This window comes from Cajanus cajan, chromosome 4 (genome assembly GCF_000230855.2).
Source record: "Cajanus cajan strain Asha chromosome 4, NIPB_CcT2T_4, whole genome shotgun sequence".
NCBI lineage: Eukaryota > Viridiplantae > Streptophyta > Magnoliopsida > Fabales > Fabaceae > Cajanus > Cajanus cajan.
In genome coordinates, this window is record NC_138520.1 from 7,947,445 (window position 1) to 8,056,097 (window position 108,653).

At 30.8% G+C, this 108,653-nt stretch overlaps 10 protein-coding genes and 1 long non-coding RNA gene across 20 annotated transcripts; 3 read left to right on the forward strand and 8 right to left on the reverse strand.

Annotated features, from left to right (window-relative positions):
• The first annotated feature begins 30,371 nt into the window (after window positions 1–30,371).
• Window positions 30,372–32,467, forward strand: LOC114916068 (uncharacterized). 3 transcript variants are annotated; one of them, XM_083074063.1, is made up of 4 exons: window positions 30,372–31,031; window positions 31,767–31,878; window positions 32,019–32,094; window positions 32,250–32,467. In XM_083074063.1, exons 1-2 carry the CDS (start codon window positions 30,657–30,659, stop codon window positions 31,797–31,799), a joined length of 408 nt encoding a protein of 135 aa, XP_082930189.1. In that variant the 5' UTR covers window positions 30,372–30,656; the 3' UTR covers window positions 31,800–31,878; window positions 32,019–32,094; window positions 32,250–32,467. The 3 variants fall into 3 exon arrangements, with proteins under 3 accessions (XP_082930189.1, XP_082930187.1, XP_082930190.1); XM_083074061.1 differs by having other exon boundaries at window positions 30,373–31,031; window positions 31,767–32,094; XM_083074064.1 differs by having other exon boundaries at window positions 30,373–31,004; window positions 31,767–32,094.
• On the reverse strand, window positions 32,375–37,905 carry LOC109802327 (Peroxisomal membrane 22 kDa (Mpv17/PMP22) family protein). Of its 3 annotated transcripts, none has more exons than XM_020363646.3 (8): window positions 37,454–37,905; window positions 37,207–37,294; window positions 36,045–36,139; window positions 35,659–35,731; window positions 35,450–35,542; window positions 35,249–35,335; window positions 34,492–34,572; window positions 32,375–32,903 (listed from the first exon to the last, which is right to left on the reverse strand). In XM_020363646.3, the coding sequence occupies exons 1-7, from the start codon at window positions 37,759–37,761 to the stop codon at window positions 34,492–34,494; spliced, it is 825 nt and encodes a 274-aa protein (XP_020219235.1). In that variant the 5' UTR covers window positions 37,762–37,905; the 3' UTR covers window positions 32,375–32,903. The 3 variants fall into 3 exon arrangements, with proteins under 3 accessions (XP_020219235.1, XP_020219236.1, XP_020219233.1); XM_020363647.3 differs by lacking the exon at window positions 32,375–32,903 and adding an exon at window positions 33,809–34,041; XM_020363644.3 differs by lacking the exon at window positions 32,375–32,903 and adding an exon at window positions 33,809–33,957 and having other exon boundaries at window positions 37,454–37,904.
• Window positions 37,906–39,148: 1,243 nt separating this feature from the next.
• LOC109802182 (Ubiquitin carboxyl-terminal hydrolase family protein) lies at window positions 39,149–42,684 on the reverse strand. Of its 3 annotated transcripts, XM_020363422.3 has the most exons (3): window positions 41,294–42,684; window positions 40,813–41,121; window positions 39,149–39,667 (listed from the first exon to the last, which is right to left on the reverse strand). In XM_020363422.3, the coding sequence occupies exon 1, from the start codon at window positions 42,561–42,563 to the stop codon at window positions 41,304–41,306; it is 1,260 nt and encodes a 419-aa protein (XP_020219011.1). In that variant the 5' UTR covers window positions 42,564–42,684; the 3' UTR covers window positions 39,149–39,667; window positions 40,813–41,121; window positions 41,294–41,303. The 3 variants fall into 3 exon arrangements, with proteins under 3 accessions (XP_020219011.1, XP_020219012.1, XP_020219010.1); XM_020363423.3 differs by having other exon boundaries at window positions 40,813–42,684; XM_020363421.3 differs by having other exon boundaries at window positions 39,149–39,670; window positions 40,813–42,684.
• A 661-nt stretch (window positions 42,685–43,345) lies between these two features.
• LOC109801790 (Transducin/WD40 repeat-like superfamily protein) lies at window positions 43,346–50,361 on the forward strand. Its single transcript, XM_083074060.1, has 14 exons — window positions 43,346–43,516; window positions 43,597–43,652; window positions 43,766–43,942; window positions 44,035–44,149; window positions 44,896–44,995; window positions 45,096–45,275; window positions 45,837–45,895; window positions 46,926–47,013; window positions 47,094–47,169; window positions 48,208–48,307; window positions 49,157–49,208; window positions 49,343–49,480; window positions 49,644–49,731; window positions 50,015–50,361. Exons 1-14 carry the CDS (start codon window positions 43,459–43,461, stop codon window positions 50,075–50,077), a joined length of 1,350 nt encoding a protein of 449 aa, XP_082930186.1. The 5' UTR covers window positions 43,346–43,458; the 3' UTR covers window positions 50,078–50,361.
• Window positions 50,362–53,099: 2,738 nt separating this feature from the next.
• On the reverse strand, window positions 53,100–54,243 carry LOC114916112 (serine/threonine-protein phosphatase 7 long form homolog). Its single transcript, XM_083073347.1, has 4 exons — window positions 54,193–54,243; window positions 53,626–54,111; window positions 53,305–53,472; window positions 53,100–53,213 (listed from the first exon to the last, which is right to left on the reverse strand). Exons 1-4 carry the CDS (start codon window positions 54,241–54,243, stop codon window positions 53,100–53,102), a joined length of 819 nt encoding a protein of 272 aa, XP_082929473.1.
• Window positions 54,244–55,118: 875 nt separating this feature from the next.
• On the forward strand, window positions 55,119–58,968 carry PSRP5 (plastid-specific 50S ribosomal protein 5). 4 transcript variants are annotated; one of them, XM_083074066.1, is made up of 3 exons: window positions 55,119–55,300; window positions 55,373–55,718; window positions 58,673–58,968. In XM_083074066.1, the coding sequence occupies exons 1-2, from the start codon at window positions 55,231–55,233 to the stop codon at window positions 55,696–55,698; spliced, it is 396 nt and encodes a 131-aa protein (XP_082930192.1). In that variant the 5' UTR covers window positions 55,119–55,230; the 3' UTR covers window positions 55,699–55,718; window positions 58,673–58,968. The 4 variants fall into 4 exon arrangements, with proteins under 4 accessions (XP_082930192.1, XP_082930191.1, XP_082930193.1 ...); XM_083074065.1 differs by lacking the exon at window positions 58,673–58,968 and adding an exon at window positions 56,995–57,178; XM_083074067.1 differs by lacking the exon at window positions 58,673–58,968 and adding an exon at window positions 55,861–56,036.
• On the reverse strand, window positions 58,303–62,617 carry LOC109802683 (E3 ubiquitin-protein ligase At4g11680). Its single transcript, XM_029272116.2, has 4 exons — window positions 61,985–62,617; window positions 61,209–61,328; window positions 59,512–59,809; window positions 58,303–58,794 (listed from the first exon to the last, which is right to left on the reverse strand). The coding sequence occupies exons 1-4, from the start codon at window positions 62,383–62,385 to the stop codon at window positions 58,633–58,635; spliced, it is 981 nt and encodes a 326-aa protein (XP_029127949.2). The 5' UTR covers window positions 62,386–62,617; the 3' UTR covers window positions 58,303–58,632.
• A 488-nt stretch (window positions 62,618–63,105) lies between these two features.
• On the reverse strand, window positions 63,106–69,694 carry LOC109802685 (alpha-L-arabinofuranosidase 1). The gene is made up of 17 exons (XM_020364098.3): window positions 69,524–69,694; window positions 69,059–69,113; window positions 68,531–68,724; window positions 68,252–68,373; window positions 67,990–68,143; window positions 67,763–67,832; window positions 67,278–67,423; window positions 67,127–67,172; window positions 66,975–67,027; window positions 66,704–66,848; window positions 65,972–66,090; window positions 65,783–65,857; window positions 65,593–65,699; window positions 65,246–65,302; window positions 64,831–65,029; window positions 63,413–63,553; window positions 63,106–63,314 (listed from the first exon to the last, which is right to left on the reverse strand). Exons 1-17 carry the CDS (start codon window positions 69,692–69,694, stop codon window positions 63,213–63,215), a joined length of 1,956 nt encoding a protein of 651 aa, XP_020219687.1. The 3' UTR covers window positions 63,106–63,212.
• Window positions 69,695–71,144: 1,450 nt separating this feature from the next.
• Window positions 71,145–76,198, reverse strand: LOC109802898 (alpha-L-arabinofuranosidase 1). The gene is made up of 17 exons (XM_020364312.3): window positions 75,946–76,198; window positions 75,465–75,519; window positions 75,145–75,344; window positions 74,817–74,932; window positions 74,549–74,699; window positions 74,287–74,356; window positions 73,877–74,019; window positions 73,755–73,800; window positions 73,438–73,490; window positions 73,204–73,348; window positions 72,945–73,063; window positions 72,709–72,780; window positions 72,495–72,598; window positions 72,343–72,399; window positions 71,988–72,183; window positions 71,593–71,736; window positions 71,145–71,487 (listed from the first exon to the last, which is right to left on the reverse strand). Exons 1-17 carry the CDS (start codon window positions 76,111–76,113, stop codon window positions 71,392–71,394), a joined length of 1,935 nt encoding a protein of 644 aa, XP_020219901.1. The 5' UTR covers window positions 76,114–76,198; the 3' UTR covers window positions 71,145–71,391.
• A 19,827-nt stretch (window positions 76,199–96,025) lies between these two features.
• LOC145957599 (uncharacterized) lies at window positions 96,026–97,302 on the reverse strand. The gene is made up of 2 exons (XR_014433635.1): window positions 96,650–97,302; window positions 96,026–96,614 (listed from the first exon to the last, which is right to left on the reverse strand). It is a non-coding gene; the product is annotated as an uncharacterized LOC145957599 (long non-coding RNA).
• A 2,236-nt stretch (window positions 97,303–99,538) lies between these two features.
• On the reverse strand, window positions 99,539–105,035 carry LOC109802897 (alpha-L-arabinofuranosidase 1). The gene is made up of 17 exons (XM_020364311.3): window positions 104,820–105,035; window positions 104,449–104,503; window positions 104,147–104,352; window positions 103,826–103,941; window positions 103,575–103,725; window positions 102,970–103,039; window positions 102,400–102,545; window positions 102,267–102,312; window positions 102,111–102,163; window positions 101,865–102,009; window positions 101,631–101,749; window positions 100,982–101,053; window positions 100,765–100,874; window positions 100,619–100,675; window positions 100,251–100,449; window positions 99,909–100,055; window positions 99,539–99,800 (listed from the first exon to the last, which is right to left on the reverse strand). Exons 1-17 carry the CDS (start codon window positions 104,991–104,993, stop codon window positions 99,705–99,707), a joined length of 1,962 nt encoding a protein of 653 aa, XP_020219900.1. The 5' UTR covers window positions 104,994–105,035; the 3' UTR covers window positions 99,539–99,704.
• Window positions 105,036–108,653: the final 3,618 nt, after the last annotated feature.

Genomic DNA, 108,653 nt, shown 5'->3' on the forward strand with positions numbered 1-108,653 from the left:
GGTAAGGTAAGCTAAAATGATTTATGGTTGAATGAATAAGTTGTATGTTGTTTACTTTCACCCATAATGTGTGTATGTGTTGGACTTTCGGATGATTGGAGGAAAGGGGTGGGTTTTGGTGTTTTTAGCATATGAGTACAAATTTGATGGTTTGATCTCATTTGTTGTTGCATGTTGGATTTTGGTGTGAAATAAATTGTTATTGATGTATATGTATGGTTTGATGCATTGCATGCTTGGAACATTTGTTTTTCAGATGGTTTGGGGCAATTTTGTGTTCTACAATTGAAAAACTCACTATCGTATCAAGCACACCTTCATGACACTGAGCATGGTTTAATTATGGGTATTTGTCTAGCTCACATTAGGCACATGATAGGTAGAGATGGCAAAGTGGGCCATGGCCCGCGGGCCGGCCCGTTGGCCCGCCAAAAATTGGCGGGCCGGGCCAAGCATTTCAACCCGCCAACCCGCCAAGCCCGCCAACCCGCCGGGCCAAATAGCGGGCCGGCCCGCCACAACCCGTCGGCCCGCATATATATATATTTTTTAATTTAATTATTTTTATGTTTATTTTATTTTGATGTAGAAGATGAGGATGAAGATGATTAAGAAAAAAAGTAGAGACATCTTCTTTCAAGAGAGCTTCTAATATTCTTAGAATAAAAATTTAAAGTTAATTAATTGTATTTAAACTTGTTTGTGGACTATCAAAAAATTTAGTGTATAAATAATTTGTAAGTTTATAATTTAGTTTTGATTTTGGTGTAAATGGACTAATTTCTATTTGATTTTGTTTTAAGTTTGTAATTTGTTTTTGTTGAACATATATTAAGTACAATATGTATGCATTTTTAATTTCATATGATTATATTTATTTATTTGTAGCAAAAAAAAAATTATTTAACCATAAAATAATTTTTTTTTTTCCATTTTTTTTTATTTTTTATTTTTGTAAGCGGGCTGGCCCGCCAGCCCGCTAGCCCACCCTTAGGCGGGGCGGGCCAACATCTCCAGCCCTTTTTACATTGGCGGGCCGGGCCGGCCCGCCCCGTTTTTGGCGGGCCAATGGCGGGCCGGGCCAAAACGGGCCGGGCTGGCCCGTTTTGCCATCCCTAATGATAGGTGGCATTGAGCATGAGAAAAGAGAATTATCCTAAGTTAAACTAGCATCAATATGGTTTGAATAGCGTCAGGCATAAGGTGAGAGAATTGTCTCAAGTTGAATCGGAGTTTGACGCTAAAGGAGTGGCATCGGGCATGAAGAGAAAGAATCATCTCGAGTTGATGTGAGGTCAGCCTTGGAATTTTGCCACACTAAGTGTGAGGTCCTAGGGGTTTTCCTACCCCAGTCACGTCGGATTTAGGTTGAGTGATGTTGGACATAAGCAATACGGAGAGTTCCTTGCTTCAATGGCGCCAGGCGCAAGGTATGTTGCATTAGGCACATGTTGCTTTGTATGCTATTGTTGTTTGCTGAATCTGATGGCGAACATGAATAGAATTGTTGAATCTATTGCATGTTGTGTGTTGAATGATGATGATAGTTCTATGTATATTGATTTGGGATAATATATGTAGATGTTGTAGCGTTGAAATTGTTGATGAGCATTGGTATGTTATACTTGATGGTGTTGTTAGATCTCTATGCATATTGACCTGGGGTAATGCATATAGATGATGCATGTTAAGGTGTTAATGTTGAGAATGCTATTGACATTAAAACATGTTGATTGACCTAGGATTAGAGGAGAAGAGGTTACTTTAAAAATTGAATGTCCATGGTGTGGATATTGGTATGGCACTTTGGGAGGCCATTGGTTGAAAACTCTCCTTAAGAAGGTGTGAAACTCTTTGAATGAAATCGTTGAGTCTCCTCTACATCCTTAATTAATGTTGGAATAAGGTATAAAGTTAAGGGCTAGAATCCTTGACTAATTATTGGAAAGATTGTGTGATTCCTTGAACATAGTTGGTAGGCTAATTTTATAAGTGACTTGGTAATGCATGTCAAGGTTATGGTACATTTATATCTAGTTATACTGATCTTAATGGTGGAATTGGACTTTTCTAGTGTAAGTGACAATACTTGAGAAATCAGAAAACAAGGATTGGTATTCTTATTCAATTGTCGATCTAACACACACATGAGGCATCGAAACGATTGGGTTGGTTCAGTAGGGTTAAACTACATAAATTGCTCAGGTATTTTTGGAGATTTTAATAGGTGAATGTGTGATGATGCATTAGTTGAGTTGATTGCATATGATGTGAAGTTGTTTGATGTTACTCATATGCATTGGGTGGATATCTTGTCGTATGGTATGATTATAGTGAATGTTTGAATTGCTTGGGTGTTTAGCTTTCAAACATGTTGGTGTTTTGTTGAATTGGTGAATGTTGTGAACCATGAGGTGTTATGGTTGCTTTGAACGTTGATGTTGATGGTAGTATAAATGTTTTCTTCCTATACTTACATTTTTTTTTATATCTAGCTTATCCTTACATGTTTTCCTAGTGATTGGATTGTGATGATCACATTTTTATGAGAGTAGGACAGGGTTAGCTAGAGGCAATGATGCCATTTGGAGCCATGTTGATGGCATGTAACTAGATGCTACTTTTGGAGGTCTTATATAGACGTTTGACTGACAACCTAAGATTTATATTCTCATTGTTATGGATTACAGTACATTTGTGTATATATATATATATATATATATATATATATATATATATATATATATATATATATAAATAGATAGATAGATAGAGAGAGAAAGATACATATATACATATTTATGTATGTGTGCACGTGTATGCATATATCTAGGTGATGTGAATATATTTACCTTAATTATTTTGAGCAGCTTTTGTTGCTTATGGTAATTGATCCTTAAGTGTAGTGATCAAGGTGGATCATTACACCATTAATTCATAATTTGTAGATTAAGTGTATTTTGCATGGTTTATTTATCATTTTTGTATTTATTATTTCAATATGGAATTTAAAAAAGTAAAAATAGAGAAAATTTTATTCCTTTTGATCAGGATCCATTGTAGTTTGGTTCTCATATTTTAAATGGCATTTTGGACCATTTCTTTCAAAATATAATTCATATTAAATAATTCAAAAAGTTAGATTAAATATAATATTCTAAAAATAAAACCAACATTTTTAAAGATAAAAAAGCTCAAAATCAAAAGAAATTTGCATTTAAAGACAATAAAATTAAAAAAAATACTAAATCGAATATACACTACAAGAAAAAGTTAAATTTCTGACGGATAATTTCCCACAGACAAAAATTCGTCGGAAATTTCTCACGGATTTAGATCCGACGGAATTTCTGACGGAATTTTAACTGATGGAATTTTCGACGGATTTAAATCCGTCTGAAATTTCTGACGGAATTTCCCACGGATTTAAATTCGTCTGAAATTTTCGACGGAATTTCTCACGGATTTAAATCCGTCTGAAATTATTAAATAAAATATAAGCTAATTATTTTTCAAATGCAAGCAATCCTGATCCCATCGATACACACAACAATGCACTATATAATATTTTCATTATTATATGGGTGTTTTCAAAATATAAATATATTGTAATGAATAAGATAAATATAAATCAGAGTGAGTGAGGTATGACTTACCTATATATAATTATATGTTTAATTAGGTTATTATAAATTATAAACTAATTAGCGTAAATGTATTTTTTTTACTTATCTTGAAAAATACCAACACATGACGTCCAAATTTAAGAATAACGTATCTTTTTTTAATTTTTAAAAATCACTAATCTCTTTGAAAATAACGTTATTAATTAAATAAGGGGGAAAAAAGTTAAATTATGTTCTGCAAATCATATATATGTATCTATCATTTATTTCTAAATTACATCCAATACTATGTTATTTTCATGAAAACTTTCATTGATCTTCAATTTTGAAAATAAGATTTTTTTCAATTCATTTTTAAAATTATTACTTAAATTTAATATATTTTTTAAATCACAGTGTGCATGATATTTAAAATAAATTTAAAAAAAGTTGAAATAATGAAATAAGAGATCAAATCTCATTTAATTATTGATATTTGTATTAATAAATTATTTTCTCTTAATAGTATATAAATAGTATTATCTTATATAAGTAGTTGTATGTGCCACTTAAATAAATAAATAAGAAAATTAATACTCACTTAAAAATTTGAGAAGAGATATACGTATGACGTTATTGAGAAAAACTTCAAGTAGGGGTTAATGAAATTTTTTCTAGATTAAATCTTCTTTATTTAAAACTTAAAACATTAAAGTTAAAATAATTACACTAAATAATTATTATTTTTTTCCGAATAACTGATTGATTTAAAAATATCTCTTTAAATTGTAGTAATTTCTTAAATTTACATTTTATTGATTTTGAATTTTATATTTAAGTAAATCAGTAAAATACAAAGTAACGAGTATAAATATGAGTATTTAAAACTTCAATGAATCTATATATAGAAAGTAGATATAAAGACAGAGAAAATGAATGGAAGAAAAATAGTTAAATATATAGTTGGTTGATTATCTATAGTAATAGATAAAGGGAAATATATGTCATCTTGTAACTGATTTTGTCTAAAAAATAATAGATAATCATACCCTTAACTGATTTTTATTTTATATATTCTAATTTTATTTGTAATAATATGATTATATATTTAAATAGTTTAATTTTAATAATTTTTTAAGTATATTTTTATCTTTTCACATAAAATATTTGAATTTCTATATTTTAATTTGAATTATTTTTTAAGTATATTTTTGTCTTTTTGTCTTAAATTTTTGAATTTCTATATTTTAATTTTAATAATTTTTTATTTCTATTATTTATTAATTCTTTTCTTTTTTAATGTTTTATAACATTATTAAAATTTTATAATTTTAATCTCTATAATTTTATCTTACTTTTTATTTTATAAATATAATTTGTATTATTCATTTTATAATTAAATTAATTTTTTTAAATTTTTTATGAGTTTACATTCTAAGAATGTATTGAAACCCCTCAATCTTTGATTATTAGATAACAACAACATGTATATTCTGATTATTAGACATTATGTTATAATTCTACTGATCGTGTTATATGTTATTTTTAAATTTAAACTCCTAAACTTTATTTGTTATGTATGACATTTTATTTTGTATGAATGAACTTGTTTTGATTTACATAATTATGATTGATTTAATATTTTTAAATAGGATAATTATTTAATACAATTTTGAATTTAAAAAAAAGATAATTTTTCACAAAATTTCCCATGGATTTTCCACGGATTTGTCCGTGGGTAATTTCCCACGGACAAATCCGTGGGAAATTACCCACGGATAAATCCGTGGGAAATTTTGTGAAAAATTATTATTTTTAAATTCAAAATTGTATTAAATAATTATCCTATTTAAAGATATTAAATCAATCATAATTATGTAAATCAAAACAAGTTCATTCATACAAAATAAAATGTCATACATAACAAATAAAGTTTAGGAGTTCAAATTTAAAAATAACATATAGTACGATCAGTAGAATTAAAGATTGAGGGGTTTCAATACATTCTTAGAATGTAAACTCATAAAAAATTTAAAAAAATTAATTTAATTATAAAATGAATAATCCAAATTATATTTATAAAATAAAAAGTAAGATAAAATTATAGAGATTAAAATTATAAAATTTTAATATTGTTATAAAACATTAAAAAAGAAAAGAATTAATAAATAATAAAAATAAAAAATTATTAAAATCACAATATAGAAATTCAAAAATTTAAGACAAAAAGACAAAAATATACTTAAAAAATAATTCAAATTACAATATAGAAATTCAAATATTTTAAGTGAAAAGACAAAAATATACTTAAAAAATTATTAAAATTAAATTATTTAAATATATAATCATATTATTACAAATAAAATTAGAATATATAAAATAAAAAGCAGTTAAGAGTATGATTATCTATTACTTTTTAGACAAAATCAATTACAAGATTACGTATAACTTTATATTAAATGTGAATTTTGTAAATTCAACCGTTAAATTAAAAATCTTTTACTCTTAAATCGTATATACAAAATGTTATATTAATCGAAGATGATTTCTTATAAAACAAAATTAAATCTATCGAAAAATTTATATTTTCGATGAGCAAATTTTTGTAGGAAAAGCTATATTATTGATGAAATATTTCAGACAAATTTATATTTGTCGAAAATGTAAGAACTAGTTTTAAATTTGATATGAAAATATTATAATATTATTAGATAAGATTTTAAGTTTGTATTTTATTAATGGTTGATAATTAAAAAATAAAACAAGGATAAATACATTTTTTGAATTTTATGTTTGATTAAAGATAACTTACAAAATAACTCTTGGTAAAGTTATTCTGCTCAATAACTCATGGCGTGTGTTGAATTTTATCGATCCAATTAATTGTTAAATTAAAAGTTATTAAATTTTACTAATAATTAATATAAAAAATTAATTAGTTTTTGAATAAATTATTTGCTAATTAACAATATAATTGAAACATTAGTTATTTTAAATTATTTAACTAAAATCTTATTAACAATTTACTATATGATCTTAATATTTTTGTATAACTAATATCTGGTTTTAAATTTGATATGAGAATATTATATATAATTAGATAAGATTTTAAGTCAGTATTTTATTAATAGTTGATAATTAGAAGAGAAGAAAAACAAGGGTAAATACATTTTTTGAATTTTATATGTTTGATTTAAGGTAAATAAATACATTAAATTAATTAATAATTTATTTAAAATATTAAAATTTAATTTATAAGTATGTAATAAATAAATATTTATAATTTTATAAATTATATTATCATTATAAATTATAAAATTAAATAATTTAAATTAAAATTTTAAATAAAAATAAGTAGATGTTAATTATAAAAGTAAGTACATATAAATAAATAATAATTAAATATATTATTATTATTATTATTAATTATTATTATTTGTAATATAAAATTATTATATATTGTTATTACAGTACAAATATGAGATTGTATATTTGAGGATGACTTAAATGAATTAATTTGTACAAGTTATACTGACAACATACATATACATTTCGGTAGCCTACTCATCAGAATTTCACAGTTAAGCGTGCTTGACCTGGAGTAGTACAGGGATGGGTGACCTTCTGGGAAGTTTCCCAGAAATTGCACAAATAAGGATAAAACACGCTAAACAATGAAATATCGTGAAATAGAACCCTTGAGAGGCCAAATATGAGGGTTGTTACATTAATAAATTTATTAAAATTAAAAAAGAATTATAATTTTCACAAAAAATTCCTTCAGGGTAATTTCCCACGGATATATCCGTGGGTAAATCCGTGGGTAATTACCCACGGATAAATCCGTGGGAAAATCCGTCGGAAAGTTACCCATGGATAAAAATCCGTCGGTAAATATTTCAGACGAGCAATTTACCGATGGATTAGTGTCCGTCGGCAATCCGTCAGAAATGCACTATTACTCACGAATTTTTGGCATTTCCCACGGATTCTAGTCGTCTGTAATCGCGAGTTTTCTTGTAGTGATATATTAGCTCAAATTAATTTGGCTTAATTTAAGATTTAATTTGGCTTTTTAAATAAGAATAATATTTTTTTTAATTAATTATAATAAATGGGCTTAGTGAGTAAGTAGTAACCCGCTATTCAAGTGACAAGTTGTGGGCTTTAAAAGCCTAACTTGTCAGTGTATAGTCGTAAACCTAAAAACAAGAAAAGAGTGTGTGTGTGAGAGAGAGTTTGGAGAGTTTTTTTGCCGCCGTAGAGAAATGTACGAATGAGGCATTAAAGGAATTTGTGGGTAGGAATTTAGAGTTATAGATCGCACTCATCGCTTCAGTGGTCGCTCTATTGAGACAAAAGAAAGTGAGATTGTCTTTCTGTATGCATATGTTTTGGAATTGTGGGTAATGAGATGATCCCTAATTTTTTTTAGAATTTATGATATATGCTTTTATAGGGGTTATGAACACATCGAAATCGTGCTAGTAATATGTTGTGTTTCTGATGTATTAGATGAGTGTATAAATTATTTTGATATGAATTGTGTTTTTGCCATGATATGAGTTTTAGGGTTTTAACACCTTGAATCTATGATTGATGATTATGTGAAATTGGGTATTTTTATGAAGTTAATGAACTAAGAATTGTGTTCTAATTGATGCTTTATGAGAGGATGGTGTGGTGATAGAATTCGAGTTTAGAATCTCTTATGTTAATTCCATGAGTTTTGGTTCACTTGAAATGGTTTGGGGGGGGGGGGGGGAATCGTGCTAGTAATATGTTGTGTTTCTAATGTATTAGATGAGTGTATAAATTGTTTTGATATGAATTGTGTTTTTGCCATGATATGAGTTTTAGAGTTTTTAACATCTTGAATCTATGATTGATGATTTTGTGAAATTGGGTATTTTTATGAAGTTAATGACCTAAGAATTGTGTTCTAATTGATGTTTTATGAGAGAAAGGTGTGGTGATAGAATTCGAGTTTAAAATCTCTTATGTTAATTCCATGAATTTTGATTCACTTGAAATGGTTTTTGGGGGTGGGTTTGGAACCCCAAAAACTGCATAAGTTTTCTTAAGTAAATTGAAGATGATTGAATTAGTCTTATGGTTGCTGTGTTGGATTTTGGTTTTAGTATCGAGTTCACTAAACTTGTTTGAATCTTTTCTCAAAAAATAATCACAAATTTTAATTTAAAAGTAAGACTTTTTACCAAATTCTTTTTACCAAATTTTACATAATTGTGAGTATCTTTTTCTATAATCCAACAATTTTCCCATGTTTTCAAAAATAATGGGTTTGACTTCGTGAATTAGTACTAGTAGCCATTTATATTAAACACTTCTTTGAAAGAAACAAAATTAACAAATTAATTGGAAGCTAAAATTCAAGGAAAAATCATCCAATTCTACAAGTATCAAGTTTTGTATCAGGATCATTTAATTACCGGCCAACGGTTAATTCGAAAATGTTCAATTAAACTTAAGGGTTTAGATTGAGTTTCGATTAAAAGAGAACAAGTATTTTCGGTTTTTTTTTTTTAATATGATTTGGAGAAAAGTTAAAAGGGAAAAGATGAAAACAAGAACCCAAGGAATTGTAAATTGCAACGAAAAGTAAAGTGCTTGAATGTAAAGGAAAAGCAATACGATGGAAATCAATAAAAAGTTTAAATGTAAATGAAATTAAAATGAGGGAAATAAAAATGAAAGCAATAAAATGTTGGGCAACATGAAGGATCAGGTGCATTGGTCTGCTACCCTGTTTTCATTTTTAATTATTATTTTTAACTTATTTTGCAACCTATTTCATGATATTATAGTTTTGTTTATGATTACATTGTGTTGTAATATATTTTTATTATTAAAGTACTATTAATATTTGTGATGTAGTTTTATAAAATTATTATAATTTGTGATGTTGAAAGATTATTAATTAGTAGCATTTATTTTTATTAAAAGATAAAAAAGTATGTTTGGATAAATTTCTTCATAAGCTCTTTTAGAGGAAAAGAATAGGAGGGAAAATCAAAATTAGCTTCTCCACAAGCTAAAAGTAGTTTATGCATGAGATAAAATAAGAATTGTGAGAGGCTAATAGGAGAAAGCTTCTACAACATAACTTATGCATATGCTATTTTAGCTTCTGGAGAAGCTTGTTTCATTTTTTTTTTCTTTTTATTTTGCTCTTCTAAAAGCGCTTATGGTGTAAGTTTGCCCAAACAAGTATAAAGACTTATAGTAATTTGTAAGACCTTGTACGAGATTTGACAAGTGTATTTTGAGATATAATGTAAATTGTGTGATGTGTGAATCATGCATAAGTTTGTTGGAGATTTGGTGAAGGAGTTCAATTATAGAGTTCTATACAATCATCTATCATGACCTTAAGGGACTTTATAGTTGGGATTTCTTCATCAACATGTTGAGAAGAAAGTACTTATACATGATTATGAGACCTTGACTAGTCTCATTGAACATTCGACAAGTGATAGTTAGGACATTAAATATCCATAGCGCGATGATCTATTTACCTTCTACTCTAAAACTACCTCAAAGACTACATCTAGGACTTCGCCATCCGATAAGACTAGGTCCAGAAGTTAGTAAGGATGATGTGATAATGCGTTATTGGTACTACATGCATTAGAATCTAACAATTTACATATAAGTGATATCAGAATGTGTTGAGAATGACATGAATTGATTAAATGTGTATGAGTATAAATTTGTTTGACATGTATTAGTACTTCTTGACCTTTTTTCAATTAATATCAAGGCATCTTGTGAGGTGTATTCTCACTCTCTGTTTTGTTTCTGTTTTTGTGTTTTTTTAGTTTGGGTTAAATCCCAACCACAAATTAGGGTTAGGCAAGTGATGATAATAATTTTTTTGGGGGATGGAGCTTAGGTTTCTTTTTTATGCTTTTGGGTTTGTTCTAAGATGTGACATTTGGCCTACAATTTAATTACATTTTACAACAACTCTTTTTTTACTACATGCGTTATTGTTTGATGTGATAATGCGTTATTGGTACTACATGCATTAGAATCTAACAATTTACATATAAGTGATATCAGAATGTGTTGAGAATGACATGAATTGATTAAATGTGTATGAGTATAAATTTGTTTGACATGTATTAGTACTTCTTGATAATGCGTTATTGGTACTACATGCATTAGAATCTAACAATTTACATATAAGTGATATCAGAATGTGTTGATAATGACATGAATTGATTAAATGTGTATAAGTATAAATTTGTTTGACATGTATTAGTACTTCTTGACCTTTTTTCAGTTAATATCAAGGCATCTTGTGAGATGTATTCTCACTCTCTGTTTTGTTTCTGTTTTTGTGTTTTTTTTTAGTTTGGGTTAAATCCCAACCACAAATTAGGGTTAGGCAAGTGATGATAATAATTTTTTTGGGGGATGGAGCTTAGGTTTCTTTTTTATGCTTTTGGGTTTGTTCTAAGATACGTGACATTTGGCCTACAATTTAATTACATTTTACAACAACTCTTTTTTTACTACATGCGTTATTGTTTGATGTGATAATGCGTTATTGGTACTACATGCATTAGAATCTAACAATTTACATATAAGTGATATCAGAATGTGTTGAGAATGACATGAATTGATTAAATGTATATGAGTATAAATTTGTTTGACATGTATTAGTACTTCTTGACCTTTTTTCAGTTAATATCAAGGCATCTTGTGAGATGTATTCTCACTCTCTGTTTTGTTTCTGTTTTTGTGTTTTTTTTAGTTTGGGTTAAATCCCAACCACAAATTAGGGTTAGGCAAGTGATGATAATAATTTTTTTGGGGGATGGAGCTTAGGTTTCTTTTTTATGTTTTTGGGTTTGTTCTAAGATACGTGACATTTGGCCTAGAATTTAATTACATTTTACAACAACTCTTTTAATTCAATTTCATGGTTACCGTATTTCTTTGATTTGGAACCTTTGTAAAGGACATTTGGAGTGCCTTTTTCTTTATTAATTTTAGACTTTCGTATTTAGAAGTTTTATTTTAAGTTTTAATTGAGAAAGGTTAGATGTGTGAACCTTTTATCCATGGAAGGTTAGTTTTAAATTCATCTAAATTTCTGAAAATTTATTAATAATAAAATAAAGAATGTTTTGGGGCTAAAAGGTGATATATTTAGCGGTATCATGGAAGGTTAGTTTTAAATTCATCTAAATTTCTGAAAATTTATTAATAATAAAATAAAGAATGTTTTGGGGCTAAAAGGTGATATATTTAGTGGTATCATAGTAGGCTAGTTCATCCAACCAATGTGTTATGTGTGTTTGATTTATATGTGTGATGAATATTTGATCTTATTAGATTAACTTTAACGCTTTATATGTTTGCCTAGTTCTTGCCTATGTAAGAAGTAATAGTGGTTGTTGGTAGTAACGATCGTGTTATTATTGATTATCATGCTTGAAGATTCTTGCATATATATTTTTTGTTATTTCTTAGTTTGTATATTTCATGATAATATTTCCTTTATTAGAAAAATCTTCTTCAAACATCAACATAACTTGTTAGATGATTCTTATAAATATTAATATAATGATAGTTGCCATTGTAAAACAAATTATTAGACGATCTTGTAGTGAAAACTATTAGTAGTTACAATCAAATAATTACATACTTTGTTATAATCTTGTGAGTCAACTCAAGTAATCTAGAAGTAAAGTCAAATTGACTACTTTCTAGCTCTCAAAAAAAGTGTTTTCATTTGAATAAATTATGGGTAGTCGACTCAAGCGAGTTGGGTTGACTCACTTTAACACTTCTAAGAATGGTTGAGGAGGAAAGGTTAAAATCCTATTTTGGTCCCTTATAATCTTTTTTTGTTTCAATTTAGTCCCTCATTAATTTTTGGTCTCAATTTGGTCCCAAATTAATTAATTGATTTCAATTTAGTCCTAAATTAATTAATTGGTTTCAATGTGGGACTTTCCGTCCAAATTGTTTTAACGGTGTTAACTTTTGGCCACGTGGACGCCACGTAGATGCATACGTGGCATCCACGTGGATGAGAATTTTTTTGAAAACACTTGGACCAAGAACGGCCCGTTCTGAAACTGGAACGGGCCGTTCTGGGTGCACTTTTGGTGTGTTAATTTTGCATCCGGAACGTCCCGTTCCAAGTGCAAAATTAACACACCCAAAATGCACCAGAACGGCCCGTTCCAGTTTCAGAACGGGCCGTTCCGGTTTTATTTTATTTTTTTATATATAAAATATTAATAATTTTATAAAATATATATTATTAATTATATTTTAATTATGTTATTATATCCAATAAAATAAATATATTAATATTTTTTTTATATTTTATTTTATTATGTTTATCTTATTAATTTTTATCATTTTATTCCTTTAATCTTAAATAAGTTGCAAAAAAATTATAAAGTGATATTCCTTTTAGAAGGAATCACTTTTAAAAAAAGTGGATTAGGTTATATTATATATTAATCAATATAAGATGTCAAATAAATTCTATTCACATCAAAATTTAAATATGAAATCTACAATACTAGACATTCATGTATGACATATTAGATGAAAGTGTAACACGATAACTTTAATATTATCTAATAAAATTAATTTAAGTTTAATTTAACTTTATAAAATTAGAATTTCTTCCTACTCATACTATAATTTTTTTCCATATCTTTGGTGGAGGTAGGATTTCTAACAATAATAACATATTTCATCTTCTTATGTGATTTTTATATATCAACCTATTTAAACACTTTTCATTGTTAAAGTTTTAGTGGATAAACAAAAAATCATTGCACCCCGACATCCAAACACATCCTTGAACGAGCGATGAAGATTATTTTTGCAAACATTAGAAAGCAACAATGAATGAAAGTAATATTGGTTGGTGAAAGTCATAGATGGTGGGCTAGCTGTACTTGATGGTACAGGGTAGTTGTCTTATGTGGTTGACCCCAGGCAGTGGCAGTGTGAGTCACACCATGCATCGCTGCATCACACACCGTCCACCTTCATTCATATTAATCAATGGGGTCAATGGACGGTGCTGCTTCATTCATTAACAACAATGACATTGTTTGTTTCCTCCAAATTTGTTCACACCGGGGCCACACAACCCCAAACAGCCCACGGATTCATCAAACACATCCCTTATACCACTTTTGCTTCTCTTTTAATTCTCTCACTTATCAATCTCTGAACACCCCAATAGATTAATTCATATTACTTTACAATTATTAAAACAAGTTTTTATTATCATGTTATTCGTAAGTGCTTAAAATCTTTATAGAAATTAATTATTATTTTTTATAATAAGTACTTTATAAAAAGATTTTACTTTTATGTATGTCTCATAACAACTCGGTTAATTTAAATTTGTGTCAATGAAAATAAATAATACGGGAGAATTTTTTATGTTTAAAACAGGATTTGCGAGTGAAGTGTTTTGGTAATGCAAGGATTTTTTTACATATTTTTAATTTGGGTTAAAAGACTAAGAATTCAAATCTCCTTTGTTCGCGTGAAACGCTTCTAGATGTTTTGTCTTTTTCTTTTTTTTATTAAACTTCTAGATTCTTTAGAGTTGAATGTGATAATATCAAGGATAAAAAATAAAATAAAAGCAAGAGAGAGAATGAAACTAAAAGTAATAAAATAGATTACTCCCTCGGGTCGATATAAAGAAGCTAATAATAGATTAACATAAAATTTGTGGTTATGGACAAAAATATAGTATATATATTTTATAAGGTAGAAAAGAAAAAAGAAATGGAGAGAATGTGAGGAAGGTGTTAGTTGTTGAGGAAAGTAGTTGTAGTTGTAAGGTAGCAATGGGTGACGTGTCGTGTGACTTTTAAATGTCATTGTCAAATGTGTGCGTCTGTCTGGGTAACTTGAACACATATTTTGTCTCTTTCTAAATATAAATATTAATGGTGTTTGTGTTTGACAGGTGTACCCTTCTCTCTCTCTCTCTCACATCATGCTTGCGTCATCGTTGCGTCACAACCCAAATATCAAACATAAATTTCCGCCCTTGCCCTAATAATTGCTTATTTCTACCAATCGGTTAAAAATTAAATATTTATAAATTATTTTTTCTGTAAAATAACAAGTGTGATTTTAGATTATTTTATATTAGAGAGGCCGATGTATTTCGTGCTTGTAATAATTATATATAGATAAGTATTAGAAATTTTATAAGATATAAATTTTTTTTTACATTCAAGGATATAAAGGTTCACTAAAAAGTAGAAACTAAAATGGTGGTTACTAAAATGTATCCCCTTATAATAAGTATAGATAAATTATGGGAGGTGTATTCAATTATGATTTTAAAGAACTTTTATAGTTAAAAAAAATCCTGCGAATTTTAAAAGACTTTACAAGATTTTGATGACTTTTAAGACTTTGTAGAATTTTGCAAGACTTTAAATCAAGATTTTAATGGATTCCGCAAGATTTTTAAATCAGGATTTTAATGGATTTTATGAGACTTTGTGGATTTTGTAGAATTTTTGTGGATTTTTGACACATGATAAGATTTCAAAAAAAATTTCATACATTGAAATTTAAAAAGAGTTAAAGACAAAAATAATAATAAAAAATAATGTCTAGATACATAATAATAATAATAATATTAATTCTCCATAATATCATATCCTCTTAAATAACGTTTATCCACATATCCATAGTTATATTAGTCCTTCAAGCATTAACGTCTTCTCACTCTTGCTCTTGAGTTTGAATAATAAGCTCAAAAGTATAATCTTCATTAATCGTAATGTTGAAGATGAAGAATCAAATATCTTAGCCATTATAAAAAACATGTAAAAATAGAAATATAGAAACATAAGATAATTTTTTATATAAAAAATTTAGTATATGCGATACTGAAAAAATATTTAGATAAATAATTTTTTTTTATATAAACGGAAGTATTTAGATACAGGAAAAATATATATATATTAGTATTTTAGTTGTATATTATATGATAATTTTTTAACAATATTTATAAATGTAAATTATTCTAATAAATATTTTAACAATATTTCCTTTTATTAAAATAAGTTAATGGAGACATAAACTCTAAACCCAAAAAAATTAGATACCGCAATGTCTTATGTTAATTTCCTTTTCATTAAATATAAAAAAAAATCATAATTTCACAATATAAAAATTAAAAAGATTCATAGTAAAAAAAATAACATAATTGTTGAGTCATAAAATAAGGAGGAATAAGAGTAACAAACTCGAGGGAATGAGAGAAATCGCAGTTTTTATACTGAGAGAGTTTTTCCCCAACTATATATATATATATATATATATATATATATATATATATATATATTGTAGAGATCATGATATCAATTTTATATTTTACCTTTCCCTTTTCTTGACATGTGTTATATAAAAAAATACCACTTAAAAGTTAAAATTTCAAGCGTTTTTTTTGTGTTATATAAAGGAAAAATTTTAACTAAATAGAATAAAATAGAGCAAGTCAATTAAAGAAAACGAAGAGAAAAATAGAGCAAGTCAATGACACTATCATTTCCATATCGGAGTTTCACAAAATAGGGGAATGGAATGAGAATGTCATTTACATATCGGAGTTACCCAAAATAGGAGAATGGAATGGGAACAGTACTACAGTATTATATATGAGCAATGAACAGCAGTGCAATATTATTAGTAGAGAAAAAATGGAGAAGACAGAAGCATAAAAAAAATGAAAAATTCACTTGAAAATTTTTGAAGCACTTGAAAAGTCACTTTAAACAATCTTCTAAAATCTTATGGGTTTGGATGAGATTATTTTATGAATTTAGTATTTATAGATAGCACTAGAAAGTCCTTCAAAATCCCTCTAACATAACAATATTTTAAAATCCTTATATTTATGAATACCAATAGATTCTTTTTAAGTTGTAAAAAATCTCAAATGAATACCAATGAATTTTAATGGACTCTTTAAAAAATCTTGAAAATCCAGATTGAATATCACTTGATTGTTTTTGAGTGACATAAAATTTTGATTGAATACTAACAGACTTTTTTACTAAAAAAAAAAGTCTTTTAAAATCCTATGAAATCCTAAACCAATACACTCCCTTAAGAAACCGTTAACAAATAGGTGAAAGTAAATAGTAATTTTATAAAATTTATCTTTTGTAATTAACTTTTCTTTTCCTCTAGAAATGATTTATACAACAATATTTTTTTACTTAGTACTATTAGATATATAAATAAAAAAGAGTTAATTAATATTATATTAAAAAATTATTATGATGTTTATTTTTTATTCTAATGAGATATTTATTATGGAAAAAAAAATGAACCTCAAAATAATGTCATGATAATTTTGTACTAATTTTTTCTTTTCCATGTTTTGTTCTATATATGATAATATTTAGAATGAGATTTATTATGAGATAGGAGAATAATATTTTAATAATATTTAATGTGCAATAAATAAACTATTAAATACTTTTAGAGAACCATTTTAATTTATATATTTAAATTTATTGTATTATTTCACGATTCATAATCATTTATTATATGTTCTAAAAAAAATCAATTATTATATCATTTTTTTACTGGGTATTATTATATGATCTCTAAAGAACAAAATAATATTTCTCTAGTTATTAAATAAAATCATTTTTATTTTTAAAAAGTAATAAAATTTCCTTTAATTAAATTATATTTCTGTTATTTTTTTTTACTTTTTAATTTTATTGTTTCCACTCTCAATTTTACTTACTTAATGTGAGACCCTTCCCCTTTTTCTCTTCCTTCCCGGATTTCCTTTTCACTCTCACCCATTTCTCCTTTACTCTTCTACTGTGGCTGATTTTGTTTTCTGGGTGGTGCTCTTTTGGATTGAAGGTGCTGAGTGAAGGTTAGATTTCGTGTTGAACTGTGCGGAGCTTCTTTCCTTCTTCTTCGTGGAGCTTTCTTTTTCTTCTTCTCCGTTTCTCTTCCCGGAAGCTCGGATCTTCGCACTGAGGTAAGGGAAGCTAGTTACTTTGCTGTTTTTGGTTGAGAATGTGTCTTAGAAACTCATCCGTTGTTCGTTGGTGGTTGATCTTTGGCTGAGATTTGAGAAAAACTAGTTTTCGGGGTTGGGTGAAATTTTGGGGTTTTCCCTTGATTTTGGATGCATGTTGCAAATGAGCTGTTTTTCTTGAGGTTTGATGGAAGTGTAAACTTTTGGATGGTTTGCATGTTGTTTTCCTAGTATTTTTCGCAGGTTTTGATGAAATTTTTGAAGCTGGTAAGGGTTCCGTTTGAATTTGCGCCGGGCTCAGTTCTTCGCGCTGGGCTCGACTTGAACTGGGTAATTTCTGGGTGAATCGCGCCGAGCGCGGGGAGAACCGCGCCGGGCTCAATAGACCTTTATATGTCTCTGGTTGAGAATTGAGCCGGGCGCGCTTTTAACTCGCCGGGCACGAATTTGTTTTGTTTTCAGAATTTGACTTTATAGTCTTCATGAAAGTTGTAGCCTTGGATGTTAGCTTTCCAATGGCGCTGGAATCACTCAAAAAGGAGTTTTAGAACTCTAGATATGGCTGTTTTAGTGAAGAGGGGTCGAGCTGCTAGCTTTGTTTATAGCTGTTGCGGTTTTTATCATTTTTAGCATGGTAGACGAAGGAATTAAGACTTGGTGTCTTCATGAGAGTTGTAGGAAATTTGATTATCTTTCATATGAGATAAGGATAAGCATGATAGAAGTAGTATAACTCCTGATGCGCTGTTTGCTGTGATGGTTGCCATTTCACATTTAGTGAATTTGGTTAACTTGAAAGTTATTTTAGGTGCTTAGGTGTACTCTTGTTGTTTGGGTGAGTAATTTGACAAGATAGATGAGTTGTAAAAAAGATGTTTGGGTCGTATTAGGTGTTGATCATGTTGTTTTAAGCTGTTAGTGATGAATGATTATTAAGCTGAATGATGATATTGATGTGCTGCGCTGAGCGCGATCCTTGTCGCGCTGGGCGTGAGACTCCTTGGGAGTCTCTGCCTTGAGGGCGCTGGGCGCAATTTGGTTTGCGCTGGGCGCGAGACCAAGGGAGGTCTCTGCCTTACCTGCGCTGGGCGCGGGTTGGGGCGCGCCGGGCGTGTGAGAGTCCTTGGAGTCTCTGCCTGGCCTGCGCTGGGCGCAATTGGGTATTGCGCCAGGCGCGAGAGAGGGCTTTGGACTCTCTGGATAAGTCTCGCCGGGCGCAGACACGCTTGCGCCGGGCGCGCTGGCCTTGGAGCCCTCTGGTTGTGCCACGCCGGGCGCGACCATGAGTGCGCCGGACGTGTATGAGGATGTGAAGTTATATGCCAAATTTGATGATAATATTATTTTATGCTGAACCAAGCCGAAATTGATGAATATGATGTGATGACTAGCTGAAATTGTTGTTTGATGATGTTGAACTGTGTTAGGTGTATATTGCTGTAAGATGCTTAGATGTGCTGTAAGTTGATAGGTTGTGTTATCAAGCTGAGCTGTGCTGAATGTTGTTTATGCTGATTAATGCTGCCAATGTCGTGTGATGAAAAGTTGTGTTGTGCTGTATGTTGTTAATGATGTAACGCTGAGTTGTGTTGTGTGATGCTAATGCTGAACTTTATTGTTTGAGTCGAGCTGAATTATATGCTGATAGTTGTTGAATTATGCTGAAATTGCTGAGCTGAGATGTAATTGATAAATATGTTGTGCTAACTAGATGTAAAAGCTGAAAAATGATGTTAAGCTGTAATAGATGTATATCTCTGTGCTGAACTGGGCTGTTATTGATGATTTTAAATGCTGATTTATAATATGATTGTGCTCTAGAATGAAGAGTTGAGTTGTGAGTAGTAAGCTGTTTTGAATACTACTTAGCTGTGCCGTATGCTATTTTTTTGTTGTGCTGCGTTGTGAGCTGTTTGTTTGTGCTGTCTATTGCTGAGCTATATGTTGTGTTTGGCCACTATTGTGGTGCTGTTATAGCCGCTACGTCAGTGCTGTTAGCCATTACTGTGGTGCTGTTATAGCCGCTATGTCGGTGCTGTTAGCCACTACTGTGGTGCTGTTATAGCCGCTATGTCGGTGCTGTTAGCCACTATTGTGGTGCTGTTATAGCCGCTAAGTCGGTGCTGTTAGCCACTATTGTGGTGCTGTTGTAGCCGCTGAGCGGTGCTGATATTGCTGAATTGTTGTGGTGTAATGTAAGCTGTGCGGACGTGCTGATAGCTGTAGATGTTTTTTTTATTATTATTTTATTTTATTCACATATTTATATATGTATGTTGACTTCTTCACACTAGCTTACCCTTTGTTGTTTCCATGATGTTTGGACTGCGATGATCATACTATGTATGGGAGCAGAGCAGGGATAGGTTGGTGGCTGGCGGTAGGTCTGTAGCTGGCAGACGGAGCTGATTGGTGTAGATGTTTTGTTGTTTAGCTACTGGGTGTAATAGCTTTGTTGTATTTTGTGCACACTCTAACTCTAGTCGGATTGGAACTTTGTATATATTTATATTCTAGATCCTATATCTATATACTTGTTCTATCTGTCTGGTGTTTCCGGTGTGCTGTGCCGAGTGTAGTGACCAGCTGGGTCGTTACACTTAATATTCCATAAACAAGGAAAAATAATATTCAATTATTCTTTAAAATGATTGATTCTTTACATGGAATACCGTATAAAAGATTAATATTAATTAATTGCAATTAAATTAAGATATAAATTCATGTAATATTTACTTGTAACTAGTTGAAATTGTAAAATTATTAGTATAAAATTATTCCAACTTCAATAATGATATCGAATTTGAGCCTCAACTATACAATTATTTTTTACTAGAAGAAGATTATCTGTTATAAAAAAAAATGCACTATCTCATTGCCGTAAAATTGTGAGCAATTACATATATAATTTAATAAAATATTTAAAATGAGAGTACAAATCACAATTTTTATAATTAAATATTCGTGTCATTTTTAAAAATTCACCAATATCATTACTTATCATTTTTTTTAATAAATACAGTTCAACATTACTATTTATGTACATTTGAATTTGATCAGTTTTTAAAGAATATTATTTCTATAATAAAGTTTTTATTATAATATTATTTCTAATATAATTAATCAAATACACAATTATAAAGAGAAATACAAGTATATTTTGTTTTGACCTCAAATTAATTTGCTAGTATTATTAGGATCACCACATTTAAGGAGTTCTCCATTTTATCTCTTGTTGGGTTGTCACATTTTTTTTCGCTAAAAAGACTCATTGTTGAGTTATGGGAGGAAGATGTTTATAAACTGGATTTTGTTGTAACATTGAAATTTCATTAATGTTCATTGATTTTATTAATTTTGTGATTAATTGTTATAAAATTTTTAAAGATTAAGAAAGAAATTCTTATAAGATTAATTGCTTAGGGGTCGTTTTGAGTTGAGGTCAAAGTTGGACCAAGTTTAAAAAAAAATATCTAAGTTTTTTAAGACTTGAACTTTATAAGTTTATTTTCTTAAGAAACTTAGAAAGATGTTAGAGAAAGGAGCTCTCGAGCCAAATAATTTTTTTTTCTATTAATTTCGTAGAAAGTGTAGGTCTCTTCCTTTAAGTTAGATTGAGTAACTGTGTTGAGATTCAAAGCTTCTAGACTTGAAAATCAGAGTTCTCAGAGTTGTTGCGCAAAGTTGCCTGGAAGATCTCATTCTTTTTCTACCTTTGTTCTAGGTGATCTAAGGTAAGGGAAGCTCTTGGATCTTCCTGTTGAACTATTTTGTTGAATTCTTGCTTAAATTATACATCATTGTAGTTGTGTTGATTGAATTTGAGGATGAAATGCTTATGTTTTAGGTTTTTGTTGGGTTTTTTGATGTGGTTTAGAAGAACGTGATGATTTGACCTATTGGTCAGTTGCATGTTAAAATTCATGATATATCTAAGTTGATGATGATGTATAGTTGTGTTTTCTTGTGTTGCATGTTATTTTGGATTGAGTTTTAGGTGATGGGAGCCAAAATCTTGATTCTGCCAAGTGTAGAAATCACCATCGTACTAGGCTCAACTCATGGCATCGAGTGTGATGTAGGTTAGAGGCTCTCTCACTAATGCCGAGTGCGGGATTGCTAGCATTGGGTGTAAGTTAAGGTAACTCTTTCACTTGGTCATGTCAGGCATGGGGTGTAACGACCCGACTGATCACTACGCACGGCACAGCACACTAGAAACACCGCACAGAAAAGAACAAGTGTATACATATAGAGTCTAGAATATACATATACATGATCCAATCTGAACAGAGTTAAAGTGTACGGAAATACAATCAAGTGCTACTACCCCAAGTAGCTCAACAACAAAACAATCACAAAAGAGATCAGCTCTACCAGTCCGCTGAAGACTCACCACTAGTCACCCACCTATCCCTGCTCTGCTCCCATACATAGTATGATCATTGCAGTCCAAATATCATGGAAACAACAAAGGGTAAGCTAGTGCAAATAAAATCAACATACATATATACATAATATGGTGATAGAAAACAACTACGGCTATCAGCACACCAGCACTACTCATACCACTCACAGCATACAACATTCTCAGCACCGCATTGCGAGAATACCAGCATTGCTTAGCAGCAATAACAGCACCACAATAGTGGCTATAACGGCACCGCTTAGCGGCAACAACAGCACCGACTTAGCGGCTATAACATCATACAGCTCAACACAGCACAACATAGCACAGCACAGCACCGCAATTCAACACACTTATTACTCACAACTCAGCCCAACATTCTATAGTACCACAAGACTATAAACTCAACTTTTTAATTCATCAATCACAGCCCAACTCAGCACAACAATATACCTCTAATACCGCTAAACATTATTTTCTCAGCCTTATCACCTAGTCAGCATAGCATATTCATCAAGTTCGGCCTAGTTCAGCATATAACAACATTGATTATCAACCTCAGCAAAATTCAACAGCTAACAGCATGTATAACCATATCTCCTTGCGCGCCCGGCGAGACTCAACCCGAGAGTCCAAGACTCTCACGCGCCTGGCGCAATTCCAATTGCGCCCAACACCTGCCAGGCAGAGACTCTAAGAAGTCTCATGCGCTCAGCGTGGCCTAACCCGCGCCCAGCGTGGGGAAGGTAGAGACCTACCAAGGTCTCGCACCCGGCGCAATTCGCATTGCGCCCAACGCTCTCTTGTAGAGACTCCCAAGGAGCCTCCTCGCCCAGCAAGCCCAAACGCGCGCCTAGCGCGACACTAGAGTACCCAAAACATGTCACCCTTGATATCGCACCCGGCGCAGCTCAAGTCACGCCCGGCGTGGGCCAACCAGAGACTCCCATTTGCAAGCTCGCCCGGCGCACACAGCTTTGCGCCCGACGGGCTTGCCTAAACAGAGTCCCCTGGTAGTCACGCGCCCGGCGCGAAGAATAGTGCCCAGCGTGAACTCAGCAGCAACTCTCCCCAAGTTCGAAATTTGTCCAAATCTTACAAAACTTAACAGCAATTTCACATGCAATCCAGCCAAAAGTTCCCATTCTCAACAAATATCCATAAAAACACCTCATTTTCAACATGCAAACACAAATCAAGATTTTTCCCAAAAATTTTCCCAAAGACCCTGAAAACTCGAAAAGCCCCAAATCCTCTATCCCAGCAGATTCTCAGCTCAAATGTAGCAACCATCATACCACCAAAGAGTTCTTAGAACTCGTTTTCATCCAAACAAAACGAAAGACTAGCTTCCCTTACCTCGGCACGAAGAAATCCAAGCTCCCAGGAATGAGAAATGGAGAAGAGGGTTGAAGAAGAACTTGAACAATCCGAAGGAGGAGAAAAGAAGGTTCCGAAAACTCAGCTAGAAAACCACAGCTACTCCGCACTACCACCTTGAATCAGTAAAATGAAGAGAGTGGGTGAGTGTCTTAGAGTTGAGAGGAAGAGAGTGAGTGAGAATGGAAAATGAGAGAAAAGTGGGAGGGTGAAAACGAGAAGGGAAATAAGAGGGTCTCACATGGGGGGCATTAAGTGTGATTGCCCTTGTAACTCTATGACTTGGTGATGTTGGACCTAGGTTGAGTAGTGCTAGATGTGATCAAGACAATAGTTCTCTACTTAAATTACACTAGACTCAAGTTTTGTGGCATTGGGCGTGGACAAGCAAGATACTTTCTACCTTACTAGCATCGGGCATAGGTTGAATTGCGTTGGGCATGGTTCTATTGTAGAAAAATTATAACTTAGTTGATTTTTAAAGGTTGAATCTTAATGATGGATACCTTTTATGTTTAAAGATTTAATGTTGATCTTGTGAGACGACTTTTCACACGAGCATCAAAGACTCTTTTGTAGGTACCTCTATTGTTAAGGTTAAAGAAATAAGACCTTCATTCTACCTTGGTTAAACAATTGCAGATTTCGATAAGAATATATTGCACTTTTAATATTATAATAGAACTATCATGTTGTTTTTTTTTATTTCTCTTAAATATTTTTTCATCAAAGACAATTTTATTCAATGTATAGTCAGACATTAAATGTGAGCATTTTACCAGCAAATATTCGAAATTTAATTTGTCATGTAGGGGGCGACCAACCTTTTTAAATATAATATTTATGAATCAATCCTAATCTTGTTTCTAAAGTTGTCTTGACACTATCATAATAGTCTCTCAATTTTGAAAATGATAAATAAATTCATGAAATTGAATTTTGTCAAATGTCAATCAAGCTTGTCCTTATTGTTAGTCATCCATTAACTCTATTAACAAATGTGTGATTAGTTCTATTAACAAATGTGTGATGTGGCATGTGATCAACCATTTTAATAGTCATGTGACAATAATCATAGACACATCAATAGCGACGAAAATGAAAATTTCAAGAAACTTTTTTTATAATGATTTTGAATTATTACAACAATTCATTTATGTGATCAATGTGGCTAATTTAAGGACTAAAATGATATTAATTTATTTGGTGATGATAATTATGACCTTATCTTCTAGCTGTTATCCCTTTTTCCTTTTTTTTTGTTTTTTTTAATTTTTAATTTTAATGATTCTCACTCTAATTCTATTTATTTTTCCATCTTTTCTCTCTCTCAAAGTCTCTCCCTTTGTTTCTCTTTCCGTGGATCCAATGGAAACGTTCACATAATATATAGAAGACCAATTCCTTTCACAATCGTCAAATTTATTTATTTTTTAATTACTTTTAATGCATTATCTTTTTATAGTTTTGTTATAGCAACTAAGATACTCCTCCCTTCCACACTGCCTTCACTCGTGATGTTATTGTCAAGTACATAGTGATTGTTATTATTGCTACACTCGTACTAAGTAGTGAAAAATCCAAGACTTTGAATTAATCAAATATTTTTTTTTAAATTAATGATAATCATCATCATACTATAAAAAGTAAAACATAAATATTGAAAATAATCACAAATAAATTTAATATATAAAATTAAGAATGTAAAATATAATATCTTTATATATATATATATACACTAATAATTTAATTAAAATAAAAAATTACATTTTGCGCATTCTCAACCTAATTTCAATGCCAACTTTGTTTTTCCTAATTAACACCTTTGGTGTTGAGATTATTGATTACAATAACTACATACACTATTAGAAAAAGTTTCATTTTTCTGCGAATTTTTCTACAAAAAAATATTCGCAAAAATTTTTTTTTGCGTATTTTCTTGTAATAATAATTTTGCAATTTTTTTAAAGAATTTATTTGTAAAAAATAATTTACAGATATTTCTTACAATTTTTTTTACGAAAAATAATTTACAAGAAATTTTTGCAAATTTTGCTACAATTTTAATTGATCATAGAAATTTTTTTTCATGGTAAAAATTTGCAAAAAAAATATTGTAAGAATTTTATTTTGTTTCTTGCAAAAATAAATTCGCAAGTAATGTTTACTAAATAGTAGAAAAAATTTGCAGATAACTTTTCTTACAAATTTTCCTACCAATTTTAATCCGTAGGAAAAATGAAAAAATATTTAAATTTATAAGTTTAATATTTAAAAAAAATTTCAAGTACCACATCACTTGAAAATAAAACAATTAAAGAGTATATAAGTTGGGGTCATACTTACTTTACAAGTTGATTTGTATGGTTGAGTGTTAGGTTTATAATCTACAATCTTAGAATTTAAAAGATTATGTCACATGTTGGAGGCATAGAAACAAATGTTTCGGATAAATTTATTGTGTTCATTGTGAGCATTTGAAAGTTGAAGAATTATGGATAGAATTTATAGTAATTTTTTTTAATTTTTTTCGTAAAAAATATTCATGCAAAATTTCTTGTGAAAAAATTCGCAAGAAAATTTCCTGCAAATTTTTTTTTGCAGGAAACTTTCTTGCGAATTTTTTATCGCAAGAAATTTCGCAGGAAAATTTCTTGCAAATTTTAAAATTCACAAAAATATATTATCTACGAAGGTATTACTTGCAGATAAAATTTCACAGAAAAATTTGTAGAAACAACATTTCCTACAAATTTTTTATAAAAATTCATAAGAAAAGTCGTATGTAATAAGAGAAATTCTTGTAGTCATAAAACTATCAAATTTAAATGATGTTGATAAATGGTCAATATCAGGAAAATTTCATCGACAATCCTTGTTTCATTCATAAGATGGGGATATACTAGTATATGCAATAATGAGCCAACAAGTGGTGGAAAGTGTTTGTGTGACAAGAAGACAAAATAATACTTTATAGTTTGTACCTTTAAATGAAGTGGATTCTATGGGTATGACTATTTGGTTATCTTTTTTTCTTTAATTGGAACAATAATTAATGAGATAATTTGTGCTTGAGATTGAACGAGTACTTGAGTTTCTAACACCCATTTGCAATGGATAATGGTATGTTTTTTTATGCTATATATCCAAAGACATAATAAGTAGTTGCTAAATAGACACCATGCTATTGGTTTTGCAGCAGGATCAATCCTCTCACCATTGTCAAAAGGTAGTTATCAAGAGAACTCTATTATCCAAAACATTGATGGCTTGGTTCACTCGAGAAATGGAGAAAATTATAATTAAAAAGATCATAGTCAAAGGCAAAGAAATGGGTACTAAGCCTAAGAGGATTTCTTGCTGTTCTACACAATGGTGTTTAAGTGATAGTTTTCATGGGAGAGAGAAAGAGAGAGGAATGAGAATATGAAGACAGGACAAAGTTACTATCACTACACAATTTAATTTCATTTTAGTTATTAAATTAGTCACATTTTTTCTCTAAAAATAAAGTGTTACAATATCTGAGAAACATCACTAAATACAATTGGTTTTGAATTCTTTCCAAAAATTTGTTTTTCAGATTTAACTAAGTTAAATTTAGGTTTTGAATTTCTAATCTAGATGCACCAAATTGAATTAAAGATATTTGTTATATATGTTATAAATTAGATTTTAAGATAGTTATAATTGTAAAAAGTCTCATTTAAAATTTTAAATTTTTAAACACGATTAAATTAATAAAATGGAGATAACATGTCTTATAATTTATTTCCATAATATTCCTAATTTTTAAAAAATATATTTAATTTGTTCCTACAAAATTAATATTTTTTATTACTAACAAATAGATTTTGATGAACACATTTAAATCAGGTCTATATTTAAAAGTATTCATCAGAATAAGGAAAATGATCAATATTACGAAAACATTTTGGTGGAAATCTTCACATGTATTTACTTTAAAAAACATTAATTTTTGGATGGGACAATATCCCCTTGCAAATTGTTAAATTCATAAAACCATAATGATTGATTATTTATCAATAGGTAAAATCTTGTGGAATGGTGATGTAATCTCAAAGAAAAAATTAGACAGTGAATTATAATATGTGATTACTATTTGTATGAATTTTAAAATAAGTATTATAAAAATTAACAAATTTATTATTTAAAGTAAATTGTAATTGATTGAGGATGTAAAATTATTTTACATTATTATTGTATTATCACTAAATTCTTGTTTATTAAAGAAGTAGTATAATTTATTCTTACATTACTTTCTCATTATAAAAATAAAGTAGTACTAATAGTTGTGACTTTCAGTCCTAAGAAAATAATTGTAACTTGATACTTAACTTAAGAATTAAATCCCAACATTTAAGAAACATAATTATCAAACAACTTTTTTTTATCAACTTATAGTAGATAAGTTAACTATTAAAGTAGTACAAAAAGATAAATTAAAATAGTACTCTTTTTACAATATTTATTTTCTCATACTTATTAGGTGGGGAAACTTAATTATCTTTCATTTTCAGTAGGTGGTTATCTTACAGCTCTCATTTTTGGTTTTGAACATATGTAAAGTACTAAGAGCCAAGGAAAATCAATCGTCTTCCTCCATATGCACTCAAGGAGTGAAATTGAAATAACTTCACATTGTGGATTACCTAAGAAACAAACAAACAAACAAGCAAAAAAAAAAAAAAAAAAAAATTGAACCAGGTTGAACTGCAACAGTGACAAGGAATTATTTTGAGGAGACGTACGGTTGGTTCATTCGAGGCATCATATACTAAATTGTTCAGAGTCTTCCGACATAAGTTGCCTAACAAGTAACGACTCCAATTTTGATAAAACTTTTTCGCCTACATTTTGTGTTGTCCCACAGTTCACGTGGATAACTATACTTTATGTAAATAATGTTTGAAAGGTGAGAATTATTCTTCAAATAAATGATAAATGATTTAATAATAAATTTGAACCTAGTTTAATTTTATAAAATTGATTTATAAGATAAAAATTGTTTTTTAATTATATATTGTTTAATTATCTAATCTTTAATTGATTTGAAGCTTAAATTTTTTTCAAATAACACTAATACGTTGTTTGTGTTATCTCCTGATTAATACCAACAAGACTGATAAATAACTGTAGTGGATAATTTCAAAATCAGGCACTAATATCGTAGAATTAATACTTAAAAAATCAAAATTGAAGAATTATAATACCTAAAAGATAAAAAATACAATTAAATCAAAGAAATAAATTTAATCACTTTTCTTTAATTTCTCCTTCTTTCCTTTCCTTTTAATTTACTTTATATTAAATACCATACATCTTAATTACCTTTGGTCTGTAATTTAGGATCGCCTTAATGTAAAAAACAACTGTGGTAATGAAACTGTGAAATGGACAAGGCTCACATGTACAAAGTTTTTTTTTTTTTTTTTAATTATATTTTGTTTCAATATTTTAAAAGAAATCACGTAAACATTGTGATTGCTGATATTTCATTTTAATCTATAATATAATAATAAAAATATTCCACTTATTGAACATTTTATGATTTATATTCTACATTACGATAATTTTTACCTTTATTATTAACATAAATAATCCGAAACTCCTGTCTAATTTTGCAATCTTCTTTCCCTGCCTCTGTCAAGCTAAGGAAATTCAGAAGACATGTATTGAAAAATTTTAGAGGACTTAAGTCATCAAAACCTTTTCCCTGTATGCATATGAAAGTGATTATGACAATCACATTTTAATACCCAATATACTCATATACCAATCGGTATCTATAGTTTAAAAAATATATAAATATAACATTTAATATTGCTAATGTATCACTACAATTAATAAATTTTCGATTAAAAAAACCGTCTACTAATTTTTAACCTAGACACATTAACTTTATCCTCTCTATCTCTCATATTAATGAAGTCTTTCTCATTAGTTGTAGAGAAAAAGTACTATACGGTGTAAAGTAATTTTACACAATCATTTAATTACAAATTATCATGTGGGTTTCATTAATTTGGAAATAAGACTCGAGAAATAAAATCCACAAGTTTACTACGTGTTTAGATTGACATCTACCACTTGTGTCTTTTGTGAAGAACTAGTGTCTACGTAAGTGTGGAATTTATAAACACGCGTAAATGGTATATATATATCAAAATATAAACATAATAAGATCACTAAAATTTCGATGAACAAAAAATATAAAACTATATTAAAAATATTATTAACACTGTTGAAACTCTTATGAAAATCATGTAGAAAAGAAAACCCTTGAAAACTACAGCGACGAATGTGTTTAAGGAAAACAAGAAAAGAATGACAGATTGTAGAATGGAGTACCTTCATGCAACACCTCGATTGTCCTGCTCCTTGTTGTCTTCATCATCAAGGGATGGTGCTTCTTGGAATGATAGTGGGTTTGAGAGGTCTTCCATGGCAGACTCTACAATGTAGAGAATGAGTTCATGTGCTTTCATGAAACACCAGCTACTGCCCACAAAGATTTGGTGGATGGGCTATGTGGCAGTAACAAATCTAATGGAGCCCATTGGCAACGTCAACAGCAACAACAACAAAGTGGTTTCGAACTAGTGCATTGTTATGAGAAAAAGAAGAAATATGGTGTAGAAGTGAATGGGCTTTGCTTTCACTAGGGTTGATAAAAAAATTTGGCAGATGATAAACACACCTCCACTCTCGTATAAACACACCCCCTTTTTAAAAAAAAAATATATAAAATGTCTAAATTATCCTTAAAAAAAAAATTCCTAAACTTACACCTCTCTTCCCCGTACCCCCGTTCCCCGCACCCCCACACCCCACACCCCCTTCCACTTGTGATTTGTGACGGTTATTTTGGCAGTTTCTGGGTTAAAAACAGCCACAAATTGCATTACCCGCGTCATTAATAACCGCCGGATCTACTATCGCCAAAAAATCATTTGGGGTGAACATTTTGTGGGGGTTTCAAACCGCCTAATGCAATTTGTGGCGGTTTTTAACCGCCAGAAACTGTCAAAATAACCGCCACAAATCACAAGTGGAAGGGGGTGTCACCTATAATTTCGGATACTCCCAGTGACATTTCAGTGGCTAACAGCCCTGCTAATATTAATGAATTCACATATATATGTGAAGAAAGATGTTTGATTATAGTTTGCAATATGATTAAAAAAAAACTATGATCGGAAAAATATCTTCTGTTGTTCTTTCTAACAGACAGTCTTCCTCCGTAGATATCCCCAAAAAGGGGCAAACTATTTATAGTAGATCATCGTTTGATCCCCGTCAGCGTTATACTGATTCATGTATAGGAACTTTCCCATCACTCAAAATGCGGAGTAGCTGCCCTAGAGTGCAAGATATGAACCTTATTCGTGCTTCACTCTTGCCTCCCACTACTCCTTCCGCTCCAGTGGTGGTTTTGAGAAAGCAGCCGCCCCCTGTTCCTAATCCGGCTGAAATAGCGCTTAAAGCGCTAAATAAGGAGGATACAGTAGGGGTGGAGTTACTTTTAAGAAGCCCTAAGGTAGATCCCTCTCATTTTGTGCATAAGGTACAATATATGCATTTCTCCAGGTCCTTTCTTTCTCCTCCTTCATATAAGTTTAATCCGCTAGGGCCTAACACACATGCTCGAAATTATTTGCTATCTCAGATGAGCCGTGAGGAAATTTTCCGTTTACATCTGGTAGGAAATGTTTTAAGGCAATACATGTCTTCATTATCACTGGGCTATTATGCCTGGTATGCCTTTGTAGGGGAAGGGGGGTGGGGGGTGCGGGGAAGGGGGTGCAGGGAATGGGGTACGGGAAAGAGAGGTGTAAGTTTAGAAATTTTTTTTTAAGGGTAATTTAGATATTTTATATATTTTTTTTAAAAAAGGGGGTGTGTTTATACGAGAGTGGAGGTGTGTTTATCATCTGCAAAAAATTTTAGCCCACCCAAAACCAATCAGACTGAGACCCATATTAGATGAAGCGGACGATATTTAATGGGCCTTCGAATTTTCGGATTGAGAAAATCGAGTTCAAACAAATTGGAATGGTTGGGGTCAATTTAGGAGTTTTTTCACCCAATGTACCTAACCCGACCGAGATCATGTGTTTTATAAATGAATAACCTACCTATAAAAGCTTATTATGCGAAACACTTCAAACCCTACCACCCCATATAGTGTTATCCCTAGCTCCTTCTCTTGATTTCAAATGCTCCCTAAGACCCAAATCCTAGAGGAGCTTGTTCATTCTCTCAATTTATTTGTTGTTCTTGTTTGTTCTTCAATTTGTAGGAGCCCCAACTTCGTGTGGTTAGTGCTTGTTGATAGCATAGAGTCCCAAGAGGGTCATGAGCAGAGCTTGCCATGCCATGCGTTGCGATGGATAACAAGAAAGATGTCGAAAGTTGTCTTCAATGAAAAACTATAACACCAAAAAATACATTTTTTTAATGGTTTCTCTTTACATTATTCTTATCTTCTCTTTTCTATTTGTGCTAAGCCATTAAAGGTTCTATTTTTCTTTTTTATGGATCTCATGGTTAGTTGTGAAGATCATCTCATATACATAAAAAGAAAAATGGAAGATTAAAAGAAAGATCACTTCATCAAAATAGGAAAGGTATGGCCAATATTTTTTTGTTTTCTAGCTTTTTATTTTTCATCTCTTATTTTTCTTGTAAAGGATTACAAGAAAATATATGCATGTTGGATAAAGTTAGTAAATTTTTCAACAAAGATAATCTGCTGTGAACTTTGTTCTCTGGCTGTTTGCAGGACAATCATGTGCTTTGCTTCTATTGCTCATTCTGATTTGGAGAGCATGTGTGTGATGGTGGAGACTAGTTGCATTTGCTTAGAACCTGAGAACATGGATGGACTTTTATGTTGGACCATTATAATTAAACTGATAAAAGGCCCAATTTAATTATTTTTCTGTGGACTTTAAAAAAGTTAAGCAAAAACAGTAAAAGAAAAGTGCAAAAAAAAAAAAACTGATAAGAAAAAATAAGTTGGCCTAATCCGATTGGACCCAACCGAATAACCCGCAACCCAAATTTCCAAAACCAGCCCCGATCTGAAGGCCCAAAAAGCTAGAAACAGGCCATAAAATTGTCTTGTCGATTTGGGCTAGATTGACATGAGAATAGGAAATAATATGGTGTGGGAGGTACACATAACAGTGAGAGTAAGAGATTAATTGGGGTGCACCCTAAACCACTTGAGAATGTGGATCACTCTAGCCACCGTCGAATTGGCTAATTCTTCAAAAATCGTGCAATGAAATTTATATCCTCCTTGATAGATATTCCCATGCCAAGATGCGCTTTATTAACATTGGGCCGCGCGCTAATCACTCTTTTCTATTGGTGAAAACGTCCATGTAAAATAAAAACACTTTCCCTTGGTTTGCTGCCCCCATGCCTTTACCTTCATACAAATTAAACACGTTAAGAGCCTGTTTCAAACCATTTAATTCACATGTTTACAATGATATGGGCTTAAGTTTTGAAGAGAAGGACAAATCTGCTATTAGCCCAATACCCAAACAAAGTCCAAATGCAACATGGTCAAGCCCAAATGGCAGATGAGACATTGAGATTGAAGTTGTGTATAATTACGACGTGACAATGCTGTTATTAACATGTTTGAATCTGTACGTCAATTTCACATTCAAAGAAAAACAAAAAAATCTAATATAGATACCTTCCAATTATTATGTCTTTTTGTGCATCTCTCTTAGTTGAACGCAAAACCAAATACAGCACATGCCATAATGCTGGTGCAAACTGCAAACATGCGAGCATCACTAGAAAGTATAAACTTATTTGTCATGCCACTTCCATATATTGGAGGGTTATTGCTATGAATTTGCCTTTTTATTTTATTTTATTTTTTCTATTTTCCTTTTTTAGCTTTATTTAGCTCATATTAAGTCTATTTTGGCTTCAAGATTTCCATCTTACTGGTAATCACGAAGTCGAAAATGCAAACTCAATTTCATGTATTAAAAGTATATAGTTTGGCATACGTGCCTTTTAAGTCTCTTAAAAGTTTTTTTTTTCTCCCCAAATTAATTAAATCCCTCAAAATGTAAGTTAAAATTGTTGTAAATTCAACATGAACCTCACAAATATTTGAACATAAATGAGAATTTGAAGATTTTTGGTAAAAGAAAATCAACGGAAGGAACAAATTTGCATAATTTCAAAGAGAAATTTGACTCAAACTTAAAAGATCAAAATTGAAGATAGACCAAACTATAGGAATAAAAATACAATTAAGCCAAAAAAAAAAAAACTCATGTATCATATCAACGATATAAAATCCTAAGATGCAGATAAGGAAGCTTGCATTGATGAAAAGGCATACAAAAATTCTACATACGAGTTTACAAAATTGCTAGTCTTCATGTTCATGTAAATTGCCAAAACATTTAAAAGATTTGAATACAGCTCATGCAGCCTCCTTGCAAACTCATTGTCTGAAGAATGATCAACGGACATAAAACTGATTAATATTGACAACTATTATGGAATTACTGCAGCATCTTGCATGCTTAGGAAATCTATAAGATAAAAGGATCGAAAAAACAAAGACAGCATTGTAAGGTAATGAATTCTTAGATATTTTAGCAAAATGTAGCTTTATAATTTCCTGTGGTCGTTAGGTTAGAAAAATGTTATCTGTTTTCACTTTTAATTACAGAAATGCCACCTGGCTTCCATTTTATTTTCCGTTCTCAAAAGTTTGTACACGAAAATTATAAAAAGGACATTTTCCCTTGGTACATGACAACATATGTTTTCATGAACAAAATGAGTATTTTATTCCATCTAAGAAAAAAATTGAAGAGAGAACATGGCAATTCCTATTTTCATGTGATGATACTTGAAATTGAAAACAAAGAAATTCTTTTTCTTCATGCCTCATATGCTAATGTATACTTGAATTCCAAAGGTAAAATAGCTAGATACTAAGAATTAGATCTTTTACATTCAAGGAACATAAATATTACCTATTTTGGAAGAACCTCTTTGTGTGCCTTAAATGAGAGAATAACATTCCACACCAAAGAAAGAACATTAGCAGCAAGGACCTGAAATTATGTCCATAATTCCATATATTTTAAACTCCACCATCACATTAAAAAAATGAAGCATATTTACGAAAATCTAAGAAAACTGTAGATGCTACAGTCAATGCATACTGTCAACAAAGAAATCAAGCTGGGGTAAATTGAAAAATATCCTTCTGTAAACATAACCATAGATACCTCCATTTCAGGCATTTGATAACTTCGAGTACACAAAGTATATGTGTGTGCATGTGAATGTTTGGTTTGAATCAATAAAGAAATGAAACAATGAAACAGAGAATCCTCGTGATGTCTCATCCTTTTCATGTGATGATACTTGAAAACATAGGGCCAACAAGATGCATCCCAAAGATCCAAACAGGTTGCAAGATAAAGAAAGACATGTTAACAAAAATTCCTTTCATATGTACAATTCTCTATTTTTGTTCAGCTATAAAAAGGGAAACAAAGGTAGTATGAGAGAGAGTATCCAGAAAAACCTTCTTCCAAGAATTATGAAATTCATTGGAAGCAGTTGACTTAAAATAGAAACCTGGTTTGTTCAAATGAGTTTGAAGAAAGAAAACGAAGCATTGATCTTCAAAATCAAAATGCCAAGTTTTAAGAGTGATGAACAGATTAAGTTCATGGTCAAGTCAAATTCCCAATTTGCATAAGGCTAGTCTGTGAGTCTAACCTGAAATTGTTGTGGAACAAATCTAAAGTTGAAAAATTGAAAAGGTATCCATAGCTGCCAGTTTGCTACAACTGCAGAAAACCACTCCTAAAAAACAAAATTTATGGATGAGTACACATTATTAAACATAACAATGAAATGCCACTCTTTCAACATACATTTTTACAATAATGTACAAGTTAAATAATACTTAACACCCACCTGTTTAAGCTTGGGCACAACTTGTGATGGTCTTCCTTCTAGGGTCACCAATGAAGATAAGAAAACTCCGATGAATATGGGAGAAAATAAGAACTGTGGAAATATTTCATAGCATTCAAAATTAAATTATCATATAAGAACAAATAAATTGATAATAGGTACCAAGTGGCAATACACAGTGGAATAGGGAACCAAGGGAAATATCCCACCTGATCAAGTACAAGCCGCAAAATTGCACCTGATGCTCCAGGAAGTGTAACCAATTTACTCAGATACAAATACCTAAAGATTCAAAGTATATGCCAGGAAATACATTTGAGTTAGACTTGACAATTATTTAGTCACCATCCAAACTTTAGTATACACGATGCTAATATATGCAGAAAATCCCCCAAACTTATACATTAAAAATCTCAGAAATCACTCTTCGTTGGATTCTTCTAAACTTATTCAATAGGGGGATGAATATATATTTGCAACTTATTAGGAAAAAAAAAACTACTCCCAGGACCCAATTTACAACATATTGAAAATATTAATAGATTTTAAACAAAGTCAACTTTCAGGCATACCAACATAGATTCTAGGGCATTACCAGAAATGCAATGTTGGGCCCACTAAAGCAAAACCAAGAAAAGAAAAGACGAATGTCCTCTTGAAGTCCAGTGTCTGCACTTTATCTATCAAAACCTACAAAAGATAATATTAATTTATAAAAAAAATGACAAAAAATATACACATTATATATATAAGAATGAAAAGACATACAATGTTTTGAAAAATAAAGTGTTGGCTTAAAAATGATCCATTTAGAATCAAGTTAAAATGTAATATCACATGAAGCTTGATACCGTAAACAAAGACGATAGACCAAACTGTCATGAAAGCCAAGACATAAAATGCAGAAATAAAAAAAAAAAATATTTCCTGCTCATAAATTGTGAAAATAACAGAAGATACATTAGACTTTCAGATTTAAACACATTTGCTTTTAATTGGAAGGTTCATAACAGTAACATTGCATTACTTAGGCTTTCAGATTTTTCCTTGTCTACACTCTACCCTCCCCTGTGCCGAGCAGAGGAAAAGTTTTTGACAGCATTCGTACCATAAAGTTGGTACAAACCCACAAGCAAAAGAGTATGAGGATTCTTATCTTCGTTTTCCATTAGATGTCCAAATCAATTTGTTAATAACTTAAGTAAAAAACCCAACCCAGCCACCAATTCATTGCTTTTCAAGGATGTAGCCTAAACTCTGTTTAAAATACTTTCTAACTAGCACTTCAAATACATGGCGAAAATTATCATGAATCTTCTAAACAAACAGCGAAAATCTGATGCTGTTTGGCTCTTTTTAAATGTCAATTCCGTAATCTTCATAATTACATCCCTATTCCAAACAACTATTGATTCCACGAATTTGAGCATAATTCCATCTTCCCTGACACTTTAAAATTCCTGAGAAACCTTACATAGTCCGAATGTCCGATACTTTGTTCACACACAAGGTGAAAACTATCATAAAGCAGAATAGTCAAACCATGCCCAAGTAACTTAAAATAAATACCCTATTCTGTAGCGATATGTAAATACAATCAGAAATGCAATGTAATTACATTTACATATCTCTACATATTCCATGCGAATTGCGAAAACTATCTCTATACATCTCATACATTTTGAAACAATCATAACCAAATGCACATGAATTCAGAAACAACCGAAAGAGAAAGGAGCAACAATTTAGAGTAACACCTGGCAAACTAAATCTCCAATTAGTGTCAAAATTGCAGATGTAAGAGCTTTCACCGGAACAGGGTATTTTCCGAGAAGAGCCAAGTACCTGTAGTAAAACAACGCTATATTCAGATTCAAACATAAAGGCCTGTTCCGATACAACCTTAGAAGTTCTCAAAATCGCTTTGAGAATCTAAGTTTGTCACACACAGTTAGTTCGAAGCATAAAACATAGCGTATACTGAGATTTACGAATTTTGTTTACCATGACAATAAGGACCACTTTTCTCCTCCATCGCCGCCGGAACTCCATCGGTCAGAGCCTCCGGAGTTGGGACCGTCAGAGCCGCCGCCACGTGCGCCGTTTCCGCCGGAGCCGTCGTTGGAGACGGCGTAGAGGCGGGAATTGCGGAGGCGGAGGAGGGCGGGATTGAAAGGCGCGGCGGAGTTAGCGAAGTTGGAGGAGCGAGAGTGGAATTGAAGGCGAGTGGTGTGTTGAGGACGCCAACGGTTGAGGGAACGAGATGAGAGTAGAAATTTGTGCGCGTGTGCGCACATTGCTCCATACACCATTTTCGCTTCAGAAAGGGTTTTTTCTCCTTCTGTTTTGAGATATGTATTTGAAAACCAAACGCTGCACTGCTAAGTGACTCAAGCAAGCACTTCGCTTTTGGTGCCACCAAGCGTACAACAGCCTCGCGGTTTCACCACAAGCCAGAAAACAAAACCATTGCTTTAGAGTTTATTAATATTAGTTAATATTCCTTAAATTATTTTATTATTTAACTATTAAAAAATACTACTATATTAATTTAATTCAAATTATTTTTTTTTACACCAAGAGAATCAAATCAATACAATGAAGTATGTATTTATAAATATTTTCATAATCGAACCATTGTGGCATGCCTCAGCCCTCGTTAAATAAAGTCTGAGTTTGAATATTGAGAATGAAAAAAGTAATAATTAGGGAGACTCCGTAAAAGATTTTATTACAATTTTAATTTATAATATTAAAATTTTCATAAAAAAAACAACATAAAATTTTAAATTATATTTTAGAAGCAAAGTAGATAAAGAGAAAATAAAGAGCCTTTTATATTCATTTTTCAAGAATTGGGGTAACTTATTTAAAGATCACAAATAATTTAATAATATTGAGGAAAAATATAATTAGTCAATGAACAACAACTAATAATTTTTCGTAACACTTCTCTTAGATGTTAATAGAAAAACCTATGGAACAAAAACTTATTTAAAAGAAAATAACACATCATTTCGAAAACTTCAACCCCCAAAATTCCAAACAAGGTAAACATGCCCTAAGAACATCATTATCTACGTCTAGCATAAGAAAAACATCCCATCACTCTGTATAATTTAAAAAAAAAAGAAAGATAAAAAATAAGCGATTAATAATAAAAATGTTAGAACAGTTTCATAGTAGTTATTTGAAATTATGGCAAAGAGAAAAATAGTAATTTAAGAGATAATTATAGAAATAAAATTATTTAAAAAATGTACGAATCTATTAATAATGAATCTATTTGTTTAAACTTAAGAATAAATGTTTTTAAACAAATACTTCAAAAAAAAAAATTTCTTTAAGTAGATAAAAGTTACATCTTAAAAAAATAAAAAAATTACTTATTATTTTAAAAAAAGTTTTTAGACAAATACATCAAAAAGGTATAAAAAAAATCTTATTTTATTAAAAAAACGCTTTTATAAGAAAAAAAAATTAAACAAACAAACCCAAAACTGATATCAACGTAACTTGAACAAAATGGAAAGCGCTAATCAGTGATGTTACCACATACATTTATGGTCTATTTCGGTAAAATTTTTCAAAAACATGTATAAAGAAAAAATAGAAATAAATGTAAAATTAATTTCTACATAAATTAATTTATCTTATGTATAAATTATAATTTTTTTTAGAGAAACTAATATGAAAGAATTTTTATAAAATAGTTTATGGAGACGTAAATTTCATTTATTTTTCTTATTTTCTTTCCTATAAGCGCTTCTCCAAAAATTTATCAAAAAAGAAGCCCATAGTCTAATCTAATCATTACATAAGCATCCTAGTCAGTACATAAGCACTTCATAACTATCATAGGCTTCTTCAGGTATTATTTACCAGTCAAAAGCTCATGCATTGCACCATCATTACATATGGTTCCTATCATACATAATGAAACATAGCTCCCAGCATGATAAAATGGAACCACTTTATTGCCCAAGATCAGGCTAACTAGAAGCAGAGACAGGAGTCACAGATGCTAGCCTATGTTTCAAGAAAATAAAGGTTCCAAAGTGAGTTATCTAAACTTTGGTCAACATGAGGCTGCTTGGAAGCAATGGCCACACCATTCATTCTAGTACTTGCCTTTGCAAACATCCTTCACTGTTCAACTAATGCTTCTTCCTCGGTCACCTTAACTCCATTGCTCCACTTACCAACTTTTAAAGAATCCTGCTGGAAGATGACAAAACCAATCAGAAAATAGTTTCCCTTTTCCAAAGTAAATTCGCACAAGCACTTATAACAATAAAAAAAATAAGAGGGTAAAATGGAATATCTAAAGTCTTCACAAGCATAGAAGGACAATGAATACCACTAAATATTCATGGAAGATTTTGGAAGGTTTAAAAATATCCAATTGGCAATTTCTAACGAACTTCACTCCCTGTACATGCTCAAAAGAAGCAAATAAACCTATGCATTTTGGACATTGACCCATTATCCAGCATGTTTAGTTATGTACCCAACACATACTATATCACTTTCACTTAATGGTTGACTAACATATTTAGAATTCAGAGATTAACAACTCACCCGTTTCAACATTTCTCTTACATAAAAGGCAATAATAATTGTTCATACATAACAAAAGGTTTATTTTTTTTACAATGAAACCGTATGTGGCTCAGACGTAGCATAGCACTTGATAATTGACCAATAAAATAAAAACTACAAACATAACTCCTTAAAAACAGTCATTAAGATTAATGAATGCTTCCTAGTCCGTCTCATCCATTATACAATTTCAATAAGTATTTGATGCTCATATATAGCAGTCTGAAACAGAATTGAATATTATGCTGACAGACTTTAAAATCGACAAATCGTAAGTACTGTAGTGTGTAAAAAGTGATTTTACTCATGTAAAAGTTGACTTTAAAGTTTAAGTGGTAAAGACACTAAAGAATGGCTGACAACAGTCAAATATCGATACTTATAATGTAAATGCTAAAGGCTTTCGACATTTATCAGATCTTAGTGTCTACACAGTCAAAGTACTTCAATATTTATCAGCTTCAGAATGAATTAGTCATCTGGCCAACACGAATAAACCAGAAAGAAATTTAGGTTTTTCGGCCAATTGGCATTCACTTTTGCTTGGTCATTTGATTTTAAAAAGGATGGATTAATTATGATAAAGGATGGATTTCAACCCTCAATTACTGAGTAAGTCACCTATTAATACAATAAGAAAGACATAACTAAACATTTTTATATAGTTTGGTTTGGTTCAACATTCAACAACTTCAAGTTAGTAGAAATAGCAAAATAGCAACCAAGACAAAATATTGCTGTAGGGATGCATAGTGCATAACCTGTTTTGCAGTGAAGTGGTATAAATAGTCTGAAGTCCCTCTTTTCTTCTTGAGAAGATTTTTCATCACAATTTTCTTCCAGATGTTTTAAGCCTCTTTTGCAAGAAACTCTGTCAATATAAAGGCTCTAGAGCTCTTGCACAAGATGATTCATAATTTGAAATCTGAATTATAGAAAGGTAAAGAGAAAAGCAAATGGACAAAGTGTATGCAAGCCAGAATCCCGCGAGAGAGAACCAATTGGACACATGTAAAATGTCTAGATGGCAAATGTTTGTCATTTGAGAGCTAGTATGCATGGAGAGCATCCTACAAGCAGAAAAGCACATTTTTTAATAGATAGTAGATGATTTGCCCACAGCCTGTTTCATCAAGCCATCACATGGCAAGTGATGTATCAAGATCAATATAGTGCAAATGAAACATTGCACAGGAGAATAAAAATATGAACTCAATAAGCTAAATATGCTGCCTCTGCTACCTTCACAGAATCAAGGGGATCTATTCTCCTCACAATTCTCCAAGAAAGGAATCACCCAATCTCCTTGTCTTTCACCTTCCTCATTCACTTCATAAACTACACTAGAACTACTCTCTTCCTTAGATTCATCACAAGCTACCAACTGTCTGGTTTTCCTACATCCTAACAATACAAGATCCAACATATTCCTACGCACCTCATACACCGGATTCGGCTCAATCAAACCCCCTTTCCTATAAGCTTCCCTGAGAAAAACAGTTAGAGTCTTCCCTTTAGTAGACAGGTAAAATATACCAGCGTGCCTTAACAACAATTCCCGCACATTAACTTCAATACCAAAGTCCCTACGAAAATGAGCCAACTGATCAACCTCAACCATTTTCTCCACAGTCAAGCTCAACAGCTCATGAAGAACAGCCACAGCCCTCTTCTCGTATCGCTCGATCCCTCCACACGTCTTCACCCGAACCACCTCCTTCTTCTCATAAGGCTTAGTGTATGGAAGCCTCTGCCAATTCTTCAACCTCTCCCTAAACCCTCTCTCAAACTTAAACCCAGTTGGGAAACTAATGGGAAATGCAAACTTAGTTTCAAACTCACTCAACCACTTTTCCACATACTCCTTCTCCCTCCATTTCTCAACCTGAGCCACCCCCAATTCAGCATCCCAATGAACCAATTCCACAACCTCCAAATTAACCAACCTGAAATCCCCACTATACTTGGCCAGAATGGAGTCTCTGAAATCCCCAGGGAGACCCAATTCTCTTCTGATCAACCTCAACGCATGCAAACGAAGAGTGCCACTCACAGACATCATTAACAACTTCTTCACCCTCTTGACAGCCTCCATCTGTTGCTGCTTCAGCACAACCCCTTCAAGCAAGATCAAGTCTTTCATCCCTTTTGTTATCCTGCAACACGTGTTCCTCCTGAGAGGGTGGGTAAAAACGTGGAACACGTGGGGGTGTTTGTGGAGGAAGGAGGCGACGGGGACGTGGAGTCCGAGGATGTTTCTCCAACGGGACATGAGGGTGAGGGAGACGAAGGGACCGCGCTTGCGGGTGGACATGAGGTGGTGGATTCTGAGGACAAGGTCGAGTTTTTTGAAGTGGGTCGTGAACTTGTCGAGGTGGGGGTCTCTTACTCTGTCTTCCAAACGGGTTTGGGCGGAGACGGTGGGTTTCTTCCATCGCCGTTGGATGAAGAGGACCAAGGGCGAGGGAGATGGTGGCAGGATCCTGTGTCTGAGGTTGCACACGAGACTCATGGAATCGCAGTGTTGAAACGCAGATTCATTAGTACATTACACTCGTGCTGTGTGTTTTAGTCTTAGAACTCAAATGAGAGGAAGGGTTTATGCAACAGAAAAACGAAGTGATAAGAACTGACCCAAGAGTTTACATCTACAGATCATGTTTAAGTTTTTTTTTTTTTTTTAAATATTTGTAAAAGAAAATTAAGAAAAAAGTAAAATATTTTTTTCTTCTCAATTTATAATGTTAGAATTAGAAGTGAAATAAAGAACAAAAAATTCAAAGGATAAAAATATAAAAATAAAATTCAAAAACAAATGAATATATATTTTTATATTAAATTATTTTTTCTATATCATGGTTGACGAAGGATTGGAGATTTTTGTTAGTTTATAAGTGTGATTTATATTCAAAATTCCCCCTTTTTTATCAAATAATAATGAAGATTTAATATTTTCATTTTATGTCACTTTTAATTTTTAAAATATTCACACTCATTCGAACAAATATAAATATATATATATATATATACAAAAATTTAGGTTTATTGTGTTGTAATTTTTATCGATAAAAAAATATGACAAGATAGCTCATTAAGTTTGAATAATTTATAAGAGATTTTAATTTAAAATTTTAGAATTGTTATTGAAAAAAATAAACAAACTTAAGATTGCCAAGTATATTGCTCACATGAAGCTTGAGGGATGCCTTAAGATGGGAGGTTAATATGAGAATGAATTTCATGTGTAAGAACTATTTTTCTTTTATTTTTGTTTTTTTTGTGTTAATTAAAGAGAAGAAGAAAAAGCGGGAAAAAGAATTAAGAATTTTAGGGTGAATCAAAAGCTAAAGCCCTTCTCTCTCTCTCTCTCTCTCTCTCTCTAACGGAACCAATTCCAAGTTCCAACCATGGCTTCCTTCCCTCCTCCTGGTTCACTCACTCTCTGTGAAGTCAATCGTGACCTAAGTAAGTAACCCTCTCTCTCTCACTCTCACTTTTTTTCGTTTCATTTCTCTGACTCCGATTTTCTCTTTCCAAATCCGCAGTCACCGTCGACGCTCTCTCCGACGATCGAGCCAACCAAACCTACGGAAAAATTCTCGTAACTATTCGCATCAACGCACATTCTCTACTTCCCCACGCCGCGTTCTCATTTCACTCATTGACATTATTTATTTATTTATTTATTATTATTATTATTATTATTCGTATTAGGGATTGGTGTTCAGTCCCGTCCCGTTTCACCCTCCCGAGAACGACGCATCCGATCAGGAGGGACCAACCACCACCACGGCCACCGCCGCCGGAGAAACCGTTCCGAGGAAAGGTCCGGTCGCATTCTTGCAAGGCCTTCTAAACAGCTCTCTCGGTCGCCTCTTTTACCCTAACGATGTATGCTATGCCTAATTCATCTCGCTGTTTCAATTGCACTCTACTTTAACTTGATTTTGTGGTTTGAGTGTTGATTGGTATGCTGTGTGTAGGTGCATTTGTTGCCGGAGGTTGATCTCCAAGGAGTAAGCTGGCACCCCATTAAGCATATTATTGCTTTTATCGCTGGCCCAACGCAAGTTTTGGTTCATGATTACCAAGAATCTGGTACTGTGTTTGTTATGATCGTGTGACGTGTTATTAGTAACTTGTTTTTGGGCATTGTTTGTAGAAATTTCTCAATAAACACCTGTAGGAGAATAAATTAAGAAGATAAAATGATGTAAGCTTTTTCCTTAAGTTAAAATTAGCTTATGCATAAGTTAAAATCAGCTTTTGGAGGAGCTTAAAGAGAACTTCTATAAATTAGCTTATTCAACTTCTAGGAGAAGTTTATTTCAGTTTACCATCTTATTTTCTTTTTACATGAGGGGGTGCTTGTTTCATGTTATCAATTTTTATTTTGGAAACAATATTCTCAGGAATATAATCAAGGATGACATTTGTGAGTATTTTAAAACAGATATGTTGGGTTAGTGTTGGGAATGTTTTTATGAAAGTGGGTATGAAAAAAGTTACAAAATGGATAAAAATAAAAATATTTAATTGCCATATCATGGGAATCAACTTATTGATCTCCTTCCTTGGAAATAAAAGCATGAGAATGTGTAAGTTATCTTTTTTCCTAGGAATGTTCTATGTCTGGGAATAAAATTTGTGATCCTGTAATAAACATGGAAAAACACTTTGCCTTTCCATATATTCCCAGAAATATTGTGAGATACTTGAAACAAACACACCCTAAACTTTTATTCAGAAGTTTATCCAAATAGGGTCTTATTATTGTTATTTTTGTTAGTGTTATGACGGAGGTTTGTGTTTAGTAAATGCTGATACTTTGACATTGTATATAGAGGGGAAAGATCCGAGTATTTTGACAAATGAGTCACAGAGGGATGTTAGAGTGCTGGAGTGGAGGCCTAATGGTGGGAAAATGCTCGCTGTGGGTTGCAAGTGAGGTTTTTTTATTTGTGCATGGTTGTTATGGTGAATGCAGTGTTAATTGGTTGAAAATATGCTTTCTTGTTTACTGGAATTGGGTTTACTGTTGCAGGAGTGGAATTTGCATATGGGCTGCTTCTTATCCTGGAAATGCTGCATCTGTTAGATCTGGTGCTGCTTCCTTTTTAGGAAGTTTATCAAGAAACTCAGGGAATCGCTATATCTTGGTTGACTTTCTTCGTAGTTCATATGACGAGCACATTAGTGCTCTCAGTTGGAGTCCAGATGGAAGATATCCTCTTAAATGTCAAAAAGTCCTTATTTTTGGGTTTTTCTATGTTTTCCTGATTTGAATAAAGCTTTTCTGTTTTTCTTTTGCAAGAGATGTTGGTGTATGATTGTAAATTCTTTTGATGTGCTTTCGGATTTGTGTGAATATGAAAGTATAGTAACCCTCCTCTTTTCTGTTATTAAGTCTTGAATTTGTGTTTTGTGTTGCTTGATGTGGATACGATATAGATATATTTTATTAAAAGAATTTCTAGTACCTTTTTATGAATATAAAAATTTGGATTTTTTATCATTGATTTATTGAATTGGGTATTAGGTAAGGTCAGTAAGTTTTTTAGATAAGTTTAGCCTCCAAAAGTTTACTTCAACCTTGAGTTTGACAAACTTGATTACTTTTTTATTTAAATTTTCAATTTTTTGGCTGTCTATAAAAGCTGCACGAGATTCAGTAGGATCTTTAGTATTTTATTTATGTTTATGACCAATAAAAGAATATATATATATATATATATATTATTTAATTGCGTGTACTCAACTATTCTTTTCTTAACCTATTTTTCACATACTTAGCAACTGCTTCATATGAAAGCTCCTCGTTCACTGTGTGGGATTATGCTCAAGGTACGATGAAGATCTTTGCCTCCTTAAGTTGTTTTCACTTTACTTTGAAACATCCTTTCTGTTTGGTGATGTTATTATTTGCTGAATATGCTTAAAACTCATTCTGGATTTTTCTTTTTCTGCCTGAATTGTTCTCCTGCAATTTTGAGCGGATATCAAACATACCCTAAACTGCATCTATTTACAACCTAGACTGCTGAACTAAACAACACATTAACATACTGAAGATAGGATCTGGTGGACCATAAACTAAGTTTACTTCAGCAAATCAATATGGAGAAATACACCCTGTTAGCACCTAAATTTATTTTACTTGCGTGACTAGTGACCTGACATCTACCGGAGCCACTGTCTTTTGAACCCAAATGACTTATTTGACATGACTTTGGGATTCCAACGGGGCAAAAAGTTAATTTAATTGTTTCAGAGGCTCATGGCTTGGCTGACCGTGGAATGAGGCAACCTCCCTTCCCCCTAACTTTATTGTACAAAAGAATTGATCAAAGCTCTGTTTCACTAGTTATGCAAGAATGATAATTCTCATGCTAACAATGGGCTCTACTATTGGCTGAAATTTTATGGAATTCACACATTTTTGTGGGTCTCACTTATACAATGAAATACCTTTCCTAATTTTGTAATTTTCAATAAATTTTAGCCAATAGTATAGTGTGTTGCTTGTACTCCTCTTGTTAGCATCGATAGTTTAAAGCTTGTAGTGTGAGGACTGACTATATTTAGATTGTCATTGTAATCATTCAACAAAAGACCAACTACCTTATCTCACTAGTGAGGTCAGTTATGAGATCTCTTTTAACAAATTCCAATCTGTCATGAGTGATCTGTGTATAGGATTTTGTCAAGTTTTTAGATTGGTTGTCAAAGGCCAAACACAACCCTCCTGCTTTACTTGGGCTTGGATTGGTTATGAGATCACAACAATTCACTGTCATTATGATTAAAATGATGTCAAGCTCAAAAGTTTGTCTTTGCTTTCTGAAATTCTGGCTATTTTCAATATTATCTATAGGTGAGGGGACTCCCATTCGACGTGGATTAGGAGGCATATCATTACTGAAGTGGTCACCTACTGGAGATTACTTCTTTGCTTCAAAATTGTAATACAAAGTCCTAAATATGAATTATTTATTAAACATGTACTGTTTATGATTCAAAACCTCATGATGTTCTTGCACAGTGATGGAACATTTTATCTTTGGGAGACAAACACATGGACATCAGAACAATGGTCATCAACTAGCGGTTTTGTAAAGGTATGAGGTTTACATTTGTGTATCAAAGCTCTATTGATGACCTATTTATAGTAAGATGACATTTAGTCCTTAACCTTTGCCTGTGTGTTTATATGTTTGACAATATGTTGATACTAAAAGGAATATCTTCAATAGTATGCAGTGCTAAAATTCTTTAGTTGGTGTCTAAAACGTGAGAGCTATCCAGTAATATACTTTTATCCAGGGAGATGGACAATGTTATTTTTACAATAAAAGATGAATTTATTACATAAAAAGAAAGTCCTGTGTTGGAGGATCGGATATCCTCCTTGGAAGAAACCATAGAAGAGAATAGAGATCATGGATTACTAAAGTGTTAGGAGCTCAATTAACAGAGAAGGTAAAAAAAGAATCTGTGTTAACTAAGGATCTGTTTGGCTATGGAAAATGTTTGATGCTTCTATTTTCTGTTTTTACTAATAATTACCAAAATATTACCATATTTTCAATTCTTTTTTTGTGATTTTTTTTTTAAAAATATGAATTAAAGTGAAAACAAGTTGACATCTTTTTTGTAATTACTAGTGGATATAGGAAATAGAAACGCTTTTTTGTTAAACTAAATAGGACCTAAGAATCCACCTAGGCTGACACTCACTTTACAAATCAGAAATAACAGTCTCCCTTGAAGAAGAAACCATCAGCAGAACACTGAAAAGAAGCATTAAAGTTAAACCTAATATACCATAAATAGGAACATTTTGCTCCAACCAAACACCCAAAAGACTATATTACCCACACACCACATCATTAGTTTAGGATTTTGTTTCTAAAGGAGAAACATAAAAAAAAAAACACTTATTTCTGGATGAGACTGAGAGTTAGTGTTCATAAATATCTTGAGTGCAAGAAGGTACAATGATAAAGGTTCTATGAAAAAAAGATTCATCTATCGAGGAGCTTAACATTTTAGTAAAGTCTGAAGTGATTGGCAAAGTATTATAATTTTTCTTGTCTGATAGCTACCAGATAATGTTCGTATTTAACTGGTTTCTACTTTCAATGATGAGTGATCAGGGTGCAACATGGGATCCAGATGGGCGTATGATACTTCTTGCATTTTCTGAATCGTCAACTTTGGGATCTGTTCACTTTGCATCAAAGCCTCCCTCACTAGGTATCTGACCGTTTTGTTCCAAGATCTTATGTTAATTTGTTTATTGTTGTGTATCTTGCTACATTAATACTGGGAAAATGGAAATGTCGCATTGAATTGAAATATAGGAACTAAATCAAAAGGGGAAAAGAGGGATATAGAATATATTTATTAAAAACTATGGGATAAATATGACACAATTTCCAATTATCAAGTCTATTTACAGTGAACACTGAGCATAACAAAATGGATGGCAGCAAAGACCATGACAAATAGTACTGCCCTTTTGCGATAATAATTTTTTTGAGAGTTGGATGGAAAAAGGGAAAGAGTGGTTGAGATGAAATAATCTAAAATATATTTCCCAAAAGCACTGCATGGTTGCAAGCCGAAACCTCAATGCTAAAAACTGACCATGGAAAAACACGTGCCCTCTTCTTTGGTTTCACTACTAGTAATACATAATACTCAACTAGAAAACTTTGCAGAACACATTATATTTTTTATTTTATCAACAGAAAATAAGTGAGTCAAGTGGATTGTTGATATCTGAGAATTGTATTTATTATTAAAATGTGTATAACTTTTGGCATAGACTTAAGTATTAGGAGATTGAAACACTGCAAAATTTATGTCAAGTATTATCCTTACTGAATGAGGAAAGTTTTAATTGGTTCATGATCTACCACTGAAAATTTCTCAGTTAGGAAGCTGCAGGAAACTCGATTCGTACAACTCTGTTTGATTTATTTTTAATATAGATGTATGTGGTTGTAGCATTCGTGGTTTTTCAAATTTTCAAATTATTATGGATTTTTTTTTTCTTTTTGAAATGTGTATATTGATAATTACTCATCATTGGCCTTCCAGATGCACATTTGTTACCTGTTGATTTGCCAGAAATATTATCGTTGACAGGCAGGTAGAGATGAATTTTTTGTTTTTATGTTCAATAATTCTTTGAATGTTTGTGATCCTCAAGTCATATTACTATCATGTTTGCTTTTGTTAGGAACTGTGTGGTTATTGGTTATCTTATATTATTATTTCATTCAGTCAGGGAATTGAAAAGATAGCATGGGATAATTCAGGGGAGCGATTGGCTGTGTCTTTTAAAGGTGGAGATGCTATGTACAGAGGTCTGATTGCCGTATATGATACAAGAAGGACTCCTCTTATATCCACGTCATTAATGTGAGTTCTTAGTTGAAAACGGTCCAATTACTGGTGCATCTGTTATTTTATATCTATTTTTTTAATGTTGAATTTTTTGCGTTAAACATTGTATGCTTTGCCAAATATTCTTTTGAAAATATAAATCATTTGAAAAGATTATTTTTCCAATTATATGTTTCAGTGGATTTATAAGAGGACCTGGAGACAATGCAAAGCCAATTTCATTTTCATTTCACGGGAAGTTTAAGCAGGGACCATTGCTTTCTGTGGTAAGTCTCCATTGCGTTTTACTGCTTTCTTTATTTCCAAGTCCTTTTGTTATAAAATAAGTTAATACTAGAAATATGCCTGTGATAGCATAATTAATTATAGATGTTCATTCTTTGTACATTCTTCCTCTGCCCTAAATTCTATAAAAGAAAAAAGAACATCTGATTAAAGTATTAGTCTTGGTAGATAGTGTTGGGTTCCGATCATACGCTTCTAGATGTCCTATTTGGCATTAATTCTTGCTGTACACATTTGTTTTGTAATTTTTTATTCATTCTGCAGTGCTGGAGCAGTGGGTTTTGTTGCACTTACCCCCTCTTATTTCGCTCTCACATGCTTCCATAAGGAATATATCTGAGGAATTTTGTTGGTTGTACACAATATGGAGCCAGCTGACTTTGATCTAAGGTCATTTATTCAATTTTGTGGGATTACTTATGTTTTTCTCCCCGTGAAAATAGGGATTCAAACAGTGAATACACATAAAGTTTGCCCATAATGAATCGGGTATTTATCCATCACGAGTTTGGGTATAGGTACCACAGTTTTATTGATATGGTATTGTATTATCCAATCTTATTTGTATTTTAATTTAATGAAGTTATAAGTATATTTATTATATTTTACAACTAGTATGATTTTTTAAGATAAAATTTTAATAAACCTAAAGAATTCCATTTGTAATGTATATAATTAAGAATTGAAGTATCTTTTTCTTTTTCATTTAAGTTATATATTTTGCTTTTAATGATTTTTTATTATTGTTTTTCATAATTTATATTACTATTATTATAAAATTCATATTTTATTTTGTTAAATAAAAGCATGAGGCTACCAAAGTTAATTACTTTTACCCAAGCTTGTTTGTACGGGAAAAAGTTGTCTGGTGTACATTTGAAATATTGGTCTTAAATGCATAGTCATGTATCAAGTTTAAGTTTAGCATGATAGACAATGTTATTGTGTACCTCGGCGGTGTTGTATGCGTTGTGGTGTCGCAATCTTGACACGTTAGAAGTTAGACAGCCCATAATCCTTCAAGTGCCAACCCACACTTTGCTATGTTATGTTAAAAAAAAATAGATTAAAAAAAATTTAAAATCTTGACATTATAATTTTATTAAATTCACTAATTGTTCAAAACAGTTTCTTCCTTTATTTTTCTAGTTATTATTATTTTATCCTTGTGCAATGCTATTCTACGCTGTTAAATGATTATTGATAATTTATTTTAAATTATTATATTTAATTTATAAATAAATATGATAAATACACATTGAAATTGAAAAAAAAATTTAATAAAAATTTTTCAAAAGAATTTTCATAAATTAAACCAAACATGCTCTACTTGAATAAAATATCCAAAAAGAAATTCAGAAAAAATTTTTTTCATAAAATGGTTCTACCCAAATAGAGTAAAATACATTGATATTTTTTGAAGTTGTGTGAAATTGTATAAATATTCTTTATTTATTTTACTTTTAGAATAATCTTTCTTAATTTTTTGAAAATATTACACTATTTCTTATACATTACCTTAATTATTTGATAACATTATATTGTGACTCTTACAAGTAAAGTTATTTTAAACTTTAAAAATAAGTACAAAATATTAGTATAATTTCGTAAAATTTTAAGAAGTATTAATGTAATTTGAAACGATTCATCATGGTCCCTACATTGTGAAATCGTCTTAATTATGTTAATTAACTAAGAGAAGCTACTAAACTAGATAACAATATAAACATGTATATAAAAGTTTATAATAAAATTATAGAACTTTATGCAAAATAAAGTACTATGTATATAGAGTTATCCAAATAATAGTAATATTCTCCTAGTGCTGGTTAAGCACATTTTACCAGTTACTCAAAAAGTTAATCTTAACACTCGGACAAAACTCCAGCATCCAATAACAGTCCATTCCAACCTAACCCTGAACTACTCCCATACACAGTATGATCATCGCAGTCCATTCACATGGAAACAGAAGGGTAAACTAAAGTTCAATAAATAACCATACAAGCATAAGAATAAGCATCTATGCTACACCATCATCAAAATCGTCAATCATTTTCATAGAGTCAAACAATGCACTCTATCATACAACAATCATGCAATAAATGTAATTCATGAAAGATATCAATACATATCAATCATCTAATGCATCGTCACGCATTCACCTAGAAGATCTCCCTAACAATAGAGTAATATAAGTAACATCTCATCCTACCAAAATTATCCCGACCACTTTTATGCCCGAATCGCTGTGCTGGGTCATCAACAAACTGAGATATCAAATCTCCCCAAGTGTTTACTTAGATAGAGTCACTTACATAATTAGAAGTTCGGTTCCACCGTCAAGAATATCATAGTTGGGTACATGCTTACTAAGACCTTGACATGATTAGGAAATGGTTGCCTCTGTTGAATGCACGCCTGACGCCAAGAACACGCGCCCGACGCAAATTCAAACAGCAACCCCAAAACCCATAAAATTCCATAAAAAACTTGAAAATTAGAAGAATTCCACAACATGCAAGCCATACAACATGATACCCAATCATCATACAATCTAGAAACACACTCAGATCCTACATGCACACACCTGGTGCATCAAAATCGTCAAATTCCCAAAAATGACCCGAAACCTCAAAGTTGAGAAAATCAATAAATTCAGCCATTGATTCCCCAAAATCATGCACCAATTGAGTTTCTAAACTCACATGTAACCAAACAACCTAAATTCTAGTTTCCTTCACATGAAGATTGACTTAAAATAGCTAAGAAATGAGAAGAGGAAGAATTTTCCCTGAAACCCGACCCACAGACTTCAATTCTCCAAAAACAAGCTTCCTACCCTGAATTTTATGAAAAGACAGAAGGGATTAGTGATCTAGAAAAAAAAAATCAAATAGGGAAATTTGGTAGCAAAAGGAGTTTACGAATCCAGAGTCCTTCTTTCTAAAACTTTCTTTGAGAATGAACTTATAAGGCTCCATTTTTAGAGAAAACCTTATATACTCTTATCTCTAGCATTTACTAAACTCTGCAATCAACTTACCACATTACATAATTTAGCTAAATTTTTAAAAATTTACTTGCACAAGATAATTTTTCATATTTAATATACAGAATGAAAATATATTTACTTTTTATAATTGAGCATTAATTAATAGAGTGCAAATATTTTCCCGATCAATGTTTTAGTATTTTGTTTTTTGTCGATCCATTGAGCATGTCTTGTAACCCAATTTTTATCTTGTCTTCCCCTCATGTCAATGTTGTGCAGGTTATCCAAATTATTTGGTGGAGAAGGGATATCCTGGAAGAGACGAAATTGCAATTTCACTCTATCAGATTGGTGTCATTCAACAATTGCAAAACAAATAATGGAGGTGCATGATGTCCATAGCAGAGCATCTCTATATGCTTGCATCGATATTGCTGTTTGCAATACTCCATATGGAGCCCATAAAAACTACAAAAAAAATTAAACTTCTTTAGTTAACATATTATGCTAAACAAAAGAAAATGAAAAAATTAATTAAACTTTGATTTTAAAGAGTTACCTGATCATTCTGAATATGATCAAACCTTGATCTATATCCAACAACATCATTATGAGGTACATTTTGAAAGTTTAAAACTCTGCCCCCGCTCCATTTACAAACTAGAGGGAATGTTGCTGGTAACCTGGAAATAGGCGCAATATATGGCATGCGATGCCATGCCCAAGACTGTAACAGAGATGCACAACCACCCATTGTTTTGCTACTAACATTTGTAGCTCTACACATTTCCCTATATAACATAGCTAAACAAGTCGACCCCCAACTATATCGTCTTGTTCTTCTAAGATTTATTAATAAAGATAAATACATAAGATGTACCTTATTGCCTGTTTTGTCAGGCATCAAAACACCTCCAATTAAACCTAATATATATGATCTACAATGTGCATCAAGTTGTTCTTGAGATGGCTCCTCTGGTAATTCTAACATATTTTCTCTTAACCACTTTAACTTAATCATATAGCCAATTAGTGACTCACCTTTAACTGGCATGATTCCGAGATAGGTGGAGCACATTTCCTCCCAGTCATATAATGTTGGGCCAATGACTGGTAAACCATCAACTCTTAAGCCAAGTTGAAGTGCAACATCCTCCAGTGTTATGGTGCACTCTCTAGTTGGAAAATGGAATGTATGAGTCTCAGGTCTCCATCTTTCAACCAAAGCTGTGATTAATGCGTGATCCACTTTCAGATGTCTGAGCTTTGCAACCCCAGAAAAACCAACTTCCTCTAGTATAGGAACAATTAGAGGGTGAGGTTTTGGCATTGAATGACAATAAGAACAAATAATATTCTCACTCTCCTGCAATAATTACCAAAATTAGTACTAATTTGTTACAAGTTCATTGAAATTTAAAGTAAATAACGAAAGTACTAAACTTACCGTTCTACCAATGAAAGCAGACCTATGCTCATTTTGCTTCCACAACAACATTTTTGATATTTGGTTAATGAAAATTGAACCAAAAAAAGAATTTCTTACTATCAAGGTGAATCAGAAGCAGTACAGGAAAGGAGTAAAGGAGACAAACTCAGCTGAAATCGCATAAAAAAATGAAGGGGAGAGGGCCTATTTATAGAAAAACTTGCGTTTTTACAGTTTACCCAGAACGGGCCGTTCCAAAACCAGAACGGCCCGTTCCAAAGCACAAACCCATTCGTTAAAACAGCTCCTGGAACGGGCTGTTCCAGGAGTAAAAAAATGTGTAAATTTGTATTTTGGAACGGGTTGTTCTAAAACAAGAACGGCCCGTTCCAGGTTAAAAAAATTGACTAAAAAATTTCTTTAAAACGGGTCGTTTCATGGGTCTATTTCAACGTTAATTCTTAACGCTGGAACGGCCCGTTCTTGGCCCGTTTCACTTTCAAAAATGTCACTCTGTGCCTTTAAGCAGAACGTCCCGTTCTGCTTTCGGAACGGGCCGTTCCGCTTCCAACATCTGCCCACGTTTCCCTGCAAACACGAAAAAAAAATATAAAACCAACTCAGAATTCGGTTCCCGGGGAACCGAATTCTGAGTTGAAAAACGGGGGAACCGAATTCTGAGTTGAAAAAACAAAAAAAAAATACACTTTGATGCTCAGAATTCGGTTCCCTGGGAACCGAATTCTGAGCTTGAACAGTGAATGGTTCTAACTTGGTAAATAAACCTGCACAATTGTTAATTGAGTAATTTAAAAAAAAAAAATAATATTTACGTAAAAAATTCCAATGTTTTAAGCATAAAATTGAAAAAAAAAAACTAAAACTAATCTAAAGTGTGTGAATGTTCTAACCTATAAGATTTGGGCATACTAATAAAGCGAGAGTGCACGAGTGATAGAATGGTAAAGACACACTCTCTCTCTCTCACACACACACACATAGAGATGATGACTTAGCTTATCCTTAACTTCCTTTTCCATCTCCCCTTACTCAAACATGGCTCTCTCCTTCTCTCTCCTTTCCCCATTCCCCTCTCCCTCCATTCTCGCTCTTCCCACCACTCCTGGTAATAACCACCCCTTCACTCTCCCAACATTTCTCTTTTTCTCATTTTCTCATTTTTCTCCCTCTCTTTCAGCTTCAACACTGCACCTTTCTCTGCCCTCCAAACCCTTCACCGGAGTTCGCCTCTCCGCACCCCACAGGAACAAACACTCGCTCATTGTCTCCGCCGCCGCCGCCGAGGGTGAGGCTGAGGCTTCCAGCGCGGCGGAGGAGGGGCTTCCTCCGTCGGTGGATAAGCTTCCGCTCGAGTCCAAGGTGAAGGAGAGGGAGGAGCAGAGGGCGAGGATGAAGCTCGCGAAGAAGATAAGGCTGAGAAGGAAAAGGCTTCTTCGGAAGCGCAGGTTGAGGAAGAAGGGTCGATGGCCACCTTCTAAGATGAAGAAGTTGAAGAACGTTTGATATCAATGTGCTTTTTGCAGGTTTATTATCTCTATTCTCCTTCTTCTTTATTATTCTCAATTTTCAATTCAATGTGTATTCTCTAATTTTACAATTTTCTTCATCAAATCAACGATGCTTGCTTGCTTTATGTACGCTCTTGTCCCCAATTTCGTGGTTTAGGGTATTTTTCATTTGGAATCCTTGAAGCTTAGAAGCTGATTTCATAAACCAACACTTTTGGGAGAGAAAAAAAAAAAAAAAGATTAATAAGCTAGTTTAGCTTATGGGCAAGTGAGAAAAATAAGAAAAATTTACTTATCCGAATAGAATTTTAATATGTGTTATGGTCGGTGATATTTGGTGGGTTTTGAACAGAACAAAGAACTGGATGATCAAATGGTACCCTTTATGAATCCTATTTCGCAGTGTTTAGATGGCTTGGGAATTTCTTCTCAACCTTATTTGAAGGTTAAGGAATGAAAACAAATCAGTAAAGTGCAAATTCTGTCTGTTAGGTACTTAATTTAGAAGCAAGTTAATGGAACGAATTTTGATGGTAGTGTGGATGATTTGGATATCAATTGGGTTCGAAAAACATACATTCGACGCTAACTCAATACTCATCTTCTAGAATGTTTGGTTTAGTGTTGTGGAAGAGAAATTCGCGTCAATTGGGAAGCTGGACATTGTAGCTTTTCACGTGAATTTTTGGGTATACTTGTGATTAAGAATGAGTTTGGATATGAATTAACGTGAATTCATAAAATTGATTTTAAGTAAAAGTGAGTAAAAAATAACGCAATTTTCGTTTGAACCAAGAAGAAACAAACATGCTTTTCATCTCAATGTATGTATACAAGTGTAAAACTAACATATTATTGGGGTGTATTTGTGTCGATCTCACCTTCCATGGCACACTTACACTCTCACATGTCATTGGCATTCGATGTGAGCAAATGCAAATTCAAAGACAGGGTTTTGTCATTCCCAAATGTATTCTTTATCCTAATTTCTGGAGCGAATCTAAGCAGAACTGAATTCTTGTTAGCTCATTTCATTTGGGCTGGTTGACGAGTTTATCGTTAAATGATACTCTTGCCATTTTGGACCTTTTCAATAAATAACTTGATTATGGGCTTTTTGAATAAATGTTTATTAAATAAGTTGTTTTTATAAATGAAAATGCATTAGGATAAATATTTTCCATATAAGCCAAGTTATTTTTATAAACTATTGTAGAAAACTTATTAAAAAAGTTCACGGACATATAAATTTTTTTCATGAACTCTAAACGTTGCTCTCAATCTATTGCAGTCTGGAATCAACTCTACCCTAGCATGGACATCAACCAAATTTACTAGCTAATGCATAAGGCATCTCCTTTGTTAGAGATCGTTAGTTTGCTATTTCTACTTTTCTTATTGATAAAAAAAACTCGATTACTTACACATGATTGTTATTAAATAAGTCTAAAGTTTTAAATAAACTTTTCTAGATATACCCTTTGTCCTTTAAGTGACTAACATATTAGTTTATGGTTGGTTACATGTTTGAATATTGTAATCTCAAACATAGTGCTAACATGTTTGACAAATTTTTTCCCATTCCTTTGAGTGAATTATAAGAAAACAATAGTTAGAAGGTGGTGGGTTCTTTTATTTTTATTTTTTTCCCCTTTCTTTTAAAGTTGGTTTGGAAAATTAAGTTTAATTCAAGTTAATTTTTTAACTATAATTCAAACGCACACAGACAGATGCATTATGTTGCAAAGCATCTAAAAAAGATTGACGTTGCTTCCATTAAACCTAAAATTATTGCCCTTTTCACAGCCAAATGGCTGATTACAACACCTGATGGACTTCCAAACATCAACATAAAGCCAAAGTTTTTCACCGGTTTGTAGCTTCCCTTAATAGTTTGAGGAAAACTGAATAGAGTATTTGAGTTCACAATTTTCATAACTTCAGGAACTAGTAGAAGAGTACATGTTTCACGTTTGTTTCTGCCATTTTGTCATCATCTTCATGCTCGGCACATACTACTCTATCACGGAGGGTTTTTTTTTTTTTTTTTTTCTTTTTTTTTTCAAGTGTATCACGAAGCAATTAAGATAGTGTTTTGAATCAAAATTCGGTAGTTGCCAATTGGCAATACAGGGCAATGCATTCTAAAGACAAATACGCAAGGCACATTTCGAGTCATCGTATGATTGAGTGAAAGGTTTACAAAATTAAATTTATAAAGTTCTTTATAGTTAAAATTTATTTTGAAGTAAAATACTTTGTTTTGATTTTTATTCTTAAACTAAGTTAACACTAAAATTATCCAAAATTACTTTAATTCAAAGTCAATTTCTTTTAACATAAGACTAAATAGTAAATACTAACTTAAAATCACGTTAGTTAATATTTTATCTTCTAGAATTATCCAAGGTAAATCTAAATATTTAGTTCACAACCAAATGGCCGGGTTCAAGTTCACAACATCTAATTATACTTGAAGTCCAAAAACGAAAACCAGTTAACTTTATGTTGGTTCCTAGCACCCCTTTTCCCATTGTCATCCTACTGTTTTCCTGGTTTAAGATACGTCTCTAATTTATAAATGGGCCAGTGGGGAAAGTACTCAAACTAAATAGGATTTCTGTACAGAAAAATTGTTTTTATAAAGCCCCTCATAAGTACAAATTTTGGGGAGACCCTCTCTACGGTCCCACAATATATACATCATACCCCCGTCATAAAATTAAGAACATTTTGCACTAAAAGATGCAAGAGCTTCATGAAAACTGCAATCCTAAATGACTAGAACCCAGTAAAAGCTGACGGGGTGGAGCATTTCCTTTTCTTTCTACTTATTATTTACCAACACTAGTTAGCAGAGTATCAAATGTTTTGGCTCTCCAATGTTGTTACGAGCGATAATGCATCTCACCATTGTCCAATCTTTATCTCAAACCAATGTATCACCTCTAAGGATATTAAATTTGCAGAGCGGGCAGGTTGCTTTCGATCGTAGCCAACGGCTGATGCATCCGCAATGAAAATGGTGGGTACAGGGAAGGCGATACAGTTCTGCTCCATCAGCATATGGACATAGGCATATACAGCATTCCTACACAACATTATCACAAGAAGTTCAATAATTATCTTTCACCAATTTCATCATGCATTTCAACTGTATGCAAAGCAACAAAGAATCAGACTATTTTTCACGTTGTAACAAGCTATATCCATCGAGAATTCGAGACCCTCCCACCCACTCACAACCACTTTGCTCCATGTCTAATCAGAGTTTCAAGACACTCTATCAAGGACCTTAAACGGTAACCATGGAAAAAAATCCCCCATCAAAAACATGTAACTGCCTCCTTATTATGGGTTATAAATCCAGTATTATTAGCCTATCACTGGAATAAAGTCCGTATTCAGTGTTAAACAAAGATAAAATCCCTAGACAAATATAATGTTAAGGTGGTTTTGGTGGGTGGGGGCAGGAATAAAAATGGTAGTTGAGCTAATTTGTAAGAGAACCATCCAATTCAAAGGCTTAAAACCTTAAACACTTGAATCAATATTAAAGAATGCATATTGATATTTGACAACAATCCCTGTGAGATGTGATGAAGCTCAGAAACTTAGAGCAAAATTCCAGTTTCCGTTCAAAAACTTGTGTGCATGAATACATACGATGCACTGGAAATGAGTGATTAAAGGATAGATCAGAATAACATAAAATAACAAGGCAGTTAAGGGAACAAAATTTCACATGGCAAACATCACTTACTAGGAACGAACAACAAAATGATATGAGAACACAGTCAATACTCACAGAATCATCTGGATGGAGAGAAAGTTCACTCATATGGCTTCCATTGCATGAATCTACTTTTGCTTTATTAACAAGTTGCTTCTTGTTGTCATCGACCATCAACAATAAATTTGACTGACTAAACCTATACTTTGGAAGTAATCTTATATCTTCTTCTGATGCCCCTTCTCTTATTCTCATAGCATAAGCTAGTGCTATTACTGGGATGATGCAGAAGAGCGCAAAGAAAACTATACATGCCATCCCAATGCAAAAGATTATAAAAAATACGTCAAAGGCTAGAAAGACCACTGTTAACCTGCACAAATGTGATAAACACATTATTGAGCATCCCATACACCCAATAAATTATTGGAAAACATAACACTGAAGAACTATGTTAGAAGATGAAGTAAACAGGTATGAATTAGTTATATACTAATAAATTATATTACTTATTCTTGGCTTCTTGCTGCAGCTGAGCATTTTTGGCAAAGTCTGTAGCAACAGGCTCAATGAGATGCCTAATCCCAAAACGGAGCGAAGCATACAGGTTGAACATGTACAGGTCTAGTTGTAATAGTCGTAGTAACTAAAACTCCATAAGAGCCTACATTTTGTTTAACATTTATCTCCGACAAGAAATGGGAGGCTTTTCCAGTTAGAAGCATATGCACCATGTCATGGAAAAGAACAAAGCATTAAGAAGCTGCAATGAGCAGTAATTCAAAGGCCAAGCAGGCTTCCGTGGCCTATGCTAAATTCTATGATATTCCCTCTCTTCTCTACATCACTCATGCAATTTTCTCTTTACCCCCTGTGATTGCCAAATCCACTGCCCCATTTATCATATGCCACCAATCCATGCTATTATATTCTTCCCTCTCCTACGAATTCCTCCACACCCTTGCTCACGTCCTTTCACTGATCACATTCCTACATCCATTTCCCCTGGTACAATCTTTTTTCATTCTCTCGTAGACATGCAGGGCATTATCATTGTTAGGCTTGCCCTGCTTCACTCCCTCCCTTTCCTTCTATACATGTGAGTCATCATATACTAAATTACAGATTTATCCTAATTGAAATAACACATCAAGATAATTAATCATAGGCAGACATATAACAACTACATTTTCTCTTCATTTGATTCCCCACATTTATATAATTATATGACATCCAATCGAAGGCTGAACAATCTAAAATTATCCCTGTTCAAAAATATTAAGTATAATCTTTGACTCTATATAATTCTGCTCATTGAACAGGAATCAGGTAAGGAGGATCGTTTGAGAAGTAAATTTTTTTTATCCCCTTTATATATAGTATAAATTATTATGATAATGTATTTGCATTTATTTAATCTTTTTATTTTTCTATTCTCCACTTTTTTGTTATTTTTTTTTAACAAAACAATTTTTCAAAACAAATGAATTTAGCAATAAAAACTGTAATACTTATTAAACATAAATATCTTAAAAAATACCTATTTCATACATTATACCAAGAATAATAATATATAAATCAATAACAACCCGTGCATATGCACCGGTTACTTACTAGTTTCACATAAAAAAGGCTACCCAGTTGTAAAATTCTTGACTACTTTTATCATGTTTTCTTGGCTTACATAATAACTGTTGTTATCTAATCCCCATCCCACCTGAAAAAAGAAAAATTGAAAAGCAAAATAAATCCAAATTAATGTTGTTACTCACCAGTAGAGACGTGGAGAATCATCCAAAAGTGCTTGGCCACCCACAACAATCCAATAAAATCCAAATACCCACCAAAGAGATGATGCCAGAGTGTTGATAGGCTCCAGCTTCTTCACAATGCTAAAAACAAAATAAATAGAGTGCAAAGAGAGTTCAATATCTTCCAACGTAAAGGAACAGAAGGGAAAACACACATGACAAAAGAAGACCATGTCATTCTAAAGACAGTGAAAAGGAGGTAAGAAATAATAATCTTCTAAGTAACAAATAATCTGCAAGAGCTATTCACATTTCCCTAATTGCTAGTTATAACAAAACACATTTAGTTGAACAAATCTCAGTATCCAATTCAGAACCAGCCTCAAGTAAAACAAGCACTTTTCTTCTCATCCATTCACCAAAATGTCACAATGGTAGTTGAAAAGCAGGTAAACTTTACAGCCAGTCAGCTCCTCCAAATGCACAACGATAATCGATGACCAATTTTAAAAGCAATAACTATCGGAAATAAAATAACTGTGTCTGTATTAGCTTTGTTGACACAAGTCAGCATATTATCCCTAATTTCAATTTCACTAATTTCTAGCAATGAATGATCATCGCACCACCAATTCAACACCATCACAAGTCTAATTGCTAACAACACCACACAGCATAGTTCACAAATACACACACAATGTTAATTAAAGAAGACACCAAACACAGAGGAAAATAAAGAATAACAGAGATAAAAAAAAAATCGATTATTGAGAGAGGAAATGAGAAAGAAGAGTTACCTATAGGTAGAGTGAGAGAAGGAGTCGCGAATTGCGGTTCGAAACTCGAAGAAGACGAAGGCCATGTGAAGGACGCACTCGAAGGCGTAGCCGGAGAGCCAGAGTCTGAGCGGCGTGGAGGGACGCTCGGCGAGCGTGGAAAGGAGGACGGCGGCGGTGACCGCCACGAAGGCGAGGTTCCAGACCATGTCGAGCACGAGCACCGCCCGCGAGTAGGCGCAGTCGGCGAAGGCGACGTCGGCGTGGTCGTCGTGGGATCGGTGGTCGGCGCAGTCGGAGAGGAAGAGGCGGCGGCGGTCGGCGGCGATGAGGCGGGCGAAGGGGATAGCGCGCAGCGTGGGGCAGCGGAGCACGGGATTAGAAGCTCCGGCGGTGGTGAGGTGGCGGTGTTGTTGGTCCATGTTAGAGAGAGAAAGGGAAGAGAGAGAAAGTGTGGGTTTTATAAAGAAAAGTTGGAAATGAAGGAGTAAGTGGGGAAGGTAGCGGAAGTGGTGGTGAATGGTGATTCTGGGGAAGGTACTGAAACGACGTCACATCGATATGGCTTTGTTTTGTTGGGGAGTGAGTGTGGTGTGGTGTGGCTACTTTATAATCATAATCATTGGCTTACCTCAATCCTCAACCGCAACAGTTGCTATTGCTAGTGCTCAACCATTCACAACAACTGAACTAACCTAGCCACTCTTGTTGACTTTTTTTTTTAATAGAACTCGAAATTAATTACAGATTAAACATGCCGGTTAGAATTAGGAGTTTACATTTTTTTATATAAAGTTTAATCATTAATTAAAATAATAAGATGAATCTTGAACGGTCAAACATGTACTTTTGTGTGAACAGTTTAATTTATTATTTTTAAATGTAAATATTGTTACATTTAATTTTAAGGTATTATTAACATTTACCGGTTTTGAAACTAATAATTATATTTTTGGAGTTGACATTTATTTAATTCAAACTACAATAAAGACAAAAAGAAATCAGATCCATTGCATCACTCTTTTTTTTCTTTTCGGAAAATTCCAATTCTCATGCCCACAGTTTCCCTCGAGATAGCTTCAGAATGATTATTATTGTTATTTTTATTATTATTAAAAAAAATTGACTATGGGATCTAGGCGTATAAAAAAGACCACCCTTTATAACAACTCTCAAATTGACACATGTCACCTATACAAAAGTTTAGCAATAGATGTGAATTGTACTCTAAAATTTAATGGTTTTCTAATCATTGAGTTTTTAATAAATCAAATACTGTCAATGAAATTGGAGGAAGTATGACATTTATCTCCTTGCCAGGACTCTCAAGTGGACTTCGCTTTGGTACTATCTGTGTACAAAATAACTAGATATTAGATCCACATACTAGCCTAATTTTAGATGGTGAGTTTATAATGAAATAAAGAGAAACAAAAAAGTTACATGAACCTTTTTTGGGTTTGCGAAGTTATTCTCATCTAATGCATTTGCAGATGTTAGCACTGTTTTTGTTGCCTTAGATAGATTTGAACTCTCAATTCCATCAAGTAAAATGTTGAGATTTACTTGATAGTCTCCCACGTTTGCAACCTACACAAGTCAATTACTTTAAGTAGATGATATTTTTTGGATACAAAATTTGATGATATTTCTAGTAAAAACAATTGTAACAGCTTAAATAACAATTTTATAAAATATAGAAAAGTTATTACTAGTGCAAAAAACGCATTCTACAATGCCTTTTTTACATTGAGACAATAACAAATTTGAAATTATGACTAATTATTCTATATCAATTGTTGCTTAAATTATATAGATTATTTCCATAAGTTAGACAACAACCAATGTAGAAATCCCTTTTCGTCTTCTGTTGCTTTGTTTGGTACTCCCTCTCAAGTTTGGTTTCTTTTTCATCTTGCTCAATTTTTTGGTGCCTCATATCTTTATTTATTTATTTATTTTTTACTTTCTTTCTGCGTTTCGTTTGCTTGTTACATGTTAATTGCTTGGTTGTTGTAGTTGATTGTGGGAGTGTTAATTTCTTGGTGTAAATAGTCATATTAAATGTCTCAATGATATTGGCACCGAGATGTTTCTAAAAATGATTTTAAATTAACCATTTGGACACCAAATCACAGTTTGAAGTTAACCATGCATCTATGTTTAATAAAATATAGCCTAAACTAACCTTAAATTAGTCTATACTAAGTTTAATAAAACTTAGCCTACACTAACCTCAATTGACCTATATACTAAGTTTAATAAAACTTGGCCTACACCAACCTTAATTAGCTTATATAAAGTTTAATAAAACAAAACATATACTAAGTTTAATTATATAAACTTAGGTTATATTAAATTAAAATCATCCTAAATTAAAACTTAGCAACTAAAATATTAAAAACTTAAACAATATTAACTTAAACTTGTTATAAATAAAAAATTAGTCAATCTTAACCTAAATTAAAACTTAGGAACTAAAATATTAGAAACTTGGACTATATTAAATTACACTTATCTTAAATTAAAACTTAACAACTAAAATATTAAAAATTTAGACTATATTATTAAAACTAAGCCTAAATTAATTTGCTCCTATAGTACCTTTTTTCTTTGATTGGTATTCTTGTTTTTTTAGTCATAGCTGTGAGACTAGCTCTCAAATAGGTACTGATTACACAAAGCCATTTCTAAGTAAGATTCTCACTCCCTGACATTTTAGGCCAAGTTTGTCTAAGATCATATATTCTGCTTTCACGGCAACTAAACCATATATAGTTGGGTATACACTCTAGCACTAGCACCTATAAGTTGTGCATGTGTAAGAAAACAAATAAATAACTAAGCAAAGAGTGTGTACGTAATACCTTTATTCTCAAGTAACTTCTCTTATTATGGGAATTTTCCCAAAGAATTGCAGATGCAACAACTGAATTAGGGTCAGGTGTTCGAAGTTGTGATTTGAGAAATGTTGCTCCATTTGACTCTTTAAACATAAACTGCACCCAATAGCTAGGAGTTCCATAAGCCTGATCGGAATTAAAGACAATTGCATCTGGGTTCCACCTGCATGTAATGACAAAATTAGATGCGTCTCAATGTGGCCATCATGCACCACTTGTTTTACTTAATTATAATCCTCTTATTTTTATAAATATAGCATTTGTGTATTTCCCACCTTCATAATATATCATTTTCAATATCTTCAAGAAAAGAACATGATCACTGCATTTATGGGAAAAGAGTGATAGATGATACAAATTTTATGGTAAAAGGACGTACTTCCTGTCATTTGCATTTACAAAAAGTGGCGCATAGCTAGCCATTATCACATGATCACTGCATCAAAATGGAAAATTGGAATGGTGAGTTGTCAAAATGTTTTAAAACAAATGATCTCAACCCTATACTATTTGACTGATTCTGATGATTTTTCAATATAATAAATTAAATTAATATTATAAATAAGTCTGAAGAGAAATTTCAGGTACCAAAAATCTTACTATCCAGACTTATTTACCCTTAGCTTATTTGTAATATTATTTTTGACCAAAACTTGCTCGATTATAAAGGATTCATTTTCAAACACTACAAAGGAATCAATTAATATAAATTAATTGGCCATCAACCTGTTTCTTTCTAATCCAATAAGGAATCCAGCTTCGGACACAGCTCCCAAAAGGGTTCCAAGCTTAGCTTCTTTGTCTCCAATTAGAGCATACTCACTCACAAAAGCCTGTATTGTATTCAAATCACTAATGCAATGCATAATATAAACAACACACTATATAGAAGAGAAATAAGTGATGATTACAAGACCTTTGGACCATCTCGTGGTGTCTTATCAAACGCATGGGCGTTATTAAACATATGTTGATATTCATGAAGATAAGTCTGGAAAAAAAGTTGGAGTATATAAGAAAGGACACTACGAAAACAAAAATATATGCATTATATTTCAATTTTTATATGAAATGACGAATTCAATTGTAAGAGACAGGATATTACGTGATAATCATAGAGATCTGCTGGGTGATCTAAAGGTTTGGCAGAAGCATCACAATTTGAAATAATTTGAATATCTGGATAAGCATGCTTTATTGCCTTGTAGAAAGCTAGGTAGTTTCCTAAATGTTTTAAAAAAAATTAGACAAACCCTTTTAACATTTACTTTTCAGTCATGAAAATGTTCAGAGAAAAGAAATGCACGGATAATATATTTACATTGTCATATAGAGAAATCTAATTACAAACTAACTCATAATGATAATAAGTTAAGTAAATCACACTCCTATAATTTTACAAGATTGCACAAAAGTTTGATTTTTTAATTGTTACAATAACATTTTTTATCGGAGATATAATATAATGGTTCTCAAACAATTAAGAAAAGTTAAGGTAATGTCAGTCTAATATTTTTTAAACAAAGAATGATGTTAGCATAGAGATCGAAAAAATAAGAAATGTACATGCAATTTTACAAAATTTTAGGAGTAATGTAATTTACTTTAATAAATTTGTTCACTTGTACACGGACTATTTTAAAAATCATGCTATGCTAATCATAAATTTCTGATTAACTGACCCGGTAAATTTTTTTATACTAACTATGCATATAAAGTAAGCATAGATGATAACAAGGAGAATAAAAAAGGATAATTAATATACAACTTAAATTCACAGGTACATACTTAAAAAAAAAAAGGACAAACAAAAAACTAAGAGAAAGAGAGATCATGCCTAGGTAGTTTTTCTTCCCACAATCTTCATTTCCTACAGCGACATATTTTAGGTCAAAAGGCTTTGGGTGCCCCATAGATGCTCTAAGGGAACCCCATGTTGAAGTAGCTGTACCTCTGGCAAACTCGATACCATCAAGGGCATCCTACAATTAAGGTAAACAAACATGACATTGTGATGAAAATATTTTATTCCATTGTTTCAGAAAGGAAAAAGCAACAAGAATTAGAAAATGTGGCATAGGGAAGAAAAAAAGAAGAAGAAAATATACTTGCACAAAAGGTGTGATGACACTGGTATCAACTTCATCGGTATGGCTTATGCCTGCATTATTGAATTAAACACCCACAAAAGGACATATTCAGCAACGGTCCTTATGCCGTTCTGAAAAATCATAGGATATAGCAATAAATAGGAAAATACCATTGTTAAATACCCACAATGGCTTTGCACCAATGTCCTCTGCTAGCTACACAGGAAAAAAATGACTTATCATGATTGGATTTCATTATTTCATGATAACAACAAAATGTGATTTTTAATGGTTAGTCTATAACACAATAAATGGACTTACTTGAAGACCCTCAAAATAACCAAGTCCATCATCTGTCCAATAACTCCAAACATCACCAAAGTGCCCAGGTCTCTGTTCCCAAGGTCCAACACTATCTTTCCACCGAAATGCATTTCTTAATGTTTGTCCTTCAATAAAACAGCCACCTCTTGCAAGACAAAAAATTTCATTAAATTTGGAAGTTATTTGAATGTTTAATAATTAGAGGAAGAAATTGGAAAGGAGATAAAACATGTAAAACAAAATGATGATATATGATGTCATTGAGAATCCTTACAACATATATTCAATATCCCAAGTAATGAAAAGATAGAATAATGCTACATCCAAATTGAAATCTACCCTAAATTTGTCAACACTTGAAAAATAATGCCACTTCATTTTCACATAATTTTGGCAAATAGAATTCAAATTATCTATGGTTTTTCAGAAATATAATACTTTTTTTGACACGAATCTCTTCCTTCACTTCAGTTTATGCATACCTGGAAATCTGAAAAAGGCTGGTTTCAATACTAATAGCATATTAACCAAGTCACTTCGGAAACCATGTCCCTGTGCCAAGACAAGTTTGAAGATTTACTAATTAGACAAAATACAATAAAATTGAGTATTGCCAGCAATGAGAGTTTAACATTCAAGCCAAAGAAGTTAATAAAGTAGCAAGAAAAGTTTCATGTTGTAACAATAAAAGCCATGAAGGAACACATACCTTAAATGTGTCCAAAGGCATAGCAGACACTTGGTCCAACCATATCACCCCTTTTTTGGTTGTTGTTAAATACAAACTTGACTTGGAACTTGATGCATCAGCTACTAATGTAGTCTCCATCCTTTTCCACTTTGAAACTTCTGATGCAGAAGCTCTGCAAAATAAATATACCACTATAAAATGCTCATACATTAAAGATACTTTTATAAGCCTTTTAATCTGAGCATAAAGTCTCTCTAGAATGTTGAAACATAGTGCTCACTTGATATTGCTAGAAGCCAATATCCCTCCACCTTCAGTTTTTCTGAATGATACTTTCATATCTATTGGTGCTTTTGATCTAACAAAGAAGACAACTTTGTATTTCTTCCCTTGCACAATATTCTGAAACAAGATTTCATGGTTAAAACTTATAAGGTGCAAATATTTTTCATAAAAAAATGTTTGTTTCTTGGAAACAAGTGCACTACTAACTCTCATACAGAGAAGGAACGGAACAAATAAATAGGAGTGCTTATGAGACATTATCTATTATTCTCACCATGCCCCAAAAACCAGGATTAGAGATACCAACACCATCATGGCAATTATCGCACAACACATCCATTTTCAATGCAACCTTGTTGTGTTCAAAGCAAGAACTACGTTGAGTTTCTATAAAAATTTCTGATTCTTGTCCAACAATAGTCCATGGTTCAATATTTGATGGAACTCGAGTGCCCCCGGCTTCAAAACCTGAATCACAAATTAATATATGAATGGAAAACATTCTATAGCCATAACAACGTAAAGAAAATACCTTGTACTTAAATATTATCTCCTATATGGGATAGAATGTGTAATAGTAATTTTGTGCAATTAATTGAACTTATAAGATGTTCAAAAGAGTTATCTAATCAAGTGTTACATGTTTTGTTGATTTAGAAGAAAAATATCGAAAGGACGTCTGGGATATTACAGAAGTTCAAAAGCATTGTGTTAGACAAATATTTTGTTTGCATTTAATAGCATTTAGAAGTTTTAGAGAAATCATATAAAAGAAATTTTGGAGAATACGGAAATTAGTGACCTCTGTTGTTCACAAGCTCTGCCCACAATCCACCAGCACCAGCATGATTGATCTCCTGCAAAATAAGATCAAAAATTATAATCACTTTCAAATATTCCAATTAAAAAAGACATCTAGTTCAATACTTCAATATTACCGTACACGGTCAAAGGAAACTATTTTAAAATTCTAAGTAACTCTTGAGTTTTTGTTTTTTCTTAACTATATTATTGGTATGAAACATTCACCAATTTCGTCATCAATGACTAATTTCTGTCAAGAATTTTAACTGATCATTTTTAGTGGTGTCTCTTCTTTTAAAAATATTTTTTTTATTTATATAAGATTTGAACTCAAGATCTTCGTAAAGGAATTAAATTTAGTAGTATTCACTCTAACGACTTATTGATGATACTAAGAATCTTATTATATTGAGGGTTTAAAGATGTTAAAAAGTAGTTATGAAATTCCTAGATAGCATTATACCTCAAAAAATATTCCAAAAAGAGTTTCAGGAATTGGCCTTCCAGATGAACCAGAAGCATCTACAACCAGAGTTGAAGTATGGTTAGCATAAGCACAACGTTGAAAAACAAGACATGCCACTAGGATGAGGTAGAGTCGAAGAAAACTGCAACAAGTATTTTTGAAAATCATTGCTTCTTTATTTACACATGTTACAGTGTGATACAACGCAAGTATATATAAGCCAACACTTCCATTGTCTTAGTTTCTTTGTTTTTGGCTTGTGTTTCGTTAGAAAAACTAGGAACATTCCCAATAGGTAACTCTGGTCACACCCTGGAGATCCGAGTCTCAAGAATATTTTAGTGAGATGGAGTTATCGTAGCTAAAGTTACGCATTTATTGTTGCACATTGACTCAAACATTGGGCTTTATACCTCTCTCATTTGTGTATTTTTTTTCTCAATACTGACTAATCTCGGAGGCGTCTAATTATTTATATACATTCATATATAGAGGCACATATAATCAATTTTTTTTAACTATTTTAAAAAGGATTATTTTTTTGGTCTTACTATGAGTATATTCTAGCTTACTTAGTCATATACCAATCCACTCAGAAATTATTTCAAAAAGGATAGAATAATATTGTATTATACACGAATAAAGTATATTCCCATCAAACAAATATATATATAACATAATCCTAAAGTAGTGATTGGGTTCATTAAGAACCAATAACCCATAGTAATAACAACAACCCTACAAATGTTGCTTATTAGATTTGGTGACAACCAATAACTTATATAAACAAGTAACAATTATTGAGGTTATTTTATGATATGTGTTTGAAGAAATATTTTATAAGAGTTATTCTTATAAGATTATTTCACACACAATTCCACAATGATAAGATATTGTCTGTTTTGGGGCCTAAGCCCTCACGATTTTACTTTTTGATCATCACCCAAAAGGTTTTTAAATCATTGAAGTATGTTTGTACTTTATAAATTGTTATTCCTTCTCTTATTTTTTTTTATCCCAACAACAATAACAAAAAAGTAATATAAAGACAGATTTTACTGAATTAGATATTAAGTCTTTTATTTGAGAAGATATTTGTTGAAATACAAATAAGGTCCTACATTATTAGAACAAGAGCAGAAATAAAAATTTATAAAACACAATACTTTATTGATTAAATATCTTTTGAATAATGACCAAAAATAAAATTATAAGGGTGTAAATTCAAAATAAATAATATCTTATCAATGTAAAGTGTCTGTACAAATATCATATCTTGGTAAAACAACATAATCCTCATGGTTATTTAAGATTGGGATAATGCTGTAGTTTAATACAGTGACCGAATTGTTTTTTTATAAACACTGAAAAATACAAAGTTGTAGATACTAATAAGTTCTCTAGCCAATATACTGTACCATATGTTTGATAAATAGTACTTAAACTAATTTGTCACAACATTGATTTCATTATTTTTATGATTTATATGTGGTTCATCGTTGCCAATTAAGCATCAATGACGTTGACACCAAGGTTCTACTCTCACTCGCTATCTGAATCTATTTTCACACACCCACAAGTTTGGGCTTCCAAATTTGAACAACAGTACGAGGAAAAATAACAATAATATAAGTCTAATATTCCTCATAACATTCACAAGTTCAGCTCTTCCATGCAGGGGGGTTGGTTACTTGGTTTGATCATTGTAGGCAGCACAATTTGGGAGAGAAGAGAAAGGCTACATTTGCTATCCATCCATGATGTATTACATTTCTTGATCATGTTAAAAAAAGGAACAATGTCCTTTATATTTGTCCTCATTTTTATTTTAGTGACATCATTCCTATGCTGTAACTAGATTCTAATCAAATTAACAAATCCAATGATGTCACTGAATAGGGAGAGAGAATCACATTCAAGTCCTTATCTGCATTGACTAGTGAACTTGTTTGTGGCACCACCTGCATTTAAAATGAAAAGAACATAGTTGATAAATGATATTAGTTTACATGTTAGGCCAACTATACGTGCATATATAGCACATGTACAAATAGACCAAATTTTACCTTCTTTGGCTCTAAGAAGGAATTCTCATCCATTACATTGTTTGATGCAAACACTGTCTTTGTAGAACCATATTGTTGCACATTTAAGTTCAACCCGTTTATAAAAATGGTAAGGCTTTCAGATGTTGTTTCAAAGTTTACTACCTGCAAAAATCAATAACTCCTTGTGAATATTAGAAATGCTTATCAAAAATCAAACATACACATACACATCCAAAGGTTGAATTAAAATCTTAATGTATAAATTAAGTTTATAAATTTTTAAAAAATTTAAAAATTATTTGATACTTTATTATATAAAAAATTTGAAAACATACATACATATATATATATATATACACACGTATGCTCTTATATATTTCTTTTACTATAGTTGAATAGGACTGATCTTATACCTTTATTCTTAGGTAGTTTTTCTTATCCATGGAATTTTGCCAAATAATTGCAGATGCAATAAGTTTATTAGATTTTGTATTGAGTGTTGAGTCAAGAAATGTTGCTCCACTGGACTCACTAAAAAGTTTCTGCACCCAATAGCTAGGAGTTCCATAAACCTGATATGAGTTGAACACAATTGCATCGGGAATCCATCTACAATGACACATTTACACAAGATTGTGTATCATGGGAATCATGTTGAAATCTACAAATAATTTACTACAATAAATTTTCAAAGTGATAGCTTATTCTATGTTACAAGAATATGATAAAAGGGTAGAAGTTTTCACAGCAAAGGTATAAGAAAATTACCTCCTGTCATTTATATTTAAGAAAAGTGGTGCATAAGAAACCATCTCAACAATATCACTGCATCAGAAAATAAAGTATTATGTAATAAATTAAAAACTTAATACGGTTAAGACTTAAAAAGCTTCATAAAACACTAAAAAACTATAGCAAACCTGTTCTTTTCTAATCCAATAAGAAATGCAGCTTCAGCTACTGCCGCCAAAAGACTTCCATTTCCAGCATCTCTTTTCGTCACAGCATATTCACTAACAAAAGCCTGTAGAATAAAATTGAGCATTCATATATCAAATGACAGATAAATGAATAGCGATAAATGATGAATTGGAAGAGAATTCATTAAGATTTAAAACTTGAAATTAACCAAACCTTTGGACCAGTTCGTGGTGTGTGGTCGAAATGAGAAGACTTAGAAAATATGTCATTGGAGTCTGTGTAAATCTAATAAAAATAAAACATTACATGAAAACAATACAAAATAAGCACGTTTTCCATAGTTGAAAAACTAAAATATTGAAAAGTATAACAAGTTGACAAATGAAAAAAAGGAAAAATTAACAAACTTGCTAAAGTTAAATCGACAAATGTGAGAACGTTATCATTACATGAAAATCGAACAAATCAGATGGATGATTTAATGGTGAGGTAGAAGCATCACAGTTTGAAATAATTTGAATATCTGGGTAGGCAGATCTTATAGCTTCATAGAAATAAAGGTAATTTCCTAAAATGAAAAAAAAATGTTAATAACTGAACAAGATCAATCTTTAGATTCTGACAAATATCGAAAGTCACATAAAACATATATATGAAGGATGCTCATATATGTGCTCCAATAATAAAAATGATAAAATTATTGCATACCTTCATAATCAGGTTGACCACAATTTTCATTTCCAACGGCAACATATCTCAAGTCAAATGGTTTAGGATGTCCCAATGCAGCTCTAGCAGAACCCCATGGCGATGTAGGAGAGCCTCTTGCAAATTGTATGCCATCGAGGGCATCCTTTTAACGCATAGATTTTAGAATAATATTAAATATAAAGATATAAATTCATAAATAACTAAGAAAAGTGCAAGGGAAGAAAGTTGTACTTGCACATAAGGTGCTATGGCTGATTTATTGACTCCATCATTAAGGCTGATTCCTAAATGAGACATTCAATTTAGACAACAAAGATAATGTCAAATACATGTGATAATAATTCAATGAGTTGACGTTGTGAGAATACTCTATTTATCAGGGATCCTGTATTTGATCTCACAAAAATCCTTCAGACCAGTAACAATCACAGTATACGAGTAGAGTTAGTCTCTGTCTTTTAGACTGAGAATACACATGGCAGAACAAAAAAAAAAAAATACTTGCGGTTGTTGAAAAAATAATTTCAACTAGGGCTAGAAGAAAATACCAGCATTAAACACCCATATAGGCATTGCTCCAAGGTCTTCTGCTAGCTGGTAAAGAAAAATTAAATCATTATATTTCAATTAAATATGATACATGCAATTGTAGTTGTAAAAGGACACCCACTTGAAGATACTCTAAAAAACCAAATCCATCGTCACTCCAATAGCCCCACATATCATGGTGTCCAGGTCTCTCTTCCCATGGTCCAATAGTATCTTTCCATTGAAATTGGTCTTTGAGATAAGCTCCTTCAACATAACAACCACCTAATGCAATGATTTTTTTATAGAGTTAGACCTAAGGATTTTTTTTTATAATAAAGTTCAGAAAGAAGAAATGTTATTCCATCCTAAGGGTTAAAATGGAATTAGAACTTCCAAGAAAAATTAACCCTTACACATAGGATCAAAAGTGAATCCTCTGTTGCTACATACATAGAACCTTACTACCTAATTACACGTGAACAGCGGCACAACCAAACACTAAAAACAGTGTTGCAAACCTCAATTTGAAGACTTAGAATTTTGACATACCTGGAAATCTGAGAAATTTTGGTTTCAAATCTGCCACCATTTGGAAAAGGTCCTTTCGGAAGCCATGGCCCTGTTTCAAAAGAAGAATGAAGTGATGTAAAGGAAAAGAACAAAACAGAATAGAATGCCTTGCCAGCAAGTGGTCATTGAGGTACCAAGTGTAGATTGTAGACCTATTGTTATCATTATTGATCCAAAGAGTTTTGTTAAATTTAATAGCTACATTTGTTGAATTATAAGGTGTGATTGTTATTCTACTAACCTTGTAAGTGTCCAATGGCATAACTGACACCTGGTCTAACAAGTAACTCCCTTTCCTTGTTGTGGTTATTTGAAGGCTTGAAATGTGATTAGTAGCTTTTGCTTCCACTATAGTCTCCACCCTCTTCCATTTTCCATGTCCATGAACATGCCTGCCAAGAACCACCGATTAGTTCTTTTAATCAATACAACAAACAAATTATAGGTCATTGGATATAGGTTGTAGAATGTCCACAATGCCTTTTAATTCTAAATAAAAAGAAACTTACGTAATATGTGATGCCACTTTTTTAACATCAACACCCGTGAATGAAAGTTGAAAATCAAACTTTCCTTCTGATTTAACGTGGTACACCACCTTATACCACTTCCCTTGCTCAATATTCTGAACATGAAAAGAAAAAAGTTTTAGAAAGATAGAAGTTACTTCATACAATAAAATATAAACTAATAATAGATTTGCCATTTCTTAAGAAAAATGTAAGTGTGGCATTATATGAGTCTTTTTTATTTTCAGATTTATTTGTTACATTTAAACTTACTTAATACACACACAGCAAAAATTATGAAAATATTTATATGCATTAATTTTCTTACCATGCCCCAATAACCAGGGTTAGAGATACCAACGCCACCAAATGGGCAAGGTTTGTGACCACCACAATAAACCTCCATAATTAATGCAGCTTTATTACGGTCAAAGCAAGAGGAACGGCTAATTGATACAGAAATTGATGCTTCATTACCAATAATTGTCCAAGGATAAAATATATTGTTTTCGGCTCCAGCTTCAAAGCCTAAAATTAAATTGATAGTAATAGAAAAATAAACAATCACTTCAAAAATATTGAGATCTAATTGAATTTGTGGACAGGAAAGACAAAGATGAAGAAAGGTTTTAGAGATATGGAAATAACCTCTATTGCTAACAAGTTCTGCCCACAGTCCCCCAGCACCAGCATGATTAATCTCCTGAAAAATAAATTCAAAGAAATTGATGACATTTTCAACATTGAAATAAGATTGGGTTTTTCTTGTGATACTTTTTTTCTCTCCAATGAGATTGATCTATTGCACCACACACAGACAACTTTTACTACGATCATGCATGTTGGCAATGAAGTACAACGAGTAACCTTTACTACGATGCCTTGAAACCATACATTTATTAAATTATTTAAAACCCTGTTTTGCATTAAAGGTCTTGTTATAACACAAGACATTCAAATAAATTTTCAGTCAAACTTTGGTCATTACTAGATCAAATTTATTAAATTATCATGTTTTATGTTTGGAAAATAGGTTGAGCTCATTAAAGTACACTATGAAGAAATAAAATAAACAGCACCCATTTTAATAGTAAAGCATGATTGGCTAACGAGGGGGAAGGAAGCTTACCTCAACGAATACTCCATGAAAAGTGTTAGGAATTTTCCTTGCATTATTGGAAGCATTTACAACCAGTGTTGAGTTTGCATCAGCACAGCAATGTTGCAAGGCAAGAAAATGGATCACAATGGAATAAAGCATGATCCCAAACAGAGTCTTGTGAGAACAGAACGCCATTATTAACAAGATGATGATATTCTTATCTAACAAATCATATATATAGGGAAGAACAATTGCTCACTAATGTGCCACCTCCTAACTACTAAAAGGAAAATGTATAAAATGTAAGAGAAAATACTATTTTTATCAATCCTTGTAATAATGTTCTAATAATGCTGACTTGGGTAGCAGAGTCTTTCTGATCACACCAAAACTTGACTTGCAAAGGAAAGGACAACTAAAAATAGCAAATTTTAGCATGAATATTCCTTGCCTTCGGTTGGTGCTACTGCTGAACAAGTTTAAAAGAAAAAACTTTAAATATTTATGTATTTCATTTATTCCTTATCATTATACAATTATTAACACTGTCATATATGAGCTGGAACCTTGAAATGAAAATTTAAAAAACATAAATTAAAAAATGAGTATAGATAAAATATTTTGTTAAAAATTATATTATTAATGTGAAGTATTTGTTGATATCTAATCTTTACAACGAAATTTATGATTACCTTCATTGAATTTTTTTCTTTTCAATCACATTTTCTTCATTAATAATATTCAAATTTAAGGCTTGTTTAAAGAGAGATTTACTAGGACTAACGATTTGTTAGTAAATATAAATCGAATATAACCAATATTTTGTGTGTTGCAATGCTGATTTAAAATTTAAATGAATATAAAAATAAAAAAGATAAAAATATTAAAGACATAAATGTTTAAAACTATAAAGAGGATATTCATAATTAATTCAATTAGAATTATAAATATATTAAATTATAAAAGAACATAAAATTACAAATAGTGTTTTAATAAATCCTTAAAATAAATCTTCCTCGTGATGTTCTTAATTATTTAAAAATACATATGTCTTCATTTGATACTCATCACTTACCCACTTTATATTTTGTTTTTATATGGCTGGATTAAATTAAAATTGATTAAGATACAAAGGGGTTGTCACCGACAATGGCATCTTTCTCAAATCCCCACAGTTTGCAATTCAACAACACATAGCTTAACATCGCTAGCTTTTTCATTAGATGAAATGTATTGGGTTGAGGATTCTCCTCACCAAAATTGATTCGATTCTCACCAATGATGTAGATTTTTGGACATATACCACTTGTTGAGTACGGAAGGGGTTACCACACACATATACATGTGTGAGATATTGTTCGCTTTGGGTCCAAGCCCTCACGAATTTATTTTTGAACATCACCTAAAAGGTCTCTCAACCAATAGAGATAATTGTGTATATATAAACTCATGTCCATCCTCTTATTTGAAAAACGTAAAACTTTGCCTGTATCCCAACACAAAACTCAAGTTTAAATTCTATGTCTATTTCTTTTCTAATAAACATTAAGTGTGTATTGTATCTTTGAGAAATTTCAACTGTTCGTTGGACTCAATTAAAGACACAAGATTCATGAATTAGAGTGAACAGGTTGTTAACTGCAAAAACAAATGGACACTAAATAGTTAGTCTATTTAATTGTCTTTTAAGAAAGAAATAGTCACAAAATTTTATTTAGTTTATCTTGATCACCTTTTCATATTTTCTGCTCTCTAGCTCTGTCCTTTTACTTTTATTTTGAGGTGAGTTTTCATTTTTTGTTACTTGCTGAGTGAGTTCTTTTCTATATAATTTCAAAATTGTATAAAGTAAATACAGGTCTTCGAAATCGTGTTAGATAAAGTTGGATATGATAAAAATAAAAAATAAAAATTGGCTGAATAGTTTTTCCCCCTCAAAATCTGTTTCGAATAAATTTGAAAGTAAAATCTAACTTTCATATTGACTATTGTTGATATCAAAATAATGTATATAAATAAGGATATTCATCTTATAAATTAGTTTTTAAAATAAAGTTAAATTTAACTCTACATTTTAAGATAACATTAAAGTCTGTCCTAAATTCATTAACATGTACTTATTGAAAAAAAAAAAACTAATTAATTGAGAAAATTTTAAATTATCTACATTCATAGAAGTTAGAATTCAGTTTTTAATCACTTGATTAAGTGACGTAAATCTCTTGTTAATTGTGCTAACTTAAGTTGGTTCATTAGATGCATCTAAACACTTGAAATTAAAACTTCAAAAAAATCATACTAAATTAACTGTTGTATAAAACCTATGATTCAGATTGTCGCGTAGCTTAAATATGGTGAACAAAGTGTTTTCATACGAACACAGGAAATATAAAGTTGCATGTACTGACAAATGCTTTGAGCAATAAACAGTATCCCAAGCTTGATAAATGGTTGTGACTAAACTTTAAAATGGTTAACAGTTCCCAATTTATCATTAATGACATTAAAGCTATATAAGGTTGAAGGTTCTACTCTCACTCGCTATCTGCTGTATCTATTTTTTCTACACTCCGACAAGTCCAGGCTTAGGAAAATAACAACAATGTCTTATCCCACATAATTAAGTTTCACAAGTTAAACTCTTCTATGCATGTGGGTTGGTCTGGTTAATGTAGGAAGCACAATTTGGGAGAAGAATAAGGGCTATATTTGCTACCAGTGCCCACCACATCCATATATTATTTCAGCAATGAATTAATCGCAATGCACAATTGAGCTAAAGGTTTATGGATGTGAGAAATGAGAATTGACATGTACCAAATAAAATGTCACATTTAAAGGAACTATGTTTTCATGTTTTGTGCTAAAGGTACTCTTTCCTATGCCTAATTGTCTGTTCTTTAATACCTCTTGGGATAAAGTGTTTGGAATTTTGTGGAACCCTTTTGCCACAAAATAATTCAAGTTAAGAGAAGCAGGGAAAGGGGTCCCATCTTCTATACCTTCACAAGAGAGGTGAAATGAAAGAGAAAGTACACGATTGAGATTTTCTTAGTGCTCAGCAAGTGGAGCTAATGTTTTCTTCTACAATTTTTTTTGTTTTTTTTCTTCCAATTTTCATGTGTTCATCACATTCATGCAATTGATAACATTCATTTTGGGTATGCCTTTTTTTAATGAGTGATTGTTTAGTTTTTTTTTTTTTTATTATTTTAAGAAAGTGTATAGAAATTACCAAAAAAGTTGTTAGATATATATACTTGTACTCATTAATCAAATACCAGAGCTTAATATATGTAATAAACATGAAGATATAAGACTGGAAATATACTTTATCTTTATAGAATTATCCAGTAACAAGTAATTAAACTTCCCTATCACACAAAAAAAAATGTTTACATTTTCATATTAAAACAACAAAAAATTACTGTATAAATATTTTTTTAATCTCTCAAAATTGAAGTTAGTATCAAGAATTTGTAATAATTCATGCACTCTACTCAACTAATTAAGTTAGATTATCAGAAAAACTATATGACTATATGAATTCATCATAAATTAATTAAAATTTAATTTAATAGTGTTTTAAATTTAATTATTGTAAAAGATTGTATCGATCAATATTTATTTAACCTTTGTTTAAAAATCAATATTAAAGAAAAAAAAATAAGCAGGCGTAAATGGAACGAAAAACAAAAGTAATTTTAGAAGTCATATAACAATAACAAGTAAAAAACAAAGCCTTAATAAGTCATATTATTAACTTCATGTTATTGTATGTTTATTATTTATCAGTGGAAAGTACGTACCGATAGGCTTTTTGAATTATGCATGCTTACCTAATCCACAATTGACGATATTGCTAGAGAGGGAGGGTTAAAACAATAAACCCCTGGTTTAACACTTTATTATTGAAAAAAAAAAAAGGAGCTTGAATCTCACTATTTATATTTATTTAATGAAGTTTTAGGTATTAAAAATTATTTTTTTAAAAAAAGTTTAGAAAACTTTTCCAGTTAAACTTTTGTTTAAGATTAAAAAACTTTAACAGAAAAAAAAAAAGTTAAGGAACGGTCAAAATTTTATTTAGAAACTAAAAACTGGATTTTAAAAAAAATTAGCCACAAAAACATAATTAACTTTTAATTTGTTCTCTAAAATCAAGTGACAAATGAATTTATTTATCCATTATTATAATAAAAATAAATAATAGATCAGATCCAATCTATTTATTTAATTTTATAGATGGTAAGTAGTTGTTGTGGGTTATTTTATGGTATTTTTCTGAGGGGATATTTTATAATTGTTATTATTATATAAAGTTACTACACAAGCATACTCTACAATGATTAGATATTGTCTACTTTGGGCCTTAGTCCTCACGGTTTTGCTCTTGGTTATCACCCAAAAAGCCTCTCTATCATTGAATTATTTTTGTGCTATATAAGTTGTTATTTCTTGTGTTATTTTATCGATATGAGACTTGTTTGTATCCCAACAATCCTCCCCTCAAACAAGGGACCTAACATTTCATGCAACGGAATCTGTCTTTATATATCACATTATATGTTATGAGTTATGAATGTTATAAGGGTTGTTACCTCATCCAACCTTGCGGCTCTGATACCACTGTTGGGGTTATTTTATGGTATTTGTCTGAGGAGATATTTTATAAGTGTTATTAGGGATGACAAAATTACCCGTTTATAAATGAGGCGGGGGCGGGTATGATGATATCCATAACCGCGGGTACCCGTTTAATATTATTTCTTAAATATCTTAATTATCCTTGTACCACATAACCCTAAAACTACACTCTCTCATCTTATTTTCTTACAAAAGTGGGGTTGATGAAGTTATCGACATGTGTTAAGCATGTTATAAAATTATGTTGGATGTAATTTGACTAATTTTCTAGCTTTGATTGAACTAATAAGATTTATGTATTTTAAGTTGTTTACTTTTATTTGGAATTATGATATTGAATTATTGTAGCTTTGTGATGAGACTTTAACTTGTGAGATTGATGTATTTTAAGTTATTGATTATCTTGAATTATTATTATTATTTCAACAAAATTAACGTTAAATAAAAGTTCAAAATTAATATTGAATTTTTATTTTTAATATTTCAATGACATTAAAATATAAACTTAAAATTATTTGTAATATAATTTTTTTAATTTCTTAAAAATTTTATAAATATCCATGGATATCTGTGGATATCCGTGGGTATTCAAGAAATTCATGTATACCCGCTTAATGGATACCCGCGCGGATATGGGGTGAGTATGGGACCAATTTTCATTCAGCGGGGCGGAGGCGGGTTTACTATTACCTGCCTCCATGGGGCCCCATTGTCATCCCTAGTTATTATTATATAAGGTTATTACACAAGCATACTCCACAATGACGAGATATTGTCCGCTTTAGGCCTTAGACCTCACGGCTTTGCTCTTGGTTATTACCCAAAAGGTCTCTCTATCGTTGAAGTATTTTTGTGCTATATAATTAAGTTGTTATTTCTTGTCTTATTTTATCGATATGAGACTTGTTTGTATCCCAACAGTAGTTCATCCATTACTTTTTCAAAATTTATTGAATTACAATATGAAATATTTATTGGATTGAAATTTTTAAAAAATATTTTGACATAAAAAGTCTTGTGAATTTTAAAAGATAATGTAACAAATTATAATAAAAAAGAGAGAGAAATAAAATATTTTAAAATAAAAATTATTTAATTTTTAAAAATTACTTTTATAGATGGATCAAATATTCATCCATAAAAAAATTGTTAATGGATGGATTGACTGAATTTTTTTACTTTAAATTATAAGTAAATTTCCTTTTTTTTCAAAAAAAAAAATCTAAAATATCCTTAGTCTTTTTTTTCCTTTTTCTAATTTTTTTAATTTTATACTTCAAATGTTCAATTTAACACTTTTTCCTTTTTCACATATCTCATTCTCTCTTCCTTTTAATTTTCACATACATATGTTTACCTTCCCCCCTTTTCCAATTATTTCAATTGGTAGTTTTAATTATATCAATTTTCACATTACTCTCTTCCTCCTCTCTTTCAATTTTTACATGCATCTGAGTCATAGAACTAGTGTGCGACGATGTTGTAGGCACATGCGACTTTCTCGACAATGCAAAAAACATACGTGCGTTTTTCTTCCGACACATTTTCTCTTTTTATTCTTTTAGAAACCTAAACATTAAATTGAGTCTATACTTAACAGAACATTAATTTTAGCATTTTGAAAATTACTTTTTGAAATAGTAAAATTAATGTTCTATTAATTATTTTTCAAAATTATGTTTTTTACATTTTTTTGGAACACTAAATTTATTGTTCTGTTCCAGAACAGAAAATTTAGTTTCCAGAACAATAAATTTAGTATTTTAGAAAATACTTTCCAAAAGTATGTAAAAATATAATATCGGAACACTAACTTTTATTCCAAAAATATTTTTCAGAACACTAAAATTAATGTTTTCAAAAATTATTTTTTGGAATACTAAATTTAATGTGCTGGTTTTTGAAAGTGTGCAAGGGGAGAAAGTGCTAAAAAAAAATACATGTCCAGCTTTGCAGTCGAAGAAGTCACACACGCCTATAACACTGTCACACACCAATTCTACTTTGCTTTTGAAAATTGAAAGAGTAGAAGAAGAGGGTAATAATGTGAAAACTCAAAGGGAAGAGGGGAAGAGAATTATATGAAAATTAAAAGATTTAAACATACCTATTGAAAGTGGGAAGTGGAGGGAAAATAAAGGGTGCATGTGAAAACTGAAAGGAGAGAAAATGAGGTATGTGAATGAAAGGAAAAAGTGTTCAATTGAACATTGAAGGTGTAAAATTAAAAAGTTAGATAATGAAAAAAGACTAAAGATATTTTAAGATTTTTTTTTAAAAAAAAGGAAAGGAGGTTGTGGAAGAACGTATGTAAAAGATTTTGATGATGCCAAAGAAATTGTAGAAAACAAAGAGGTCAAGTTAATGCAAGGTGATCAAGAAACAAAAATCTCAAAGTATTTTTTAGATAAGTCTTGTCAACCTAGCTTTATATGTAAAAAGAAATCTTTAGAAATATTGCATAAGATTCTTGGCCATTTAAAATAAATAATTTCAAAGAAAACCCAAATATAATCTTTTTTATATAAATAAGGTTTTGAAAATAGAAGTTTTCTATATCTTAAGTTTTTAATAAGGAAATTATTGTTTTAAGAGTCTGGTAATCGATTACCAGTACATGTAATCGATTACCAGAGGATGAAACTTATATGTTCAAAATTTACTTATTAAAACATGCTCTGGTAATTGATTACCCGTTCCCTGTAATCGATTACTAGAAGATAAAATTTTGAAATTTGAATTTAAATTATACAACGTTCCAAACATTTTGAAATTAAATCGTTGTAATCGATTACCAAGTCTTGTAATCGATTACCAGAGCCTATTTTCTGGAAAATTTTAGAAAGTCACAACTCTTCATGAAATGTCATAACCTATGAAACAATCATCTATAAATACCAATAATTTTTCAGAGAAAGGTTACGAACTCTATTGTGAAAATTATCTTTACAAATCACTTGGCCAAAATCATTTTGCAAACATTATCTAAAGAGTTCTACTAGATCAACAAAGTGTAAAATTCACTCTTCAAAAGAGAGTTGTTATACTTTATTCAAATCATTTATTGATCTGTAAAGGAGAAAGTGTTGTTCTCCTTGTTGGTCTGTGATTCTCAACACGAGGAAAGGGAATTCCTTGGTGTTGGAGAATTTGAGTCTTGTAAAAGTTACAAGCATAGTGAAAATCTCAAGTGGGAGACTTGAGGACTGGATGTAGGCAAGGTTGGCCAAACCAGTATAAAATCAAGTGCGCAATTCTCTTTCCCTATACTTTTAATTTTGTTGTGAAGTTTTTGCATCATTACATACAATTTGTTTATGATATTGAATTTATAAGAAAGAAGTTAGAAAAACTTATAAAGAGAAGAAAAATTATATAACTTAATTCACCCCCCTCTTAAGTGATACGAGGCTACTTGACTAACAGAGGTGTATATATCATGAGCAATTTTTAATGGATCTAAATTAATCAATGAATTATATTTATCTAATCCATTATAATCCGCTTGAAAAATTATTCGATCCGTCAATTTGACACTCTTATCTAAAATTACTATTTAGTTTTATACATTATCTATTTAAAAAGTAAATTTTAGGCAATAATTTGAAAAAAAGTTAAATTACATTAGTTAACATTTTTATCCTATACTAAAGTTAAATGAAATTAAATGACATGAAAAATTTGTAACACTATATAGAAGTGTTAGAGAATAGTGGTTGTATTATTTATATGTTGATTTTAGTGTTGAGATGTGATCCTGTATTAAGAAACTTTGGAATTTGAGTATTCCCTATGAGTTTTTAGTAGCTAGAGGGGTTTCTTTTAGCGGAGATCCAGTTTGACCTCGATGGGAGGAGTATATAATGTTTATATTTAAAATAGAACCTCATAAACTCAAGTTCTCAGAATTTTAGAGAGAATGACTTTGGTTTATGAGTTCCTACTACTCTAAACCTTCTCCTCTTTTTTCTCTAATTCTCATTATAGTTGTGTTGTTGTTGAATTTAGGTCAATAGGAGGCTTGAAACTCGTTGGTTTGAGTTGAGGGAGGCACGAAACTTAGGAACCCTTTCTTTTTCTTCCTTAATTAGCTTCGAATTTGAGGAAAGGGAAGTTGGAAATTTTTGGAGTAGTGAAGTTGTTTCATTGTTGTGGTTGATTTTATTTCAAGTGGCTACTGAGTTGCATGATTTGAAGTGTAATGACCTAAGTTGGGGTTGTGGGTTTTAAAGTATGTTGGAACAAAAATGGTGAATTGATTTCTTGTTGTTACATGTTGAATTTAAGTACATTTATGTGTTGGTTGTGATGTATATAGTTGATTTGTAGTGTTGCATGGTTGGAAGTTGTTGAGTTTTAGGTAGGATGAGCCAAATTCATGATCTACATAAGTGCAGAACTTACATCATGTTAGGTGCCCTTTGAGGCATCGAATGTTGTTTCAACATAAGACTTTCTATCTAGTCACACCAAGCGCAAGATCGATGGTGCCAAGCATGAGAAAAGAGACTCGTCTCAAGTTGAAATAGTGTCAGGCATGAGAACACTAGAAGGTCTTTGACTTGGTAACTTCGGACCCTAATGGAGTGATGTTCAACGTGACCAAGCTAGGACTCTACGCCTAAACGATGTTGTGCGCTAGTATGGTGATGTTGGACGTGAGTCAAAGCGACTCTTTACTTGAAATAAGGTTGGGCATGACACATTGGTGCAAGGTCCTATGGATTTCTACCTCATCCACGCTAGACATAAGTTGTATAGCGACGAGCATGGGTGAGGTAGAGAGTTTTTGCCTAGATGACATTGGGTGCTAGGTGTGTGGCAATGGGCGCTGATTGCTAAAGGAAAACATGTGATTTGATTGATAAATTGTTGAATATGAGTAAAGTAGATTAATCTATAACATGACTTAAGTTGCTTAATATTGATATATGATGGTAATTAGAGATGATGAATGATTGAGAGTTGAAAGTAAGTTGAGTTGTATATTGTGTGCTGGTGGTGTATTTGTGTTGGAAATGCATTATGCAAGAAGTTGTTGTGTTCTTGCGATGATAAAAGCTGAGAATGCTTTATGCATCATGACATAATGTTGAGCTGTGTTGATCAATGTAGGACTAGATAAGAAATTACTTTTAAAGTTTCATATCACATTATGTGGATATTGTATTGCAATATGCTCTAAGAGCTCAATTTATTAAAAAACCTTTTTTGGAAAATTGACCCTTGAAGAGGATAGTTTATTTTCCTTTAGGACCTTAGTTGGTACCATGTGTGGGTAAGGTTGAGGCACATGTGTATAAAACGACTATAGTATAAGGGCCAAATTGAGCTATACTGATTATAAGTAACCAACCAAACAAAGTACAAAGTCAGGAATTTAGTTCCTAACTAAGTATCAGAAGGATATAATATTTGGAGATAGTTAGTGAGCTAAACCCATATCAAAGGGTTAGTTAAGTTAGCAAATGCCGTGATAAACCTATACTTAGCTATTCTACCCTAATATATAGTAGTACTAAACTTTCTTATTTAAGTAGCGACATCCAAGAAATCAAATTGTTGTACGTGTTATAGATTGATATCAAATATTTGTTGCTGATCTAGCAAGTCCAAAAAGATCATCATGTGTTGTTGATTTGGTAAAGTCAAACTACTTAAATTGTTCATCCTAGATCTTCCACTACAAGAAAAATGTAAATTTCTGACGGAAAATTTTTGACGGATATGAATCCGTCAAAAATTTTCGACGGATTTATATTTCCATCGAAAATTTTCTGCCAAAAATTTCTGACAGAAATAAATTCGTCAAAAATTTTTGACGAAAACTTTCCGATAGAAAAACAAATCTGTCGAAAATTTCTGACGAAAAATTTTCGATAAAATATTCTGTCAAAAATTTCTGACAAAAAATTTCTGACAGAATATTCGGTCAGAAACTCCCGACGGATTTATATTTCCGTAAAAAATTTTCGACAGAAATATAAATCCGTCAGAAATTTCTTATTTTAATTATTATTTTTAATTCTTATTTTTAATTTCTTATTTTTAATTTCTTATATATATTTGTAGTATTAAAAATTTTATTTATCTTTTAAAGGTATAAATATATATTATAATTATTTATTACAAGTTTTTTATATCTACGATTAGTATTAAAGATGAAAATAAATTAGGTCACACTATATTTTATTATAATTTAGTTGATTTGAACCTAACTTTCTTTAAAAATATATATCTTAAGTATGACTTATTTATCTATCATAGACATTTTTTAAATGTTTGGGTAGAACTACAATCATAAAGACTTATTTTATAATAATTTAACACTATTAAAAATATAAAAATAAATATGTTAAATTTTATAAAAATAAAGTTTAATTTATTTATGATATAAATATGTTTTTAATATCTAATATATATTTTTAGATGATAATTTATTAATCTTCTAATTTTTCTTATTTTGATTTTTTTAATCAATGTATACAATTTTACTATTTTGATTTTTTCAATCAAGGTATACAATAAATAAAAAACACAAATGATAAACATGCATGCTACAAATTTTATTTTATCAAAAAATTATTTATTTTAATATATTACATTATATATGTGAATATTAAGACATATATATATACATATATATATTATAATTAAACTTTTTTAAAAAATTAATTCATTATTAAGAAAATTTTTTTATCACATGAGAATTAATTTCCTTAAAAAATTTGACAGATATCAAATAAATAAACATTTTTTCTAAATCTATATATTTATTTTATTAGAATATAATTTTTATTTTTTAAATTATATTATTTTTTTAGATAAAAAATTATGTATATGTCAAATAGTAATGGGGCAAGTGCCCCACTATTCCAAACTTGCATCCGTCCCTGCATATTCCTGACTTGATTGGGTTTATTGTCAAAATCTTTGAAAGTCAAAATTTTGAGGATTTGAATTGTTGAGTGCGTGATAAGCTGGTTATCATTTTTGTCAAAATTGTGTTTAATTGAAACAGATTTGGAATCCACCAGTATGAATTCGTAAAATCTCCTTGTCTTGATAAGACTAAGGGGTTTGAAAAGAAAACCTGGTGGAAAGGAAGAGTAAGAGTCCCTGGTCTTGTGCAGCCTTTTATGTCAACAAGGCTTCTGAAATCGAGCGTGGTGCTCCTAGGTTGGTCATCAACTATAAACCACTTAATCAAGCCCTTCAATGGATTAAATATCCAATTCCAAACAAGAAAGATCTTCTTTCCAGATTATATTCGGCAAAGATCTTTTCTAAATTCGACATGAAATCTGGATTTTGGCAAATCCAAATCAATCCCAGTGATCGCTACAAGACAGCCTTCACTGTCCCGTTTGGGCAATACGAATGGAACGTGATGCCCTTTGGTCTTAAGAATGCCCCTTCGGAGTTCCAAAATATCATGAATGATATTTTCAATCCATACTCAAATTTCTGCATTGTCTATATTGATGATGTTCTTATCTTCTCCTCATCCATTGATCAGCACTTCAAACATCTTGAAATATTTTTCAAGGTAATTAAACGAAATGGCCTTGCTGTTTCTAAAACCAAAATCTGTCTTTTTCAGACAAAGATCAAGTTTCTTGGTCATGAAATCTTTCAGGGAACTATCCGACCAATATGTAGAGTCATAGAGTTTGCTGATAAGTTTCCCAATCAGATTCTTGAGAAGACACAACTTCAAAGATTTCTTGGTTGTTTAAACTATGTTTCTGATTTTTTTCCTCAACTCAGTAACATAATTAAACCTCTTCATGAAAGGCTCAAGAAATCTCCCCCTCCATGGACTACTGTCCATACCAATGTGGTCAGACAGATCAAACAGCAGGTTAAAGTTTTACCCTGTCTATACCTACCCAACCCCAATCTCCCAAAGATTGTCGAAACTGATGCCTCTGATATTGGTTATGGAGGTGTTCTCAAACAAGCCATGCATGATTTTGAAAATTGCATTGCTTTCACATCAAAACATTGGAACAAGGCCCAACAAAATTATTCTACTGTTAAAAAAGAAGTTTTGGCCATTGTACTATGTATTTCAAAATTTCAATCTGATTTGTTGAATCAAAATTTTTTAGTCCGTGTTGATTGTAAATCAGCCAAAGATATTTTGCAAAAAGATGTTAAAAATTTAGCATCAAAACAAATCTTTGCCCGCTGGCAAGCAATTTTAAGTGTTTTTGATTTTGACATTGAATATATCAAAGGCACCTCAAACACTTTACCTGACTATCTTACCCGTGAATTTCTACAGGGAAAGACAGAATGCAATGACGCCTAAATTAAGGCCGCGATCATCCTCTTCTAGGGGAAGGGGAAAGGGAATCGTTCTGGGCAAACCAAATCGCCCAGCAAAATCAGCATCCTCAATTGAGGATGACAAATCAATCAAGGTTTCCTCAGAAACCTCAGACAAAGGGTCATTAACCCGAGCTGGGTCATCTCAGCAAAACAAACCAATCGCTGGGTCATCTACTCAGCAAACCAAAGCAGGGTCATCTACCCATCAAACCAAGCCATCGGACTATGCCATGGCACTTCCAACCCTTCTATCCCTTCAGGATTGTGGGTTAACCAACCTCCCTTCCAAATCCTGGAAACAAATTTTTTCAGAAGAACCTAATGACCTCTTCTGGGATCAAAACCTGAAATCAATTATTTCAGAAATTTCCAAATCAAAGGTAACTTTACATCCAAAAGAATTGGTCGAGCAGCCTCAACCAACCAATACTGGGTATCAAAAGAATTGTTTCCAGGATTTGGAAGGGAGGTTGGTTAACCCACAATCCTGAAGGGATAGAAGGGTTGGAAGTGCCATGGCATAGTCATTATTATTGTGATTATTATTATTATTATTATTGTTATTATTATTGTTATTATTATGATTATTATTATTATTATTATTATTATTATTATTATTATTATTATTATTATTATGATTATTATTATTATTATTATTATTATTATTATTATTATTATTATTATTATTATTATTATGATTATTATTATTATTATTATTATTATTATCATTATTATTATCATTATTATTATGATTATTATTATTATTATTATTATTATTATTATTATTATGATTATTATTATTATTATTATTATTATTATTATTATTATTATTATTATTATTATTATCATTATTATTATCATTATTATTATTATTATTATTATTATTATTATTATTATTATTATTATTATCATTATTATTATTATCATTATTATTATTATTATTATTGTTATTATTATTGTTATTATTATTGTCGGTCACTTATAAATTAAATTATTTTACTTAAACATAACATAATCTTACTTTGGATTATTACCGATAAATGAAATTGAAAATAATTCAAGTTAGCATCATGATTCTATGCTCTAAATTTTTTTACACATCACAAATGTGAACATCCAACTTTATTTATTTATTAATATTATTATTATTATTATTTATTTTCCTTGTTTCTCTTTTAATTTTTATCTTAGTATTGTCACTACAAGAAATGTTACATATAGTGACATACAGAAAATGTCACTATAGGTACAATATATGTAGGTATATATTTATTTGACATATATAGTTACACACAATTTTAGTGTTAATTTTGAATGAGATTTAACAACATATTTTATGTGTCATTATAGTCTATACCTACACTTTTTAATAATATACCAACATATATTGTATATTGTGTGGGTTTTTAGTGACACATATGGTGTCACTATAGAGTGTGTGTCACTATAGAATAATTTTGTTATAGTGTGTCATGTGTATTAAAAATTCACCTATTGTTTTGCTCTCCTATTAAAATAAGTGGACTATCTAGTTGCCCAAAGCAAAAAAAAAAAAAAAACAAAAAAAAAAACAAAAACAAAAAGAAGGAAATAATGATAAAATAAAAATGAGTGAAGCAAATGAAAATAATGAATATCATAAGTGGCCGATGAAAATTCATAAAAAAAAATACAAAAATAAAAAAATGATAAAATTAACAGCTTGTAAAAATACACAAAGGTTTTGATCTATTTTTGTGAATGTTTATCTCCCAAAATAATTGCTATAGCTACTAGCTCGATGTAGTAACACCTTATTCTGTCTATAATATCCACACAACTGTAGGGATATATATCGATACAATGTTGTGAGAGGAGAATAAAATAAACAATTAATAAATCTGACAATGAAAGTTCATAAAAAAATTGGTCTATATACTATTCTCCAACATATCTTCTTCCCACGTCAAAGCAATTATTTAAATGAATGTGATAAAATAAAGCTAATTTTAGAACTAAAAAAAGAAAGATTATGTAGAGGATACATATAGAAAGTTGAACTTTGTGATTTTTACATTTGAAACACAACAAAGGCAAATGATATCTCGAAAAAAGAAAAGTTGATGGCAACCATGTAGGTTGAATCTTCACATGAACTTTCATAATCTGGTGCTTATAAATGGGTTTAACAAGAGACAAAAGGGAGGGGCTGGTTTAGAGGCAGGAAGGGTACAATGCGGTAATTGAGAGAGGGGCACTATCCACTCACTTTTGCTCTTGATTTTTCTTCATAAAAAAATGTTCCTCCCATTCTTCACTAAAAAAAGGAAGTATAAAATACAAGAGGAGGGATCAAGGTAGAGGAAGGAGAAACACTAGCATAAACTTTGAGAGGAAGAAGGATACCTATCCTTATAGCAAGAAAGCTCACCCTTTTGCCAACTATATTGTTGGATAACTTACATTAACTTCTTGTTTTGACTAATATTTATAATGAAACATGGTGTATTTGCTTACTTAAACTACGTGCCTGTGCTTGCCTCTAATGCATTAATTAATATGCTCCGTTTTTTTTTACTAGTTTGTTATAAAACTTCTTTGCACCAATACATTTTCTTTTATCCTCTTATTTGACTTTTCCACACAAAGGATAGAATTGGGTTTATTTGACCTTGTACATTCTCTAAACTCCTAGACACTACTTTTTCTATTATCCGATATTTTCACTTTGTACGAGTGCCAGCTTCCTTCTCTAAACTCCTAAACACTACTTTTCCTATTATTAGATATTTTCACTTTATGCGAGTGCTAGCTTTCTTCTCTTGATACATCATGTTTTATCTTTGCTTGTCATGAGTTAAAATATTAATATTTTGAGTGTTAGAAACTTTAGCTTAGAAGCTGTGGGTGTAGACACATGTGTAACCAAACTTTTCTTTGGTAGCAGTTTTAATATGTTTATTGTACCTTAGGGTGGGATCAGTGTGACAGGAGACTTTTATCTTTTTATAGTTACGTTATTTTACTTTATTATTGTTCATCTTGTTTTAACTAAGCATTTAACGTAGGTAGAGATGAAAAAAAAGGGGCTTCATAGTCCGAGTAAACATGATCTTACTTTTGATCATTTTGTTACTTGAATAAAACTCTAATTTTCTTACTATCCACTTATTGTCTTTACTTTTCTTTTCCTTTTTATATGGATAGCTAGGAGCCTTGCACCTTTTAGGTTCGACTCGGTAGCAACGTGGTTGCATTTATTGAACCAGTTGTGGCCTTTTCCTCTTACATATGTTTATATATAATTTATAGTGGATCTCTTATAAAAAACACAAAATACATTTAAACCACATTTTTTTTGTCACCTGCACATCCACTACTAGAAAAGTATCATTTTTTTACAAATTTTTCTACAGAAAAATATTTGGAAATTTTTTTTGCAAATTTTCTTGCAATAATAATTTCACAAATTTTTTTTATGAATTTATTTGCGAAAAATAATTTACAGATATTTCTTACAATTTTTTTTACGAAAAATAATGTACAAGAAATTTTTGCAAATTTTTCTACAATTTTAATGATCATAGAAATTTTTTTCCATGGTAAAAATTTGCAGAAAATATTGTAAGAATTTTATTTTGTTTCTTACAAAAATAAATTCGCAAGTAATGTTTACTAAATGGTAGAAAAATTTTGTAGGTAACTTTTCATGCGAATTTTCTTGCCAATTTTAATCCGTAGGAAAAATCAAAAAAATATTTAAATTTATAAGTTTAATATTTTGAAAAAACTTCAAGTCCCACATCGATTGAAAATAAAATAATTAAAGAGTATATAAGTTGGGGCAACACTTACCTTACAAGTTGATTTGTATGGTTGAGTGTTAGGCTTATAATCTACAATCTTAGAATTTAAAAGATTATCTATCACATGTTAGAGGTATGAAAACAAATGTTTCGAATGAATTCATTATGAGCATTTGAAAGTTAAAAAATTATTGATAGAATTTCAAGTAATTTTTATTTTTTCGTAAAAATATTCCTGCAGAATTTCTTGCAAAAAAATTCGCAAGAAACTTTCTTGCGATTTTTTTTTCAGGAAACTTTTCTGTGATTTTTTTTTGCAAGAAATTTCGCAAGAAAATTTCTTACAAATTTTAAAATTCGAAAAAATATATTATCCACGAAGGTATTACCTGCAAATAAAATTTCGCAGAAAAATTTGCAGGAATATCGTTTCCCGCAAAATTTTCATAAAAATTCACGAGAAAAGTGGCATGTAATAAGAGAAATTCTAATAGTGATCTAATCAATACTCATCTTTTCCTCTCTCTATATATTATTATAATAAAAGAAAGTGATAATTTTATTTCTTCACGTTGATATTTAGGCGAATGGGATTCTTGAACTAATACATTTTTTATTGCATACTTTAGTCTTGTTATATAAAGTTTTTATTTATTTAGTTATTTATATATTTTATTCACTTATCTTAATTTTATTCATTTGAATCAAAATCAATATGAATTAATTTAGGTGTGTCACTTTGTTAATCATATAATTTGAAATGAAAAATTGTGAGTTGTGATAACTCTAGATTATTTTGCATCTTTTTTATTATAAATTAATTAGTATATTAATTATTATCTTTCTTATCTTCTCAAAAATTAAAATTAATATGGATTAATTTAAGCATGATATCTTGTTAATCCTATAATTTAAAGTGAAAATATTTGTGACAGCTCGATGTTTTCACATCTTCTTTATTATAAATTAATAATTATTATCATTATTATCTTCTTATAAAATAAAAGTAATATGGGAATTTAGGCGTATCACCTTATTAATTATATACTTAGAAGTGAAAACATTTGAGTTATGACAACTTGATGTTTTCACATCTTCTTTATTATTAAAAAATTAATATAGTTATCATTTTTATTATTTTTTATAAAATAAAATTAATATGGGTTAATTTAGGCATGACTTCTTGTTAATCCTATAATTAATTTGAAGTGAAAATATCTAAGTTGTGACAGCTTGATGTTTTCATATCTTCTTTATTATAAAACAATTAATATAGTTACTATCTTTATTATTCTCTCACAAAATAAAATTAATATGGGTTAATTTAGGTGTGATGCCTGGTTAATCCTATATTTTGAAGTGAAAACATTTGAGTTGTGATAACTTGATGTTTTCATCTTTATCAAAAAATATTAATATAGTTATTATCTTTATTACCTCTTTTATAAAATGAAATTGAAAGTGGTTAATCTAGGTGGGACGCCTTTTTAATTTTATGTTTTAATGTGGTACATCCAAGTTGTGACAACTTGGTGATGTCAAACTTAAGTAAAAAGATATCCAATACATATTTATTTTTGTTAACAAAGAATACGTGATTCTCAATTTCTTATTGCACCAAAGGATACGCAAGAAGAAGGATCATCTTTGTCAATGTTAAAATAGATTTTCAAAATATTCTCCTAAAACAAACTTTCTCCAATACTCTTCATTCTTAGTTAAAAAATATAATATTAGATCTTTCTTTTGGTTGTCTATTTATTGTATTAATAAAAGGGCTAAAACAAATTTTAAAACTCATCAATAATTTATGTAATTAATTAAAAAAAAATTCTTTAAGAAATGTATTAGGGGTGTACTGAAATTTAATTTTCACCATTTCTTATGCATAATGGACTCTCGAACCTAACCATTCTTGTAAATATGTTTTTGCTTTCTTTTTCTCCATAATAAGATTTTTTTCAAAATTTTCTATTTAAATAAATTTGATGGTGACTGCATTGTTTTTCTTTCCTCACATTTTCGTTATCCTCCACCGCAACTCAGGTTGTTACAACAAATGTAAACAATTACATAGATTTTGAATAATTCCAATCTTGTTAGACTCAGAGTGACAAGTATAAACTAGCTAGCTTTTGGGTTTTTTTTTTTTTTTTTTTTTTTTTTTTTTTTTTTTTTTACATTAGCAGTATTTTATTTTTTCTAGACTAAAAATCATTAACGCATGTGGTTGAACATTTATATTTCTAACTAAAAATTAGGGTTTAATTCCTGACTTGAACATACAATTGTGATTATATGTATTAATTTATTCTCATGAGTCAATCCAATAAGAGAAAGTTTTACCCTTTAGCTATAAAAAAAAAAAAAAAAAACTCTTACTATTTAATAAGCTAGCTTCACAACTCTACTTATCCACTCTCAAAATTTATAAAGACAAAGGCAATTACACTATCAAATCTCCACTCAAATCTCCACTCACTACCGACAAAATAGACTTTTAGTAACATTTAATATGATTTTTAGTGATAATAAAAATTACTACAAAATCTTTTACCAGTATTTTCACATTAGTCATTGTATGCAGTATCGCTAAAATATTTAGCAGTAATTATTTTAAATGTTGGTAAAAACCTTTATAATGGTTGAAAAAAGTGTGTAACTTTTTATGACATTTTTTACTTTCTAGTCGATGTGGGATTGTAAGATGAGTACAAATACTCTTTAATTACTTTATCTCTAGTCGATGTGAGACTTGTAAGATGAGAGTTGTCTTCTACTTATATATATTTTTTTAATTTTCTTATTTTTTTTAATTATCTTATCAAAAGTCAGTCTCCTCAAGTTTAAGGATTATTGAGATTGATAATGGTGAATAATCTCATACCAACTTAGAATAGTAAGTTATAAGTCTAACTCAACCCTACATAACAAGCTTGTAAAGTGAAAATTATTATCCATTTATATATTCTTTAATTATCTTATTTCTAGTCTATGTGAGACTAAAATTTCTCTTAATAATTAATTATCGCTAATAATAAATTTTAATGTAATATAAATATATTTTTAATGACCATTGTATATTAGTCATTAATATTTTTATTAAATAATAAAATAAAGATAATTAATTTATTATCGTTAAATAATTGTCAATAAAAATAAATTTTATTGTAGTGACTACACAATTCACATGCATGCAAAAGAAGGGGCCCTTCATAGGATAAAGAAGAAGATATAAAGCAAAGGGAAGGGCTAACAGAACAATTCAATAGTGTGACACCCTCTACCCCAACATCATTAATAAACATAAACTATATTTATAAAAGATTTTCTTAGAATGATATAAAATAATAAGTATCATAAGGTAGAAGATGCACATTCATAATTCATACACATAAATATTAAACTCAAGAAGTTATTATAAAACAAAGATTATAAATTAATCCCAGTAAAGGTGGCAGTGCCTCCTAGTTAGGAATCAATTTATAATTTATTAAATTACACAAGAAAAGAAAATATTTTTAGAACAAGAAAGACATAAGAGAAATCCTAGCTAAACCCGATGTCACATCCTATCAGAGCATGCCCCAAGAAGCCTTTAGGCCTCATCACCAACATCCTCATGATGATGATCACCTGCAACATAAATTTAAACATATACAAAAAAAATAACAAGGGAGTGAGAAACATCTCACTCAGTTGTAGATGAAGAAATAAAAGTTAAATAGCACACACACATAATCATTATCATATATAATAATTATTTATTATGCAATGATGTCATAGACTCAACTCATAAATATATGCATGTGGCGCCATACGGAAGTTCACATATCATCATTGGTGACCCTAAGGCACACCTAGTTAGCATATCGTGGGTGACCCAAAGGAACACCTGGTTACATCATTGGTGACCCAAAGGCACACCTTGTTAGCATATCATGGGTGACTCAAAGGTACACCTTGTTAGTCGTGGGTATGCGGCCTCAGCGGCACACCTGGAGTATATATGCATATGATGCATGTCATACAATCATAAACTTAACATTTAACATGTTACAGAATTTTCTATAATACACCATATCATAAGCATAATTCATATTTATATTATATTTTATTAGTCCAATAGTCCAAAAGTCCAATAGTTCAATAGTCCCATAGTCCAAAGGTTCAATAGTCCAATAGTCCATTGTCCATTGTCCAACAGTCCAACAGTTCAACAGTCCAAAGGTCGTTAAGTCAAGGGTCCAATAGTTCAAAGGTCTTTAGGGATCATATAATTTATATTTCATGGTATAATTAAATCCTTAAGTAAAATAGGAAGCTTAATGAAAATAAGGAGGCTCGGCCTTCCATTTAGATAATAAAGTCTAAATTTATAAGTTAATAGGAGGCTTAGTCTTCCATTCAATGAATATTTTAGAATAGTAAAAGTGAAGTTATCCATTAATTATAATTATTAATTACCGCAACAAGAAAATCAAGTAGTACAAACAAAACACAGTAATAATATATATTCAAATAATCAAACAACAGACAAGGGATCGGGAGCCAATCCAACAAACAGACTATTTAACAATTATTTCTACACCCCCAAGCAAGGTTTCCCACTCCCCCCTTACCTGGATAAATAGGAATTTGGGCAGAATCTCCTCTCTTTCTCCTTAAACCGGAACCGGAACTAGAGCAGAACCTTCTCTCTTATTTTCTCTTTCTATCTCTCTAGAATTCCTTCTCTCTAAACTTTTCTTCTCTCTAGTTATGAATTTTCAAAATCCTTAGGTCCCTATTTATAGAAATTTTGAAGTTACTATGCACTATGCACTATTCATTAAAATAATATTATAAGTTACTATGCACTATGCACTATTCATTAAAATAATATTATAAGTTACTATGCATTATTCATTATTATATTCAAATTTATTAAAAAATTTGAACTCGCATCCCTCGTGCAGCCGCCCCTTCACTATGCAATTGCATAGTGAAATACTATTCATACATACGTATACATAAATAGTAAAATACGTATATGTAAATAGTAAAATACATATACATGAATAGTAAAATACGGGAATAAAATACTTATTCACATAATAAATAACTCTTTTCATTTGAATAAAATTTTGGGATATTACAAATAGTCAAACAAGTAACCCTTAAAGCATGAAGTTTTTCGAACCCCAAGCCTTCCTCTGCCTTTCCTTTTCGTTTTTCTTTCCCTCCCTCTTCCTTTCTTATTTTTCAGAGGGGTTTCTTTTTTCATTTTTTTTTATAAAAGGGAATTTCCCAATTTACCTAACTTTCTTGTTTCTCTTTCATCCTCCAAAAGAAATTCAGACTCAAGAATCCAAACCACTGAAATACCATTCCCCAAAGGAAAATGTTGTATCCTCGAGAATGGAGGCCGAAAAATTGTCCGAAAAATTAAAAAATTATTATTTTTTAATAAATTTATTATAAAATAAATATTTTATAATAAATTTATTATAAAATAGTAATTGTTTAAATATGTTTTTAGTCTTTCAAATTTAGGATAACTTTATTTTTGGTCCCTCAAATTTAAAATTATTGTTTTTAGTCCATATAATTTCAAAAAATCTTATTTTAATCCTTATATTCAAATTTTGTTAAAAATTTATCAAATATTATTGCATAAAATCTACCTATTAATGTTTCTATTAGTGAAAATATCATATTTTCAAATATGTTATTGATAACTTAAGAGATTAAAACAAGATTTTTGAAAATTATAAGGACTAAAAATAATAATTTTAAATTTAAAGGACAAAAAATAAATTTGTCTTAAATTTAAGGAACTAGAAATATATTTAAGAGATTTTTTAATATTCGGAGCGTTTTTTGGCCTCCGTTTTCGGAGCCTGTACCAATACTGTTCCCCAAAACATTTTCAACCTAAACACCGGGGACAAACGCACACAGCATAGGCGACTGCATTACTACTGACAGGAATGTAAATAATTTCGTAGTCATAGCATAGAAGTTTGGTTAACCACTTGTACTACATGCGTCAGATTCTTTGTGGACGATCCAAATTGATCATGGAAATGAGTCTAATAATATATATATAAATAAGAGTACTTTTCATTTTATAACTCAGTTTTATAAAGTTAAATTAAATTCAAATTTATTTTCTTAAAATAATATCAAAATTATCTTAAATATATGAAAAGTATCACCTATTATTTGTAGGGGATTTCAATATTATTTACTTTAATTAAGGGTATGTGAGAAGGTTGCAAACGTTTTTGATAAGGATGCAAATAAAGATAGTAGAAAAGGTATTAATTAATACCCGTGATGGCAAACATCTCCCTCTCGTAAGCCAAAGTTGATTGAATCCTAGGGCATAATTTCTTGCTAAAGTAAGCAAAGGGATGAGAATCTTGGGAGAGAACAACTCCCATTGTGGCTGCAGAAGCATCATCTATAACATCGCGAAGACAACTACAACGACTTTTCATTTTTTTTTTTTAATCTTGTGACTCTATTATATATTTTCATTACTCGTAGCTTGCTTATTGTATTTTTGTTATATTTTTTTTGTCTTTTTCTTTTACAAATGTTATAATTGTATAAAAAAAAGTCTCTCTTATAAATTAATAACTGGATAAGCGCCACAGCACCAAAGTATGACAACAAATTTGGCTCAGTACGATAAATTTTTAACAAAATAGTAACCAATAAAAAAGAAAATTAGGAAATAATAGAAATGAACCTTAGAAGAAAAAAAAAAAAAAGAGTAAGTCGTGACTCATTAAAGAGTAATACTTTTGTCATTTAAAATCCTAAAACACTTATCATAAAAGAGAATTATACAGAGAAAAGTACATAAAATAAATGGGATAGCATTAATTTCTGTTTGTGACAAATAATAAGATACATTTCATTTCTTGATAATATAAAGAGGGATAGCATTAATTTCTCTGTGACAAACAATAAGATACATTTCATTTCTTGATAATATAAGGAGCATATGCTATAACTAACTTTTAATCAAATTAACAAATCGAATGATGTGACTGAATAGGGGGAGAGAGTCACAATCACGTAATTGCCAAACTTCTCTAATGAACTTGTTTGTGGCACCACCTGTATTTAAAATGAGTAGAAATAAATGATAAATGACATGGGTTAGTTTACATGCTAGGCTAATTTATGTAATGTATCTAACACACGTACTGCAAAACCAAATTGTACCTTCTGCGGCTCTGAGAAGGAATTCACATCCATTGCTTGGGTAGATGTAAGCACTGTGGTTGTAGTATCATAATATTGTCGCACATTTGAGTTCAACCCATTTATAGAAATGCTAAGGCTCTCACTTTCTTTTCCAAAGTTTACTACCTGCAGAAATCAATTAATTAATAACTCCAAGTGAATATAGTGTTAGTTAAAATCATCTACCCCAAATATAAATGCTAATCAAAGATCAAAAGTAAACTAGAGATAATCTAAAAAATGCTCATATTTGTTTCACTTTCGAAGACATTGCATATAATAATAGTCAGAATTTAAATTTAGTTGAAAAGGACCTCTTACCTTTATTCTTAGGTAGTTTTTCTTCTCTGTAGAATTTTGCCAAATAATTGCAGATGCAATGAGTTTATTAGATGAATTTGTATTGAGTGTTGAGTCAAGAAATGTTGCTCCACTGGACTCAATGAAAAGTTTCTGCACCCAATAACTGGGAGTTCCAAAGAGCTGGTAAGAGTTGAACATAATTGTATCGGGAACCCATCTACAATGACACACATTTACACAATAACCTTGTGTTATTATGGGAATCATGTTGAAATCTACATTAGGTTACCACGATAAATTTTCAAAGTGCTTATTATTCTATGTAACAAGAAAATGACAAAGGTATAAGTTTTGACAGCAAATTAAGGTATAAGAAAAATAATTACGTCGGGTCATTTATATTTATGAACAGTGGTGCGTAGGAAACCATCTCGATAACATCACTGCATCGGAAGAAAAGAAATATTATATGTAAATAATATAAAATTTATATGGTTAAGGTAAAAAAAAAAAAAAAACTACTAATATAAACCTGTTCTTTTCTAATCCAATAAGAAATGCAGCTTCAGCTACTGCAGCCAAAAGACTTCCTGTTCCATTTGCAGAATCTACTCCCGTCACAGCATATTCACTAACAAAAGCCTGCAATATCAAATTGAGCATTCATATGTCAAATTATGGACAAATCAATAATCCATAAATGATGAATTGAAAGAAAGTTCATTTTAAGACTAAAAAACTAATCAAACCTTTGGACCAGATCGCGATGCGTTATCGAAATGAGTAGACTGAGAAAACATGTCATTGGAGTCTAAGTAAATCTAATAAAAGTAAAACATTAAGAAGGATGTGATGAGTTGAAAAACAAAACAAGGAAACACAAACACTCTTGCCAAAGCTGAAGCAACAAATGAAAGTTCAATATGTAATATCAGAATCATGGTTTTAAATTGCGGTTGCGGTCGCGGTTGCGGTCGCGGTTGCAGTTACTGCGGTTGCGGGTATTGCGGGTATTGCGATGCGGATTGCGGCTGTTGCGGTGTGAAATTATTAATTATTTTCACTAAATATAAAAAATTTATAATTATCAATATATATTTTATTTTTAAGGATTTATACATTTTAATTCCTTTTTTTTTAAAATATTCTATTATTTTAATGAATAATTTAATTTATTTTAAAATTATAGTATCAATTTATCGTATTGCGGATGTATTGCGGTACATTGCAGATGTGTTGCGGATGCAACACCGTTACGTTGCGGAAAAATGTGTGATTTCCAGTATCATCGCAATTGCGGTCCGATGCCGTTGCGGACAAGGCCGCAACAGCAATATTGCGGCCGCAACACGTGTTGCGGTCCGCAATTTAAAACCATGATCAGAATGTTATCATTACATGATAATCGTACAAATCAGCTGGATGTTTTAATGGTGTGGTAGAAGCATCGCAATTTGAGATAATTTTAATATCTGGGTAGGCATATCTTATAGCATCATGGAACCTAAGGTAATTTCCTGAAATGTAACAAAAAGCCGAAATAAATTTAATAATTGAATCAATCAAACACATATATGCGAAGGTTGCACACAAATATGTGCTCAAAGAATAATAAAATAAAAAATTACATACCTTCGTAATTAAAGTGATCACAATCTTCATTTCCAACAGCAACATATCTCAAGTTAAATGGTTTAGGATGTCCCATTGCAGCTCTAACAGAACCCCAGTTTGATTTAGGAGAGCCTCTTGCAAATTCAATGCCATCGAGAGCGTCCTTTTATTAATGCAAACATCATAATATTAATTAATAAATATATATATAAATTCATAAATGCCGTGAAGAAAAGTTCAGGGAAGAACTCAAGAAAGTTATACTTGCACATATGGTGCTATGGCTGATGTATTAATTTCATTAAAACGGGCGAAACCTAAATGGAGAATTAAAATTAATTAGTTAAAAAACAAAGCCAAATTCAAATACTTGTGATTGTTGAGATCAAGTTTCAATTGCGGTACGATGAATATACATACCAGCGTTGAACACCCATACGGGCAATGTACCAAGGTCCTCAGCTAGCTGTTACAAAATATTATATCATTATATTTGTTCAGTATAATTAACTAAGAAGGATAAATTCAATTATAATTGTAAAAGGTTACTCACTTGTAGATACTCGAAATAACCAAATCCATCGTCACTCCAATAGTTCCAATAATCATTAAGGTGTCCAGGTCTCTCTTCCCATGGTCCAATAGTTTCTTTCCATCGATATTGGTTTATCAGATGACCTCCTTCAACATAAATACCTCCTAATGCAATGATTTTGATAAATAGTTAGACCTACGAGGATCGATTTTTTTGTTTTTTTACATCAAAGTTTACAAAGAAGAAATATTATTCCATTCTAAGGGTTTACATGGAATTCGACCTAAACCATCACACACAAGATTAAAAGTGAGTATTCTGTTCTTGCTATCTTACCACTTAATGTCTAATTACATGTGAACCAATGCATACAACCAGATCAGTTTCAACAGCTTTTTGACACCATCATACAGTCTTTTTTAATTACGTATAACTCTCTAGCTAGAAACTGATTTAATTATTTACACATTTAAAGTAACTGTTCAGGTAAGAATGCAGCGTACGTATATAGTTCCTCTAAATAAATAAATTAATTAATACCATGCTGTATAAAAACCTTCACTTTGAAAGCATAGAATTTCAACATACCCGGAAATCTAAGAAATTTCGGTTTCAAATCTGCCACCATTTGGAAAAGGTCCTTTCGGAAGCCATGGCCCTATTTCATGAGAAGAATGAAATTATGTGATGAAAAAGAACAAAACAAAACAGAATGCATTTCCAGCAATGGATCATTGAGAACTTATTATGATTATTATTAAGTTTATTATTGAGTACACAGAAAAATACTATTATAATAATTATTTTTTTTTATAAATATAATTTACACAATATTTCAAAGTTATTAAAATTTAATCTGCACTGTAGATGTGATTTTCGATAGTTAAATATTATTTATAATGATTATTTGAGTATTCTTTGTTAACTTTTTTCTTATTATTGAATTATGAATGTAATTCTAATGTGACATCAAAGTTAATTTAATTTTTCAATAGGAAATACCTAAAGTTGTGGTTAACTATTTTTACCCCAGAATAATTAATCGATGACACTTTAAATTATCGTAAGACTAAATTAATATTAAATCTTTAAAAATTAAACTAATGACATTTTCATCTTCTTTAACTACATTTTTTGATTTATAAGGTGTGATTTTCTCAATAAAAAAATAAAAAATAAAGTGTGATTGTTACCTTGTAAGTGTCCAATGGCAAAGCTGAAACCTGGTCTAACAAATAACTCCCTTGCAGGGTTGTGGTTATTTGAAGACGTGAAATGTGATTAGTAGCATTTGCTTCCACTATTGTCTCCACCTTGTTCCATTTTTCATGTCCAGAAACACTCCTGTCCTCAAAGAACCATCACAACAAATAATTTACAAATAATTTTACGAGTATATAGGTTGCAGAATCTCATCATGTCTTCTAACGAAAAAATAGCTTACGTGGTATTTGATGACACTACGATAACATCAACACCCTTGAATGAGAGTTGAAAATCAGACTTTCCTTCGGATTTAACATGATAGACCACCTTATACCTCTTCCCTTGCTCGATATTCTGATGATCGTTGAAGAAAAAAAAAACTTTTAGAAAGATATACATATTGAACTAATAATAAATTTGTCATTTGTTAAGAAAAATAAAGGTGTGACATTATTCAAGTCTTTTTATTTTTTAGATTTATTTCTGCTATATTTAAACTTACATAACAAAAAGAAAAATATATGAAAAACATTTATATATGTATTAATTATTTTCTTACCATGCCCCAGTAACCAGGGTTAGAGATGCCAACGCCACCAAAAGGGCAAGGTGTGTAACCACCACAGTGCACCACCATTTGTAATGCAGCTTTATTACGCTCAAAGCAAGATGAACGGTTAATTGATACAGAAATCAATGATTTATCTCCAATAATTTTCCAAGGATGAATATCTAAGTTCTTTTTTGGGTTTCCAGCTTCAAACCCTAAAATTAAATTGATAATAATAAGAAAATAAAAAACCACTTAAAAAATATTGAAATCTAATTGATGAATAAATGTTTTAGGGATATGGAAATAACCTGTATTGCTAACAAGTTCTGCCCACAGCCCCCCAGCACCAGCATGATTAATCTCCTGAAAGGTGAATTCAAGAAATTAGTGACATTTTCGAAAATTAAATGAGTTTTGTTTATTTTTTCTCATACTCTTTATATATATATATATATAGATTCATCTCCTGAAAAATAGGTCAAGTAATCCATCTCCGGAAATGAATTTGGTCTATATATACTGTTTATTTATTAAATAGCTAGATTACAGTAAATAAATACTTTTGAGAAGTTGTTTAGCTATTTTTTTTTTCAAACTCTACATTAGTTTCATTCGTCTTAATTAGCATTTCTCAACTTGAATATTGATGCCATGGAAGGAAAATAATTTGTTGCATTACCTCAAAGAATACTCCAAAAAGAGTGTCAGGAATTCGCCTTGCAGAGGCGTTGGTAGCAGCATTTACAACTAGCGTTGAGTTTGCATCAACGCAGCAATACTGAAATGCAAGAAAATAAATCAACAAGAAATACAACATAACCCCCAATGAACCTTTGGAAGAACAAAACACCATTTTTTTTCAAGATTTTAAATGACAATCTGTGATGATATTCTTGTTTAACTAAACGATAGTATATATAGGGAACGAAATCGTATAAATTGTCAAGAAAAATTATTGTGTTTATCAATTATAATTGAATTAAAGGAAAAAAATTATTTTTAAGCAAAAAAAAGGAAAAACTTTAACTACTTAAATAGAATATTTATTAGAATTCAAATGTGAAGTGAATCTCACATCAGTTAGAGTTGAATATGTTAAGTAGTATATAAGTGAGAAATGTTTACCTACCTAATATTTTAAAGTTTTGAGTTATGTTGTGATGTCAAAGTTACTTAAGTAATTTACTCACTACTCATTGTGCAAAGTGGAGTGCTCCCCTATGTAAAACTCTCCAATTGGGATGTGAGTATATCTCCATACAATGAGTAGTGAGTAAATCACATAAGTGAGCTCGACACAATAACATAACCTAAAACCTTAAGATATATATTAGGTATGTGGGTCTTTTTCGGTTATATATTACTCCACATGTCCAACTTTAATTGATATGAAATTCACTCACACTTGAACTCTAAGGGGGGACTATTGGTTTAGGATTTCATAAGATTTTAAAAGACTTTTTTTAAGTAAAAAAATTCATTGATATTTAATCAACATTTTTTGTCACTTAAAAATTATCCAATGGTATTCAATATGAATTTTCAAGATTTTTTAAAGAGTTCATTAAAATTCATTAGTATTCATTTGAGACTTTTTACAACTTAAAAACAATCCATTAGTATTAAAAAATATAAGGATTTTAAAGGATTGTTGTATTAGACGGATTTTGAAGGACTTTTTAGTAGTATCTATAAATACCAAATTCATAAAACAATCTCATCCAAATCCATTAGATTTTGGAGGATTATTTGAAGTGACTTTTCAACTGCTTTAAGAATTTTCAAGTAAGTTTTTCATCTATTTTTTTCTATGCTCTTATTTTCTCCATTTTTTTCTCTACTAATAATATTGCATTACTACTCATATATAATATTATATTATTGTTCCCATTTCATTCCCATATTTGGTGAAATTCCAATACGTAAATGACAGTGTGATTGACTTGCTCTATTTTTCTCTCCGTTTTCTTTAATTGACTTGCTTTTATTTTGCTCTATTTAGTTGAGTTTGTTCCTTAGATATATAACAAAAAAGTTACTTGAAATTTCAACTTTTAAGTAATAATCTTTTTATAACACACGTCAAGAAAAGGAAAAGGTGAAAGTTAAAATTGATATCATAATTTTTACAATCAATTATATAGATCTTTACGACCTCGTAATTAATTTAGATTTATTAAAACACACACGCACCCATATATATATATATATATATATATATATATATATATATATATATATATAGTTAATCATCCATACATTGCCGGTGTAAAGATTTTTACACTAACAACCAATCATATCTTTTAAATTATTTTATTTTATTTTTATTTGATTAAATGAGCAAATGACATGACACTATTAAAATATATGATTGGTTGCCAGTGTAAAAAAACTTTACACTGACAGTGTATAAATGATTAACTCATATATATATATATATATAAGATGAATTTGAGTTAGGTTTTTGTGAGTAGAATGAGATGAGAATGAATCTTAGTTGGGGAAGAACTCTCTCAGCACAAAAATAATGATCTCTCTTTCTCTCTTGAGTTTGTTACTGTTATGTTTCCTCCTTTTATGACTCAACAATTATTTTATTTCTTTTTTTTACTATGAAATTTATTTTTTAATTTTTATATTGTGAAATTAGGATTTTTTATATTTTTAAAAAGAAATTAACATAAGACATTGTGGTATCTTAAAATTTAATACTAAAAATATTTCTTCATAAGTGAATAATTGAAAGCAATTAAAATTTTTAAAAATTTATCTTTGACTCTTTAAATTTGAATGTATGAAAAAATCTTGAACTTTTATTGTATGTAAAAAATTCACGAAATTTTGCAAAGTTGACAAAGTCTCGCAGATTCCATTAAAATTATGACTTAAAAGTCTTAAATTCCATTAAAATCAGGATTTAAAGTCTTAAAGAATCTTATAAAATTTTAAAAGTCATAAAAATTCTATAAAGTCTTTTAAAATCCATAGATTTTTTTTCAACTAAAAAAGTATTTTAAAATCCTAATCCAATACACCCCCTAACAATCTTATCTTACCAAATCATCTTAGTTAATTGGTTCAAAGGAAAAAAATTAAGTACTTCCATATTTTTTAAACTCGTAATTATATTTATAAACTCTTAATAATGCCATATGTGACTGCTGGATAATTTCAATACATTTTGTTTTTGGAAAGTGAATGGATAATTTTAAAACACAAAATTGGAAAAAGAAAACTTTACATACTTTAAAGAAAATATCATCATTAATTAACAACAATTTTCTTAATTGGTTTAAAGGACAAACATTAAATACTTTTTAAATTTAAACTAACACTTGTCATTTTATAGCTATTAATTAATGTCATGCATGAACTGTCAGATGGAACTTTGAAGGATAATTACAAAACATTTTTCTAATGGACTGTGAATGGAAGATTTTAAAACATAAAAATAGAAAATCAATATAAATGGAAATATCCAATAGATAGTAATAATAGAAAATTTAAATATAGTACAAATAAAAAGAGTGAAATATATATTAAAGACAACTAATTATAATGTATAAAACTAGTATGTTTATTACTGCTATGCATTAATTATTTAAAATATATTTTATATAATAATATATACATATAACAAAAATAAACTATTTTTTTATTAGTTTTATATGTTTTATGATTCATAGGAATTACATTAAAAGTATGGTTAGAACATAAAACACGTGTATACTACTTAAACTCATCGCTATTAATTAATTAATTTCATGTTTTAAAGTGTATTTTATATACTTTGTAATTATTGTTATACTTCTTTTATAATAATAGACAATGTTTATTATATACTATTTATGAATTAATGCATATAATAATGAGTTTATCTATATTATTAATTAAAAGGAATATTTATTTGTTGTACACGTTTTTTTTAAACAATTTTATCTTTAAAATTACCTTTCAAATCTATTCTTTCTTTTTCCACCATTTTTTCAAAAACTATCTTTAAATATTACAACTATGTCTACCCAAAAACTATTCAAATATTCTTATTATTAACCACTCACTTTTATTTTACTTTTATTCTTTACAAAATATATACAGACATAGACTTTTATTCTTTACAAAATATATGGAGACACATGCTAGTATAACTAATGTATATTGTATTTGAGAGAATAATTGGATAATGTTTTCTTCTTCACCAAACTTTTGATAATGAAGATTCTACTATAATGAAATTACAGAAAATTAGTTAATTTATATACATCCTTTGTCAATATATGTTATTTCTACACTGCAACATGTAATGTATGCTTTATGTTTTATTTTTTAACATCCTATTATGTGATAATGAAAATATCATTTTCACAAAATTGGTAAATTATATAATTTAAAGAACTAAATCAGAATATTATATAATCTCTATGATTAAGAATTAATATTGTCATAAGCATATGCTTTTTATAAAAAAATTAATAAACTAAATGTAAAGTTATAACTCATTTGAATATAAGAT

What these genes read in the sequence shown, in the direction of transcription:
- LOC109802897 (XM_020364311.3), bottom strand. Translation starts at nt 104,993, where the DNA reads ATGGTGTTTTGTTCTTCCAAAGGTTCATTGGGGGTTATGTTGTATTTC. An exon ending in AAAACTACCTAAGAATAAAG is followed by an intron (nt 100,056 to 100,250) that starts GTAAGAGGTCCT and finishes TGATTTCTGCAG; the next exon opens with GTAGTAAACTTTGGAAAAGA. An exon ending in CCTTCTCAGAGCCGCAGAAG is followed by an intron (nt 99,801 to 99,908) that starts GTACAATTTGGT and finishes TTTTAAATACAG; the next exon opens with GTGGTGCCACAAACAAGTTC.
- LOC109802683 (XM_029272116.2), bottom strand. Translation starts at nt 62,385, where the DNA reads ATGGACCAACAACACCGCCACCTCACCACCGCCGGAGCTTCTAATCCC. An exon ending in TTCTCTCACTCTACCTATAG is followed by an intron (nt 61,329 to 61,984) that starts GTAACTCTTCTT and finishes TTTTGTTTTTAG; the next exon opens with CATTGTGAAGAAGCTGGAGC. An exon ending in CTCTCCATCCAGATGATTCT is followed by an intron (nt 58,795 to 59,511) that starts GTGAGTATTGAC and finishes AATGTTGTGTAG; the next exon opens with GAATGCTGTATATGCCTATG.
- LOC114916112 (XM_083073347.1), bottom strand. Translation starts at nt 54,243, where the DNA reads ATGTTGTTGTGGAAGCAAAATGAGCATAGGTCTGCTTTCATTGGTAGA. An exon ending in CTGCTTTCATTGGTAGAACG is followed by an intron (nt 54,112 to 54,192) that starts GTAAGTTTAGTA and finishes TAATTATTGCAG; the next exon opens with GAGAGTGAGAATATTATTTG. An exon ending in ATCATATTCAGAATGATCAG is followed by an intron (nt 53,214 to 53,304) that starts GTAACTCTTTAA and finishes TTTTTTTTGTAG; the next exon opens with TTTTTATGGGCTCCATATGG.
- LOC109802327 (XM_020363646.3), bottom strand. Translation starts at nt 37,761, where the DNA reads ATGGTGTATGGAGCAATGTGCGCACACGCGCACAAATTTCTACTCTCA. An exon ending in TTGGAGATTTAGTTTGCCAG is followed by an intron (nt 36,140 to 37,206) that starts GTGTTACTCTAA and finishes TATCTTTTGTAG; the next exon opens with GTTTTGATAGATAAAGTGCA. An exon ending in TTGTGCCCAAGCTTAAACAG is followed by an intron (nt 35,336 to 35,449) that starts GTGGGTGTTAAG and finishes TTTGTTTTTTAG; the next exon opens with GAGTGGTTTTCTGCAGTTGT.
- LOC109802898 (XM_020364312.3), bottom strand. Translation starts at nt 76,113, where the DNA reads ATGGCGTTCTGTTCTCACAAGACTCTGTTTGGGATCATGCTTTATTCC. An exon ending in TTCATGGAGTATTCGTTGAG is followed by an intron (nt 75,520 to 75,945) that starts GTAAGCTTCCTT and finishes TTTATTTTTCAG; the next exon opens with GAGATTAATCATGCTGGTGC. An exon ending in TTAAATATAAATGACAGGAG is followed by an intron (nt 72,184 to 72,342) that starts GTAATTTTCTTA and finishes GTGTCATTGTAG; the next exon opens with ATGGATTCCCGATGCAATTG.
- LOC109802685 (XM_020364098.3), bottom strand. Translation starts at nt 69,694, where the DNA reads ATGATTTTCAAAAATACTTGTTGCAGTTTTCTTCGACTCTACCTCATC. An exon ending in AGCCTTTTTCAGATTTCCAG is followed by an intron (nt 67,424 to 67,762) that starts GTATGCATAAAC and finishes GTCTTGCAAGAG; the next exon opens with GTGGCTGTTTTATTGAAGGA. An exon ending in ACTTCGCAAACCCAAAAAAG is followed by an intron (nt 63,315 to 63,412) that starts GTTCATGTAACT and finishes TTTTGTACACAG; the next exon opens with ATAGTACCAAAGCGAAGTCC.
- LOC109801790 (XM_083074060.1), top strand. Translation starts at nt 43,459, where the DNA reads ATGGCTTCCTTCCCTCCTCCTGGTTCACTCACTCTCTGTGAAGTCAAT. An exon ending in ATGCTCGCTGTGGGTTGCAA is followed by an intron (nt 44,996 to 45,095) that starts GTGAGGTTTTTT and finishes TTACTGTTGCAG; the next exon opens with GAGTGGAATTTGCATATGGG. An exon ending in TACTTCTTTGCTTCAAAATT is followed by an intron (nt 47,014 to 47,093) that starts GTAATACAAAGT and finishes GTTCTTGCACAG; the next exon opens with TGATGGAACATTTTATCTTT.
- PSRP5 (XM_083074066.1), top strand. Translation starts at nt 55,231, where the DNA reads ATGGCTCTCTCCTTCTCTCTCCTTTCCCCATTCCCCTCTCCCTCCATT. An exon ending in CGCTCTTCCCACCACTCCTG is followed by an intron (nt 55,301 to 55,372) that starts GTAATAACCACC and finishes CCTCTCTTTCAG; the next exon opens with CTTCAACACTGCACCTTTCT.
- LOC114916068 (XM_083074063.1), top strand. Translation starts at nt 30,657, where the DNA reads ATGATCGGAAAAATATCTTCTGTTGTTCTTTCTAACAGACAGTCTTCC. An exon ending in CCTCTCATTTTGTGCATAAG is followed by an intron (nt 31,032 to 31,766) that starts GTACAATATATG and finishes TTCAATTTGTAG; the next exon opens with GAGCCCCAACTTCGTGTGGT.
- LOC109802182 (XM_020363422.3), bottom strand. Translation starts at nt 42,563, where the DNA reads ATGAGTCTCGTGTGCAACCTCAGACACAGGATCCTGCCACCATCTCCC.